The 127,030-nt window shown below is 44.0% G+C and overlaps 1 protein-coding gene across 3 annotated transcripts; it reads left to right on the top strand.

Moving 5' to 3' along the window:
• The first annotated feature begins 60,162 nt into the window (after positions 1-60,162).
• LOC149440076 (N-acetyllactosaminide beta-1,3-N-acetylglucosaminyltransferase 3-like) lies at positions 60,163-123,352 on the top strand. Of its 3 annotated transcripts, none has more exons than XM_089658965.1 (5): positions 60,163-60,351; positions 65,222-65,251; positions 89,476-89,570; positions 93,919-94,513; positions 120,665-123,352. In XM_089658965.1, the coding sequence occupies exons 3-5, from the start codon at positions 89,490-89,492 to the stop codon at positions 121,183-121,185; spliced, it is 1,197 nt and encodes a 398-aa protein (XP_089515091.1). In that variant the 5' UTR covers positions 60,163-60,351; positions 65,222-65,251; positions 89,476-89,489; the 3' UTR covers positions 121,186-123,352. The 3 variants fall into 3 exon arrangements, with proteins under 3 accessions (XP_089515091.1, XP_089515092.1, XP_089515093.1); XM_089658966.1 differs by having other exon boundaries at positions 65,219-65,251; XM_089658967.1 differs by lacking the exon at positions 65,222-65,251.
• The last annotated feature ends 3,678 nt before the right edge of the window (positions 123,353-127,030 follow it).

The following is a 127,030-nucleotide window of genomic DNA, read 5'->3' as shown; positions in this document are numbered from 1 at the left end:
TACCTGTTGCCGACCTTTGGCTCCTTTACTAACTACGCTTCTGCTTGATGCCGACCTACAACTACCTGTTGCCGACCTTTGGCTCCTTTACTGACTACGCTTCTGCTTGATCCCGACCTACAACTACCTGTTGCCGACCTTTGGCTCCTTTACTGACTACTCTTCTGCTTGATGCCGACCTACAACTACCTGTTGCCGACCTTTGGCTCCTTTACTGACTACGCTTCTGCTTGATCCCAACCTACAACTGACCTGTTGCCGACCTTTGGCTCCTTTACTGACTACGCTTCTGCTTGATGCCGACCTACAACTACCTGTTGCCGACCTTTGGCTCCTTTACTGACTACGCTTCTGCTTGATCCCGACCTACAACTACCTGTTGCCGACCTTTGGCTCCTTTACTGACTACGCTTCTGCTTCTCCCTACTTGCTCTATCTGCTACTGGACCCCGGCTTGCTCACCTCCTGGTGGGACGATCCTGAGGATGGTGACCTGGTACTAACACGCAGCAGAACCCACCTCCATCATCAGGAGCTCTGGTGAACATTGGTTAGTGCTTAGACCCCGCACCTTGGGTCGAGCCCACCTCATCCTCCAGGGTGACCTTCTCACTTATCCAGCTGGTTGGTGGGATCCTCTCCACTGCTATGGCTACTGGCCTCCGAGCCTGACCCCTGAGCGTATTGTTTTAATGTAGATGTAAATTGTTTTTTATGAGGATGTCCATACAGGACCTTTTTTAAATTCTAGGAAGAGTTGCTTGAGATCCACAAATTGGGCTCATCTTCAACTTCCATTTCGACAGCTGAAATCATCCCTCATGGAAAATGAATCTTACGCTAATTGGACTGTAAATCTTATTTTCGGCATCTCAGTCATAATTAACTGCTGACATGTCTCATCTGCACATGAGATGACTCAATAAAATTAGGACTTTAATTAATATATTTTTAACTTCCCACACTGAGCACTTTACGTTTAGCATGCAACTATTTAAAGGGTCACTCCACTTTTGTTAAGAAGAAAAAAAACATTCCAATCTGGGTGATCTATGTGCATATTCCTACCTTTTGTTATTCTGAAGAAATAGCTGTTTGTCTGTCTGTGTCCGTGTGCAGAGTGAATCTGTGTGGTTTTATAATGATCAATCAGCTGCTGCATCTGCAGGGCTCCGATGAGGAAAGTGGCAGGGTCTGCATCCCTTCAGACATGATTTCTCAGTGGGAGTATCTCATCAAAACAGCGTTTTTGTTGCAGGGGATGCCAAAAATCTGACTTGTATCTTAGTGAAGACTTCTGAGAAAATCAGCAAGCCGATCACTCAAGCAGGGTAAGGGGATCTGTATTCCAGCCATATACAGGACACCTTCAGGTTGCCGTATTGCATTGCACCCAGGGGCGGACTGACAACTCATGGGGCCCCCGGGCAATAGGAGAATATGGGGCCCCTGTGTCCTCGCCTACACTCAAAGCACACCCAAAAAAGCCTATGAAAAGGTACCAGGGGCATCTCATGGGGCCCCCTACTGTCCCCAGGAGGGGTGCAGTTTTGTCTCTTTGTCCTGGGTGAGAGGCAATCCTGTATATAACCCCTGCTGGTCATTTTGGTGAACTACAATATAAATCACAATCTATTACTTTTTGTTGTTTCGGGGTTTAGATACTCCGTGGGGCACACTCATTCACTGTGTGAATTGATGCAGAAACAAATGTTAGTAAGCTTTTTTCTCTCCAGGTCGAATGTTTTTCATTCATAAAATACAAACAAATCGGGGAAATAATACGGCCTATAGAGGGAGCTTATGAAGATAGGATATAAATACGTCAGCTCCATCTAGTGGCCGTAGTGCGGTAGTTTCCTGACTCGCTCTGTTCTTACGAATGGAAAACATTTGACCTGAAGAGTAAATAGGAACCTCTCCTGATCACATGAATGTACACGCAGCTTCACACCATGATTGGCTCTGCCGGGATGTTTCTAAGCACGCCCCTGTATGCGCCGTCCCCTCAGACCTCCGATTTGACACCAATCCTCCAGGCATGGAAATCCTCAGGGAAATCATATACACCAAAGGATTTCCAGCTCTGTTCAGACAGCCTTGTGATTGGACAACACAGCCAGATCAGTGACCACACTTTCCTCCACCGCAGTTAGGCAGTATTGTTCGGTCACCAATCACCTGCTGGCTGCACCATAGCGGGAGGATCAGCACACAGATGGGGAGGTCCTTGTCACCTCCTGTCAGTAAAACCCCCTGTGTTAGACTGACAACACTGTACATGTCTGTCTCCCAGTCCTGCTGTGGAAGGGAAGCAGAAAGCTGCATACAAGCTGCATTGCTAACCCCTTTCTGACTGAGGGCCGGTTCACACTATAGAAACACAGCGCAGATGCGTTCCGGATGCGTTTTTGCATGCCCGTTTTTGGCGTTTTCCGGTTGCATTTTTGCATGCCCGTTTGTGACACGTTTTTGGCGTGTTCCAGTGCGTTTTTGATGCATTCCAGTTCATTTTTCCCCTTCTCTTTTTCTTCAATTTAAATAGGGACATGTGCGTTTTTGGTGCGTTTTGGTGCGTTTTACCACATTCCAGTGCAGTTCTGAGCAGAAAAAATACGTCCTGTTCTACTTTTTTTTCTGCACCCGGAACGCACCAGACCTGCAAACCCTGATTTATATATATATATACTGTATGTTGAAAAGTGTTTTCATTACAAAATATATGAAAAAAATTTTAAAATACATTTTCAAACATACCGTATGTCTTTAAAAATACAATTCTACATTTTTGGAATGCATCTACAAATATTTGTAAAACTATATATGTTGAAATGACTTTTTTTTATATATGTTAAAAAAAACTGAAGAGTATATTTTCAAAAATATATGTTTTTAATAATATAGATTTTTTAAATATATTCTTCAGATTTATTTTAACATACAAAAAAGTCATTTTAACATATATAGTTTTACAAATATTTGTAGATGCATTCCAAAAATGTGTGTCTTTAAAAATACATTTAAGTGCCATTTTTGGAATGCATTTACAAATATATGTTAAAATGAGTTCTTTGCCATGAGGTGCCATGTTGAACTTCCAGTGACCAGTATGAGAGGGTGAGAGCGATAATCCAAATGTAACCCACCTGCTCCCCATTCACACCTGAGACCTTGTAACCCTAACGAGTCACATGACACCGGGGAGGGAAAATGGCTCATTGGGCCCAATTTGGACCTTGTCACTTAGGGGTGGAGTCACTTTTGTTGCCAGCGGTTTAGACATTAATGGCGGTGTGTTGAGTTATTTTGAGGTTACAGCAAATTTCCATGTTATACAAGCTGTACACTGACTACGTCACATTGTAGCAAAGTGTCATTTCTTCAGTGTTGTCACATGAAAAGGTAGAATCAAATATTTACAAACGTGAGGGGGGACTCACTTCTGGGAGATACTGTATATATATATATATATATATATATATACATTGTATACAGTCCGGGGGAGGGGGGGCTCACTTCTGGGGGATACTGGATATATATATATACATTGTATACAGTCCGGGGGAGGGGGGGCTCACTTCTGGGAGATACTGTATATATATATATATATATATATATATATATACATTGTATACAGTCTGGTGGAGGGGGGGCTCACTTCTGGGAGATACTGTATATATATATATATACATTGTATACAGTCTGGGGGAGGGGGGGGACTCACTTCTGGGAGATACTGTATATATATATATACATTGTATACAGTCCGGGGGAGGGGGGGGACTCACTTCTGGGGGATACTATATATATATATATATATATACATTGTATACAGTCCGGGGGAGGGGGGCTCACTTCTGGGAGATACTGTATATATATATATACATTGTATACAGTCCGGGGGAGGGGGGGCTCACTTCTGGGGGATACTGGATATATATATATACATTGTATACAGTCCGGGGGAGGGGGGACTCACTTCTGGGGGATACTGGATATATATATATACATTGTATACAGTCCGGGGGAGGGGGGGCTCACTTCTGGGAGATACTGTATATATATATATATATACATTGTATACAGTCCGGGGGAGGGGGGGCTCACTTCTGGGAGATACTGGATATATATATATACATTGTATACAGTCCGGGGGAGGGGGGGCTCACTTCTGGGGGATACTGGATATATATATATATATATTGTATACAGTCCGGGGGAGGGGGGGCTTACTTCTGGGAGATACTGTATATATATATATACATTGTATACAGTCCGGGGGAGGGGGGGCTCACTTCTGGGGGATACTGGATATATATATATACATTGTATACAGTCCGGGGGAGGGGGGGCTCACTTCTGGGGGATACTGGATATATATATATACATTGTATACAGTCCGGGGGAGGGGGGGCTCACTTCTGGGGGATACTGTATATATATATACATTGTATACAGTCCGGGGGAGGGGGGACTCACTTCTGGGGGATACTGGATATATATATATACATTGTATACAGTCCGGGGGAGGGGGGGCTCACTTCTGGGGGATACTGGATATATATATATACATTGTATACAGTCCGGGGGAGGGGGGGCTCACTTCTGGGGGATACTGGATATATATATATACATTGTATACAGTCCGGGGGAGGGGGGGACTCACTTCTGGGGGATACTCTATATATATATATATATATTGTATACAGTCCGGGGGAGGGGGGACTCACTTCTGGGGGATACTGGATATATATATATACATTGTATACAGTCCGGGGGAGGGGGGGCTCACTTCTGGGGGATACTGGATATATATATATACATTGTATACAGTCCGGGGGAGGGGGGGCGCACTTCTGGGAGATACTGGATATATATATATACATTGTATACAGTCCGGGGGAGGGGGGACTCACTTCTGGGAGATACTGTATATATATATATACATTGTATACAGTCCGGGGGAGGGGGGACTCACTTCTGGGGGATACTGGATATATATATATACATTGTATACAGTCCGGGGGAGGGGGGACTCACTTCTGGGGGATACTGTATATATATATATACATTGTATACAGTCCGGGGGAGGGGGGACTCACTTCTGGGGGATACTGGATATATATATATACATTGTATACAGTCTGGGGGAGGGGGGGGACTCACTTCTGGGGGATACTGGATATATATATATACATTGTATACAGTCCGGGGGAGGGGGGACTCACTTCTGGGAGATACTGGATATATATATATACATTGTATACAGTCCGGGGGAGGGGGACTCACTTCTGGGGGATACTGTATATATATATATACATTGTATACAGTCCGGGGGAGGGGGGACTCACTTCTGGGGGATACTGGATATATATATATACATTGTATACAGTCCGGGGGAGGGGGACTCACTTCTGGGGGATACTGTATATATATATATACATTGTATACAGTCCAGGGGAGGGGGGGACTCACTTCTGGGGGATACTGTATATATATATATATATACATTGTATACAGTCCGGGGGAGGGGGGACTCACTTCTGGGAGATACTGTATATATATATATACATTGTATACAGTCCGGGGGAGGGGGGGCTCACTTCTGGGAGATACTGTATATATATATATATACATTGTATACAGTCCGGGGGAGGGGGGGCTCACTTCTGGGGGATACTGTATATATATATATACATTGTATACAGTCCGGGGGAGGGGGGGCTCACTTCTGGGGGATACTGTATATATATATATACATTGTATACAGTCCGGGGGAGGGGGGGCTCACTTCTGGGGGATAGTGGATATATATATATATACATTGTATACAGTCCGGGGGAGGGGGACTCACTTCTGGGGGATACTGGATATATATATATACATTGTATACAGTCCGGGGGAGGGGGGGCTCACTTCTGGGAGATACTGTATATATATATATACATTGTATACAGTCCGGGGGAGGGGGGGCTTACTTCTGGGAGATACTGGATATATATATATATATATACATTGTATACAGTCCGGGGGAGGGGGGGCTCACTTCTGGGGGATACTGGATATATATATATACATTGTATACAGTCCGGGGGAGGGGGGGCTCACTTCTGGGGGATACTGGATATATATATATACATTGTATACAGTCCGGGGGAGGGGGGGCTCACTTCTGGGGGATACTGGATATATATATATACATTGTATACAGTCCGGGGGAGGGGGGGCTCACTTCTGGGAGATACTGTATATATATATATACATTGTATACAGTCTGGGGGAGGGGGGGGCTCACTTCTGGGAGATACTGTATATATATATATACATTGTATACAGTCCGGGGGAGGGGGGACTCACTTCTGGGAGATACTGTATATATATATACATTGTATACAGTCTGGGGGAGGGGGGGCTCACTTCTGGGAGATACTGGATATATATATATACATTGTATACAGTCCGGGGGAGGGGGGGCTCACTTCTGGGGGATACTGGATATATATATACAGGGCTTTTTTTCTCAGAGGAAAGGTGGTGGAACTCCCCCACCCAAACCTGGCCACGCCCCCATCAAACCCTTAGACCACCCCTTTAGAGAACAGGAATGCAAGTAAAATTTGGGAGGGGCTATAAAAGTAAATGTATGGAATTAACACCGCCCCCCCCCCCCCACATTAGTAAGAATAGCGAGTAACACTGCCCCCCCCCCACATTAGCAAGAAAAGCGAGAAAAATTGTATCGCCGCTCCTTACCTGATGCTGACGATCCGCGCTATGGTAGGATCGACGAGCAGAGGGCGTGATGACGTCAGCGCGCACCGCCGGGTGTACTAAGATACACCTTTCCTATGGGGGTGGCCGCGCGCCCCCGATGTTTACACGCTGGCGGTAGAGGGGGGGGGGGTGAAGCGTGCATGTCCCCGCTCACCGGCTGTGAGCAGCGGCAGTGACAGGTGCCGGGCACGCGCAAGCATGACATAAACAAGCCGCGTCCGGCACCTGTCACTTTCGCTGCTCTGCATAGCTTGTCAGCTCTGCAGAGGCAGTCGGTGAGCGGGGACAAGAAGAAAAAGGTGGCGGAACGCAGTACCGCCGCGTTCCGGCAGAAAGAAAGCCCTGTATATATATATACATTGTATACAGTCCGGGGGAGGGGGGACTCACTTCTGGGAGATACTGTATATATATATATACATTGTATACAGTCCGGGGGAGGGGGGGCTCACTTCTGGGGGATACTGTATATATATATATATACACTGTATACAGTCCGGGGGAGGGGGGGCTTACTTCTGGGGGATACTGGATATATATATATACATTGTATACAGTCCGGGGGAGGGGGGACTCACTTCTGGGGGATACTGTATATATATATATATATATACATTGTATACAGTCCGGGGGAGGGGGGGCTCACTTCTGGGAGATACTGTATAAATATATATACATTGTATACAGTCCGGGGGAGGGGGGACTCACTTCTGGGGGATACTGGATATATATATATATACATTGTATACAGTCCGGGGGAGGGGGGACTCACTTCTGGGAGATACTGTATATATATATACATTGTATACAGTCCGGGGGAGGGGAGACTCACTTCTGGGAGATACTGTATATATATATATACATTGTATACAGTCCGGGGAGGGGGGGCTCACTTCTGGGAGATACTGTATATATATATACATTGTATACAGTCCGGGGGAGGGGGGGCTCACTTCTGGGAGATACTGGATATATATATACATTGTATACAGTCCGGGGGAGGGGGGGCTCACTTCTGGGAGATACTATATATATACATTGTATACAGTCCGGGGGAGGGGGGGCTCACTTCTGGGAGATACTGGATATATATATACATTGTATACAGTCCGGGGGAGGGGGGGCTCACTTCTGGGAGATACTATATATATACATTGTATACAGTCCGGGGGAGGGGGGGCTCACTTCTGGGAGATACTGTATATATATATACATTGTATACAGTCCGGGGGAGGGGGGGCTCACTTCTGGGAGATACTATATATATACATTGTATACAGTCCGGGGGAGGGGGACTCACTTCTGGGAGATACTATATATATACATTGTATACAGTCCGGGGGAGGGGGGGACTCACTTCTGGGAGATACTGTGTATATATATACATTGTATACAGTCCGGGGGAGGGGGGACTCACTTCTGGGGGATACTGGATATATATATATACATTGTATACAGTCCGGGGGAGGGGGGGACTCACTTCTGGGAGATACTGTGTATATATATATACATTGTATACAGTCCGGGGGAGGGGGACTCACTTCTGGGAGATACTGTATATATATATATACATTGTATACAGTCCGGGGGAGGGGGACTCCTTTCTGGGAGATACTGTATATATATATATACATTGTATACAGTCCGGGGGAGGGGGACTCACTTCTGGGAGATACTGTGTATATATATATATACATTTCCCGACAGAACAAATCCCAGTGTAGTGAGGCCACATATATATGCGTATTGTCGGCGGGAAGGGGTTAAATACTGTATTTATAGCTTAACTGAGAGAATATATTGTCCCTTTTGTCTGGCGGGGGGGGGGAATCTAATAGGAATACTTACATCTCTGCCAGGTCCTCTTCTCTTCAGGGCCAGAATGTGGATGGGCCCTCTAGGTCATCACCTACAATGCTGTACGGCTATGGTTGCTATTTCTGCATTTTACTCGATGATGTTCCAAGAGGTATGGCTACACTGGCCAGAGACCGAAAGAAGAGCAGGTTTGGGGGACCAGTTTGGGGGACCAGTCACCAAATGTCATTTTTTTTTTGGCCAGCTGGGAGTTGGGCTTTAGCTAACAAATACAAGAGAATTGGAGAATTCCATAAATACACCAAGGCTCCGTATGGCTTTGTAGAACATTTGGGGTCATTTGGGGACCAGGTGGGATCTGAAAGAGGCTGCTTGATGGTGTTTGCAGAGCCCGACTCTCGTTCCCGGGGATGTCCGGAGCTGTGAAGGGGAGTGTCTTTCTCTCTGTTACCAGTGGGGGGGGCATCTGATTTTTGTGTTGCCTAGGGCAGCAAAAAAACTAAAGACACCACTGTATATACTGTATATCTTCACATAAAAAATGCTGTCCATGTCCTCCATCAGGACCTGAACCTGCGACCTCTGCATTGTCCGGTGATGTCTCTCCTTGCTGAGCCACCTGGAGAACTCCTTGAATGATCTTGCCTTGAACCTTGTTTCTCTTGAAGCTTGACCCCTTTTTTCCTCCCAAGAACTTCCTATTTTAGCCATGCGTTTTGCATGCTGTGTTGCTTTTTGAGATCTTTTAGCCAGCTTCACTTTGTCAGACAGATTCTATTTAAGTGACTTCTTGATTCAACAGGTTTGTGGGAAATCAGGCCTGGGTGTGGCAAATTAAAGTTTACTCAGCTTTCCAAAAAATGTGGTTAATCAAATTTCATTCATGATTTAGCAAGGTGGGGGGGGCACAATTGGTTTTTCACATAGGGCCATCAGACTAGTAGTGAAGGGGTTGATGCAGAGATCCAGGATCACTCAGCCACTTTGTGGTTGCATGTGGGGAAGTGCAGCATGGCATGGCGGCAGTAAAGACATAGAGTCTGGTTGTAATAAAACTTGGAACTTGTAGTGAAAAGAATGCCAAACTGCAAACACCCCAGTGTGAGAGCGCAGCTTAGGGAGACACAGTTCAGATGAAATGCAGAGATGTAGCAGAGGATGTCGACAGCATCTGTTTCAGAGGGTGGAATGTGGGCTATCTGGTCCGGTCACAAAAAAACGTGTCCCTATTCATCTGGAACCTTTCTCTGCCGCTAATAACAGGCAGGGTCTCTCTCCGTACACTAGCCACTATGCAAATCACACCAAAACCTGGGGGCAGGGACCTATAAAGGCTCTGCTGACCCAAGATGACCACCAGGGGTCACCTGGATGCTGTGCAGCCACCAGAACACTGCTTTCATGATCCAAGAAACCATAGAGAAACCATATTTCCCATGACTTCTTCTCTAGGCTGTGGTACCACTCAGGTTGAGTACCACCTCCAGTGGAAAAAACAGACTGAACCTGCCTACACACGTAGCAGTAGGAAAAGCAGTCATAAGATCTCCTCTTACTACTGGTGCTAGGGAAGCAGGGCATAGAACCAATGTGGCACCATCCAAAGCACCATCTTGGAAGAACCTCTATTTAGCCGGATAAAGAGTTGGCTCAAGATTTCAGTGATCATCTATGAGGTGTGGAGTGCTATAAAAGAGCAGGTACAATGGAGGCTGGAGTTGGTAGTACCAGGCAGGAACCAGGACCTATTTGTTAGGGTAAGGTCAGGCCTAGAGATCTGGAGAGACTCTTGGTGAGGAGGGATAGTGCAGGCTCTGGACAGACCACCACAAGGAAGGACCATGTTAGGAGAAGAGGTCACTGGCCACGTAGCTTGGAATATACTACACACAATGGCTGAGCCCAGGGCAGAACTCTTAGCTGGGAGAGTCTCGTTAGAGGACATTCTGATGGAATGGGTGTGTTGGAGGTGTATTTGGGAAGGAGAACACTGTGTGGTAGTAACTGTTGAAAAGAGAAGCTGTGTCATCTGTTCCCTTCAAACCTCTGCTATGTGGAAGCACCGGCCACATTCTGATTCCATGACATCGAACAAGCAAAGGATCTATTACCTAGATAAAGAATGTCGATTAGCATTGACACAAAATGTTCATCCTGAGGACCATGACACCCTTAGAATAGGGAAATATAGACATCATTCCTCTACAGGCGTACCTCGGTGTACAAATTTAATGCGTTAGGTGGAACTTTTCGGATTGCAAAAAATTAGGAAACCAAAATGTGGTTTCCCATAGGAATGCATTGAAAACCAATTAATCTGTTCCGAAGGCCAGAAAAAAGTAAAAAAAAAGAATTTTATCTGTTCAAAACGCTTTATAAAGTGCACTTTAAAGGCATAAATACTGTACAGGGACACGATTAAAAATGAATTCCTAAATGCATTGAAAACCAATTAATCCGTTCTGGAGGTCAGAAAAAAGTAAAAAAAGTTTTATCTGTTCAAAACTCTTTATAAAGTGCAGTTTAACCGCCTCTCACTCGCCATATAAGGAAATGACGGACGCAAGGCGGTTCTCTCGTTCTGGGATGATGTCATATGACGTCCTCTCACACCCCCGGAGGCATGCAGCGCGGCGATCGGTGGTGCACTGTTTCCCTGGGACACAGCAGATCACCGATCAGTGGAAAGAGCCAATGACTTTGGCTCTGTCATGTGATCAGCTGTGTCCAATCACAGCTGATCGCATGTAAGTAAGGAAATGCCAGTTATCGGCATTTCTCTCCTCACTGACAGAGGAGAGTCGGTAATCAGCATTCCTCAGAGGAGACATCTACATTGATCATCAGGGCAGCCCCATCAATGCCTCCTGTCAGTGTCCATCAGTGCCCATCAGTGCCACCTGTCAGTGTCCATCAGTGCCCATCAGTGCCACCTGTCAGTGCACATCAGTGCCTACCAGTGCACATCAATGTCACATATCAGTGTCCATCTGAGCTGCCTTTCAGTGCCAACTATCAGTGCTACCTATCAGTTCCAATCAGTGCCGCCTATCAGTGCCAGTCAGTGCCACCTATCAGTGCCTGTCAGTGCCACCTAACAGTTCCAGTCAGTCCCAGCTAACAGTGCCAGTCAGTGCTGCCATTACGTGCCATATATGAGTACTGCCTTTCAGTGCCCATCAGTGATGTCTGTGAATGCCCACCAGTGATGCCTGTCAATGCCCATCAGTGCCACCTACCAGTGCCTCCTCATCAGTGCCCATCAGTGCCTCCTCATCAGTGCCCATTAGTGCCGCCTATCAGTGCCCATCAGTGCAGCCTGTCAGTACCCATCAGTGCAGCCTCATTAGCGCACATCAGTGAAGGAGAAAAATTACTCATTTACAAAATTTTATAACAAAAACTAAGAAATAAACTTTTTTTTTCTAAATTTTCAGTGGTTTTTGGTTTGTTTATCAAAAAATAAAAAACGCAGAGGTGATTAAATACCACCAAAATAAAGATCTATCTGTCTCAAAAAAAATGATAAAAATTTCATATGGGTACAGTGTTGCATGACCGCGCAATTGTCATTCAAAGTGCAACAACTCTGAAAGCTGGAAATTGGCCTGGACTGGAAGGGGGTAGACATGCCCTGTAGGCGAGGGGTTAAAGGCATAAAGGGACATGATTAAAAAAACTATTGTAAATGCATTGAAAACCAATTAATCTGTTCCGGAGGTCAGAAAAAAGTAAAAAAAGGTTTTATCTGTTCAAAACTCTTTATAAAGTGCAGTTTAAAGGCATAAATACAGTACAGGGACATGATTAAAAAAAAATTGTAAATGCATTGAAAACCAGATAATCCATTCTGGAGGTCAGAAAAAAGTAAAAAAAAAAGTATATCTGTTCAAAACTCTATAAAGTGCACTTTAAAGGCGTAAAGGGACATGATTAAAAAAAAATTGTAAATGCATTGAAAACCAATTAATCCGTTCCGGAGGTCAGAAAAAAGTCAAAAAAAGTCTTAGCTATTCAAAATTCTTTATAAAGTGCAGTTTAAAGGCATAAATACTGTACAGGGACTATTTAAAAAAATGTGTAAATGCATTGAAAACTAATTAATCCATTCCAGAGGTTAGAAAAAAGACAAACATATTTTTAGCTGTTCAAAACTCTTTATAAAGCACACTTTAAAGGCATAAATACTGTACAGGGACATGATTAAAAAAATTGTAAATGCATTGAAAACAAATTAATCCGTTCCGGATGTCAGAACAAAGTAAAAAAAGGTTTTATCTGTTCAAAACTCTTTATAAAGTGCACTTTAAAGGCATAAATACTGTACAGGGACATGATTAAAAATTAATTCGTAAATGCATTCAAAACCAATTCATCCGTTCCGGAGGTCAGAAAAAGGAAAAAAAGTTTTATCTGTTCAAAACTCTATAAAGTGCACTTTAAAGGCGTAAAAGGACATGATTAAAAAAAAATTGTAAATGCATTGAAAACCAATTAATCCGTTCCGGAGGTCAGAAAAAAGTCAAAAAAGTCTTAGCTATTCAAAATTCTTTATAAAGTGCAGTTTAAAGGCATAAATACTGTACAGGGACTATTAAAAAAAATTTGTAAATGCATTGAAAACCAATTAATCCATTCCAGAGGTTAGAAAAAAGACAAACGTATTTTTATCTGTTCAAAACTCTTTATAAAGCACACTTTAAAGGCATAAATACTGTACAGGGACATGATTAAAAAAAATTGTAAATGCATTGAAAACAAATTAATCCGTTCCGGATGTCAGAACAAAGTAAAAAAAGGTTTTATCTGTTCAAAACTCTTTATAAAGTGCACTTTAAAAGCATAAATACTGTACAGGAACATGATTAAAAATTAATTCGTAAATGCATTCAAAACCAATTCATCCGTTCCGGAGGTCAGAAAAAGGAAAAAAAGTTTTATCTGTTCAAAACTCTATAAAGTGCACTTTAAAGGCGTAAAGGGACATGATTAAAAAAAAATTGTAAATGCATTGAAAACCAATTAATCCGTTCCGGAGGTCAGAAAAAAGTCAAAAAAGTCTTAGCTATTCAAAATTCTTTATAAAGTGCAGTTTAAAGGCATAAATACTGTACAGGGACTATTTAAAAAAATGTGTAAATGCATTGAAAACTAATTAATCCATTCCAGAGGTTAGAAAAAAGACAAACATATTTTTATCTGTTCAAAACTCTTTATAAAGCACACTTTAAAGGCATAAATACTGTACAGGGACATGATTAAAAAAAATTGTAAATGCATTGAAAACCAGATAATCCGTTCTGGAAGTCAGAAAAAAGTTTAAAAAAAGTCTATCTGTTCAAAACTCTATATAGTGCACTTTATTTATTTATTTATTTATTTATTTATTTATTTATCGAGTTTATATAGCGCCAAAGGGTTTGCTCAGCGCTGTACAATAGAGGGGGGGGACAATACATGAAACAGTACAGTAACATCAAACAGCACACGAGGGGTAAGAGGACCCTACTCTTTCGAGCTTACAATCTAGGAGGGAGGGGGTAGAGACACAGGAGGAAACGGCTGTGGGGGATGGAGTGGTGGGAGGAGGGAAGGGCAGCGGCTGTTAGGTGAGGGTGGGGTAGGCTTCCCTGAAGAGGTGGGTTTTCAGGGAGCGCCTGAAGGTGAGGAGGGAAGGTGACAGTCTGATCGATTGGGGTAGTGAGTTCCAGAGGATGGGGGAGGACCTGGAGAAGTCTTGCAGTCGTGCGTGGGAGGAGGAGACCAGGGAGCAGGACAGAAGGAGGTCCTGTGAAGAGCGAAGGGTACGGGTAGGGTGGTACCTGGGAATCAGGTCGGTGAGGTAGTTAGGGGCAGTGTTGTGAATGGCCTTATAGGTCAGAGTGAGCAGTTTGAATTTAATGCGTTGGGCAATGGGGAGCCAGTGGAGGGAGAGGCAGAGGGGGGTGGCAGAGGTGGAGAGGCTGGTGAGGTGGATGAGTCTGGCCGCTGAGTTCAGGATGGTCTGAAGCGGGGAGAGCTTGCACTGGGGTAGGCCTGCACTGGGGTAGGCTGCACTTTAAAGGCGTAAAGGGACATGATTAAAAAAAATTGTAAATGAATTGAAAACCAATTAATCCATTCCGGAGGTCAGAAAAAAGTCAAAAAAAGTCTAAGCTATTCAAAATTCTTTATAAAGTGCAGCTTAAAGACATAAATACAGTACAGGGACATGAAAAAAAATTGTAAATGCATTGAAAACCAATTAATCAGTTTGTATTGCAAAAAACATTCGTAAACCGAGGCATTATTTTCAATGGATTTTGATTTGTAAACCGAAAATGACGTTAACCGAGGCGTTGGCAAACCGAGGTCCGCCTGTATAGGACGTAGGACAGGGGTGGGAGCAGGTTTAAGCCCAGACTTCCACTTTAAGTGTCGGCCTATCTTTTATTGAACTTGCATACAAAGCCAAGGTATCGGTGAGTACAGTTTATGACACCATTGCAGCGCAATCGGAAGCTGGATAAAACTCTGGCTGGAACAGGTCCACCAAACCCAAAGCCACACCACAAGCAGAACGATGAGTTTTTAGGAGTCGGCAGCTCTATGATTAATCCCTCGCAGGACAACGTCAACCGCAGCTTAGAAGTGGAAAGAATAACTAATTCTCATTTTCAGCTGCGAGAAGAAAACGTCAAGCTGTAGGTTTGACAGGTTGCGTGGCAGTAATGGAGTCATTGACAAAATGAAAAAAAAAGGGGGGGCTTCTCTGAGTCAGGAACCACTGGCAGCGGACTAGAGAAACTGGTCTTACAGTCTGATGAATCGACAATTGCAATCTTCATTTTATTGTTCAGGGTTTTTGTATGCCGTAGAGCAGGTGATAGGAGAGGTCATTGACATGAACTGTAAAACACGAGGAAGAATTGGGCTGGGCTCTCTTTCTGGATTCTGGAGTCAGCAACATGCACATGGCGACCTTCACCCTACCCAAAAGGTCTACCATGGGACGTTGGGGTGCACCCATGGTGTACGCCTAGTTGGTCAGGGGTTCATCGGACAGCAAGATGACCGAAAACATTCCTCCAGGATGTGTCAGAACTGCCTTAGAAGAAAGGACAGAAATGGTAAACTTTGAACCATGGAATGACCAGCACCATCTCCAGCTCACTGGAATGACCTAGACAGAGGAGAGAAGAAAAAGGTAACAAGCGTAAAACATTTCTAAGAACCTTCTGAGCAGGACTGGCAACCGTCCATAAATTTACGGACAGTTTGTAAACATCAGCCGATTTTTACACTGTCGGCAAAGGTCCATTATGGATGGCAGCTGCCCTTTAAAAATATGGCCGGGGGTTGGCTTTGGAACTGCACATGAGCAGTTCTGAAGCCACCCCAGGCTGGGCTTGGGTGGACTTGGAGTGGACTCAGGACATTTGGCTGGGCGCATTGGTGACATTATGACACAGATGGGCACGGTGTCACCTGTTATAAGGTACAACAGTGTCACCAGATTCCCCCCACATCATAATTCCTGGTGTTCCCCTTTAAATCTGTGTCCTCAGCGCTCCCCTTTACGTCAGAGTATTTACTGTCAGTGCCAGGGGTGTATTTAGGGTTTGTGCTGCACTAGGCAACACAAATATGGGACCTCCCATGGAGAGAGCCTGACTCCAACCAACACCCACCCCCCCCCCTAAACCCAAGAGAGCCTTCCACTACCACCACCCTCCATACACCAAACCTCCCCCCCAACCCCACCCTTCAGCGAGAGAGAGAAAGACACACCTTGACAGCTCCAGACATCCCCTGGAATGAGAGTCAGGCTTTTCATACACCATCAAGGAGCCTGCAGCCTCTCTTGGATCCCACCCTGTCCCCATGCCGCTTGTGTCCCTTCTTCTGTCTCTTCTTCCAGGGGGCAGTGCTGCCTCCCTGAAAAATGCCGCCCTAGGCAAATGCCTTGTTTGCCTTGTGGTAAATACACCCATGGTCAGTGCACTGTAAAGGAGGAACCCTGTGGACTCTTAGTAAAGGGGAACTCTGCAGTCTTGACTCTGATGTATGAGAGAACATTGTGGACTGTGGTGCTGTTTGTAAATTTGAGTGATATTTGGTTTCCATTATAGAAAGAATGTCACAAGAGTGTTCCATTGTTTTATCTGCAAAAGATGGCTACTTTTAGTCAAAAATGTACATTTTCCTTACCGACCATAATAAAAAAAATATACAGGGTGGGCTAAAAGTAGGTATATATTACTTCCACATTATACACTACTATATATTACAAAGGAGCTGCTCTTGATTTTGCTTTGTTGGTACAAAGTTATCTTGACAACACCTATCCACAGGGATGGATTGAGCAATGTGGCAGTGTCAAGGACTTATGTTCACCTGGCACCTATGGTCACCACACTCATCTAACCTGACATCTATGGACTTATGTTCACCTTGATGGTCACCACACTCATCTAACCTGACATCTATGGACTTATGTTCACCTTGCACCTATGGTCACCACACTCATCTAACCTGACACCTATGGACTTATGTTCACCTTGCACCTATGGTCACCACACTCATCTAACCTTACACCTATGGACTTATGTTCACCTGACACCTATGGTCACCACACCCATCTAACCTGACATCTATGGACCTATGTTCACCTGACACCTAAGGTCACCACACTCATCTAACCTGACACCTATGGACTTATGTTCACCTTGCACCTATGGTCACCACACTCATCTAACCTGACATTTATGGACTTATGTTCACCTTGCACCTATGGTCATCACACTCATCTAACCTGACATCTATGGACTTATGTTCACCTTGATGGTCACCACACTCATCTAACCTTACACCTATGGACTTATGTTCACCTGACACCTATGGTCACCTCACCCATCTAACCTGACATCTATGGACTTATGTTCACCTTGATGGTCACCACACTCATCTAACCTGACACCTATGGACTTATGTTCACCTGACACCTATGGTCACCACTAGAGAATCGAACCTGGCAAAGTGGAATTCGTTTCGAATTTCAGGAAAAATTCGATTCGCATCGAATCCGAATTTTAGCAAACTTCGGGTGCACGAATCGAATTTTTCCCGATCAGCCGGCAAAAGTGTCACTGCAGAGAGCTCCGCTATTTCTGACAGTTCTGACAGTTCATTTACAGCGGTTGAAACATTGTATCTATTTGTTTCCATTTAGGATACAGATGTTTTTATTCGGAAATAAATAGATACAATGTTTCAACCGCTGTAAATGTGAAGGAACTGTCAGAGAACTGTCAGAAATAGCGGAGCTCTCTGCAGATACACTTTTTGCTGTACTGGAATACTTCTTCATTCTTCTTCTTCTTTTCATTCTTCTTCTTCTTCTTTTCATTCTTCTTCTTCTTCTTTTCATTCTTCTTCTTTTCATTCTTCTTTTCATTCTTCTTCTTTTCATTCTTCTTCTTCTTCTTTTCATTCTTCTTTTCATTCTTCTTCTTCTTCTTTTCATTCTTCTTCTTCTTTTCATTCTTCTTCTTTTCATTCTTCTTTTCATTCTTCTTCTTCTTCTTTTCATTCTTCTTTTCATTCTTCTTCTTCTTCTTTTCATTCTTCTTCTTCTTCTTCTTGTCATTCTTCTTCTTCTTCTTGTCATTCTTCTTTTCATTCTTCTTCTTCTTCTTTTCATTCTTCTTCTTATTCTTTTCATTCTTCTTCTTTTCATTCTTCTTTTCATTCTTCTTCTTCTTTTCATTCTTCTTCTTCTTCTTTTCATTCTTCTTCTTCTTCTTTTCATTCTTCTTCTTTTCATTCTTCTTCTTCTTTTCATTCTTCTTCTTTTCATTCTTCTTTTCATTCTTCTTCTTCTTCTTTTCATTCTTCTTTTCATTCTTCTTCTTCTTCTTTTCATTCTTCTTCTTCTTGTCATTCTTCTTCTTCTTCTTGTCATTCTTCTTTTCATTCTTCTTCTTCTTCTTTTCATTCTTCTTCTTTTCATTCTTCTTCTTTTCATTCTTCTTTTCATTCTTCTTCTTCTTTTCATTCTTCTTCTTATTCTTTTCATTCTTCTTTTCATTCTTCTTCTTTTCATTCTTCTTCTTCTTCTTTTCATTCTTCTTCTTCTTCTTTTCATTCTTCTTTTCATTCTTCTTCTTCTTTTCATTCTTCTTCTTCTTCTTCTTTTCATTCTTCTTCTTCTTCTTTTCATTCTTCTTTTCATTCTTCTTCTTTTCATTCTTCTTTTCATTCTTCTCATTCTTCTTTTAATTCTTCTTTTAATTCTTCTTTTCATTCTTCTTCTCATTCTTCTTTTCATTCTTCTTCTTCTTCTTTTCATTCTTCTTCTTCTTTTCATTCTTCTTCTTCTTCTTTTCATTCTTCTTTTCATTCTTCTTCTTCTTCTTTTCATTCTTCTTCTTTTCATTCTTCTTTTCATTCTTCTTCTTCTTCTTTTCATTCTTCTTCTTTTCATTCTTCTTCTTCTTCTTTTCATTCTTCTTTTCATTCCTCTTCTTCTTCTTTTCATTCTTCTTCTTCTTCTTTTCATTCTTCTTCTTCTTCTTCTTCTTTGTCGTGCCCCGTGACTGCCTAAATGAGTGAAGTGTGCGGTGATTCTAAGATCGACGGCACTCATCTGCATGTCATACTGACTGACAGTATTATTTCTCTTCCCCAGCAGACTCCAAGGGCATTTAAATTAAAGGTACAGTGTTCTGCACTAATATAAAGGCTCTCTGAAGCCTAGAAACCCTTTAAATAAGTTAAATTCGCGGCGAATAAATTCGCATCGAATCGAATTTCTCCCGCAAATTCTGCGAATCAGCCGAATCGAATTTTTGAATAATTCGCTCATCTCTAGTCACCACACTCATATAACTTGACACCTATGGACTTATGTTCACCTGACACCTATGGTCACCACACCCATCTAACATGACATCTATGGACTTATGTTCACCTTGATGGTCACCACACTCATCTAACCTGACACCTATGGACTTATGTTCACCTGACACCTATGGTCACCACACCCATTTAACCTGACATCTATGGACTTCTGTTCACCTTGATGGTCACCACACTCATCTAACCTGACACCTATGGACTTATTTTCACCTGACACCTATGGTCACCACTCTCATCTAACCTTACACCTATGGACTTATGTTCACCTGACACCTATGGTCACCACACCCATCTAACCTGACATCTATGGACCTATGTTCACCTGACACCTAAGGTCACCACACTCATATAACCTGACATCTATGGACTTATGTTCACCTGACACCTATGGTCACCACACTCATCTAACCTTACACCTATGGACTTATGTTCACCTGACACCTATGGTCACCACACCCATCTAACCTGACATCTATGGACTTCTGTTCACCTTGATGGTCACCACACTCATCTAACCTGACACCTATGGACATATTTTCACCTGACACCTATGGTCACCACTCTCATCTAACCTTACACCTATGGACTTATGTTCACCTGACACCTATGGTCACCACACCCATCTAACCTGACATCTATGGACCTATGTTCACCTGACACCTAAGGTCACCACACTCATATAACCTGACATCTATGGACTTATGTTCACCTGACACCTATGGTCACCACACTCATCTAACCTTACACCTATGGACTTATGTTCACCTGACACCTATGGTCACCACACCCATCTAACCTGACATCTATGGACTTCTGTTCACCTTGATGGTCACCACACTCATCTAACCTGACACCTATGGACTTATTTTCACCTGACACCTATGGTCACCACACTCATATAACCTGACACCTATGGACTTATGTTCACCTGACACCTATGGTCACCACACTCATCTAACCTTACACCTATGGACTTATGTTCACCTGACACCTATGGTCATCACACTCATCTAACCTTACACCTATGGACTTATGTTCACCTGACACCTATGGTCACCACACTCATCTAACCTTACACCTATGGACTTATGTTCACTTATGGTCACAACAATCATCTGACCTTATACGTATGGATTTATGTTTACCTGATTCCTATGGACCTATGTTCACCTGTCACCTATGGTCTCCAGATTCATCTAACTTTAGACCTATGGACTTTTGTTCACCTGACACCTATGGATTTATGTTCATCTGACTCTTATGGACTTGTATTCACCTGGCACCTATGTTCACAACATTCATCTAACCTGACACCTATGGTCATTACACTCATCTAACCTTACACCTATGGATTTATGTTCACCTGACACCTATGGATTTATGTTCACCTGACACCTATGGTCACCATATTCATCTAACCTTACAATTATGGACTTGTGTTCACCTGACACCTATGGTCACCATATTCATCTAACCTGACAATTATGGACTTGTGTTCACCTGACACCTATGGTCACCACACTCATCTAACCTGACATCTATGGACTTATGTTCACCTTGCACCTATGGTCACCACACTCATCTAACCTGACACCTATGGACTTATGTTCACCTTGCACCTATGGTCACCACACTCATCTAACCTTACACCTATGGACTTATGTTCACCTGACACCTATGGTCACCACACCCATCTAACCTGACATTTATGGACTTATGTTCACCTTGCACCTATGGTCACCACACTCATCTAACCTTACACCTATGGACTTATGTTCACCTTGCACCTATGGTCACCACACTCATCTAACCTTACACCTATGGACTTATGTTCACCTTGCACCTATGGTCACCACACTCATCTAACCTGACATTTATGGACTTATGTTCACCTTGCACCTATGGTCACCACACTCATCTAACCTGACATTTATGGACTTATGTTCACCTTGCACCTATGGTCATCACACTCATCTAACCTGACATCTATGGACTTATGTTCACCTTGATGGTCACCACACTCATCTAACCTGACACCTATGGACTTATGTTCACCTGACACCTATGGTCACCACTAGAGAATCGAACCTGGCAAAGTGGAATTCGTTTCGAATTTCAGGAAAAATTCGATTCGCATCGAATCCGAATTTTAGCAAACTTCGGGTGCACGAATCGAATTTTTCCCGATCAGCCGGCAAAAGTGTCACTGCAGAGAGCTCCGCTATTTCTGACAGTTCTGACAGTTCATTTACAGCGGTTGAAACATTGTATCTATTTGTTTCCATTTAGGATACAGATGTTTTTATTCGGAAATAAATAGATACAATGTTTCAACCGCTGTAAATGTGAAGGAACTGTCAGAGAACTGTCAGAAATAGCGGAGCTCTCTGCAGATACACTTTTTGCTGTACTGGAATACTTCTTCATTCTTCTTCTTCTTTTCATTCTTCTTCTTCTTTTCATTCTTCTTCTTCTTCTTTTCATTCTTCTTCTTTTCATTCTTCTTTTCATTCTTCTTCTTCTTCTTTTCATTCTTCTTCTTCTTCTTTTCATTCTTCTTTTCATTCTTCTTCTTCTTCTTTTCATTCTTCTTCTTTTCATTCTTCTTCTTCTTTTCATTCTTCTTCTTTTCATTCTTCTTTTCATTCTTCTTCTTCTTCTTTTCATTCTTCTTTTCATTCTTCTTCTTCTTCTTTTCATTCTTCTTCTTCTTGTCATTCTTCTTCTTCTTCTTGTCATTCTTCTTTTCATTCTTCTTCTTCTTCTTTTCATTCTTCTTCTTTTCATTCTTCTTTTCATTCTTCTTCTTCTTTTCATTCTTCTTCTTCTTCTTTTCATTCTTCTTCTTTTCATTCTTCTTCTTCTTCTTTTCATTCTTCTTCTTTTCATTCTTCTTCTTCTTTTCATTCTTCTTCTTTTCATTCTTCTTTTCATTCTTCTTCTTCTTCTTTTCATTCTTCTTTTCATTCTTCTTCTTCTTCTTTTCATTCTTCTTCTTCTTCTTCTTGTCATTCTTCTTCTTCTTCTTGTCATTCTTCTTTTCATTCTTCTTCTTCTTCTTTTCATTCTTCTTCTTCTTCTTTTCATTCTTCTTCTTTTCATTCTTCTTTTCATTCTTCTTCTTCTTTTCATTCTTCTTCTTATTCTTTTCATTCTTCTTTTCATTCTTCTTCTTTTCATTCTTCTTCTTCTTCTTTTCATTCTTCTTCTTCTTCTTTTCATTCTTCTTTTCATTCTTCTTCTTCTTTTCATTCTTCTTCTTCTTCTTCTTTTCATTCTTCTTCTTCTTCTTTTCATTCTTCTTTTCATTCTTCTTCTTTTCATTCTTCTTTTCATTCTTCTCATTCTTCTTTTAATTCTTCTTTTAATTCTTCTTTTCATTCTTCTTCTCATTCTTCTTTTCATTCTTCTTCTTCTTCTTTTCATTCTTCTTCTTCTTTTCATTCTTCTTCTTCTTCTTTTCATTCTTCTTTTCATTCTTCTTCTTCTTCTTTTCATTCTTCTTCTTCTTCTTTTCATTCTTCTTTTCATTCTTCTTCTTCTTCTTTTCATTCTTCTTCTTTTCATTCTTCTTCTTCTTCTTTTCATTCTTCTTTTCATTCCTCTTCTTCTTCTTTTCATTCTTCTTCTTCTTCTTTTCATTCTTCTTCTTCTTCTTCTTCTTCTTCTTTGTCGTGCCCCGTGACTGCCTAAATGAGTGAAGTGTGCGGTGATTCTAAGATCGACGGCACTCATCTGCATGTCATACTGACTGACAGTATTATTTCTCTTCCCCAGCAGACTCCAAGGGCATTTAAATTAAAGGTACAGTGTTCTGCACTAATATAAAGGCTCTCTGAAGCCTAGAAACCCTTTAAATAAGTTAAATTCGCGGCGAATAAATTCGCATCGAATCAAATTTCTCCCGCAAATTCTGCGAATCAGCCGAATCGAATTTTTGAATAATTCGCTCATCTCTAGTCACCACACTCATATAACTTGACACCTATGGACTTATGTTCACCTGACACCTATGGTCACCACACCCATCTAACATGACATCTATGGACTTATGTTCACCTTGATGGTCACCACACTCATCTAACCTGACACCTATGGACTTATTTTCACCTGACACCTATGGTCACCACTCTCATCTAACCTTACACCTATGGACTTATGTTCACCTGACACCTATGGTCACCACACCCATCTAACCTGACATCTATGGACCTATGTTCACCTGACACCTAAGGTCACCACACTCATCTAACCTGACATCTATGGACTTATGTTCACCTGACACCTATGGTCACCACACTCATCTAACCTTACACCTATGGACTTATGTTCACCTGACACCTATGGTCACCACACCCATCTAACCTGACATCTATGGACTTCTGTTCACCTTGATGGTCACCACACTCATCTAACCTGACACCTATGGACATATTTTCACCTGACACCTATGGTCACCACTCTCATCTAACCTTACACCTATGGACTTATGTTCACCTGACACCTATGGTCACCACACCCATCTAACCTGACATCTATGGACCTATGTTCACCTGACACCTAAGGTCACCACACTCATATAACCTGACATCTATGGACTTATGTTCACCTGACACCTATGGTCACCACACTCATCTAACCTTACACCTATGGACTTATGTTCACCTGACACCTATGGTCACCACACTCATCTAACCTTACACCTATGGACTTATGTTCACCTGACACCTATGGTCACCACACCCATCTAACCTGACATCTATGGACTTCTGTTCACCTTGATGGTCACCACACTCATCTAACCTGACACCTATGGACTTATTTTCACCTGACACCTATGGTCACCACACTCATATAACCTGACACCTATGGACTTATGTTCACCTGACACCTATGGTCACCACACTCATCTAACCTTACACCTATGGACTTATGTTCACCTGACACCTATGGTCATCACACTCATCTAACCTTACACCTATGGACTTATGTTCACCTGACACCTATGGTCACCACACTCATCTAACCTTACACCTATGGACTTATGTTCACTTATGGTCACAACAATCATCTGACCTTATACGTATGGATTTATGTTTACCTGATTCCTATGGACCTATGTTCACCTGTCACCTATGGTCTCCAGATTCATCTAACTTTAGACCTATGGACTTTTGTTCACCTGACACCTATGGATTTATGTTCATCTGACTCTTATGGACTTGTATTCACCTGGCACCTATGTTCACAACATTCATCTAACCTGACACCTATGGTCATTACACTCATCTAACCTTACACCTATGGATTTATGTTCACCTGACACCTATGGATTTATGTTCACCTGACACCTATGGTCACCATATTCATCTAACCTTACAATTATGGACTTGTGTTCACCTGACACCTATGGTCACCATATTCATCTAACCTGACAATTATGGACTTGTGTTCACCTGACACCTATGGTCACCACACTCATCTAACCTTACACCTATGGACTTATGTTCACCTGACTCTTATGGTTCACATTCATCTGAATTTACACCTTTGGACTTATTATATACATATTGGGATGCCGGCCTTTACACGCACATGAACTTTAATGGCCTCCCAGTCTTAGTCCATAGGGTTCAATATTTAGTTGCAGCTATAACAGCTTCAACTGAAATGGGAAGGCTGTCTACAAGGTTTAGGAGGGTGTCTATGGGAAGGTTGGACCATTCTTCCAGAAGCACATTTGTCAGGTCAGGTACTGATGTCGGTGGAGGAGGCCTGGCTTGCAGTCTCCGCACTAATTCATCCCAAAGGTGTTCTATGGGGTTGAGGTCAGGACTCTGTGCAGGACAGTCAAGTTCCTCCACCCCAAACTGGCTCCTTCATGTCTTTATGGACCTTGCTTTGTGCACTGGTGCGCAGTCATGTTGGAACAGGAAGGGGCCATCCCCAAACTCTTCCCACAAAGTTGGCAGAATGAAATTGTCCAAAATGTCTTGGTATGCTGATGCCTTAAGAGTTCCCTTCACTGGAACTAGGGGGCCAAGCCCAACCCCTGAAAGACAACCCCACACCATAACCCCTGCTTCATCAAAGTTTACACTTGGCACAATGCAGTCAGGAAAGTACCGTTCTCCTGGCAAGCGCCAAACCCAGACACGTCCAAGAAAATGGCACAGATGAACTTATTGCACAGGTGGCCACCTATCATGGTACCACACTTGGAGTCACTGAGCTCCTGAGAGCGACCCATTCTTTCACAAATGTTTATAGAAGCAGTCTGCATGCCTAGGGACTTGATTTTATACACCTGTGTCCATGGAGGGGATTGGAATACTTGAATCCAATGATTTGGAGTGCTAGCCCAATACTTTTAGCAATATAGTGTATACACAGTGCATCCAGAAAGTATTCCCAGCGCTTAACTTTTGCCACATTTTGTTATGTTACAGCTTTATTCCAAAATGGATTCAATTATTTTTTTTCCTCCACATTCTACAAACAATACCCCATAATTAGAGATGAGCGAATTATTCATAAATTCGATTCGGCTGATTCGCCGAATTTGAGGAAGAAATTCGATTCGATGCGAATTAATTCGCTACGAATTTAACTTATTAAAAGGGTTTCTAGGCTTCAGAGAGCCTTTAAATTAGTGCAGAACACTGTACCTTTAATTTAAATGCCCTTGGAGATGAGGAAGGAGAAGGAGAAGGAGAAGGATGAGAAGAAGGAGAAGGAGAAGGATGAGAAGAAGGAGAAGGAGAAGGATGAGAAGAAGGAGAAGGATGAGAAGAAGGAGAAGGATGAGAAGAAGGATGAGAAGAAGGAGAAGGAGAAGGATGAGAAGAAGGAGAAGGATGAGAAGAAGGAGAAGGAAACAAATAGATACAATGTTTCAACCACTGTATGGAGGGAATGTCACAGAACTGTCAGAAATAGCGGAGCTCTGCAGATACACTTAGCGAAGCTCTGCAGATACACTTTTTGCCGGCTTGGAATTCTTCTTATTTTCATCCTACTTCTTCTTCTTCTTCATCCTCATCCTCATCCTCTTCTTCTTCTTCTGAGGATGAGGATGAGGATGAAGAAGAAGAAGAAGAAGAAGTAGGATGAAAATAAGAAGAATTCCAAGCCGGCAAAAAGTGTATCTGCAGAGCTCCTCTAAGTGGATCTGCAGAATAGAGGAGCTCTGCAGATACACTTTTTGCCGGCTTGGAATTAATCTTATTTTCATCCTACTTCTTCTTCTTCTTCATCCTCATCCTCAGAAGAAGAAGAAGAGGATGAGGATGAAGAGGAAGAAGAAGAAGAAGAAGAAGTAGGATGAAAATAAGAAGAATTCCAAGCCGGCAAAAAGTGTATCTGCAGAGCTCCTCTATTCTGCAGATACACTTAGAGGACCTCTGCAGATACACTTTTTGCCGGCTTGGAATTCTTCTTATTTTCATCCTACTTCTTCTTCTTCTTCTTCTTCTTCTTCATCCTCATCCTCATCCTCTTCTTCTTCTTCTGAGGATGAGGATGAAGAAGAAGAAGAAGAAGTAGGATGAAAATAAGAATAATTCCAAACCGGCAAAAAGTGTATCTGCAGAGCTCCTCTATTTCTGACAGTTCTCTGACTTTCACATTTACAGCGGTTGAAACATTGTATCTGTTTCCGAATAAAAACATCTGTATCCTAAATGGAAACAAATAGATACAATGTTTCAACCGCTGTACATGTGAAGGAACTGTCAGAGAACTGTCAGAAATAGCGGAGCTCTCTGCAGGGACACTTTTGCCGGCTGATCGGGAAAAATTTTTCCTGAAATTCGAATCGAATTCCACTTCGCCTGGTTCGATTCGCTCATCTCTACCCATAATGACAACGCAAAAGAAATTAGTTTTGAAATCTTTGCAATTTATTAAAAATAAAAAATGAAAAAAAAAACACATGTACATAAGTATTCACAGCCTTTGCTCAATACTTTGTTGAAGCCCCTTTCACACCAATTTCAGCCTCGAGTCATTTTGAGTATGATGCTACAAGCTTGGACACCTATTTTGGGGCGATTTCTCCCATTCTTCTTTGCAGGACCTCTCAAGCTCCATCAGGTTGGATGGGGAGCGTCGGTGCACAGCCATTTTCAGATCTCTCCAGAGATGTTCAATCGGGTTCAAGTCTGGGCTCTGGCTGGGCCACTCCAGGACATTCACAGAGTTGGCCCATAGCCACTCCTTTGTTTTGTGGGCTGTGTGCTTAGGATCGTTGTCCTGTTGAAAGATGAACCGTTGCTCCAGTCTAAGGTCCAGAGCGCTCTGGAACAGGTTTTCATCACGGATGTCTCTGTACATTGATGCATTCATCTTTCCTTCCATTCTGACTAGTCTCCCAGTTCCTACCGCTGAAAAACATCCCCACAGCATGATGCTGCCACCACCATGCTTCACTGTAGGGATGATATTCACCAGGTGGTGAGCGGTGCCTAGTTTCCTCCAGACATGTCGCTTGGCATTCGGGCCAAAGAGTTCAATCTTTGTTTCATCAGACCAGAGAATTTTGTTTCTCATGGTCTGAGAGTCCCTCAGGTGCCTTTTGGCAAACTCCAGGTGGGCTGCCATGTCTTTTACTGAGGAGTGGCTTCCATCTGGCCACTCTACAATACAGGCCTGATTGGTGGAGTGCTGCAGAGATGGCTGTTCTTCTGGAAGGTTCTCCTCTCTCCACAGAGAAATGCTGGAGCTCTTTCAGAGTGACCATCTGGTGCTTGGTTACCTCCCTGGCTAAGGCCCTTCTCCCTCGATCGCTCACTGTGGCCGGGCGGCCTGCTCTAGGAAGATTCCTGGTGGCTCTAAACTTCTGCCATTTCTGGATGATGGATGCCACTGTGCTCATTGGGACCTTCAATGCTGCAGAAATGTTTCTGTACCCTTCCCCAGATCTGTGCCTTGATACAATCCTGTCTCGGAGGTCTACGGACAATTCCTTGGACTTCATGGCTTGGTTTGTGCTCAGACATGCACTGTTACCTGTGGGACCTTCTATAGACAGGTTTATGCCTTTCCTAATCATGTCCAATCAACTGAATGTCCCACAGGTGGACTCCAATCAAGTTGTTGAAACATCTCAAGGATGATCAGTGGAAACAGGATGCACTAGAGCTCAATTTTGAGTGTCATGGCAAAGGCTGTGAATACTTATGTACAGTTGTGTTCAATATAATAGCAGTGTGCTGAAAAAAGTGAATAAAGCTGAAAATCCTTCTAATAGCTTTTATTTCCATCCACACAAATGCATTGGGAACACGACACATTCTATTCCAAATCACAACATGAAGAAAAATACATCAAATTTGTGTTGTTCCTCTAAAAAAATGGAAGAAAAGTGAATATTAGACGGTTCAAAAAAATGGCCTTGTTTGTATTCTTCTTTACAAACTCAAACATTCACTATATAAACTGAGAAATGTTTGAAGATTTTTCTTTCCTTTGAATGACTTCATGAATATTTGGTTGTAGTCGCACTGTTTCTGAGAACTGCTGTACATCTGTGTTGCATGGAGTCACCCAACTTCTGGCCCCTGTGATCAGGTATTCCAGCCCAGGATGATTGGACCACATTCCACAGTTCTTCTCTATTTCTTGGTGTTGCCTCAGAAACTGCATTTTTGATGTCACCCCACAAGTTTTCTGTTGGATAAGATCCGGGGATTGGGCTGGCCAATCCATAACGTCCATCTTGTTGGTCTGGAACCAAGGTGTTGCCCGTTTACTGGTGTGTTTGGGGTCGTTGTCTTGTTGGAACACCCATTTCAAGGGCATTTCCTCTTCAGCATAAGGCAGCATGACCTCTTCAAGTATTCTGATGTATTCAAACTGATCCCTGATCCCTGGTATGCGATAAATAGGCCCAACACCGTAGTATGAGATACATCCCCATATCATGATGCTTGCACCACCATGCTTCACGGTCTTCACAGTGTACTGTGGCTTGAATTCAGTATTTGGGGGTCGTCTGACAAACTGTCTCCGCCCACTAGACCCAAAAAGAACAATCTTACTTTCATCAGTCCACAAAATGTTGCGCCATTTCTCTTTAGGCCAGTCAATGTGCTCTTTGGCAGATTGTAACCTCTTCAGCACACGTCTTTTTCCCAACAGTGGGACTTTGCGGGGACTTCTTGCAGATAGCTTGGCTTCACATCGGCGTCTTCTAATTGTAACAGTCCTCACAGGGAACGTCACACCTTCTTTCATCTTCCTGGAGCTGATTGTTGGCTGAGTCCTCCCCATTTTGGCTATTCTTCTATCCATTCCAATGGTAGTTTTTTGCTTTCTTCCACGTCTTTCAGGTTTTGGTTGCCATTTTAAAGCATTTGCGATCATTTTAGCTGAGCAGCCGATCATTTTCTGCACTTCTTTATATGTTTTCCCCTCTCCAATCAACTTTTTAATCAAGGTACGCTGTTCTTCTGAACAATGTCTGGAACGACCCATTTTCCTCAGAATTTCAGAGAGAAATGCACTGTAACCAGCATGTCCAACATTTGCTGCCTTCCTTCCTTAAATAAGGGCAATAATTGCCATCTGTTTTTCAAAGAATGAATGACCTCACTAATAGAACTCCACACTGCTATTATTTTGAACACGCCCCTTTCAATGAGTGATTCAATGACACAGAATCAGCAGCATGCATGTCATGACTGTCGGGTCTGTTGGATTTCTATTACTCTACTACACCTGCTAGGAAATTATTTGCCATGTAGGAATATCATTTCCACCAAAAACAGTGATTGATCCGGTTAGTGATGTCTGGGGTTTTTCTTTAAATTTTTTATTTTTAATAAAGTGCAAAGATTTTAAAATGAACTTCTTTGTTGTTGTCATTATGGGGTATTGTTTGTAGAATGTTGGGGGAAAAATTTAATCCATCTTGGAATACGGCTGTAACATTACAAAATGTGTCAAAAGTTAAGCGCTGTGAATATTTCTGGATGCACTGTATATATATATATAGACAAGAAGTCACTGATCCACTACTGGGTGTGTAGGAGGGTTTCCACTTAAAGTAACTGTCTTGTTTTCGCTCTAAGCTGCACAACAAAAAAAACCCGTGTTCTATCACGAAATAACAACAACAATCCCGCCTGACCTGTTAGTCTTCTTTCTCTCCGTCCTCCCTACTATCCAACATCTGGATGACAAACTCTTCATTAAAGGATTAAGGGAGCTCTGCACACTCAACAACACCCACAGTTAACTGACTGCGCCAGCAAAAAAGAATGAAATAATTAGATGTGTCCAACCCCCAACACTGAACTGAATCCATAGCTTCCATTATAACAGAGGAGGGGAGGCCACCCTAAACTTAGCACCCTTGGTATCCCCAGTGACAAACAAGTCAACATGCTATCTACTTGTCACATCTTTGTCCTGCATGTTATATCATGACATTGTTATTTGGGCTGAACCAACACAAAGGTCAATCGTATCAAAACATTGATAACCAAATCTGCTTCTATACTGACTTATATTATGTAAAAGTCCAAAAGAGTTCTGAGAGTTCTCTTTGGCATAGAACAGGAATGGTTTAGAGCAGTGGTGTCCAAACTGTGGTCCGAGGGCCGAATGTGGCCCTTTGCTAGCCTTTATCTGGCCCTTGGGACACTATTCCTCTGACATCAACAGTGGGGCATAATTCCTGCCCTGACACCAACAATGGGGTATTATTCTTCACACTAATACCAATGATGGAGCACTACTCCTCCTGTTTCTGACCACCAACCCCTAGGCCATGTTTATTTTCACTAATGCTGGGCCCAGGACATTTTCTACCCCCACTGGCCACAATCTGGCCCCCCAAAAGTCTGAAGGACAGTAAATTGGCCCTTTGTTTGAAAAGTTTGGAGACCCCTGGTTTAGAGACTACATTGTTTCTTTTTTGGCTGTCCACGACTCTACAGGATGATTTCTACTGGATGGTTTCTACTTCTTGAGGGCAGTGGGTTTGAAGGACAGGACGTGGTGGACAATCCCACATTGTTTTTTAGTAGAATGTGTAGCACAGTGCAGCACAGAACACAGAACTTAACCACGTGTCTCTCTAATACCCCAAAAATAAGAGGATTATATCTCATTTTAGAACAGTGGGTGGGGCTATGCAAATCATTCCTTTACAAACCATTGACCAGATGCACTGCCAAAACCAATGGTGCAAATATGATCTGTTATTATAATGGAAATTATTACAAATGGCATACAGCTTTTTGGCCATCATCAGTACAGTGTGTGAAAACGATAGCTTGTATGGAGGATTCAGAGTGAGGAAACTATGGCTTCAAAGTTGCATTCAGTGCATAGACGACATGGCCTCTATGCAGTATTCATTGTATGGACACCATGGATACTATGGAGTGTTCAGTGTATGGAAACCATAGCTTCCATGGAATATTCAGTGTATGGACACCATGACTTCTATGGAGTATTCAGTGTATGGACACCATGGCTTCTATGGAGTATTCAATGTAAGTCCTCCATGGCTTCTATGGAGAATTCAGTGTATGGACACTATAGCTTTATGGTGTATCCAGTGTATGGACACCATGGTTTCTATGGAGTATCCAGTGTATGGATACCATGGCTTCTAAGCAGTATTCAGTGTTTGGAAACCATAGCTTCTATGGAGTGTTCAGTGTATGGAAACCATGGCTTCCTTGGAGTATTCAGTGTATGGACAACATGGCTTCTATGGAGTATTCAGTGTATGGAAACCATGGCTTCCATGGAGTATTCAGTGCATGGACACTATGGCTTCTATGGTCTATCCAGTGTATGGAAACCATGGCTTCTATGGAGTGTTCAGTGTATGAAAACCATGGCTTCTATGGAGTGTTCAGTGTATGAAAACCATGGCTTCTATGGAGTGTTCAGTTTATGGAAACCATGACTTCTATGGAGTATTCAGTGTATGGACACCATGGCTTCTATGGAGTATTCAGTGTATGGACGCCTTGACTTCCATGGAGTATTCAGTGTATGGACACCATGGCTTCTATGGAGTATTCAGTGTATAGACACCATGGCTTCTATGGAGTATTCAGTGTATGGACACCTTGACTTCCATGGAGTATTCAGCATATGGACACCATAGCTTCCATGGAGTATTCAGTGTATGGCCACCACTGCTTCTATGGAGTATTCAGTGGATGGAGGCCATGGCTTCTATGGAGTGTCCAGTGTATGGACACTATGGTTTCTATGGTGCATCCAGTGTATGGACACCATGGCCTTTGTGCAGTATTCAGTGTATGGGAACCGTGGCTTCTATGGAGAGTTCAATGTATGGACACCATGGCTTCTGTTGTGTGTCCAGTATATGGACACCATGGCTTCTATGGAGTATTCAGTATATAGACACCACAGCTTCTATGGAGTATCCATTGTATGGAAATCATGGCATCTATGGAGTATCCAGTGTATGGAAACCATTGGCTTCTATGGAGTATTCAGTATATAGACACCATAGCTTCTATGGCATATTCAGTGTATGGAAACCATTGGCTTCTATGGACAATTCAGTGTATGGAAACCATTGACTTCTATGGATAATTCAGTGTATGGACACCATGGTTTCTATGGATTATTTAATGTATGTAAACCATGGCTTCTATGGATTGTCCAGTGTATGGAAACTATAGAATCTATGAAGTATTTAGTGTATGGACACCATGGCGTCTATGGAGTATTTAGTGTACAGAAACCGTGGCTTTTATGGAGTAGAGCTTAGGAGCCAATAAGGCAGTATAACCATACAGGTTATAATGAAAAGAGATTAAAGGAATCAAAAAGCACTCCGACCAAACCAGGGTGTAGCACAGTAAAACCTTCTCAGCACAGAAGGTACTCATGTGTCTCATTCTATCACATATCCCTCCATTTTAGGACAGTGGATGGAGCCATAGAAATAATTATTTTTTACCCCATTGGTCAGATGCATGGCCAGAACCACTGGTGCAAATATAGCCTAATATTATTGAGGCATTTATTCCAAATGGCATACAGCTTTTTGACCATCATCTGTGCAGTGTATGGAAATGATAGTGTCTTCTATGGAGTATTTAGTGTATGGACTCCATGGCTTCTATTAGATAGTCAGTGTATGGACACCATGGCTTCCATGGAGTATTCAGTGTATGGATATCATGGCTTCTATTAAGTAGTCAGTGTATGGACACCATGTCTTCTATGGAGTATTCAGTGTATGGACATCATGGCTTATATTAAGTAGTCAGTGTATGGACACCATGTCTTCTATGGAGTATTCAGTGTATGGACACCATGGCTTCTATGGAGTATTCAGTGTATGGACATCATGGCTTCTATGGAGTATTCGGTGTATGGACATCATGGCTTCTGTTAAGTAGTCAGTGTATGGACACCATGGCTTCTATGGAGTGTTCAGTGTATGAACACCATGGGTTCTAAGGAGTATTCAGTGTATGGACATCATGGCTTCTATGAAGTAGTCAGTGTATTGAAACCCTGGCTTCTATGGAATATTCAGTGTATGAACACCATGGCTTCTATGAAGTAGTCAGTGTATGGACACCATGGCTTCTATGGAGTATTCAGTGTACGGACACCATGGCTTCTATGGAGTATTCAGTGTATGGACACCATGTCTTCTATGGAGTATTCAGTGCATGGACACCATGGCTTCTATGGAGTAGTCAGTGTATGGACACCATGGCTTCTATGGAGTATTCAGTGTACGGACACCATGGCTTCTATGGAGTATTCAGTGTATGGACACCATGTCTTCTATGGAGTATTCAGTGTACGCACATCATGGCTTCTATGGAGTATTCAGTGTATGGACACCATGGCTTTTATGGAGTATTCAGTATATGGGCTTCATGGCTTCCATGGAGTATTCAGTGTATGGACACCATGGCTTCTATGGAGTATTCAGTGTATGGACACCATGGCTTCTATGGAGTATTCAATGTATGGACACCATGGCTTCTATGGAGTATTCAGTGTACGGACATCATGGCTTCTATTAGGTAGTCAGTGTATGGACAACATGGCTTCTTTGGGGTATTCAATGTATGGACATCATGGCTTCTAATAAGTAGTCAGTGTATGGACACCATGGCTTCTATGGGGTATTCAGTGTATGGACACCATGACCTCTATGGAGTATTCAGCATATTGACATTACAGCTTCTATGGAGTATTTAGCGTGTATAGCCTAGTAATATTGGGGCATTTCAAATGGCATACAGATTTTTGGCCATCATCATTGCAGTTTATAGAAACCATAGTGTCTGTGAAGTATTCAGTGTATGGACACCATGGCTTCTATGGAGTATTGAGTGTATGGAAACCATGGATTCTATGGAGTATTTAGTGTATGGACACCATGGCGTCTATGGAGTATTTAGTGTATGGAAACCATGGATTCTATGGAGTATTTAGTGTATGGAAACCATGGCTTCTATGAAGTATTCAGTGTCACCTCCAGCTCCGCCCAATTGTGCTGTGATTGGCCAAAGCATTGCACTTGATCTGTAGTCAGGTGCATTGCTTTGGCCAGTCACAATGCACTGTCAGAGCACAGTGCATTGTGGGGCACCAGCTGAACACCCTGCTACAGGAAGTGGAAAAACAATACATCTATTGACAGGATGGACTATGTTATGGGGAGGATTCAGACATGCAAAACTGCTATAATTTTACTAATGAATGACATTGTCATATATGTCATTTTTGTTTTATGCCCACAGTTACACTTTGGGGTCTATGTATAAAAAAAAAAAAAAAAAGTTGCCATGCCGATTTCCTCAGCATTCGCATAGGCACAGCAAATCCAAGCTGTATTATTATTTCCTATAGTCATGAGCTCCATCTAGTGGCCATAATGCAGTTTCAGAAAAACACCATGTTATGGCCACCAGATGGAGCTGACGATTATAGGAGATAGCCATATTGCAAAAAATATGGCAATCATTTGTTGTGTCTGTGCAAATTCTCAAGACTCCCACATGGCAAATTTTATAGATATAGAACCATTTTTCGATATCACAAAAAAAGAACCCTTTATTTAAATTTTCATTGGGAATTTTTTTTTCGTCAATTTCCCATGGTAAAGTACAACTGCATGCAGAACATTTTCATTTTAGTTGAGGACTAGAACCTCTGTTAAGTCTTTCACCCTGGCATCCTGTGAGGGCAGTGTGCCCCTGGTACAGGACGTAGCTGAATGGGGTCACATACAGATGCCTTGTAAATGAGGTAGGTATTTTTTTTGTAATTGTTCCATCTTTGCCACTCAACCGGTTCCCTTTAAATTTGTGTCCTGTTATCACTGGGACAAGAAATAAAGAGAAATCTCCTCAATGGGGTCACATCCAGCAGAGGACGGAGATCCAAATTTTTGTCTACCCCTGCTTGAGATGAAATGTAAAAAGACCATTTTGGCTGCCATGTGACCCAATGAGTGTGATGACCGTTACTCGGACTGGGTGCTGCAGCTGAATCCAGATCAGGCCACCGATATATACAGCAAGTTCTTAAGCAGATATTTTAGTAACTCGTACACAGTGAACATGGAACACACAGCTTGATTGCATGTTAGTGCATGTCTTCATGGACATCAATGCCTTTTCTTAGGTGACTTTGAGGTCACTTCACTGAGATGCAGAACGTATTTGGATTCAGTTCAAAATCTGAACACATGATCTTTTTCTCATGTAGCACCCCTCTGGGTCACTAGGGGGAGCTAGCTAGTTTTTATTTTTTTTTTAGGTAGAAAGGCTGAGTAGCAGCCTTGGTATGAGTCAGAGGGTCACATTTAGTTCAGGGCTGAGGGCTCTGCAGGTCAGCACCTTGATAACTCCTCACTGATCTAGAGACTTGGAGAAGTCTCTAGAACTCAGTGGGCGGGGGTGAGGAGGGACTGGCCTGCACTCTGTAGGGACTTTGGCCAATCGCCGCCCAGGAGGCTTGGCATGGGGCCAGGGCAACCCTTAAGTGGGACTGACCCTGCTCAGCAGCAGGAGAGTTTGGGTGGAAGATGAAGTTAGAGGCTGGGATGCAGGAGCCTGCGAGGGGGCCCAGCGGGAAGGAGCCTACTTCCAGGCTAAATTGGAAAGGAGGATCTCTCAGCAGTCCCTGAGAGAGGACCACCTGTGGAGCAGGGAAGGAGCCACCTAGCAGAAGGCCTGAAGGCAGCCAACAAACCAACAAGCTCGCAGGAGAGGAAGAGTGAGTAGTCCTACACCCCATGCACTGGAAAAGGAGATAGGGCATTAGGGTGGGAATCCTGACTATCCCTCATCTGGGACTGTTTGATTTTAAGAGACAGATTCTGGATCCCCTTGCTCAGGGATTTACTCAGGCTGGAGAGCTCTTCAAGAAGAGACTTTGTTGTATAGAGACTTGTATATAGTTGTCAGGAAGTTGTCCTCGGTTACAGTTCCCTTGGGCATCCCATACACCCCTTGACCCTATCCAAATTCAAATACCCCTAATAAAACCTAAAAACCATGCTCAAGGACTGTTTACTGCCTCTTGCATGTAAGTCTGATGAAAATACATGTTGCCTGGCAGTGTGGGACTATAGGGGGACCCCAAACTGCAGCAACTCCTAAGGGGGTAGTACTACACTCATAAAAAGCTGCAGTATATAAAATGGAACCCACTCACCTGAGGAAATCATAGCATCCTTTGACCTGTCAGTAACTGCCAGCTTTGAATATCCTGATAGGTAGAGTCAGTGGTAGTCCTGGACCTGTAAAAACAGGAATGTTCTCCTTGAAACAGACAAACTCATTATGAAATCAAGGCTTGTATAGACCAGGTTTAGGTCCTAGGCTTCTTCTCCTCTGATCACAATGGAGTAATATTTTATCAGTACATCAAATCCTGAATATGTGGCTGAGAGGCATCAGGCTTGGAAATTTGTGTAAATGTTTATTGAACAAGAACATCCGATGCGTGTTTTTGGGTTTTTGGGGTAGAACTCTCCTTTTTTAGGGTTTTATATACTGATTGGTGGGTATAAACAATGGCAGGTTTGGTGAAATAGCCCAAATTGGGGCTGCAATGAAACTTACAACATGACCTGACTTGGCCTTTCGGTCCAACCACAAACTCAACTGGGGCAGCACAGTGGCTAAATGGTTAGAACTTCCACCTGGCAGTACTAGGGTCATTGGTTCAAATCCCAGCCATGGAACCACCTGCCTGGAGTTTGCATGTTCTCCTTGTGTCTGTGTGGGTTTCCTCCCACACTTCAAAGACATGCTGGTAGGTTAATTGGATCCTGTCTAAATTGTCCCTAGTATGTGTATGTATAAATGTAAGTTAGGGACCTTAGATTGTACGCTCCTCGTGGGTGGGGGACTGATGTGAATGTACAATATATGTAAAGTGTGGTGTAAATTGACGGCGCTATACAATACAATAATAAATAAATGTTCCAAGACCACCATTGTACAATATACAATCAGGCCTGGCCTGAGATAAATAGGTTTGAAAACTCATGAGGTGAAACTGGTTAGAGATACCCAAGGAAGTCCATCACTAAATTAAGTGGCTTAAGTGGGCTCCCCTGCCAACAGCCACCCACAATACGTTTTGGGGTATTGACCCCTTCATCAGTGTTCATATTGATACTCTGAAATATGTTAGTGGTGATTTTCTTACCAGTATAACATTTCCATGAAGCCCACCATGTACCAAAACCACCATTGTACATCACTGTCCCTGAAGATACCTTGAAATGTGTCAGCAGGAGATACCCCCAATTCACAACATGATCCAGTGAGCTTTGATTTTGCTTTCAGTTGGATTGTGTGCCTGAATAAGTTCATAAACAAAATACCCTTCCTCTTTGTTTGAGCCTGGAGAAGTAGATGGCCATATCTGGGATAGGCATTGGGAGGTAGTCTCATCCCTCCATAGGTATTGGCTGGAAGATCCTATTCAAGACCCTCCTAACCCTCTTGTATCGCATCTTATTGGAGATGTACTTCTTCTCCGACTTGCTGCAGAGATTGTTGGCATCATATCCTACAGTTGCAAGAAAAAGTATGTGAACCCCTTGGGATTACGTGGAGTTTTGCATGAATTGGGCATAAAATGTGCTCTGAACGTCATCTAAGTCACAATAATAGAAGAACACAGTCTGCTGAACATAATACTACACAAACATTAGATGTTGCCATGGTTTAATTGCACATAACATGTAAACATTCACAGTGCAGGGAGGAAAAAGTATGTGAGGCCCTAGCTTAATGACTTCTCCCAGAGCTAATTGGAGCCAGGAGTAAGCCAACCTTGACTCCAATCAGTGTGATGATATTGGATGTGTTGCTGACAGCTGTCCTGCCCTTAAAAAACACACACCTGTTTTGGGTTTACTGGTTTCAAGAAGTACTGTCTGATGTGAACCATGCCTCGCAGAAAAGAGCTCTCAGAAGACCTACGATCAAGAATTGTTGACTTGCATGAAGCTGGAAAGGGTTACAAAAGTATCTCCAAAAGCCTTGATGTTCATGTGTCCACGGTAAGACAGACTGTCTACAAATGGAGAAAGTTTAGCACTGTTGCTACTCTCCCTGGGCGTGGTCGTCCTGTAAAAATGACTGCAAGAGCACAGCGCAGAATGCTGCATGAGGTAAAGAAGAATCCCAGAGTGTCAACTAAAGACCTACAGAAATCTCTGGCACATGCTAACATTTTTGTTAACACATCTACAATAAGGAAAACATTAAACAAGAATGGAGTACATGGGAGGACACCACGGAGGAAGCCATTGCTGTCCAAAAAGAATATTGCAGCACGTTTGAAGTTTGCAAAAGAGCACCTGGATGTTCCACAGCACTACTGGCAGAATATACTGTGGACAGATGAAACCAAGATTGAGTTGTTTGGGAAGAACACACAACACTATGTGTGGAGAAAAAAAGGCACAGCACACCAACATCAAAACCTCATCCCCACTGTGAAACATGGCGGAGGGAGCATCATGGTTTGGGGCTGCTTTGCTGCCTCAGGGCCTGGACGGATTGTTATCATTGATGGGAAAATGAATTCCAGAGTTTATCAAGACATTTTGCAGGAAAACGTACGACCATCTGTCCGCCAACTGAAGCTCCGCAGAGGATGGGTGATGCAACAGGACAATGACCCAAAGCATACAAGTAATTCAACAAAACAATGGCTGCAACAGCACAGAATACGCCTTCTGGAGTGGCCCAGTCAGAGTCCTGACCTCAACCCGATTGAAATGCTGTAGCATGACCTTAAGAGAGCGATTCACACCAGACATCCCAAGAATATTGCTACACTGAAACAGTTTTGTGAAGAGGAGTGGTCCAAAATGACTCCAGATCGTTGTGCAGGTCTGATCTGCAACTACAGGAAACGTTTGGTTGAGGTTATTGCTGCCAAAAGGAGGGTCAACCAGTTAATAAGTCCAAAGGTTCACATATTTTTTCCTCCCTGCACTGTGAATGTTTACATGTTATGTGCAATTAAACCATGGCAACATCTAATGTTTGTGTAGTATTATGTTCAGCAGACTGTGTTCTTCTATTGTTGTGACTTAGATGACGTTCAGAGCACATTTTATGCCCAATTCATGCAAAACTCCACGTAATCCCAAGGGGTTCACATACTTTTTCTTGCAACTGTATATAATAATAATAATGATTGAGTGATAGTAATAAACAGATATAATCCATTCAACCACTTTGGAGGTCTTGGGAAGGTTGGAGGATATTGTACCTATACAACATATAAGTATATAAAGGAAAAGAAGGAAAAAAAGAAGAAACTTTACTGGCAACAATCTTTGTAATCTGGGATTTAATAAGCTTTTAATATAAACTTATATAAAAGTCTGTCCTTTTTATACAATGTACTTTGGTAATGTCTTCTTCATCCTTGTTACTGTAAAGGCATGATTTAATGCTTGCTAATGCATGGTTCACTTTCTCATAAACATGCCACAGCCATACATTTAGTGCAGGGGTGGAATCAAATATGTATGCAAAGTTTGTTGTTTTTGGCAAGCTTTTTAATTGCTGCTAAGATTCTCTTCAAGTCATTAATTTACATCATGAATCATTATATTGTTGCTTCATCTTCAGGAGCCTGCCAGATAGCTCTATGAGTATATATATATATATATTGCAATACTTGTGGGTTATTTAAGCTCAGGGTAGAGCTTACCAGTGAGTAGAGTTTACGCCAGAAATTATTGTTTAATGGCTTGTTGGCCCACTTTTATTAAAGAAAACAAGAAGGTTCCATACAATATAGGTTTCCCACGTAGGAGTATCCACCATCAACAAAAAAAAAACAATTCAGCCTCCTGGCTCTCTTTATGCTTCGGTCCTCTTGACCATTCACATACAAACGCTGTACCTTGGTTATCGCTCTTTCACAGCACTCCTGCTTCTCCAGCCCACAGGCTTGAGCTTTCTGTCTGACTACACCATGCCACCATGCACACTTGTGGCTGCTCCCTTGCACCCACATGGACTCCTCGGGAGGGTGGAGCCCAGAACCCTGCTCCTGACTCTAGAAGAGACCCACACATACCTTCACAATCAGTCTCCTGGCCATTCCCAAAACCTGGTCCAAGGATAGAAATGCCCGTAGCGAAAATAAAGAAGAAATAGCGCAGGGCATACATGACTAGGCCCAGAGTGGGGGAAGGAGGAGCAGAAAGGGTTAAGGTTAGCTCCAGGGGGATTTGTTTTGATAGTGGGGGGTAGATGATTGGTAGAGGTTGGTGTAGGTGGGGTTTTGCTGCACCTTAGGGTGGGAGGTTCTGTGAAGGGGCGTCAGTTTAGCTGGACGGCAGGAGTGTGAGCTTCCCTCCCGCCCTCCCTGTTTGGGTGAGTTTTGGGTCCCTCCAGGTAGAGGGGGGATTATGTTGGTTCATGGGCGGTTGTTGGTCTTTGGAGGCGGTTCTTATTTGGAAGGTAAACAACAATGGTGTGGGACCCATCCGTGGTATGGGATGCCCGGGGACATTCCCAGTTAACCAAGGTTTAACTGGAAGGTGGTGGTGCTACACTGCGGACGGTATGGTTGTATCCGAGCTGGTTGGTTGCGGCTGGAGGCCTAGTGTATATGGTTGTCCGCAGGTGCATTTCGGATCATTTGGGGTGCCTTCGAAGACCAACAACAATTCTTTGGGTTTCTGTTATAAGGAATGGTTGGTGTATTGTAACTTGAGTTGTTAATAAAAGGCCATGTTGGCCATTTACTCCAAAATTGGTGTCATGTCTTTTGTTAGTATAATTGGTTAAGGGGAAGGGGGTTGGTGCAGAACGGTAATGGTGGTAATGGGGAAGTGGACGAGCCTATCTCTGGTGCAATAGTCATGGAGATTTCCTCCCCCCGGATCACTGTGAAAACTCCAGGCTCCAGGTCCCAAACAGAGTTTTGCAAATAACCAAAGAAACTGAAAACACAGTTTCCTCCAACTTAAAGAAACACCCTGGAGACCCAAAACCTGCCTTGTTGAGAATCCTGGGCAAAATATCATTTTTACGTTGTGACAGATCACCTGACAGATCACCACACTGTCACAATATATATACAGTTGAAAGAAAAAGTATGTGAACCCCTTGGGATTACGTGGAGTTTTGCATGAATTGGGCATAAAATGTGCTCTGAACGTCATCTAAGTCACAACAATAGAAGAACACAGTCTGCTGAACATAATACTACACAAACATTAGATGTTGCCATGGTTTAATTGCACATAACATGTAAACATTCACAGTGCAGGGAGGAAAAAGTATGTGAACCTTTGGACTTATTAACTGGTTGACCCTCCTTTTGGCAGCAATAACCTCAACCAAACGTTTCCTGTAGTTGCAGATCAGACCTGCACAACGATCTGGAGTCATTTTGGACCACTCCTCTTCACAAAACTGTTTCAGTGTAGCAATATTCTTGGGATGTCTGGTGTGAATCGCTCTCTTAAGGTCATGCTACAGCATTTCAATCGGGTTGAGGTCAGGACTCTGACTGGGCCACTCCAGAAGGCGTATTCTGTGCTGTTGCAGCCATTGTTTTGTTGAATTACTTGTATGCTTTGGGTCATTGTCCTGTTGCATCACCCATCCTCTGCGGAGCTTCAGTTGGCGGACAGATGGTCGTACGTTTTCCTGCAAAATGTCTTGATAAACTCTGGAATTCATTTTCCCATCAATGATAACAATCCGTCCAGGCCCTGAGGCAGCAAAGCAGCCCCAAACCATGATGCTCCCTCCGCCATGTTTTACAGTGGGGATGAGGTTTTGATGTTGGTGTGCTGGGCCTTTTTTTCTCCACACATAGTGTTGTGTGTTCTTCCCAAACAACTCAATCTTGGTGTCATCTGTCCACAGTATATTTTGCCAGTAGTGCTGTGGAGCATCCAGGTGTTTTTTTGCAAACTTCAAACGTGCTGCAATCTTCTTTTTGGACAGCAATGGCTTCCTCCGTGGTGTCCTCCCATGTACTCCATTCTTGTTTAATGTTTTCCTTATTGTAGATGTGTCAACAAAAATGTTAGCATGTGCCAGAGATTTCTGTAGGTCTTTAGCTGACACTCTGGGATTCTTCTTTACCTCATGCAGCATTCTGCGCTGTGCTCTTGCAGTCATTTTTACAGGACGACCACGCCTAGGGAGAGTAGCAACAGTGCTAAACATTCTCCATTTGTAGACAGTCTGTCTTACCGTGGACACATGAACATCAAGGCTTTTGGAGATACTTTTGTAACCCTTTCCAGCTTCATGCAAGTCAACAATTCTTGATCGTAGGTCTTCTGAGAGCTCTTTTCTGCGAGGCATGGTTCACATCAGACAGTGCTTCTTGAAACCAGTAAACCCAAAACAGGTGTGTGTTTTTTAAGGGCAGGACAGCTGTCAGCAACACATCCAATATCATCACACTGATTGGAGTCAAGGTTGGCTCACTCCTGGCTCCAATTAGCTCTGGGAGAAGTCATTAAGCTAGGGCCTCACATACTTTTTCCTCCCTGCACTGTGAATGTTTACATGTTATGTGCAATTAAACCATGGCAACATCTAATGTTTGTGTAGTATTATGTTCAGCAGACTGTGTTCTTCTATTATTGTGACTTAGATGACGTTCAGAGCACATTTTATGCCCAATTCATGCAAAACTCCACGTAATCCCAAGGGGTTCACATACTTTTTCTTGCAACTGTATATATACAGTTGTGTTCAAAATACTAGCAGTCAGACATCACTAACCGGATCAATCTCTGTTTTTGGTGGAAATGATATTTCTACATGGCAAATAATTTACTAGCAGGTGTAGTAGAGTCATAGAAATCCAACAGACCCGACAGTCATGACATGCATGCTGCTGATTCTGTGTCATTGAATCACTCATTGAAAGGGGCGTGTTCCAAATAATAGCAGTGTGGAGTTCTATTAGTGAGGTCATTCATTCTTTGAAAAACAGGTGGCAATTTTTGCCCTTATTTAAGGAAGGAAGGCAGCAAATGTTGTACATGCTGGTTACAGTGCATTTCTCTGTGAAATTCTGAGGAAAATGGGTCGTTCCAGACATTGCTCAGAAGAACAGCGTACCTTGATTAAAAAGTTGATTGGAGGGGAAAACATATAAAGAAGTGCAGAAAATGATCGGCTGCTCAGCTAAAATGATTGCAAATGCTTTAAAATGGCAACCAAAACCTGAAAGACGTGGAAGAAAGCGAAAAACTACCATTGGAATGGATAGAATAGCCAAAATGGGGCGGACTCAGCCAACAATCAGCTCCAGGAAGATGAAAGAAGGTGTGACGTTCCCTGTGAGGACTCAGCCAACAATCAGCTCCAGGAAGATGAAAGAAGGTGTGACGTTCCCTGTGAGGACTGTTACAATTAGAAGACGCCGATGTGAAGCCAAGCTATCTGCAAGAAGTCCCCGCAAAGTCCCAATGTTGGAGAAAAGACGTGTGCTGAAGAGGTTACAATCTGCCAAAGAGCACATTGACCGGCCTAAAGAGAAATGGGGCAACATTTTGTGGACTGATGGAAGTAAGATTGTTCTTTTTGGGTCTAGTGGGCGGAGACAGTTTGTCAGACGACCCCCAAACACTGAATTCAAATCACAGTACACTGTGAAGACAGTGAAGCATGGTGGTGCAAGCATCATGATATGGGGATGTTTCTCATACTACGGTGTTGGACCTATTTATCGCATACCAGGGATCATGGATCAGTTTTAATACATCAGAATACTTGAAGAGGTCATGCTGCCTTATGCTGAAGAGGAAATGCCCTTGAAATGGGTGTTCCAACAAGACAATGACCCCAAACACACCAGTAAACGTGCAACATCTTGGTTCCAGACCAACAGAAGTCACCAACTGTCTGCAGAGTCAATAGCTAAAGGCCTCCAAACTTGGTGTGGCCTTCAGATGAGCCCAACAACAGTGCGTAGAGAGCTTCATGGAATGGGTTTCCATGGCCGTGCAGCTGCATCCAAGCCTTCCATCACCAAGTGCAATGCCGTGGCGTAAAGCACGCCGCCACTGGACTCTAGAGCAGAGGAGACGTGTTCTCTGGAGTGACCAATCACGCTTCTCTGTATGGCAATCCAATGGACGTGTTTGGGTTTGGCGGTTGCCAGGAGACCAGCACTTGCCTGACTGCATTGTGCCAAGTGTAAAGTTTGGTGGAGGGGAGATTATGGTGTGGGATTGTTTTTCAGGGGTTGGACTTGGCCCCCTAGTTCCAGTGAAGGGAACTCTTAAGGCATCAGCATACCAAGACATTTTGAACACTTTCATGCTCCCAACTTTATGGGAGGAGTTTGGGGATGGCCCCTTCCTGTTCCAACATGACTGCGCGCCAGTGCACAAAGCAAGGTCCATGGAGGAGCCAGTTTGGGGTGGAGGAACTTGACTGGCCTGCACAGAGTCCTGACCTCAGCCCCATAGAACACCTTTGGGATGAATTAGAGTGGAGACTGCGAGCCAAGCCTCCTCCCCCGACATCAGTGCCTGACCTGACAAATGTGCTTCTGGAAGAATGGTCCAACCTTCCCATAGACACCCTCCTAAGCCTTGTGGACAGCCTTCCCAGAAAAGTGGAAAGGCAAGAGGCCCAATACTTTTGGCAATATAGTGTGTATGTGTGTGTATATATGTAGCACCCTCCTAGTTACACTAGGTGGAGCTAGATCCCTGATGGCTAGAGAGATAGTCAGAGGGGTCAAAATTTGGTCAGGACTGAGAGGCTCTGCAGGTCAGCACATCTGAAATTTCCCCCTAAGGCTTTCGGAGGATGGCCTTAGAGGCAGTGGGAGGATCTGAGGAGTGGTTGGCTGCACCTTTGAGGGACCTTAGTAAATCCCCAACAGGAGGCTTGGCAAGGGGCTGGACTCCCTTAAATGTGTTAGGGTTTGCTCAGTAGGAAGGCATGGACGTGGACTTAGAGTGTGATGGTAGGAGAGGAGTGTGAGTCAGAAATACAGTTGCAAGAAAAAGTATGTGAACCCCTTGGGATTACGTGGAGTTTTGCATGAATTGGGCATAAAATGTGCTCTGAACGTCATCTAAGTCACAACAATAGAAGAACACAGTCTGCTGAACATAATACTACACAAACATTAGATGTTGCCATGGTTTAATTGCACATAACATGTAAACATTCACAGTGCAGGGAGGAAAAAGTATGTGAACCTTTGGACTTATTAACTGGTTGACCCTCCTTTTGGCAGCAATAACCTCAACCAAACGTTTCCTGTAGTTGCAGATCAGACCTGCACAACGATCTGGAGTCATTTTGGACCACTCCTCTTCACAAAACTGTTTCAGTGTAGCAATATTCTTGGGATGTCTGGTGTGAATCGCTCTCTTAAGGTCATGCTACAGCATTTCAATCGGGTTGAGGTCAGGACTCTGACTGGGCCACTCCAGAAGGCGTATTCTGTGCTGTTGCAGCCATTGTTTTGTTGAATGACTTGTATGCTTTGGGTCATTGTCCTGTTGCATCACCCATCCTCTGCGGAGCTTCAGTTGGCGGACAGATGGTCGTACGTTTTCCTGCAAAATGTCTTGATAAACTCTGGAATTCATTTTCCCATCAATGACAACAATCCGTCCAGGCCCTGAGGCAGCAAAGCAGCCCCAAACCATGATGCTCCCTCCGCCATGTTTTACAGTGGGGATGAGGTTTTGATGTTGGTGTGCTGGGCCTTTTTTTCTCCACACATAGTGTTGTGTGTTCTTCCCAAACAACTCAATCTTGGTTTCATCTGTCCACAGTATATTTTGCCAGTAGTGCTGTGGAACATCCAGGTGCTCTTTTGCAAACTTCAAACGTGCTGCAATATTCTTTTTGGACAGCAATGGCTTCCTCCGTGGTGTCCTCCCATGTACTCCATTCTTGTTTAATCTTTTACTTATTGTAGATGTGTCAACAAAAATGTTAGCATGTGCCAGAGATTTCTGTAGGTCTTTAGCTGACACTCTGGGATTCTTCTTTACCTCATGCAGCATTCTGCGCTGTGCTCTTGCAGTCATTTTTACAGGACGACCACGCCTAGGGAGAGTAGCAACAGTACTAAACATTCTCCATTTGTAGACAGTCTGTCTTACCGTGGACACATGAACATCAAGGCTCAAGGAGATACTTTTGTAACCCTTTCCAGCTTCATGCAAGTCAACAATTCTTGATCGTAGGTCTTCTGAGAGCTCTTTTCTGCGAGGCATGGTTCACATCAGACAGTGCTTCTTGAAACCAGTAAACCCAAAACAGGTGTGTGTTTTTTAAGGGCAGGACAGCTGTCAGCAACACATCCAATATCATCACACTGATTGGAGTCAAGGTTGGCTTACTCCTGGCTCCAATTAGCTCTGGGAGAAGTCATTAAGCTAGGGCCTCACATACTTTTTCCTCCCTGCACTGTGAATGTTTACATGTTATGTGCAATTAAACCATGGCAACATCTGATGTTTGTGTAGTATTATGTTCAGCAGACTGTGTTCTTCTATTATTGTGACTTAGATGACGTTCAGAGCACATTTTATGCCCAATTCATGCAAAACTCCACGTAATCCCAAGGGGTTCACATACTTTTTCTTGCAACTGTATATGAAGCTGGGAGAAGAAGGCTGCCAGGAGGCCTGCTGGGATGGGGATTGCCTGCAAGCTTGGAGACAGAGAGGAGGAAACCTCAGAACTCACTGGTCCCCTGAGAGAGGACCACCTACGTGGCAAGTTGTGATGGGCCGAACACCCCCCTGTTCAGTTTGTGGTCGAACATTTGAACCTAACGAACATTCAACTGTAAACTTTGAACCGGTACAATTCACTAAGCGGTATCTTACCACATAAAACACCTACTACAATTCCACGAGTTATTTTATTAAGTCATGCGGTATTTTAGTAGTAAAACATTCATTCAGGTTTCAGCAGTCAGTGGGGTTCCCTGCTGAATGTGACAGCTGAATGTAAAAAGAATTGCTGCCAATTAAACATTTTGCAAAAAAAAAATGGTGTGGGAACCCCCTCCCATCCATACCAAGCCTCTCAGGTCTGGTATGGATTTTGAAAGGAACCCCCATGCCAAAATTAAAAAAAAAGGCATAGGGCCCCCCTCAATCCATACCAGACCTTTATCTGAGTATGCAGCCCATCAGGTCAGGAAAGGGGAGGGTAAGCGAGCACCCCCCCTCCTGAGCAATACCAGGCCACATGCACTCAACATGGGGGAGTGCTTTGGGGCGGGGGGGCCTCCACCTCAAAGCACCTTGTCTCCATGTTGATGGGGACAAAGGCCTCTTCCCTACAACCGTGGCTGCTGGTTGTGGGGGTTTGCAGGAGGGGGGCTTATCAGGATCTGGAAGCCCCCTTTAACAAGGGGGCCCCCAGATCCTCCCCCATGTAAATAAGTATGGGGTACATGTTACTGCTACTGATTCACAAAAAAAAAGTGTAGTGTAAAAAAATGACAGAAGACAGACTCTGACAAGTCCTTTATTAAAAACAAAAATGTAAACATTTTCCCTCGAAGTAGTTCCAGCGTCAATCACGATGCCCATCGCTGACCCAAAAGAAGAAAAAAAGAAAAGGCTCTGTTCTCAACGCCTTCCTGACCAGGCCATCCTTTGCTATACGGCGCTGCGTTACTTTAACTGACAATTGCGCGGTCATGCAACGCTGCACCCAAATGAAATTTACGTCTTTTTTTTCCCCACAAATGGAGCTTTCTTTCAGTGATATTTGATCACCTCTGCATTTTTCATACTATAAACAAAAAAAAAGATAATTTTGAAAAATAAAATTTGGCTATTTTCTATAAAACATATCCAATAAAAAAAATAAAAAAATCTAATTTCTTCATATATTTAGGACAAAATGTATTCTGCTCCATGTCTTCTCCAAAAATCCCAATACATGAAAATTAATTGGTTTACGTGAAAGTTATAGCATCTACTAAATGGTGATATAGATACTGGGATTTTTATTGTTTTTATACTAGTAATGGCGGTGATCAGCGACTTATAGCGTGACTGCAGGACTGCGGCAGGCATTCTGACACTGGGGGGGGGGAACTGACCAACTGCCACTGACATCCCCAGTGACACCAATACAGTGATCAGTACTAATAAAAAGCACTGACACTGTACTAATGACACTGAGCAGGAAGGGGTTAACGTCTGGGGCGATCAAAGGGTTAACTGGTACAACTGGAGTTGCTGGCTGGCACTCCAACAGAGACTGTGTCAGAGAGGAGCAGCTGTGAATAGTTCAGGAAGTTTGTCCTCAGATTTTTGTTCCCTTGGGCATCCTATACACCTCTTACTCAATCCAAGTTTAATCCCCTCAATAAAATACCAAAACCAACGCTCAAGGCCTGATTTCTGTCTATGGACGAATGCTTGTGTGAAAAATGCTGATTGACTAGCTGTGCAGGACTATAGGGGGACCCAAATTCAACAGCAACCCCTAAGGGGGTAGTGCTAGACACACACACATGCACACACGCACACACGCACATATATATATATATATATACACGGCTCAAAAATGAAAGGAAGACTTTGAAAACCCATCAGATCTGAATGGAGAGGAATCTCCTGCTGGATCTCTATACTGACATGGACGGTGTAATGGGTGAGGAACGTAAGGACGCCCCATCATTGGATGGAAATGAAAATGATCGACCTACAGAGGACTGAATTCAAAGACACCCCGAAAATCAAAGTGAAGAAATGATGCAGCAGGCGAGTTCATTGTGCTGAAATGTCATTGCAGCAACTCACAATGGTCCTCAGTAGTTTGTGTGGCCCCCACGTGCTTGTATGCATGCCTGAATACGTCGGGGGAGGGTCCTACTGAGAATACGGATGGTGTCCTGGGGGATTTCCTCCCAGATCTAGACCAGGACATCACTGAGGTCCTGGACAGTCTGAGGTACAACCTGGTGGCGTTGGATGGACTGAAACATGACATCCCAGAGGTGTTCTATTGGATTTAGGTCAGGCGAGCGTGGGGGCCATTCAATGGTATCAATTCCTTCATCCTCCAGGAACTGCCTGCATAATCTCCCCACATGAAGCCAGGCATTGTCGTGCACCAGGAGGAACCCAGGACCCACTGCACCAGGAGGAACCCAGGACCCACTGCACCAGTGTAGGGTCTGATAATGGTCCCAATATTTCATCCCAATACCTAATGGCGGTCAGGACACCATTGTCTAGCCTGTAGAGGTCTGTGTGTCCCTCCATGGATATGCCTCCCCAGACCATCACTGACCCACCACCAAAACAGTCATGCAGAACGATGTTACAGGCAGTAGAACGTTCTCCACAGCTTCTCCAGACCCTTTCACGTCTGTCACATGTGCTCAGGGTGAACCTGCTCTCATCTGTGAAAAGCACAGTGCGTTAGTGGTGGACCCGCCAATTCTGGTGTTCAATGGCAAATGCCGATCAAGCTCTATGGTCTGTTTCTGATTGTTTGGTCAGAGACATTCCCATCAGTGGCCTGCTGGAGGTCATTTTGTAGGGCTCTGGCAGTGCTCATCCTGTTCCTCCTTGTACAAAGGAGCAGATACTGGTCCTGCTGATTGGTTAAGGACCTTCTACGGCCCTGTCCAGATCTCCTGGAGTAACTGCCTGTCTCCTGGAATCTCCTCCACGCTCTTGTCTCTTGGAATCTCCTCCATGCTCTTCAGACTGTGCTGGGAGACACAGCAAACCTTCTGACAATGGCGGGTATTGATGTGCCATCCTGGAGAAGTTGGACTGCCTGTGCAACCTCTGTAGGGTCCAGGTATGGCCTTATGCTACCAGTAGTGACACTGACCCTAACCAAATGAAAAACTAGTGAAAAACGGTCAGGAAAGATGAATAGGGAAAAAATGTCAGTGGCCTTCACCTGTAAAACCATTCCTATTTTGGGGGTTGTCTCATTGTTGCCCATCTAGTGCACCTGGTAATGTCATTAACACCAAAGCAGCTGAAACTGATTAACAACCCCCTCTGCTACTTAACCAGATCCATATCCCAGGAGTTTCATTGGCTTCATGCTAAACTCTATTTACAAAGTCTGCCTTTCATTTTTTGAACAGTACATATATATAGTGGATATAAAAAGTCTACACACCCCTGTTAAAATGGCAGGTTTCTGTGATGTAAAAAATGAGACAAAGATAAATAATTTCAGAACTTTTTCCACTTTTAATGTGACCTATAAACTGAACAACTCAATTGTAAAAGCACATATAAAACTAAATAATGTGGTTGCATAAGTGTGCACACCCTCTTATAACTGGGGATGTAACTGTGTTCAGAATGAAGCAATCACATTCAAAATCCTGTTAAATAGGAGTCAGTACACACCAGCTATCATATAAAGTGCCTCTGATGAACCCCAAATAAAGTTCAGATGTTCTAGTCAGTCTTTCCTGACATTTTCTTAGTTGCATCCTACAGCAAAAGCCATGGTCTGCAGAGAGCTTCCAAAGCATCAGAGGGATCTCATTGTTACAAGGTATCAGTCAGGAGAAGGGGAAAAAAGAATTCCCAAGGCATTGGATAAACCATGGAACACAGTGAAGACAGTCATCATCAAGTGGATGAAATATGGCGTGACAGTGACCTCCCCAACAGTGACATCACCAACACTGACATCTCCAATAGTGACCTCCCCAACAGTGACATCACCAACAGTGACCTCACCAACAGTGATCTCACCAACAGTGACATCACCAACAGTGACCTCACCAACAGTGACATCACCAACAGTGACATCACCAACAGTGACCTCCCAACAGTGACATCCCCAACAGTGAAATCACCAAGAACTGGACGTCCCTCCAAAATGGATGAAAAGATGAGAAGAAAACTGGTGTGGGAGGCGGCCAAGAGGCCTACAGCAACATGAAAGGAGCTGCAGGAATATCTGGCCAGTCCTGGCTGTGTGGTCCATGTGACACCAATCTCCATGTTCTTCATATGTCTGGGCTATGTGGTAGAGTTACAAGATGGAAGACTTTTCTTACAAAGAAGAACATCCAAGCCCGGCTACATTTTGCAAAAACACATCTGAAGTCTCTCAAAATCATGTGGGAAATGTGTTCTGGTCTGATGAATTCAAAGGTGAACTTTTTGACCATAATTCCAAAAGATATGTTTGGTGGAAAAACAACACTGCCCATCACCAAAAAGACACCATACCCACTGTGAAGCATGGTGGTGGCAGCATCATGCTTTGGGGCTGTTTTCCTTCAGCTGGAACTGGGGCCTTAGTCCAGGTAGAGGGAATGATGAACAGTTCCAAATACCGGTCAATATCGGCACAAAACCTTCAGGCTTCTGCTAGAAAGCTGAACATGAAGAGGAGCTTCATCTCTCAGCATGACAACCACCCAAAGCATCCATCCAAATCCACAAAGGAATGGCTTCACCAGAAGAAGAGGAAGGTTTTGGAATGGCCCAGCCAGAGCCCAGACCTGAATCCGATGGAAGATCTGTGGGGGGATGTGAAGAGGGCTGTGCGCAGGAGAAGACACGCAATCCGACAGATTTGGGGTGTTCTGCAAATATTGCCGAGTCAGGATGTGCCGTGCTAATAGACTCCTCCCCAAAAAGACTGAGTGCCGGACCCACATCCAAAGGGGCTTCAACAAAGGATTAGTGAAAGGGTGTGAACACTTATGCAACCGGATTATTGTAGTTTATAATTATTACTTCCCTCCACCTAAAAGTTTTCAGTTTGTTGTTCAGCCGAGTTGTACAGTTTATAGGTCACATTAAAGGTGGAAAAAGTTCTGGAATGATTTATGTCTTTGACTCATTTTTTTACATCCCAGAAACCTGACATTTTAACAGGGGGTGTAGACTTTTTACATCCATTGTATGTATATGTGTATAAATATATATCCAGTATCTCCCAGAAGTGAGTTCCTCCCTCACATTTATGTAAATATTTGATTCTCTCTTTTCATGTGACAACACTGAAGAAATGACACTTTGTGACGTAGTCAGTGTACAGCTTGTATAACATGGAAATTTTCTCAAAATAACTCAACACATCGCCATTAATGTCTAAACCGCTGGCAACAAAAGTGAGCCACCCCCTAAGTGACAAGGTCCAAATTGGGCCAAAAGTGCCAATATTGACAATAGTGACTCCAAGCGTGGTCCCGTGATAGGTGGCCACCTGGGCAATAAGTCCATCCGTGTCATTTCCTGGCTACTAAATATTCCACGCTCAACTGTTAGTGGGATTATAACAAAGTGGAAGCCACTGGGAACAACAGCCACTCAGCCACCAAGTGGTAGGCCACGTCACATGACAGGGCGGGGTCAGCGCATGCTGAAGCGCACAGTGCGCAGAAGTCGCCAACTGTCTGCAGAGTCAATAGCTAAAGACCTCCAAACTTGGTGTGGCCTTCAGATGAGCCCAACAACAGTGCGTAGAGAGCTTCATGGAATGGGTTTCCATGGCCGAGCAGCTGCATCCAAGCCTTCCATCACCAAGTGCAATGCAAAGCGTCGGATGCCGTGGTGTAAAGCACACTGCCACTGGACTCTAGAGCAGTGGAGACGTGTTCTCTAGAGTGACCAATCACGCTTCTCTGTCTGGCCATCTGATGGACGTGTCTGGGTTTGGCAGTTGCCAGGAGAACGGTACTTGCCTGACTGCATTGTGCCAAGTGTAAAGTTTGGTGGAGGGGGGATTATGGTGTGGGGTTGTTTTTGAGGGGTTGGGCTTGGCCCCCTAGTTCCAGTGAAGGGAACTCTTAAGGCGACATTTTGGACAATTTCATGCTCCCAACTTTGTGGGAGGAGTTTGGGGATGGCCCCTTCCTGTTCCAACATGACTGCACACCAGTGCACAAAGCAAGGTCCATAAAGACATGGAGGAGCCAGTTTGGGGTGGAGGAACTTGACTGTCCTGCACAGAGTCCTGACCTCAACCCCATAGAACACCTTTGGGATGAATTAGAGCGGAGACTGCGAGCCAGGCCTCCTCCCCCGACATCAGTGCCTGACCTGACAAATGTGCTTCTGGAAGAATGGTCCAACCTTCCCATAGACACCCTCCTAAACCTTGTGGACGGCCTTCCCAGAAGAGTTGAAGCTGTTATAGCTGCAAAGGGCGGGGCCAACTCAATATTGAACCCTACGGACTAAGACTGGGGGGACATTAAAGGTCATGTGAGTGGAAAAGGCGGGGCCAACTCAATATTGAACCCTACGGACTAAGACTGGGAGGACTTTAAAGGTCACGTGTGTGGAAAGGGCGGGGCCACTCAATATTGAACCCTACGGACTAAGACTGGGAGGACTTTAAAGGTCATGTGTGTGGAAAGGGCGGGGCCACTCATTATTGAACCCTACGGACTAAGACTGGGGGCCATTAAAGGTCATGTACATAGAAAGGCCAGCGGCCTTACACTTGGGGCAATATAGAGTATCTTAAGGCTGGCAATAGTTAAATTATTTATTTCAGGTACTTATATAGCGCCGTCAATGTATGCAGCGCTTTACATATATATTGTACATTCCCATCAGTCCCCGCCCCCGAGGAGCGTACAATCTAAGGTCCCTAACTCACATTCATACATACACATACTAGGGACAATTTAGACAGGAGTCATTTGAGCTATCAGCATGTCTTTGGAGCGTGGGAGGAAACCGACGCAGGCATAGGGAGAATATGCAAATGCCAGGCAGGTGGTGACATGGTTGGGTTTTGAACCAACGCCTCCAGTGATGCCAGGCAGACATATTAACTATTTAGTCACTGTGCTGCCCAAATTACTGTTTCATATGGAAAAATAATTCCTGTCTACATGCACTCCCTCCTACCAATCATTGCTGAGGACTGGGTGCCCAATGGTGCCGATGGTGGGTTAGGTAGCAGAGGTGGTCATCTTTCATGGCAATGCAACTGCCCCAACGCACAGCAATCCATTGCCATGAGTTAAATTACAAAAAAAAGGGTCGTGTGATTTTACACCTGCTGGGGTTAACACATAGTACATCAGCACTTGACATGACACGCCTTAAGCCCTGAAGCCGATTTCAGAGTGGTGCAATTTGGTCCCATTTAAAGTGCAAAAAATACATTAGATACGATATCTGTAAATCTCATGTCGCACCTGAAGCTGCAGCGGTGTGAAGCAGGGCTAATACACTGCAAGACGTGTCTGGTGCTAACTGATCATCTTATCTACTGGAGAAGGAATAAAATAAAGTAGCAATTGCAATATTTTTCTGAATCGCTATTCATTCTAATGAAGTACATCTGACCTGGAGAGAAAATAGCCGCATAACATTCAGCTGGCCACTAGATGGAGATCAGTTTATTTCCTATTATCATCAGCTCCATCTAGTGTCCATAATGAGGTATTTTCTTGATTCACTCTAGTTATATGAATGAAGAACATGTGACCTGGAGAGAAAATAGTTTTGCTACATTCAATTGGCCAACAGATGGAGCCGACACATTTTTTATTTCCTTTTATGATCATCTCCATCTAGTGTCCATAATGAGGTATTTTCTTGATTCACTCTAGTTATATGAATGAAGAACATGTGACCTGGAGAGAAAATAGTTTTGCTACATTCAATTGGCCAACAGATGGAGCCAACACATATTTTTTATTTCCTGTTATGATCATCTCCATCTAGTGTCCATGATGAGGTATCTTCCTGATTCACTCTATTTATATGACTGAAGAAAATCGGACCTGGAGAGAAAATAGTTCGATGATAATCAATTTGCCCATAGATGAAGCTGACACATTTTTATTTTCTATTATTATCAGCTCCATCTAGTGGCTATAATGTCGTATTTTCCTAATTCACCCATTAATACTAATGAAGGGCATCTGACCTGGAAAGAAAATAGTTTAATAGCATTTGATTAGCCATTAGCTAGAGATGACACATTTTTATTTCCTCTTATCATCAGCGCCATCTAGGGGCCATAATGTGGTATTTTCCTGATTAGCGCTATTCTCGCAACTGAAGAACATCCAACCTGGAGAGAAAATAGCCTAATAACATTCAACCTTCCATTCCCTGGAGGTGACCATTTTTTATTTTTTATTCCCCTCAGCACTATCTGGTGACCATAATGTGGTATTTTCCAGATTGGTGCTATTCTCGCAACTGAAGAACATCCAACCTGGAGAGAAAATAGACTAAAAACATTCAACCTGCATTAGCTGGACAATTTTGATTTCCTCTTATCATCAGCACTATTTAGCCTAATAACATTCGATTGGCCACTAGCTGGTGGTGGCAATTTTTCATTTCCTAATGTCCTCAGACCTCAGCACAATCTAGTGTCCATAATGAGGTACTTTCCTCTTTTTATTTCCACTTATCATCAGCACTATCTAGTGTCCATAATGAGGTATTTTTCTGATTAGTGCTATTCTCGCAACTGAAGAAATATCGGACCTGGAGAGAAAATAACCTAATAATATTCAATTGGCCACTAACTGGTGGTGGAAATTTTTCATTTCCTATTGTCCTCAGAATTATCTGGTGGCCATAATGCGGTAATTTCATGATTAGTGCCATTCTTGCAAATGAAGAACATCCAACCTGGAGAGAAAATAGCCTAATAACATTCAACCTGCCATTAGCTGGTGGTGGCAATTGTTCATTTCTTATTCCCCTCAGCACTATCTAGTATCCATAATGAGGTATTTTCCTGATTAGTGCTATTCTTGCAAATGAAGAACATTAGACCTGGAGAGAAAATAACCTAATAACATTCAATTGACCATTAGCTGGTTTTGGCAATTTTTTCATTTGCTATTTTTGTCAGCACTATCTAGTGTCCATAAAGAGGTATTCTCCTCTTTTTATGTCCTCTTATACTCAGCACTATCTGGTGGCCATAATGAGGTATTTTCCTGATTAGCACTATTCTCGCAACTGAAGAACATCTGACCTGGAGAGAAAATAGCCTAATAGCATTCAACTGGCCATTCCCTGGAGGTGACAATTTTTATTTCCTCTTATCATAAGCACTATCTGGTGGCCATAATTAATTTTTTTCCTCTTTTTGTTTCCTCTTATCCTCGGCACTATCTAGTTTCCATAATTAGGTATTTTTCTCTTTTTATTGCCTATTGTCCTCAGTACTATCTTGTGTCCATAATGCGGTATTTTCCTCTTTTTATTTCCTAATGTCCTCAGCACTATCTAGTGTCCATAATGAGGTATTTTCCTGATTAGTGCTATTGCAAATGAAGAACATCAGACCTGGAGAGAAAATAGCCTAATAACATTCAACCTGCCATTAGCTGGTGGTGGCAATTTTTAATTTCCTATTCCCCTCAGCACTATCTAGTGTCCATAATGCAGTATTTTCATCTTTTTATTTCCTATTGTCCTCAGCACTATCTGGTGGTCATAATGTGGTATTTTCCTGACTAGTGCTATTCTCGCAACTGAAGAACATCAAACCTGGAGAGAAAACAACCTAATAACATTCAACCTGCCATTCCCTGGAGGTGACAGTTTTTCATTTCTTATTGTCCTCAGCACTATCTAGTGTCCATAATGAGATATTTTCCTCTTATTTCCTCTTGACCTCAGCACTATCTAGTGTCCATAATGAGGTAATTTCATCTTTTTATTTCCTCTTATCACCAGCACTCTCTAGTGGCCATAATGCGGTATTTTCATCTTTTTATTTCCTCTTATCACCAGCACTCTCTAGTGGCCATAATGCGGTATTTTCATCTTTTTATTTACTCTTGACCTCAGCACTATCTAGTCCATAATGAGGTATTTTGCTGATTAGTGCTATTCTCGCAAATGAAGAACATTTGACCTGGAGAGAAAATAACCTAATAACATTCAACTGACCATTAGCTGGTGGTGCCAATTTTTAATTTCTTATTGTCCTCAGCACTATCTAGTGTCCATAATGTGGTATTTTCCTCTTTTTAGTTCCTCTTATCCTCAGCACTATCTAGTGTCCATAATGAGATATTTTCCTCTTATTTCCTCTTGACCTCAACACTATCTAGTGGCCATAATGCGGTATTTTCATCTTTTTATTTCCTATTGTCCTCAGCACTATCTAGTGTCCATAATGAGGTATTTTCATCTTTTTATTTCCGCTTATCACCAGCACTATCTAGTGGCCATAATGCGGTATTTTCATCTTTTTATTTCCTCTTGACCTCAGCACTATCTAGTCCATTATGAGGTATTTTCCTGATTAGTGCTATTCTCGTAACTGAAGAACATCCGAACTGGAGAGAAAAATAGCCTAATAACATTCAACCTGCCATTCCCTGGAGGTGACCATTTTTTATTTTTATTCCCCTCGGCACTATCTGGTGACCATAATGTGGTATTTTCCAGATTGGTGCTATTCTCGCAACTGAAGAACATTCAACCTGGAGAGAAAATAACCTAATAACATTCAATCGGCCACTAGCTGGTGGTGCCAATTTTTAATTTCTTATTGTCCCCAGCACTATCTAGTGTCCATAATGAGGTATTTTCCTCTTTTTATTTCCTCTTATCCTCAGCACTATCTGGTGGCCATAATGTGGTATTTTCCTGATTAGTGCTATTCTCGTAACTGAAGAACATCCGACCTGGAGAGAAAAATAGCCTAATAACATTCAACCTGCCATTCCCTGGAGGTGACCATTTTTTATTTTTTATTCCCCTCGGCACTATCTGGTGACCAAAATGTGGTATTTTCCAGATTGGTGCTATTCTCGCAACTGAAGAACATCCAACCTGGAGAGAAAATAGACTAAAAACATTCAACCTGCATTAGCTGGACAATTTTAATTTCCTCTTATCATCAGCACTATTTAGCCTAATAACATTCGATTGGCCACTAGCTGATGGTGGCAATTTTTCATTTCCTATTGTCCTCAGACCTCAGCACAATCTAGTGTCCATAATGAGGTACTTTCCTCTTTTTATTTCCTATTGTCCTCAGCACTATCTAAGGTCCATAATGAGGTATTTCCTCTTTTTATTTCCTCTTATAACCAGCACTACCTAGTGGCCATAAAGTGGTATTTTCCTGACTAGTGCTATTCTCGCAACTGAAGAACATCAAACCTGGAGAGAAAACAACCTAATAACATTCAACCTGCCATTCCCTGGAGGTGACAATTTTTCATTTCCTCTTATCATCAGCACTATCTAGTGGCCATAATGCGGTATTTTCATCTTTTTATTTCCTCTTGACCTCAGCACTATCTAGTCCATAATGAGGTATTTTCCTGATTAGTGCTATTCTCGCAAATGAAGAACATTTGACCTGGAGAGAAAATAACCTAATAACATTCAACTGACCATTAGCTGGTGGTGCCAATTTTTAATTTCTTATTGTCCCCAGCACTATCTAGTGTCCATAATGAGGTATTTCCTCTTTTTATTTCCTCTTAACACCAGCACTATCTAGTGGCCATAATGAGGTATTTTTCTGACTAGTGCTATTCTCGCAACTGAAGAACATCTGAACTGGAGAGAAAACAACCTAATAACATTCAACCTGCCATTCCCTGGAGGTGACAATTTTTCATTTCCTCTTATCATCAGCACTATCTAGTGGCCATAATGCGGTATTTTCCTGACTAGTGCTATTCTCACAAATGAAGAACATCTGACCCGGAGAGAAAATAGCCTAATAACATTCAACCTGGAGGTGAAAATTTCGATTTCCTATCATCATCAGCTCCATCTAGTGGCCATAGTGCTATATTTTCCAGCTTAACCTATTTTTATGAGTGAAAGACATCCGTATTGGAGGGAATATAGAGTAGTAAAATTTGATCGAACGTTTTTTGTTTTTTGTTTTTTTGTTTCATGTTACTAAGTCTATCTTTAAGAGAATTTCAGACTGTTCGTCTTTTCATGGCGGGATCTTTGTTCCTGGCCACCTGGAGGAACGAGGATCACCCCGGGACCTGGAGCACCCCCCCCCTACACCCCCCCCCCAGCAATTTTAATTCCATCTTTAGAAACATTCTCCTGTGATCTCCGTACAGTCATCCCGTATCTGCGTTACACAGAAACAAACTGACATATTTAGCACAGCAGATCCGGCCACACCCTGCGTACTGCAGGCATTTACTGGGATCGTCACTACTTTAATGAGGGTGTCTATTAAGACGGAATGATAACCTTCATTTTAAAGACATCATCCACTCAGCGAGGGTTTGGAAGTTCTGCGTCCGGCCGTTCCCATCCGATGACAAGCCGCGCTTTGGTGTCACCCGTGTGACACGTCTACCCTACGGACACATCCAGCCCAGGTGCCGAGGGAGACGACGTCCGGCCAGGTGAGAGCAGGACGGCGCCGCACAAAGGTAAGCGCTTGGAAGCTCCAACGCTCCATTTCTCCTCCTCGCTCACAAATACAATTTTAAAAAGTCGACCGCGTTTAAACTTTTTTTCGTGGCGTTCGACGCTTTGTGAATACGGACGGCTTGAGCAACCTCGCCAAAAAAAAATATTTTTTTTTTATTTATTTTGTAAAAAAAGTGTCTTTTTTGTGTATTTTAAATAATTAGGTTTAATTTCTTAATAGGGATCTTTTTATTTGTGTCATTTTGTAGATTTTTTTTTTTTTTATATATATATATTGGTTTGTTTGTGTATTTTAAATATCTTATTTTAGCTCCTCTTTTTGGTTAGCCTCAGCAAATAATGAGATTAATGGAGGACAGTTTTATAGCACGAGGTCCTCCATAGATGAGAGGAGCTTCTATAACCATCAGGAGCTTCTATAACCATCAGGAGCAATTTCTTTGTATTTGTAAATTTTTTATTTTTCCCTTTTTTTAATAACTTCTTTAGCTTTAAATACATAATTTTACTTTTTCTTCTTGTAAAATTAGGAGATTAACAGAGGACCATTTTATTGCAAGAGGTCCTCAATAGATGAGAGGAGCTTCTATAACCACCAGGAGCATTTTCTTTTTATTTGTGAATTTTTATTTTTCCTTTTTTTTTAATAACTTGTGTAGCTTTAAATACGCAATTTTACTTTTTCTTCTTTGTTAGCCTTGTAAAATAATGAGATTAATGGAGGAACATTTTATAGCATGAAAGAGGTCCTCAATAGATGAGAGGAGCTTCTATAACCATCAGGAGCTTCTATAACCATCAGGAGCAATTTCTTTGTATTTGTGAATTTTTATTTTTCCTTTTTTTTTAATAACTTGTTTAGCTTTAAATACGCAATTTTACTTTTTCTTCTTTGTTAGCCTTGTAAAATAATGAGATTAATGTAGGACCATTTTATAGCAAGAGGTCCTTAATAGATGAGAGGAGCTTCTATAACCATCAGGAGCAATTTCTTTGTATTTGTGATTTTTTATTTTTCCCTTTTTTTAATAACTTGTTTAGCTTTAAATACGTAATTTTACTTTTTCTTCTTTGTTAGCCTTGTAAAATAATGAGATTAATGTAGGACCGTTTTATAGCATGAAAGAGGTCCTCAATAGATGAAAGGAGCTTCTATAACCATCAAGAGCTTCTATAGCCATCAGAAGCAATTTCTTTGTATTTGTACATTTTTTATTTTTCCCTTTTTTAAATAACTTCTGTAGCTTTAAATACATAATTTCGCTTTTTCTTCTTGTAAAATAATGAGATTAATGGAGGACCATTTTATAGCACGAGAAGAGGTCCTCAATGGATGAGAGGAGCTTCTATAACCATCAGGAGAAATTTCTATGTATTTGTGAATTTTTATCTTTCCTTTTTTTTTAATAACTTGTGTAGCTTTAAATACGTAATTTTACTTTTTCTTCTTTGTTAGCCTCGTAAAATAATGAGATTAATGTAGGACCATTTTATAGCATGAAAGAGGTCCTCAATAGATGGGAGGAGCTTCTATAACCGCCAGGAGCTTCTATAACCATCAGGAGCAATTTCTTTGTATTTGTGAATTTTTATTTTTCCTTTTTTTTTAATAACTTGTGTAGCTTTAAATACGTCATTTTACTTTTTCTTCTTTGTTAGCCTTGTAAAATAATGAGATTAATGTAGGCCCGTTTTATAGCAAGAGGTCCTCAATAGATGAGAGGAGCTTCTATAACCATCAGGAGCAATTTCTTGGTATTTGTCAGTATTTTTTTTCCCTTTTTTAATAACTTGTGTAGTTTTAAATACATAATTTTACTTTTTCTTCTTGTAAAATAATGAGATTAATTTTGCTTTTTCGTCTTTGTTAGCCTCATAAAATAATGTGACTAATGGAGGACCGTTTTATAGCAAGAAGTCCTCCATAGATGAGAGGAGCTTCTATAACCATCAGAAGCAATTTCTTTGTATTTGTAATTTTTTTATTTTTCCCTTTTTTTAATAACTTGTGTAGCTTTAAATACATAATTTTGCTTTTTCTTCTTGTAAAATAATGAGATTAATGGAGGACCATTTTATAGCATGAGAAGAGGTCCTCAATGGATGAGAGGAGCTTCTATAACCATCAGGAGCAATTTCTTGTATTTGTGAATTTTTATTTTTCCCTTTTTTTAATAACTCGTGTAGCTTTAAATCCGTAAATTTACTTTTTCTTCTTTGTTAGCCTTGTAAAATAATGAGATTAATGGAGGACCATTTTATAGCATGAAAGAGGTCCTCAATAGATGAGAGGAGCTTCTATAACCGCCAGGAGCTTCTATAACCATCAGGAGCAATTTCTATGTATCTGTGAATTTTTATTTTTCCTTTTTTTTAATAACTTGTGTAGCTTTAAATACGTAATTTTACTTTTTCTTCTTTGTTAGCCTTGTAAAATAATGAGATTAATGTAGGCCCGTTTTATAGCAAGAGGTCCTCAATAGATGAGAGGAGCTTCTATAACCATCAGGAGCAATTTCTTGGTATTTGTCAGTATTTGTTTTCCCTTTTTTAATAACTTGTGTAGTTTTAAATACATAATTTTACTTTTTCTTCTTGTAAAATAATTAAATTAATTTTGCTTTTTCGTCTTTGTTAGCCTCATAAAATAATGTGACTAATGGAGGACCGTTTTATAGCACGAGGTCCTCCATAGATGAGAGGAGCTTCTATAACCATCAGAAGCAATTTCTTTGTATTTGTAAATTTTTTATTTTTCCCTTTTTTTAATAACTTGTGTAGCTTTAAATACATAATTTCGCTTTTTCTTCTTGTAAAATAATGAGATTAATGTAGGACCATTTTATAGCATGAAAGAGGTCCTCAATAGATGAGAGGAGCTTCTATAACCATCAGAAGCAATTTCTTGTATTTGTGAATCTTATTTTTCCCTTTTTTTTAATACCTTGTGTAGCTTTTAATACTTAATTTTACTTTTTCTTGTTTGCTAGCCTCATTAAAAAAAATGACGCAATTGGGGACTGTTCTTTTTGCTCAAGCAAGAGGTCCTCTTTACGCTGTGCTGTATGTTACATACTCCTGACCAAACTCTTTGATCTTTATGCTGTGCCCTACAGTGAAGGAAATGCGTATTTGCTCCCCTGCTGATGCTGAATGTTCGCCCCTCACACAGAAATGATCGGTCTAACAATGGAATGTTCGCCCCTCACACAGAAATGATCGGTCTAACAATGGAATGTTCGCCCCTCACACAGAAATGATCGGTCTAACAATGGAATGTTCGGTGTAACACTGAGAGACAGAATACAACAACAAATTCAGCAGAAATGCGTCTAACAAATGATGACGGATCTGCATGTTCATGAGGGAAAGAAGGATTTGATCCCCTATCATTCAGCAGGATTTCTGGCTCCCAGGTGTCTCTCATACAGGTAACAAGCTAAGATTAGAAGCAGTCTCTTAAAGGGAGTGCTGCTAATCTCATTGTGTTACCTGTATAAAAGACACCTGTCCACAGGAGCCATCAAACCATCAGATTCCAAACTCTCCACCATGGCAAAGACCAAAGAACTGTCCAAGGATGTCAGGGACAAGATGGTAGACCTACACAAGGCTGGACTGGGCTACCAAACTATGGCCAAGCAGCTTGGTGAGAAGGTGACAACAGTTGGTGCAATCATTCACAAATGGAGGAAACACAAAACAAGTGTCAGTCTCCCTAGGTCTGGTGCACCATGCAAGATCTCACCTCGTGGAGTGTCAATGATCATGAGAACAGTGAGGAATCATCCCGGAACTACACGTGAGGATCTTGTCAATGATCTCCAGGCAGCTGGGACCACAGTCACCAAGAAAACAATTGGTAACACACTACGCCGACAAGGACTGAAATCCTGCAGTGCCCGCAAGGTCCTTCTGCTCAAGAAAGCACATGTCCAGGCCCGTCTGAAGTCTGCCACTGAACATCTGAATGATGCAGAGGAGGACTGGTGGAAGTGTTGTGGTCAGATGAGACCAAAATCCAGCTCTTTGGCATCAACTCAACTCGCCGTGTATGGAGGAGGAGGAGGAGGAAAGCTGCCTATGACCCCAAGAACACCATCCCAACTGTGAAACATGGTGGTGGAAACATTCTGCTTTGGGGTGTTTTTCTGCTAAGGGGACAGGACAACTGCACCGCATCAAAGGGACGATGGACAGGGCAATGTACCATCACATCTTGGGTGAGAACCTTCTTCCCTCAGCCAGGGCACTGAAAATGGGTGGTGGATGGGTGTTCCAGCATGACAAGGACCCAAAACACACGGCCAAGGCAACAAAGGAGCGGCTCAAGAAGAAGCACATTAAGGTCCTGGAGTGGCCTAGCCAGTCTCCAGACCTTCATCCGATTGAAAGTCTGTGAAAGGAGCTGAAAGTTCGAGTTGCCAAACGTCATCTACCAAACCTTAATGACTTGGAGAGGATCTGCCAAGAAGAGTGGGCCAAAGACCTTCCTGAGATGTGTGCGAACCTTGGGGCCAACTCCAGGAAACGTCTCACCTCTGTGATTGCCAACAAGGGATTGGCCACCAAGTACTAAGTCATGTTTTGTGAAGGGGATCAAATCCTTCTTTCCCTCATGAACATGCAGATCAGTCATCATTTGTTAGACGCATTTCTGCTGAATTTGTTGTTGTATTCTGTCTCTCATTGTTACACCGAACATTCCATTGTTAGACCGATCATTTCTGTGTGAGGGGCGAACATTCCATTGTTAGACCGATCATTTCTGTGTGAGGGGCGAACATTCACCATCAGCCGGGGAGCAAATACACATTTCCTTCATTGTATGTTATATACTCCTGACCGATGTGTTTGTTGTTTCAGCAGTTCCGGTTACTAATGAAGATCTTCCCTAAGGTAGGCTCAGACATGAAAATTGTATCTAATGCAGAGTTCATGAAAATCATAGTAATGTGTGTCTGTAAGACGCTCTCCCTTGTGGCACAGTAATTACAGAGTACACGGGGGGTCTATGGAACATGGCACATGTGCAGAGTGTAAGCTCCTCTGGTACAGAGACTGATGTGACTGTGGGGGAGGGGACATTAGAGTGTCAGCTCCTCTGGTGCTAAGACTGATGGGACTGTGAGGGAGGGGACATTAGAGTGTAAGCTCCTCTGTACAGAGACTGATGGGACTGTGGGGGAGGGGACATTAGAGTGTAAGCTCCTCTGGTACAGAGACTGATGTGACTGTGGGGGAGGGGACATTAGAGTGTAAGCTCCTCTGGTACAGAGACTGATGTGACTGTGGGGGGACATTAGAGTGTAAGCTCCTCTGGTACAGAGACTGATGTGACTGTGGGGGAGGGGACATTAGAGTGTCAGCTCCTCTGGTGCTAAGACTGATGGGACTGTGAGGGAGGGGACATTAGAGTGTAAGCTCCTCTGTACAGAGACTGATGGGACTGTGGGGGAGGGGACATTAGAGTGTAAGCTCCTCTGGTACAGAGACTGATGTGACTGTGGGGGAGGGGACATTAGAGTGTAAGCTCCTCTGGTACAGAGACTGATGTGACTGTGGGGGGACATTAGAGTGTAAGCTCCTCTGGTACAGAGACTGATGTGACTGTGGGGGAGGGGACATTAGAGTGTCAGCTCCTCTGGTGCTAAGACTGATGGGACTGTGGGGGAGGGGACATTAGAGTGTAAGCTCCTCTGTACAGAGACTGATGGGACTGTGGGGGAGGGGACATTAGAGTGTAAGCTCCTCTGGTACAGAGACTGATGTGACTGTGGGGGAGGGGACATTAGAGTGTAAGCTCCTCTGGTACAGAGACTGATGTGACTGTGGGGGGACATTAGAGTGTAAGCTCCTCTGGTACAGAGACTGATGTGACTGTGGGGGAGGGGACATTAGAGTGTAAGCTCCTCTGGTGCTAAGACTGATGGGACTGTGGGGGAGGGGACATTAGAGTGTAAGCTCCTCTGTACAGAGACTGATGGGACTGTGGGGGAGGGGACATTAGAGTGTAAGCTCCTCTGGTACAGAGACTGATGTGACTGTGGGGGGAGGGGACATTAGAGTGTAAGCTCCTCTGGTACAGAGACTGATGTGACTGTGGGGGGAGGGGACATTAGAGTGTAAGCTCCTCTGGTACAGAGACTGATGTGACTGTGGGGGAGGGGACATTAGAGTGTCAGCTCCTCTGGTGCTAAGACTGATGGGACTGTGGGGGAGGGGACATTAGAGTGTAAGCTCCTCTGTACAGAGACTGATGGGACTGTGGGGGAGGGGACATTAGAGTGTAAGCTCCTCTGGTACAGAGACTGATGTGACTGCGGGGGAGGGGACATTAGAGTGTAAGCTCCTCTGGTACAGAGACTGACGTGACTGCGGGGGAGGGGACATTAGAGTGTAAGCTCCTCTGGTGCTAAGACTGATGGGACTGTGGGGGAGGGGACATTAGAGTGTAAGCTCCTCTGTACAGAGACTGATGTGACTGTGGGGGAGGGGACATTAGAGTGTAAGCTCCTCTGGTACAGAGACTGATGTGACTGCGGGGGAGGGGACATTAGAGTGTAAGCTTCTCTGGTACAAAGACTGACGTGACTGCGGGGGAGGGGACATTAGAATGCAAGCTCCTCTGGTACAGAGACTGATGGGACTGGCTCAGTGTTCTCTGTACAGCGCTGTGGAATGTGGCAGAGCTACTGTATATACTGTACATGATTAATATCCCACATTGAAGAAAAATATATTTTTAAAATATTGTTCCCAAATGTATTGACATATATTTGAAATGCTACAATTTTGGCCGTATTCAATATATTTCAAAACATATTCACTGTATGTTGAAATGCGTTTTTATTACAAACCATATGAAAAATATTTTTAAAAATGAATGCATTTCGAATATACCGTATGTCTTTAAAAATACAAGTCTACATTTTTGGAAAGCATTTACAAATATATAAAATCAATGTACTAGCGAGCGCATAAAACAATCAATACGGGTGGTAATTCCAGATAGCTGCCGGCACTAAAGGGCATAGGCAACAGTCCCAATAAACGAATCAAATTTCTACAAGTGTAGCGCTGTGATATATATATATATCAATCTATTTATAACATCAATTACTCCGTGCATCACATATATCCAAATGGTATGTAGGTGAGCACTCGGTAAATGATGAAGCATATCAATTAGAACTGTTTAATTAATGCTCTGAGAATGGCTGGATATCACCGATCTCAAAATCAACTTCAAAGGTGTAAGTGCAGCGCTATAAACGCATGTAACATAAATACCATATAATAATAAGGTGCAGAGATGTGTGTCAAAAGTGCAACTAAGTGCATCAGTATGTGTCCAGGATGACTAACAATAATTCAACAGACAATAAAACCTAATAATGTCCTTTAAGGAAGGATAATTATTCCAAATGCCAACGTGCCAACGTGCAATTATTAATGAAGTGCAGATGTGTAGAAATTCATGAAAGGAATCCACCCCTTGGGAGGGATGTACACTCACCAGACAGAAAATATTAATGTGCATTTAGCAATAGTGGTGTGACCCTCCTGCGCTCCAAATAATGTGTTTAAACAATTAACAAATAAAATAAATGAACCCCAAACAGCTGCTAGCATTAAATCATATACCAGTGATCAAGTGAATATAAACCATATAAATGCTGCGCTACATTCAAAAATAAAAGTGAATGTGGAATCCAATGACATAAATCAATATAGTGACAATAAAAAACCATATAAATGCTGCGCTATATTCAAACTAATTAAAGTGAATGTGGAATTAAATAACTTAAATAAAACAATAGCAATAATAATAAATATAATAAAAAATTGTGCTTAGTGATAACACAAAAATAATGGCAAAACACAAACTAAAATCAATACGCATGTGCATAAAAATGCACATACATATATTACACGTGCAAAATGTGAAGTGAGGTCAATCTAAATAATACACACAAAACTCAAAATCCAATAATGGAATATTAAGGTGAAAAAAGTCCAATAATGGAATATTAAAGGTGAAGAAATTTTGGTTTTGGTAAACTGTGTTTCCAATATGCTGTAAGGTGACCACAGGTGAAACAAAACGTGCAGGTATCTGGGTGTAGATAACTTGTGAATCCAACCACCTTCTGGATTAGCCTCTCACCTCATCACTTCGACCCTTGCGGGTCACAGAGCAGTATGGATCTCTCTCACAGATCCTCCAGGCACCACAGCACTCCAAAACCACTTCTCAGGATACAATATTCCCACTCAGCTCTTCTCCAAGTGTAGATGAAATATCACTTTCCCAGAATAAAACAAATGGATCCTCCCATAGTGTAGTAAGTTTATTATACCATAGGAACATCACATGTATAATAAAAAAGCACTCACGTAGCAGCCAGTCCACATTAAACCCTCATGCTCTCAAATGAGGATATGTGTATGTAAGTTGGGTGTACAGCTGAGTCCACAGGTGTACCAAGATGGCCGCCACGCCGGAAATACGTCACCGCGCTACGCCGACGCGTTACGTCACAATGTCACGTGACTTCATCAGGGCTGTCAATCACAGTGACGATAGCTCTTTATATACCCGGCCAGGATAGAAGGAACCACCCACATCAACATTCCATTCAGCCTAATCGCAACAATACTTCCTGCAGCCATTAAACTGAAGACCACTGGGGACTATTATGCAAGGATGCCAGACTTACATCTACAATGGGCACATTTATACAGAAAAACGAGGAGTGTATAATGATGCACCAGAGGAACATAACAAAGATATAACGATTCTGCAGCAGGCACATTTACACAGGAAAAAAATATATAATAATGTACCAGCCTGCAATGTAAGTTATATTAAACAAAAACAACCTAATACCCATTCCCTTTTTAAAATATTTTAATTGTTATTAAAGGATTGTTATTAAAAAATAAAAATATATAAAAAGGACCATATCTCACATAATTATAGACCAAAGAATAATGATCTCTAACCATGTATGCCAATATACAGCCAATACCTATTATTATATAAATATAATTGTCACAAAACGGAAATGTACATATACTTCTGCGTGTAAGGACGCATACGTATATATATAATCCTACAGATTAGATAATCATAAAAAAAATATATAAAAATTAAATAAAAATTAAATTAAAAGAAATATGATGATATTTCATTAATGAGAATATTTTAATGTTTTTTGAAATATTTATATATATAGAACAGAGAATACTGCTTTTAGTTGGTAACTACATCCTTCACCAGCACATAAAGGACAATTCCGAATAAACTCACACACACATATACTATCTGAAAGCATGAGTTTACATAATCAAAATTAAAAAATTAAAAAGATCTATACCCATAGCACCATCTCAAATTGCCTCAGAAATCAGAAATAAAACAGTTTACATCAAACTCGATATTCAAACCATTAGGGAAATAAGTATGCATACTATAAATCCACTTGGATTCTAATTGGCTCAAAGTACGCACCTTATGACTGCCTCGCCAATGTCTCTTGTATTTAGTAATACCCCAAAATTTTAATTCACTAGGGTCTTTGTTATGACACTTAGCAAAATGCTTAGAGACGCTATGCTTCGGGAACCCCTTCTTAATATTTTGTACGTGTTCCCGGAGCCTGACCCAAAGTGGTCGTTTAGTTCTCCCTATATATTGCATTCCGCAACTACACTGCAGCGCGTACACAACTCCCTCTGTCCTACAAGTAATACATTCTTCAATTTTAAATTCTTTCTTGCTCGCAGATGAAGAAAAAGTCATCAATTTCTTATTCTTGCCTTTTGTAGCTTTGCACGCGTAACAGGTTCTACATGGAAAAAACCCATTTATATCCAGAAAGGTGACATTCTTTTTATTGGGTGGATCAAGAACGTTTTTAACGATTTTGTCTCTTAATGAAGGGGCTTTTCTATATCTGAAACAGGGGAAATCTGATATTATCTCTTTCAATGCCGGATCAGCTTTCAATAATGACCAATTTTTTCTAAAGATAGTTTCCACTTTCTTATAATGGACATTAAAGTCTAAACATATTACAAGCTGATCTTTCTGTTCATCATTTTTCTCACGATCTACCAGCAACACGTCTCTATTAGTGTTCCCAACTTCTTGGATCGTGTTACTAATAGAATCCTGCTGATAACCTTTGGCTTTAAACCTCTGACCTAAATTCTGTGCTTGACTCATAAAGTCCTCCTGCATCGTACAGTTTCTCCTGAGTCTGATCATTTGACCTTTAGGTATGTTTAATAACCACGGCGGGAAGTGGCAACTGTCTCGAGGAATGTATCCATTCCTATCAACACTCTTAAAGAATGTCTTAGTGATAATTTTGTTTTGTATGATGTTAATATCTAAATCTAGGAAGCTAATCCGCTCACGACTATGTTCCCATGTAAGAACAATATTTTTATCATTCCTATTTAAATTCTCACAGAAACATAATAAATCCTCTTCTCTTCCCTTCCATATTAGTATGATATCATCTATATATCTTTTAAACAGAATAAGTTCTTTCGGAGGACTCAAATAAACTGCCATCTCTTCCCAATGTGCCATGAACATGTTTGCCACACTGGGAGCAAAACGGGCTCCCATGGCTACACCCTTAATTTGATTATAAAACATGTTCATATGCCAAAAGTAATTATGTTTTAAACAAAATTCTAAACAGTCCAAGATATATTTTCTCTGCCCTCTTTTCAGATTTCCATATTTTCTTAAACCCCATTCCGTAGCTTCAATCCCTTCTGTATGACCAATGATCGTGTATAACGATGAGACGTCAGCTGTTGCCAAGATCACATCATTACCATCTACATTCTCCAACAATTGGATTAGGTGCTTGGTATCTCTCAGATACGACCTAGTCAATCTCACCAGTGGTTGGAGAAACATATCCACGTATTGCCCTAATCGTGCCATTAGAGATCCAATCCCATTAACTATAGGACGTCCCGGAGGGCAAATACTATTTTTATGGATTTTCGGGATAGTATAGATAATGGGAATTCTACACATTTCAGGAACAAGATATCTGGCTTCTTTTTTACTCAGATACTCCTTCTCACATCCTCTTTTAATCAACCTTTCTAGATCTTTCTTGTATTTAATCGTGGGGTCCTTCTTAATTACTTCGTAGGTATTATTATCACTTAATTGGGTACCCAGTTCTTCCAAATAATAATTTTTTGACATGACCACAATACCCCCTCCCTTATCGGCCGGCCTGACCACTATGTCATTTCTTTGTGTTAACATCTTCATTCCTTTTTGCATGTCTATATTAGGCCGAAACCTAGGGAGTTTGAGGGATTCCAAATCTTGGCTTACCATTTTTTTAAAAGATTCTACTTGACAATTATTGCTAATCTGAGGGTTAAATAAGGATCTATTCCTTAATCGAGTATGTTGAATATCACTAACTGGTGCATTTTTAGTCACATTCTTAGTATTAGACAGACCCATAAAGTACTTTTTGATGTTAATCTTTCTGATCAATTTCTGTAAGTCTATGAAAATATCAAATTTGTTGGCTGGTTTTGGAGGGGCAAACTTCAATCCCTTATCCAATACGAGAATTTCTTCCTTGGTGAGTGTAGTACCACTAATATTAAAAATACCCTCTCCTACTACTCTCTTTTTCGCTTGGACCTTCCGTCCTGCTCTACACCCTCTTGTCTTCCGGGACTTGAATTGGCACATACTTCTTTCCGGGGACTTCTCTCCCCACCCTCCTTCCCTAAAAAATTCCTCTGTTGGTAATCATAGTCCAATGGTTCATATCTATTATAAACCGGGATGGGACTCCTCCCTTCATATCGTGGTCCCTGCCATCCCAATTGATCCTGTCTAGGACTCCTGGGATAGTAGGGCCTATTATCCTGTCTAGGACTTCTAGGGTAAAAGGGTCTATCATCCTGTCTAGGGAAATAAGGAGGGCCATAAGGCTGTTGATAATAATGATTGGGTTTGGGATAATAAGGTCTATAAGGTGGACGATAGGATTTACCATGTCCATTATTTTTCCCCTGTGGTTTATTATAAAACGAACCACCATTCATAGGTCTCCATCCATTATATGGTGTCTGGTGTCCCTTATCTCCTTTGGGATAATTCTTTTGAGAATTCCCTTTATCCTGACTTCTAGCTTCTTTAGGATGATCATTCGTATGTCCCTTCATAGGTTCTACACGTACTTCTTTAACGGGAGTAGTGTCAGCTGAACTACATTCTGATTCTACACCTGAAGATTGCCATTTGAAGACTTGATCTTTACTGAAATCATTCATATCCCTTTGATATTTTTTCATCTTTTTATTTTTCACTTCTACATCAACTTTCTCCAAATCTTTATTTAATCTTTTAGCAAGATTGACCATTGCTGGAGATTCCTTATGTGGTTCCATCTTTTCTTTAATCTCTAAAATTTGTGTCTCTAAAATTCTTAATTTTCTCTGTTTGCGTTTTAATAAAAATCTCATTAATTCCAAACCCTTTTCTTGAAAAAAGTCAAACCATTCATTTTTTGATTCCTGGTCTATCAAACCATCACTAATGGGCACATCCCATCTTAATCTTCTTGGGACTAATCTCTCTTTAAGATATTTTTCATGGGTGACCATGTCCCACCATAGTCTGACCTTTTTCTCCATTACATGACCCAATCTTCTGTATAGTGTATTTAAATCACCTGTGGGCTCATGCGGAGTTTTACTGAAAATATCCTCTATATTGATAGACCTATTTTCTAAGAAATTAAACACTTCCATTGTGAGCTAGCGGGAGAAAAAAGGTAATGATAATAGCAATAGTGGTGTGACCCTCCTGCGCTCCAAATAATGTGTTTAAACAATTAACAAATAAAATAAATGAACCCCAAACAGCTGCTAGCATTAAATCATATACCAGTGATCAAGTGAATATAAACCATATAAATGCTGCGCTACATTCAAAAATAAAAGTGAATGTGGAATCCAATGACATAAATCAATATAGTGACAATAAAAAACCATATAAATGCTGCGCTATATTCAAACTAATTAAAGTGAATGTGGAATTAAATAACTTAAATAAAACAATAGCAATAATAATAAATATAATAAAAAATTGTGCTTAGTGATAACACAAAAATAATGGCAAAACACAAACTAAAATCAATACGCATGTGCATAAAAATGCACATACATATATTACACGTGCAAAATGTGAAGTGAGGTCAATCTAAATAATACACACAAAACTCAAAATCCAATAATGGAATATTAAGGTGAAAAAAGTCCAATAATGGAATATTAAAGGTGAAGAAATTTTGGTTTTGGTAAACTGTGTTTCCAATATGCTGTAAGGTGACCACAGGTGAAACAAAACGTGCAGGTATCTGGGTGTAGATAACTTGTGAATCCAACCACCTTCTGGATTAGCCTCTCACCTCATCACTTCGACCCTTGCGGGTCACAGAGCAGTATGGATCTCTCTCACAGATCCTCCAGGCACCACAGCACTCCAAAACCACTTCTCAGGATACAATATTCCCACTCAGCTCTTCTCCAAGTGTAGATGAAATATCACTTTCCCAGAATAAAACAAATGGATCCTCCCATAGTGTAGTAAGTTTATTATACCATAGGAACATCACATGTATAATAAAAAAGCACTCACGTAGCAGCCAGTCCACATTAAACCCTCATGCTCTCAAATGAGGATATGTGTATGTAAGTTGGGTGTACAGCTGAGTCCACAGGTGTACCAAGATGGCCGCCACGCCGGAAATACGTCACCGCGCTACGCCGACGCGTTACGTCACAATGTCACGTGACTTCATCAGGGCTGTCAATCACAGTGACGATAGCTCTTTATATACCCGGCCAGGATAGAAGGAACCACCCACATCAACATTCCATTCAGCCTAATCGCAACAATACTTCCTGCAGCCATTAAACTGAAGACCACTGGGGACTATTATGCAAGGATGCCAGACTTACATCTACAATGGGCACATTTATACAGAAAAACGAGGAGTGTATAATGATGCACCAGAGGAACATAACAAAGATATAACGATTCTGCAGCAGGCACATTTACACAGCCAACAAATTTGATATTTTCATAGACTTACAGAAATTGATCAGAAAGATTAACATCAAAAAGTACTTTATGGGTCTGTCTAATACTAAGAATGTGACTAAAAATGCACCAGTTAGTGATATTCAACATACTCGATTAAGGAATAGATCCTTATTTAACCCTCAGATTAGCAATAATTGTCAAGTAGAATCTTTTAAAAAAATGGTAAGCCAAGATTTGGAATCCCTCAAACTCCCTAGGTTTCGGCCTAATATAGACATGCAAAAAGGAATGAAGATGTTAACACAAAGAAATGACATAGTGGTCAGGCCGGCCGATAAGGGAGGGGGTATTGTGGTCATGTCAAAAAATTATTATTTGGAAGAACTGGGTACCCAATTAAGTGATAATAATACCTACGAAGTAATTAAGAAGGACCCCACGATTAAATACAAGAAAGATCTAGAAAGGTTGATTAAAAGAGGATGTGAGAAGGAGTATCTGAGTAAAAAAGAAGCCAGATATCTTGTTCCTGAAATGTGTAGAATTCCCATTATCTATACTATCCCGAAAATCCATAAAAATAGTATTTGCCCTCCGGGACGTCCTATAGTTAATGGGATTGGATCTCTAATGGCACGATTAGGGCAATACGTGGATATGTTTCTCCAACCACTGGTGAGATTGACTAGGTCGTATCTGAGAGATACCAAGCACCTAATCCAATTGTTGGAGAATGTAGATGGTAATGATGTGATCTTGGCAACAGCTGACGTCTCATCGTTATACACGATCATTGGTCATACAGAAGGGATTGAAGCTACGGAATGGGGTTTAAGAAAATATGGAAATCTGAAAAGAGGGCAGAGAAAATATATCTTGGACTGTTTAGAATTTTGTTTAAAACATAATTACTTTTGGCATATGAACATGTTTTATAATCAAATTAAGGGTGTAGCCATGGGAGCCCGTTTTGCTCCCAGTGTGGCAAACATGTTCATGGCACATTGGGAAGAGATGGCAGTTTATTTGAGTCCTCCGAAAGAACTTATTCTGTTTAAAAGATATATAGATGATATCATACTAATATGGAAGGGAAGAGAAGAGGATTTATTATGTTTCTGTGAGAATTTAAATAGGAATGATAAAAATATTGTTCTTACATGGGAACATAGTCGTGAGCGGATTAGCTTCCTAGATTTAGATATTAACATCATACAAAACAAAATTATCACTAAGACATTCTTTAAGAGTGTTGATAGGAATGGATACATTCCTCGAGACAGTTGCCACTTCCCGCCGTGGTTATTAAACATACCTAAAGGTCAAATGATCAGACTCAGGAGAAACTGTACGATGCAGGAGGACTTTATGAGTCAAGCACAGAATTTAGGTCAGAGGTTTAAAGCCAAAGGTTATCAGCAGGATTCTATTAGTAACACGATCCAAGAAGTTGGGAACACTAATAGAGACGTGTTGCTGGTAGATCGTGAGAAAAATGATGAACAGAAAGATCAGCTTGTAATATGTTTAGACTTTAATGTCCATTATAAGAAAGTGGAAACTATCTTTAGAAAAAATTGGTCATTATTGAAAGCTGATCCGGCATTGAAAGAGATAATATCAGATTTCCCCTGTTTCAGATATAGAAAAGCCCCTTCATTAAGAGACAAAATCGTTAAAAACATTCTTGATCCACCCAATAAAAAGAATGTCACCTTTCTGGATATAAATGGGTTTTTTCCATGTAGAACCTGTTACGCGTGCAAAGCTACAAAAGGCAAGAATAAGAAATTGATGACTTTTTCTTCATCTGCGAGCAAGAAAGAATTTAAAATTGAAGAATGTATTACTTGTAGGACAGAGGGAGTTGTGTATGCGCTGCAGTGTAGTTGCGGAATGCAATATATAGGGAGAACTAAACGACCACTTTGGGTCAGGCTCCGGGAACACGTACAAAATATTAAGAAGGGGTTCCCGAAGCATAGCGTCTCTAAGCATTTTGCTAAGTGTCATAACAAAGACCCTAGTGAATTAAAATTTTGGGGTATTACTAAATACAAGAGACATTGGCGAGGCAGTCATAAGGTGCGTACTTTGAGCCAATTAGAATCCAAGTGGATTTATAGTATGCATACTTATTTCCCTAATGGTTTGAATATCGAGTTTGATGTAAACTGTTTTATTTCTGATTTCTGAGGCAATTTGAGATGGTGCTATGGGTATAGATCTTTTTAATTTTTTAATTTTGATTATGTAAACTCATGCTTTCAGATAGTATATGTGTGTGTGAGTTTATTCGGAATTGTCCTTTATGTGCTGGTGAAGGATGTAGTTACCAACTAAAAGCAGTATTCTCTGTTCTATATATATAAATATTTCAAAAAACATTAAAATATTCTCATTAATGAAATATCATCATATTTCTTTTAATTTAATTTTTATTTAATTTTTATATATTTTTTTTATGATTATCTAATCTGTAGGATTATATATATACGTATGCGTCCTTACACGCAGAAGTATATGTACATTTCCGTTTTGTGACAATTATATTTATATAATAATAGGTATTGGCTGTATATTGGCATACATGGTTAGAGATCATTATTCTTTGGTCTATAATTATGTGAGATATGGTCCTTTTTATATATTTTTATTTTTTAATAACAATCCTTTAATAACAATTAAAATATTTTAAAAAGGGAATGGGTATTAGGTTGTTTTTGTTTAATATAACTTACATTGCAGGCTGGTACATTATTATATATTTTTTTCCTGTGTAAATGTGCCTGCTGCAGAATCGTTATATCTTTGTTATGTTCCTCTGGTGCATCATTATACACTCCTCGTTTTTCTGTATAAATGTGCCCATTGTAGATGTAAGTCTGGCATCCTTGCATAATAGTCCCCAGTGGTCTTCAGTTTAATGGCTGCAGGAAGTATTGTTGCGATTAGGCTGAATGGAATGTTGATGTGGGTGGTTCCTTCTATCCTGGCCGGGTATATAAAGAGCTATCGTCACTGTGATTGACAGCCCTGATGAAGTCACGTGACATTGTGACGTAACGCGTCGGCGTAGCGCGGTGACGTATTTCCGGCGTGGCGGCCATCTTGGTACACCTGTGGACTCAGCTGTACACCCAACTTACATACACATATCCTCATTTGAGAGCATGAGGGTTTAATGTGGACTGGCTGCTACGTGAGTGCTTTTTTATTATACATGTGATGTTCCTATGGTATAATAAACTTACTACACTATGGGAGGATCCATTTGTTTTATTCTGGGAAAGTGATATTTCATCTACACTTGGAGAAGAGCTGAGTGGGAATATTGTATCCTGAGAAGTGGTTTTGGAGTGCTGTGGTGCCTGGAGGATCTGTGAGAGAGATCCATACTGCTCTGTGACCCGCAAGGGTCGAAGTGATGAGGTGAGAGGCTAATCCAGAAGGTGGTTGGATTCACAAGTTATCTACACCCAGATACCTGCACGTTTTGTTTCACCTGTGGTCACCTTACAGCATATTGGAAACACAGTTTACCAAAACCAAAATTTCTTCACCTTTAATATTCCATTATTGGACTTTTTTCACCTTAATATTCCATTATTGGATTTTGAGTTTTGTGTGTATTATTTAGATTGACCTCACTTCACATTTTGCACGTGTAATATATGTATGTGCATTTTTATGCACATGCGTATTGATTTTAGTTTGTGTTTTGCCATTATTTTTGTGTTATCACTAAGCACAATTTTTTATTATATTTATTATTATTGCTATTGTTTTATTTAAGTTATTTAATTCCACATTCACTTTAATTAGTTTGAATATAGCGCAGCATTTATATGGTTTTTTATTGTCACTATATTGATTTATGTCATTGGATTCCACATTCACTTTTATTTTTGAATGTAGCGCAGCATTTATATGGTTTATATTAATGTGCATTTGTTTATATCACACATCTGGGGGTGCCGTGCTCTACTGATAGCTCCGGATCTAATGCTGTAGCTCCATCCATCCATCCATGATCCTGGGGGGGGGGGGGAATCAGATCAGCCACAGGAGCCAAAAAGTGCTTTCCATAGTGTAGTATTTTTTTCAAATCATGTATCAGACATAAAAAATATCCTCCACGTGGAGTAATACAAATCAAGGAAAAATCAAGGAAAAATAATCATGTTCCAAGACGGCCACCACTTCTCGATAGCGGCGGCGTGACGTCAGCAATGAGGCTCCACCCCTACACAACATTTGATTATACCGTTTTTTCCAGCGTATAAGATGACTTTTTTTACTTAAAAACATACCCCAACAATTGGGGGTCGTCTTATACGCTGGGTATAGAACTGGATGTGCGGTACTACTGTACGGTAGCTTCAGCTACATACAGTGTACCGCGCTGAGCCAATCACGGCGAGCGATGTATTCTATTAATGAAGACAGAGCCTGCTCGGATTGGCTGAAGTTGTGACATCATCAGCCCGCCTCTCTGACGCAGCCAATCCGAGCAGGCTCTGTATTCATTAATAGAATACATCGCTCGCCGTGATTGGCTCATATGACGTCCTCCCATTCTCCGCGCATGCACGGCGATGCGCTGTGTCCCTCGGACACAGCGATCGCCGATCACGGAAAGAGCTGAAGATGTCGGCTCGGTCATGTGATCAGCTGTGTCCAATCACAGCTGATCACATGTAAACGGAAATGCCAGTTATCGGCATTTCTCTCCTCACGAGCTGTCACACTGGGAGAGGAGAGGAGAGCCGGTAATCGGCATTCCTCAGAGGGGACATGTACACTGATCATCAGGGCACTGATGATCAGTGTGCCCTGATGATCAGTGTAGCCCCAGCAGTGCCAGCTGTCAGTGTCCATCAGTGCCACATCAATGCCACATATCAGTGCCCATCTGAGCTGCCTTTCAGTGTCACCCATCAGTGCCAGTCAGTGCCACCTATCAATGCCAATCAGTGCCACCTATCAGTGCTGCCTATCAGTGCTGCCTGTCAGTGCCATGTATCAGTGCTGCCTTTCAGTGCCCATCAGTGATGCCTGTCAATGCCCATCAGTATCACCTATCAGTGCTGCCAATCAGTGCCACCTATCAGTGCGCATACATGCTGCCTATCAGTGCCAGTCAGTGCCACCTAACAGTGCCAGTCAGTGCCGCCTATCAGTGCCATATATCAATGCCATGTATCAGTGCTGCCTTTCAGTGCCCATCAGTGATGCCTGCCAATGCCCATCAGTGCCACCTACCAGTGCCTCCTCATCAGTGCCACCTATTTCATATGGGTACAGTGTTGCATGACCGCGCAATTGTCATTCAAAGTGTGACAGCGCTGAAAGCTGTGGTCTTTTCCTGACAATCCTCTCCAGGCTGTGGTCATCCCTGCTGCTTGTGCACCTTTTTCTTCCACACTTTTCCCTTCCACATAACTTTCTATTAATGTGCTTTGATACAGCACTTTGGGAATTGGCCTGGACAGGAAGGGGGTGAAAGTGTCCGGACTGGAAGGGGGTATAACTGCCCGGTAGTCGAGGGGTTAAATGGTGTTGCCTCAGAAGGGGGGTAGACCTATACGACGAGTATAGCCCAAAACCTGTGTTTTAACTGGAAAATTAAGGGGTCGTCTTATACACCCAGTCACCTTATACGCCGGACAATACGGTATGTGATACACTGAGTAATTGATGTTATAAATAGATTGATATATATATATCACAGCGCTACACTTATCGAAATTTATAAATATATGTAAAACTATATACAGGTGAAACTCAAAAAATGAGAATATGGTGCATTCATTCATTGATTTCAGTGCAGCAACTTAAAAGGTGAAACTAATATATGAGACTCATTACATGCAAAGCAAGATAGTTCAAGCTGTGATTTGTCATCATTGTGATGATTATGGCTTACAGCTCATGAAAACCCCAAATCCACAATCTCAGAAAATGAGAATATTCCATGCAATCAATAAAACAAGGATTGTACATAGAACAATATCGGACCTCTGAAAAGTAGAAGCTGCATATGTACTCAGTACTTGGTTGGGGCCCCTTTTGCAGCAATTACTGCCTCAATGCGGCGTGGCATGGAAGTTATCAGCCTGTGGCACTGCTGAGGTGTTATGGAAGACCAGGATGCTTCAATAGCGGCCTTCAGCTCTTCTGCATTTGTTCGGTCTCATGTCTCTCATCTTTCTCTTGGCAATGCCCCATAGATTCTCTATGGGGTTCAGGTCAGGCGAGTTTGCTGGCCAATCAAGCACAGTAATCCCACGGTCATTGAACCAGGTTTTGGTGCTTTTGGCAGTGTGGGAGGTGCCAAGTCCTGCTGGAAAATGAAGTAATCATCCCCATAAAGCTCGTCTGTGGAAGGAAGCATGAAGTGCTCCAAAATCTCCTGGTAGACGGCTGCGTTGACCCTGGACTTAATGAAGCACAGTGGACCAACACCAGCAGATGACATGGCTCCCCAAATCAACACAGACTGTGGAAACTTCACACTGGACTTCAAGCATCTTGCAGTGTGTGCCTCTCCATTCTTCCTCCATACTCGGGGTCCTTGGGCCTCTCCATTCTTCCTCCATACTCGGGGTCCTTGTGCCTCTCCATTCTTCCTCCATACTCGGGGTCCTTGTGCCTCTATATTCTTCCTGCATACTCGGGGGGCCTTGGGCCTCTCCATTCTTCCTCCATACTCTGGGTCCTTGTGCCTCTCCATTCTTCCTCCATACTCGGGGTCCTTGGGCCTCTCCATTCTTCCTCCATACTCGGGGTCCTTGTGCCTCTTCATTCTTCCTCCATACTCGGGGTCCTTGGGCCTCTCCATTCTTCCTCCATACTCAGGGTCCTTGGGCCTCTCCATTCTTCCTCCATACTCGTGGTCCTTGTGCCTCTCCATTCTTCCTCCATACTCGGGGTCCTTGGTTTCTAAATGAGATGCAAAAGTTGCTCGCATCAGAAAAGAGGACTTTGGACCACTGAGCAGCAGACCAGGTCTGTTTTTCTTTAGCCCAGGTAAGACGCGTCTGACGTTGTTTGTTGTTCAGGAGCGGCTTGACAAGAGGAATACGACATTTGAAGCCCATGTCCAGGATCCGTCTGTGTGTAATGGCTCTTGATGCACTAACTCCAGCCTCAGTCCACTCCTTGTGAAAGTCCCCAACACTTTTGAATGGCCTTTTCCTGACAATCCTCTCTAGGCTGTGGTCATCCCTGCTGCTTGTGCACCTTTTTCTTCCACACTTTTCCCTTCCACATAACTTTCTATTAATGTGCTTTGATACAGCACTTTGGGAACATCCAACTTCTTTTGCAATTACCTTTTGAGGCTTTCCCTCCTTATTGAGGGTGTCAATGATGGTGTCAGGTCAGCAGTCTTTCCCATGATTGTGATTCCTACTGAACCAGACAGAGAGACCATTTAAAGGCTCAGGAATGAGAATGCGCATGCGTGGCCGGTGGGATCGCACCCGGTGATAGCTCCGCACACCCCCCGGTGCCAATAACAGCCCATACAAGGGCACCATACCTGCACTGCTCCCAGGACTTCCCCCGGACCTAGACTGGACCTCCATCATGCCAGGGAAGTCGTCGGGGAAGAGCCGTGGAGGCTCTCAATTAATGATCCCTGTGGGGAAAGGAAAACCCAAGATGGTGCCCGGCTCAGCGCCCGCGGCCCCTGCCACCTCCTCTGCTATTAATAAAGCAGCACCTCTCCCCCAGAGGGGGAAATTGGGCTCTTCCTCCCTCGCTGGTCAGGATCGGACCATGCCAGCTTTGCCGGCTGGGGTGAGTGAATCTCTGTAGCCCCCCAGTCACCTTCCAGCCCTGCACTACCCAAGTCCCAGGCTTCGGCCTGTTCATTAGGCCACGATTCCCCTGCCTCCTCTCTGCTGAGTAGTGAGATAGTGGCCATCTTCTCCAGCCAGAACAGCGGCCCAGAACCTGTAGATGACAGCCCTGCTCACTAGCCAGCAATTCCTCCGGATCCACAAAAAATACTCCAATGATGCAACCATAATAGTTCGGTTTGCTGATTTACTGCAACGCGAACTGGATAGAGCTTCTTCAAGATTGGCGGCTGACCTTAAACAGGATTTTCAGGAATTGGGCCAACGCCTGGACAGTATCGAGTCTAAGGTTGATGCGACAGTCCATAGTGTATCCCAAAATTCCAATATGATTACCAACTTGCAAGATTGCCTGGAGGAAGCTTACTCTAAAATTGATGATTTAGACAATCAGGCTCTGCACTACAATTTCCGCATTTGAGGACTCCCTGAGTCAGTTAAAGAGCTCACTAGTTGTGCACAAACCCTCATGCGTTCTGCATTGTCCGATATCGATGATCTTCACACTGAGATAGATTGTATCCATAGAGCACTGATCCCCCCTAGACAAGGTGGGCCTCCTAGGGATATCATCGTAAAGCCTCAGGTCAAGGAAGCGGTAATGAAGTATAGTAGGGAGACTCCGGACCTGGAGTTTGCGGGACATAAGATACAAATCTCTGCGGATGTCTCTCCGACCACCATCCAGAAATGGCGCTCTCTTAAGCCGCTGCTTTCCCACTTAGTGCAGAGGGACATCCGGTATCGATGGGCCTACCCTTTTTGTCTACAATTCACTTTTAATGGAAAGCCTTATGGGTTCTCTACATTCCAGGATGGTGAGGACTTGTTACTTCAATTGGGCATTATCTCCCGTAGTCCTTCATTTCACTCTCCAGCAAGATCGGCTTCTCGACCTCCACCGCTTTCACCATTGTGGACTACTCCAAATTCTAAGCAGAAGGGGTCACGTAAATCACCCAGGAAGATTTCTTGAATTCGCATATCCTTTTATGGGTTTTTTTCTGTGATTTTTGATAGGTGGTGGCTTCACCGTGGCTCCTTGAGAACATTGGCCACCGCTGCTCCGATGTTGTGGGAGGATTGGCGGGGATGGTGGTGGGGAGGGGACCTTGGGGTTACCTCACATCTGTCCATTCATTATGGTATCAGAAGGTTCGGTTATTTAATCTGTATCTGTACTAAGTTTTGATATATTATTGATGGGTTACTGTTATTGTTGGTGTCGGGGAGTGTCTATGCGCCTGCCTCGTTTGGAAGACTCTTCCAGTTATTATCTCTGGGTAGATCCATTCCACTACAGGGCTATAGCTCAGTTACTACTGGTACACAGTTTGTTTTGTTTATACTTTATTGTTTTGTATACTACCACTGATTTACTTGACATGAGGATTTTTATACTCCGAATATCTCTTCTTTTTTCTCTCTTTTTTTTCCTCCTCCCTTTTTTTTTTTTCCTCTCCCCATGGTCAGCTGGCAACATACATGGACTCCTCGGACTGTTTTCATGCTCCCAGAGTGGATGGTTCCTATCTTATATAGTTCCCTAATTTTTGACTATGTCTTCCCTACGGTCTAATAGCGGAGCTATTCGCCTACTCTCTCACAACGTTCAGGGGCTCAATTCCCCCTCCAAACATATAAAGGCCTTTAACTCATACCGCTCTTTTGGGGCGGACATAGTTGCTCTGCAGGAGACATATTTTCCCCCTTCATTCTCCCCACGATATGTTCATAAGGATTATCCTGTCTGTTATTTTGCTAACGCTACAGAGAAGAAGCGGGGGTTGCCCTTTGCTCGTCTCGTCGTTTGTCCTTTACCGAATCTAAAATTATCCGGGACGGGGCGGGCAGTATCTTCTGGTGAAAGGCCACTTGGGGGGACACTTATTCACTTTTCTAAGCTACTACACTCCGAATACCAACCAGGTGGAATTTTTTCAATCCTTATTGAGCTCTATGGCTAAGGAATGTTAGTTTGGCCGGTGACTCTAACTTAGCATTGGATCAGATTCTGGATCATTCCCGAAGCGCCCCCTTTGAGACAGAACCGTAAGCTGGCCCAGCTACTGTATCTGTAAGGGACCGCCTGGCGACACCACTAGCACTTCACTAATCAGGCGTCCCCAGCACACGGAGTCTAAGTCCCAGAGTACTTGTTCACCAGGGCCCCTGATGGTGGGGATGGACTTGGAGTACCCTGGGACCAGGTCGTGCTTACTGAGGATACCCGTCAGTGGTAGGGGTGTTCGCCAGGGGCTCCCACGGGAGAGAGCCTGATATGAGGAGGTCTGGAGACCCCGTTGAGAGGGATGGATGGATGGCTGAGCAAGTGCGGAGTCAGGCAAGCCGGGTCGGTAACGGAGAGGACAGTACGGTACAAGGCAGCGGGCAGAGAATAGTCGGGTCACACGTCAGGTCAGCAACAGTAAGTCAGATCCAATAGGGGACATACGGAAGAGAGGTCAGGCAAGCAGGGGTCTGGGCAGGAGAATTCAGCAGTGGTCAGGTACAATCCGGGTCAGCAACTTACAGGCACAGGTTCAGGTTCAGGTTCAGGACACAGGATACAGGGCAAGGATAAGACCAGAAGGCACCGAATGACAGCTCAGGGCCGTTTAAATATCGCGCCCTGCACTGCCATTGGTGCCCAGCGGGCGGCCGTGGCTTCTACTGCGCATGCGCAAACTCGCGCGCCGCGGCCGGCCCGGACCAAGAGCTCGCGTCCCTGCACAGGGCGGCATACTGCGCCTGCGCCGGGACCATCGCGGCGGGGATCGAGGGGATCCCTGACAGTATTGTTATGACTTTGGAGAGAAGCTAACCCGACTTCTCAAGATTACTCCCATTATTCTAGGGCTCATAATTGTTATATTTCTTCATACACATTCACTCCCTAGACTCCTCACTGCTAAAATTCTCTCCACGCCTTGGTCTGACCATGACCCAATTTCAATACAATTGTCATCCGGGACACTTGGTAAGATGGCTTATTACTGGTGTCTTAATGACTCTATTTTGGGTAACCCCTCCTATTGTCAGGACATCTCCTCACACTTACAAGCGTAGTTTGAACTTAATAAAGCAGAGGATACGAACCCGGCGATTAACTGGGCAGCCCGTAAGGCCTCGGTTAGGGGGTTTATTATTCAATTCTCCGCACGAATTAAAAAAGCCCAAAATGACCTGCTAGCCGTCAAAACTCAATCATATACAGACTTGGTTGCCCAGCATAAGCAAAATCCCAGTCTGGACTTGCTGCTTAAACTCGATCAGGCCCGATTGGAACTAAATCTATGTCTTACTACCACTGCTGACAAACAGTTACGATGGTCTAACCATAAATTTTTTACTTGGAGGGATAGACCCGGCACCTTATTGGCATGCAAGTTGACTCCCAGACATTCCCAGACGGCTCTCCCTAAACTCAGATTGGATAACAGAACGTTATCTCAAGACCCTGGTAAGATCCTCCACAAATTTCATTCTTTTTACTCTAAACTAAATACCTAACCTCAGGGAGATGCTTTTTCATCTCTTGACACCTTTTTGAGCTCTGTTTCGCTTCCCTCTCCAGGAAGCTCACAGGGAGTTGACGGAACGGTCTATCTCGTGCAAAGAAATTGGGAGTGCTATGAAATCCCTTGCCCCTCATAAAGCCCAGGGACCAGATGGTCTTCCTCATAACTATTATAACATTTTTCTTGATATCCTGATTCCCCATATGGCTCTTTATTTTAATTATCTACTGGATGGAGGGCGGGTGCTCCCTGACGAAAACAAGGCATTCATCAGTGTTATCCCCAAACCCCTCAAGGACGCTTCTATAGTTTCTAATTATTGGCCTATCTCCTTAATTAATTGTGATTTAAAGATTCTTACTAAAATCCTGGTATTACACCTCCATAAATTTTTGGCTCTGTATATTCATGATGACCAGTCAGGATTCATAAGCGGTCGAGGGCCCGGGGTCAGTAGGGGGCCCCATGAGATGCCCCTGGTTCCTTTTTCATAGGCTTTTTTGAGTTTGAGCAAGGACACAGGGGCCCCATGATCCCCTATTGCCCGGGGGCCCCATGAGTTGTCAGTCCGCCCCTGGTCAGGCCGTTGTTACATGGTGGAGATGGTGTTTTCTTTATATATCACCAATGACTATTACTAATTTTTTTCATGTACTTCTTTGTTCTATGAATGTGATTGTGCACTCCATCGCACCGTGTAGGTGGAAATTGCTGCTATTTCTTTGTATACCGATGTATACCAATTTTTCAATAAAAAAATTGAAGTATAAAGGCTCAGGAACCCTTTGCAGGTGTTATGGCTGAATTATCTGATTAGAGTGGGACACTTTGAGCCGAGAATTTTGCACCTTTTCACAATATTCTCATTTTCTGAGATTGTGGATTTGGGGTTTTCATGAGCTGTAAGCCATAATCATCACAATGATGACAAATCACAGCTTGAACTATCTTGCTTTGCATGTAATGAGTCTCATATATTAGTTTCACCTTTTAAGTTGCTGCACTGAAATAAATCAACTTTTGCACCAGATTCTCATTTTTCGAGTTTTACCTGTATGTTAAAATTACTTTTTTATATGTTAAAAAAAATCTAAAGAATATATTTTAAAAATATATAGTTTTAAAAACATATATTTTTTTAAATATACTCTTCAGATTTTTTTTTTTTACATATAAAAAAAAAGTCATTTTAACATATATAGTTTTACATAAATTTGTAGATGCATTCCAAAAATGTAGATTTGTATTTTCAAAGACATGCGGTATATTTGAAAATGTATTTTTAAAAACATTTTTCATATATTTTGTAATAAAAACGCATTTCAACATGCAATATATATATATATATATATACAGTGGGGCAAAAAAGTATTTAGTCCGCCACCAATTGTGCAAGTTCTCCCACTTAAAAGATGAGAGAGGCCTGTAATTGGCATCATAGGGAGACCTCAACTATGAGAGACAAAATGAGAAAACAAATCCAGACAATCACATTGGCTGATCTGGAAAGAATTTATTTGCAAATTATGGTGGAAAATAAGTATTTGGTCACCTACAAACAAGCAAGATTTCTGGCTCTCACAGACCTGGACCTTCTTCTTTAAGAGGCTCCTCTGTCCTGCACTCATTACCTGTATCAATGGCACCTGTTTGAACTTGTTATCAGTATAAAAGACACCTGTCCACAACCTCAAACAGTCACCCTCCAAACTCCACTATGGTGAAGACCAAAGAGCTGTCGAAGGACACCAGAAACAAAATTGTAGACCTGCACCAGGCTGGGAAGACTGAATCTGCAATAGGCAAGCAGCTTGGTGTGAACAAATCTACAGTGGGAGCAATAATTAGATAATGGAAGACATACAAGACCACTGATAATCTCCCTCGATCTGGGGCTCCACGCAAGATCTCACCCCGTGGGGTCAAAATGATCACAAGAACGGTGAACAAAAATCCCAGGACCACACGGGGGGACCTAGTGAATGACCTGCAGAGAGCTGGGACCAACGTAACAAAGGCTACCATCAGTAACACACTACGCCGCCAGGGACTCAGATCCTGCAGTGCCAGACGTGTCCCCCTGCTTAAGCCAGTACATGTCCGGGCCCGTCTGAAGTTTGCTAGAGAGCATTTGGATGATCCAGAAGAGGATTGGGAGAATGTCATATGGTCAGATGAAACCAAAATAGAACTGTTTGGTAGAAACACAACTCGTCGTGTTTGTAGGAGAGAGAATGCTGAGTTGCATTCAAAGAACACCATACCTACTGTGAAGCATGGGGGTGGCAACATCATGCTTTGGGGCTGTTTCTCCACAAAGGGACCAGGACAACTGATCCATGTACAGGACAGAATGAATGGGGCCCTGTATCGTGAGATTTTGAGTGCAAACCTCCTTCCATCAGCAAGGTCATTGAAGATGAAACGTGGCTGGGTCTTCCAACATGACAATGATCCCAAACATACCGCCCGGGCAACGAAGGAGTGGCTTCGTAAGAAGCATTTCAAGGTCCTGGAGTGGCCTAGCCAGTCTCCAGATCCCAACCCCATAGAAAACCTTTGGAGGGAGTTGAAAGTCCGTGTTGCCCAGCGACAGCCCCAAAACATCACTGCTCTAGAGGAGATCTGCATGGAGGATGGGCCAACATACCAGCAACAGTGTGTGCCAACCTTGTGAAGACTTACAGGAAACGTCTGACCTCTGTCATTGCCAACAAAGGATATATAACAAAGTATTGACATGAACTTTTCATATTCACCAAATACTTATTTTCCACCATAATTTGCAAATAAATTCTTTCCAGATCAGCCAATGAGATTGTCTGGATTTGTTTTCTCATTTTGTCTCTCATAGTTGAGGTCTCCCTATGATGCCAATTACAGGCCTCTCTCATCTTTGTAAGTGGGAGAACTTGCACAATTGGTGGCGGACTAAATACTTTTTTGCCCCACTGTATATATATATATATATATATATATATATATATATATATATATATATCCCTGGCCATGTGGGATCTCCTGCATGGTGGGGGTTGGGGAAAGACCTGGCAACCTACCCTGTAAAAATAATTGCTAAAAGAATTCATGGAAAAGGTCGCTTACAAGTGACGGTCCATGCAATCGCCAAGGGTCGGATACGACTGAATGGATAGATATATATTATGTTACTTCCTCCTGTACCACTATCCCCTCCCTCCTAGATTGTAAGCTCCAAGGATCAGGGCCCTCGAACCCCTCGTGTATTGTATTGTTACTGTATTGTCTCATGTTCTGTCCCCCACTATAATGTACAGCGCTGAGCAAACCTTTTGGCGCTATATAAATACTGTATAATAATAATAATAATATATATATATATATATAATTTTTTTCATTTGTTGATTTATTTTTAATATATTTGAAATATATTGAATACGGACAAAATTGTAGTATTTCAAATATATGTCAATATATTTGGGAAGAATATTTTTAAGATATATTTCAAATATATTTTTCTTCCATATGGGATTAAAGATAATAATAACAAAAATAAATAATTCTCATGACTTTTTCTAATGGCGACATGAATTTACTAGGTTCTTATATGCTAATGTAAGGTTCTTTATGTAATAACAGGTCCGCATGCTAGAATGACTTGGCAGAAGGATGTACCGGGAGCAGGCTGTTCTACTCTGGATCCTTGGATTGACTTGCTATGGACCGTACAAACAGTTAGTCTTCTTGTATTATAGTGAGCTATTTGGGAGTCTAGAAGTCGGTCAAGTTAACAAAAAAAATCGTTCAGAGATAGCAGAAACAAATGTCTCTTGTAATTAATGATGTGCTGCTTATTTATTTCAGGTACTTATATAGCGCCATCAATTTAAGCAGTGCTTTACATATATATTGTACATTCACATCAGTCCCCACCCCTGAGGAGTATACAATCTAAGGTCCCTAACTCACATTCATACATACACAGACTAGGGCCAATTTAGACCAGATCCAGTTAACCTGCCACAATGTCTTTGGGGTGTTGGAGGAAACTGGAGTACCTGGAGGAAACCCACACAGGCAGAACATGCAAACTCCAGGCAGGTGGTGCCGACATTGGGATTCAAACCAGCAACCCCAGGGCTGCCAGGCAGAAGTTCTAACCACTTAACCACTGTGCTGCCTGTGCAAGCTCTAACACAGTATGTCATATGTTTCCTGTTTGGTTGGGTACAACATGGCAACTGTCCAGGACTGGAGTTTAAAAGCTTCTGGTTTTGATCAAGAGGTCAGATCTTTGGAAGCTGCTGCCATTTTGAGGAATTGCCGAGCATTCTAATCTCTCTCCCATCCATTCTTTACTTTTATTTTGTAGTTCTCACCCCCGGAGGGGCCACTGAACCAATACCCCGGGTCTCCCTTACTAGTGTAGCACTTACCCCCGTAGGGACTGCCGATGAATTGGGTCCCCCTATAGTCCTGCACAGCCAGCCATTCAGCATTTTCCACACCAGCTTGCATCCTGAGGCAGAAACCAGTCCTTGAGTGTTGTTTTGTTGTTTATTGAGGGGATTTAGAACTTGGATGGGGTAAGGGGGTATAAGATGCCCAAGGGAACCGATAACTGAGGACAAACTTCCTGGAACTGATGGTCCAGACGAAAGTTTGGACCATGAACATCGAACATAATGCAAGTCTATGGGACTCGAACTTGTAAATTCAAAAGTATCCATTTTGAAAAGAGGTATGGGGACTCGAGGACTGCCCTGAGGGACATGAATCAGTGCAATTTTTTTTTTTCAAAAAGTATCATTTTTAAAGGGGCAGTCATTTTTCATTGCTTAAAGTAAAAATAAAAAAGAAAAATTCCTTTAAATATCATGCCTGGGGGGGGTCCCCTTAAACTTCCTGCAAAGTTGTATATCTGTACCATGTATAGAAACTGCTGCAGTAGGACTGACATTATTATTACTATCAATATATATATTTTTTAATGATTATTATTATATTTAAAAAAAAAAACAGCATGGGGTTTCCCCCCTACCCCCCTCCCCCCAATCCATACAAGACCTCTAGGTCTGGTGGGAAGGTTAGGAGAGACCCCACAGTAAAAAAAAAATGAAAAAGTGTGTGTGGTTCTCTCTAAAAGCCCTACCAAGCCCTTCAAGCTTGGTAGGACTTTTAAGGGGAACCCCACCCAAAAAAACGGTGGGAAAGAAGCGTGGTGTTCCCTCTAAATTCCTACCAGACCCTTGATCCGAGCACAAGGCAGGAAAGGGGAGGGACGAACGAGTTCCCCCCCTCCGGAACTGTACCAGGCTACATGCCCTCAACACGGGGGGTAGTGTTTTGGGGTGGGGAACTCCCCCCCCAATTCTCCTTGTCCCCATGTTGATGGGGACAAGGGTCTCCTCAGGGCAACCCTGGACTGTGGTTGTGGGGGTGTGCGGCAGGTGGCTTATCAGAATCTGGGGCCCCCAGATCCCACCCCCTTTGTGAATGAGTATGGGGTACATAGTACCACTACCCATTCACCAAAAAAGTGTAAAATGTGAATGAAAACACAACAGTTTCTGACAAATCCTGTATTTTAAAAAAAAAGCCACAACAAGGGTTCCATCGTTGTAATCCATCATCAATCACAGTGTTGTCATGACAATGCTGACTCGCCGAAATTAAAAAAAAAAAAACAACACCCGCCGACCTGTCCGCAGCCGCCGGGCAGTCGCCGCTATCTGTCATTTGCCGGTCAGATGCAAACAATTGGGCAGAGGTCACGGTGATGTCACAGCTAGCTCCGGCCGATTGTGCTGTGATTGGCCAAAGCATTGCACCTGACCTGTGATAAACAGTCACTAGTAGGGGGCTAATCTGGTTTCCCACCAGAGTGCTCCTTCCCCAATCCACCCAGGGGGTGTAGGTGTACTCACTCAGAGCCTCTCCTGTACTGCTTATGGGCTGCTTCATCCCTGCTATAATGGTGGTCCTCAAGGGACCAGTGAGCTCCAAGTTTTCCACCTCTCCAATTCTAGGCTCGCAGGCATCCCACTAGACCTCCTGGCAGCCTCCCTCCCACAGCCAACCATTTTCCTCCAGCTTCCTACACTTCTCTCCCACCACACTCCTCTCACTGAGCAGGTTCCTACACTTTTAAGGGTGTCCAGCCCCTTGCCAGGCCTTCTGTTGGAGATTGGATAGGACCCCTCAAGAGAGCAGCCAGACACTCCTCAGAACCACCCACTGCCTTCCAAGTCCCTCCTCCGAAAGCCTCAGAGCAGGAAGAAATTCCAGAGGGGTTGGCCTGCAGAGTCTCTCAGCCCTGACAACAATTGGACCCACCTGAGAAGATAACCAGTTCCTGTCTAACCATTAGGATGCTACATCAGTACAGAGGCTGCTGGTCACATGCACAGCTCCATGCACAATACAGACTCAGTCTACAGCACGGGTGTCAAACTAACAGCCCTCCAGCTGTTGTCAAACTACAAGCCCCATGAGGCATTGCAAGATTGACAGTTACAAGCATGATGCCCAAAGGCAAAGGCATGATGGGACTTGTAGTTTCACAACAGCTGGAGGGCCGCCAGTTTGATACCCCTGGTCTAGAGCAAGGGTTACAAACACAATTTCATCTGGGTCACATCAGTATTATGTTTGCCCTTAAAGGGTTGGTTGTATCTGTAAGACTACATGCCCCAAGCACCCCCCCCCCAAGTTATCAAGAGCCCCCACCCTCCCTTACATCACAGTACACCCCCCTTACCTTGTGGTGCAGCCGGGAAGAAGCTGGGGGGGATATGTGAAGCATAAAGTGCAGGGTCTGGAGGAGGACCAGGGGAGGGCTGGAGTCAGATGAGTGGGTGATGCAGCTGCACAGAGAGTCGCAGGATCTGTAGGAGGAGTTCTGTCCTCCATTCTACTGTCAACTGCTGAGAGAGGGGAGTGGCAGAGATGAACCTTTCTGCAGCTGCATAGAGAAGCAGAGGATCTGGTGGAAAGTTCTGTGCTCCTCTCTGCTACTGACTGCTGAAACAAGGTGGGGGTGGAGGCGAGGGGGATGTGGAGGCTGCATGAGAGGTGCGAGGGCCCCATGAAACAGCCTGGCGGGCCTTGTGTTTGACACGTTTGATCTATTGGATTTCTTTTTTAGAGGCTGAAGAACATTGAACAGGAGAGGGGTTTAGGGTCACAGGATACTCCAAAACTATAGTAGTAATCAATGGGAGGACAAACGTCTCAGCAAAAAGTCCCTACAGGGGCATCATATACTATAGTCCCAAATCAGGTCTTACTCACAATGTCCCAGGAACTGTCTGCCACCTAGCTTCCACAGGTAGATCCTCAGTGATGGAGATAATAGATCCTTCTCTAGACCAGGACTTCAGGACAGATCCCTCTAGCAAAAAGACCATTCGAAAACCTCATCCAGGCCTTCAGCCCAGCTCTAGACTACAATTTCTTGTCTCAGTAATGCTGCCTCCAGGGGCGACAGTCCTAGGAGAACTGGAACTCACCCTGGAGAACAAAGAACACTCTGGAAGGGCTTTCCAAACATTTATCACTTCCCCAGCCACCTTCTGGACACCTCCTTCCAGGGACTCGCTGGAGCACGATAAATATTTATGCTAGCCATTTAACTCTCCCTGCCCTATATTCTGGAAGCTTCTTTCAGAAGCAGATGAGAAAGACCAAACACCTGGAAGCCCTGACCAGACAGAAGCAGTCAACTGCTGCTCCACTGACTACAGTGAAGCCAAAACCTATACTGAATCTCGCAGCCAGAGGAGGGCGCTACAACTTTGTAACTCTTCTCTTCTAAACTTTCAAAGCTTTCACCATGAGCAGAGGTTGTTGCTTTCAGAACATTAGAGTGTGAGCTTCTCTGGTGCAGAAACTGATGTGACTGGCTCAGCATTCTCTGAACATCACTGCAGACCATGTCAGCTCTATATAAATGTATAATAGTAGTGTATGAATAGGGGGGGCATTAGAGTGTAAGCTCCTCTAGTGCAGGGACTGATATACGATATGAATCTTTATCTAAATAGATTTGTCATACTGATCTTCCTTGTTTCCCATTTGCAGGGTATGGTAAGACGGAGACGTTCGTCCATCACCGTCCTCTCCATCTCCCTGTGCTTCACCCTGTCACTCCTCGCCTATATCTTCTATGAGAGTGAGCCCATAGCTGACCTTCCAGACCTCCACTACCCTTTCCCAGCCAATCTTAGCTCTCCCCCATCTCTCCGCCGATCAGCCACTCTTTACGACATGGACTTCAGCTTCTATCTAAACCTGACGGAATATTCCAGGTGGTACCCTGCCCTCCAGAAGTACAGGTGCCGAGCTGTTATAGGCCTCTTGGGATATTGTGAGACTCAGGAGCCATTGATCCTTCTGGCCGTGAAGTCCCACCCGCGTGGCAAAGAAAGACGTGACTCTCTCAGAAAGACGTGGGCCAAAGAGAGAAAGCTGGGGGGATATCACTTAAAGCGGGTGTTTCTGGTGGCCAGTTCCGGGCTGAGGAGGCAGATGGAGAGGCTGATTGAGGAAGCTTCTGTCCACAAGGACATCATTCTCTGGGACTTCATAGAGAGCCATCATAACTTGTCTCTGAAAGAGCGATGTTTTCTCGAGTGGCTATATCACCGGTGTCCAGAGGCTACCTATATATTTAAAGGTAAGAGACTGTATGTAGACTTAAAGTTCAACTATTGTTATGTGTCCAATAGCCCTTACCAGGGGCGGACTGACCATTTGGAAACTCGGGTACTGCCCGAGGGCCCGGGGTCAGTAGGGGGCCCCATGAGATGCCCCTGGTACCTTTTTCATAGGTTTTTTTGAGTTTGGGCAAGTACACAGGGGCCTCATGATCCCCTATTGCCCAGGGGCCCCATGAGTTGTCAGTCCGCCCCTGACCCTTACAGAACCGACAGTGGGAGTTGCCTAAAGGGGCATACGTAAATAAAACATGAGCCTACTCACTAAATGCACAGCACACGCCATAATCAATGGGTCACAAACAAGAGTCTGACAGACACACATAAACCTCAGCACAATGTTTTTTAAAAGTGAAACTCTTCCATTACATATATTTTTCAGCAAGCAGACTGTACTGCTAATGGTTTTTCTGAATCCGCCTTGAAGAAGCACTTCATTAGAATAGTCAGGGACTACATACTGTAGCAACCAGGGGCGGACTGACAACTCATGGGGTCCCTGGGCAATAGGGGATCATGGGGCCCCTGTGCCCTTGCCCAAACTCAAAAAAGCCTATGAAAAAGGTACCAGGGGCATCTCATGGGGCCCCCTACTGACCCCGGGCCCTCGGGCAGTGCCTGAGTTTCCCAATGGTCAGTCCGCCCCTGGTAGCAACTAGCAAGTTTGTGCTCCTTGTCCACAGCTCACCTCTGCACCCCCACCTTTCCCCATCCACATCTCACCACTATGCCCTCTGTCCAATGCTTATCTATGTGCCCCCTGTCCATAACTTACCTTCCACAACTCAACTCTGCACCCCACTTCACAGCTCTTCTCTGCACCCCTTGTCCACAACTCAACTCTACACCCCCTTCACAGCTCATCTCTGCACCCCTTGTCCTCAACTCTGCACCCCACTTCACAGTTCATCTCTGCACCCCTTGTCCACAATTCAACTCTTCACCCCCTTCACAGCTCATCTCTGCGCCCCTTGTCCATAACTCAACTCTGCACCCCAATTCACAGCTCATCTCTGCACCCTTTGTCCACAACTCAACTCTACACCCCCTTCACAGCTCATCTCTGCACCCCTTGTCCACAACTCAACTCTGCACCCCAATTCACAGCTCATGTCTGCACCCCCTGTCCGCAACTCAACTCTGCACCCCACTTCACAGCTCATCTCTGTGCCCCTTGTCCACAACTCAACTCTACACCCCACTTCACAGCTCATCTCTGCACCCCCTGTCCGCAACTCAACTCTGCACCCCACTTCACAGCTCATCTCTGTGCCCCTTGTCCACAACTGAACTCTGCACCCCCTTCACAGCTCATCTCTGTGCCCCCTGTCCACAACTAATTTCTGAACCCCCCTGTCCATGCCTCACCTCTGCGTCCCCCATCCACAGCTTACCTATACGCCCCCCCCATCCACAGATCAACTTTGTGCTCCTTGTCCACAGCTCACCTTTGCGCCCCCCAACCCATGCGTATCTCACCTCTGTGCCCCCATCCATTGCCCACCTCTGTGACTTCTGTCCATAACTTATCTATGTACACCCTCAACTCACCTCTGCACCTTCTATACACAACTCACCTCTGTGCCCCAAATCTACAACTCAACTATGTGCTTCCCTTCCACAGCTCACCTCTGCACTCCCCAACCCCAGCATATTTCACCTATGTGCCACCGTCCAAAGCCCACCTCTGTAACTCCTGTCCATAGATAAACTATGTACCCGCCCCCTCATCCACAGCTCACCTCTGCAGCCCCCAACCCCATTCACATCTCACCTCTGTGCCTACATCCAATGCCCACCTCTGTGACTCCATAACTTATCTAGGTACCCCCCCCCCCATCCTCAACTCACCTCTTCACCTTTTATCCACAGCTCAACTGTGCACCCCTCCTTTACAGCTCAACTCTGAATCACCACCATCCCCCTTCGTTCACAGCTCATCTCTATGCCTCCCATCTTAGGATTTCCTCTGAACTCCTGGTCCACAGCTCACCTTTTTCATCCCATCCACAGGCCACTTCTACACCCCTGCTCAGCAGCACACTTTGGTGCCCCCCCCCCCCCCCCCATTCTCTGCACTCCTTCAGAACCCAAGGCACAAGTTGAGAGATGCAGGGCACATGAACTAGCGTTGCAAAACTACACTGAATTTGATCATTATCCTACACTAACCCTCCATGTAAACCCGTCACTAACCCTCCATGTAAACCCATCACTGACTCTCCATGTAAACCCATCACTAACCCTCCATGTAAACCCATCACTAACCCTCCATGTAAACACATCATTAACCCTCCATGAAAACTCATCAATAGCCCTTCCTGTAAACCCATCACTAACTCTCCATGTAAACCCATCACTAACCCTCCCTGTAAACCCATCAATAGCCCTCCCTGTAAACTCATCACTAACTCTCCATGTAAACCCATCACTAACCCTCCTTGTAAACCCATCACTAATTCTCCATGTAAACCCATCACTAACTCTCCATGTAAACCCATCACTAACTCTCCATGTAAACCCATCACTAACCCTCCATGTAAACCCATCACTAACCCTCCATGTAAACCCATCACTAACTCTACATGTAAACCCATCACTAACCCTCATGGTAAACCCATCACTAACTCTTCATGTAGACCCATCACTAATTCTTCATGTAAACCCATCACTAACCCTCCCTGTAAACCCATCACTAACCCTCCATGTAAACCCATCACTAACCCTCCATGTAAACCCATCACTAACTCTCCCTGTAAACCCATCACTAACCCTCCCTTAACTCAACTCTGAATCACCACCATCCCCCTTCGTTCACAGCTCATCTATATGCCTCCCATCTTAGGATTTCCTCTGAACTCCTGGTCCACAGCTCACCTTTTTCATCCCATCCACAGGCCACTTCTACACCCCTGCTCAGCAGCACACTTTGGTTCCCCCCCCCCCTGTAAACCCATCACTAACCCTCCCTGTAAACCCATCACTAACCCTACATGTAAACCCATCAATAACCCTCCCTGTAAACCCATCACTAACCCTCCATGTAAACCCATCACTAACTCTCCACGTAAACCCATCACTAACCCTCCCTGTAAACCCATCACTAACTCTCCATGTAAACCCATCACTAACCCTCCCTGTAAACCCATCACTAACTCTCCATGTAAACCCATCACTAATTCTCCATGTAAACCCATCACTAACTCTCCATGTAAACCCATCACTAACACTGCATGTAAACCCATCACAAACTCTCCATGTAAACCCATCACTAACCCTCCATGTAAACCTATCATTAACTCCCCATGTAAACCCATCACTAACTCTCCCTGTAAACCCATCACTAACCCTCCATGTAAACCCATCACTAACCCTCCCTTAACTCAACTCTGAATCACCACCATCCCCCTTCGTTCACAGTTCATCTCTATGCCTCCCATCTTAGGATTTCCTCTGAACTCCTGGTCCACAGCTCACCTTTTTCATCCCATCCACAGGCCACTTCTACACCCCTGCTCAGCAGCACACTTTGGTTCCCCCCCCCCCCCTGTAAACCCATCACTAACCCTCCCTGTAAACCCATCAATAACCCTACATGTAAACCCATCAATAACCCTCCCTGTAAACCCATCACTAACCCTCCATGTAAACCCATCACTAACTCTCCATCTAAACCCATCACTAACCCTCCCTGTAAACCCATCACTAACTCTCCATGTAAACCCATCACTAACCCTCCATGTAAATCTATCATTAACTCTCCATGTAAACCCATCCCTGACTCTCCCTGTAAACCCATCACTAACCCTACATGTAAACCCATCATTAACTCCCCATCTAATCCCATCTCTGACTCTCCCTGTAAACCCATCACTAACCCTACATGTAAACCCATCACTAACCCTCCATGTAAACCTATCATTAACTCCGCATGTAAACCCATCACTTACTCTTCCTGTAAACCCATCACTAACCCTACATGTAAACCCATTACTAACCCTCCATTTAAACCTATCATTAACTCCCCATGTAAACCCATCACTGACTCTTCCTGTAAACCCATCACTAACCCTCCATGTAAACCCATCACTAACCCTCCCTGTAAACCCATCACTAACCCTCCCTGTAAATCCATCACTAACTCTCCCTATAAACCCATCACTAACTCTCCCTGTAAACCCATCACTAACTCTCCCTGTAAACCCATCACTAACTCTCCCTGTAAACCCATCACTGACTCTCCATGTAAACCCATAACTAACCCTCCATGTAAACCTATCACTAACTCTCACTGTAAACCCAACGCTAACTATACATGTAAACCCATCACTAACCCTCCATGTAAACCCATCACTAACTCTCCATGTAAACCCATCACTAACTCTCCCTGTAAACCCAAAACTAACCCTCCCTGTAAACCCATCACTAACCCTCCCTGTAAACCCATCACTAACCCTCCATGTAAACCCATCACCAACTCTCCCTGTGAACCCATCGCTAACCCTCCATGTAAATCCATCACTAACTCTCCATGTTAACCCATCACTAACTCTCTATGTAAACCCATCACTAACTCTCCATGTAAACCCATCACTAACCCTCCCTGTAAACCCATCACGAACCCTACATGTAAACCCATCACTAACTCTTCATGTAAACCCATCACTAACCCTCCCTGTAAACCCATCACTAACCCTACATGTAAACCCATCACTAACTCTTCATGTAAACCCATCACTAACCCTCCCTGTAAACCCATCACTAACCCTCCCTGTAAGCCCATCACTAACCCTACATGTAAACCCATCACTAACTCTCCTTGTAAACCCATCACTAACCCTCCCTGTAAACCCATCACTAACCCTACATGTAAACCCATCACTAACTCTTCATGTAAACCCATCAGTAACTCTTCATGTAAACCCATCACTAACTCTTAATGTAAACCCATCACTAACTCTCCATGTAAACCCATCACTAACTCTCCTTGTAAACCCATCACTAACCCTCCATGTAAACCTATCACTAACCCTCCATGTAAACCCATCACTAACCCTCCATGTAAACCCATCACTAATCCTCCATGTAAACCCATCACTAACCCTCCATGTAAACCCATCACTAACCCTCCCTGTAAACCCATCACTAACCCTCCATGTAAACCCATCACTAACCCTCCATATAAACCCATCACTAACCCTCCATGTAAACCCATCACTAACCCTCCATGTAAACCCATCACTAACCCTCCCTGTAAACCCATCACTAACCCTCCATGTAAACCCATCACTAACCCTCCCTGTAAACCCATCACTAACCCTCCATGTAAACCCATCACTAACCCTCACTGTAAACCCATCACTAACCCTCCATGTAATCCCATCACTAACCCTCCCTGTAAACCCATCACTAACTCTCCCTGTAAACCCATCACTAACCCTCCATGTAAACCCATCACTAACCCTCCATGTAATCCCATCACTAACCCTCCCTGTAAACCCATCACTAACCCTCCATGTAATCCCATCACTAACTCTCCATGTAAACCCATCACTAACTCTCCCTGTAAACCCATCACTAACCCTCCATGTAATCCCATCACTAACCCTCCATGTAAACCCATCACTAACCCTCCATGTAATCCCATCACTAACCCTCCATGTAAACCCATCACTAACACTACATGTAAACCCATCACAAACTCTCCATGTAAACCTATCATTAACTCCCCATGTAAACCCATCACTAACCCTACATGTAAACCCATCACTAACCCTCCATGTAAACCTATCATTAACTCCCCATGTAAACCCATCTCTGACTCTCCCTGTAAACCCATCACTAACCCTACATGTAAACCCATCATTAACTCCCCATGTAAACCCATCATTAACTCCCCATGTGAAAACATCTCTGACTCTCCCTGTAAACCCATCACTAACCCTCCATGTAAACCTATCATTAACTCCCCATGTAAACCCATCACTTACTCTTCCTGTAAACCCATCACTAACACTAGATGTAAACCCATCACTAACACTCCATGTAAACCTATCATTAACTCCCCATGTAAACCCATCACTGACTCTTCCTGTAAACCCATCACTAACCCTCCATGTAAACCCATCACTAACCCTCCATGTAAACCCATCACTGACTCTCCATGTAAACCCATCACTAACCCTCCATGTAAATCCATTACTAACTCTCCCTATAAACCCATCACTAACTCACCCTGTAAACCCATCAATAACCCTCCCAGTAAACCCATCACTAACCCTCCCTGTAAACCCATCACTAACCCTCCCTGTAAACCCATCACTAACCCTCCATGTAAACCCATCACTGACTCTCCATGTAAACCCATCACTAACCCTCCATGTAAACCTATCACTAACTCTCACTGTAAGCCCAACACTAACCCTCCATGTAAACCCATCACTAACTCTACATGTAAACCCATCACTAACTCTCCCTGTAAACCCATCACTAACCCTCCATGTAAACCCATCACTAACCCTCCATGTAAACCCATCACTAACTCTCCATGTAAACCCATCACTAACTCTCCCTGTAAACCCACCACTAACCCTCCATGTAAACCCATCACTAACCCTCCCTGTAAACCCATCACTAACCCTCCATGTAAACCCATCACCAACTCTCCCTGTGAACCCATCGCTAACCCTCCATGTAAATCCATCACTAACTCTCCATGTTAACCCATCACTAACTCTCTATGTAAACCCATCACTAACTCTCCATGTAAACCGATCACTAACCCTCCCTGTAAACCCATCACTAACCCTACATGTAAACCCATCACTAACTCTCCTTGTAAACCCATCACTAACCCTCCCTGTAAACCCATCACTAACCCTACATGTAAACCCATCACTAACTCTTCATGTAAACCCATCACTAACTCTTCATGTAAACCCATCACTAACTCTTCATGTAAACCCATCACTAACTCTCCATGTAAACCCATCACTAACCCTCCATGTAAACCCATCACTAACTCTCCATGTAAACCCATCACTAACCCTCCATGTAAACCCATCACTAACCCTCCATGTAAACCCATCACTAACCCTCCATGTAAACCCATCACTAACCATCCATGTAAACCCATTACTGACTCTCCATGTAAACCCATCACTAACCCTCCATGTAATCCCATCACTAACCCTCCATGTAAACCCATCACTAACCCTCCATGTAAACCCATCACTAACCCTCCCTGTAAACCCATCACTAACCCTCCATGTAATCCCATCACTAAAACTCCATGTAAACCCATCACTAACCCTCCATGTAAACCCATCACTAACCCTCCATGTAATCCCATCACTAACCCTCCCTGTAAACCCATCACTAACCCTCACTGTAAACCCATCACTAACCCTCACTGTAAACCCATCACTAACCCTCCATGTAATCCCATCACTAACCCTCCATGTAAACCCATCACTTACCCTCCATGTAATCCCATCACTAACCCTCCCTGTAAACCCATCACTAACCCTCCATGTAATCCCATCACTAACCCTCCCTGTAAACCCATCACTAACCCTCCATGTAAACCCATCACTAAGTCTCCATGTAAACCCATCACTAACTCTCCCTGTAAACCCATCACTAACCCTCTATGTAATCCCATCACTAACCCTCCATGTAAACCCATCACTAACCCTCCATGTAATCCCATCACTAACCCTCCATGTAAACCCATCACTAACACTACATGTAAACCCATCACAAACTCTCCATGTAAACCCATCACTAACCCTCCATGTAAACCTATCATTAACTCCCCATGTAAACCCATCACTAACCCTACATGTAAACCCATCACTAACCCTCCATGTAAACCTATCATTAACTCCCCATGTAAACCCATCTCTGACTCTCCCTGTAAACCCATCACTAACCCTACATGTAAACCCATCATTAACTCCCCATGTAAACCCATCTCTGACTCTCCCTGTAAACCCATCACTAACCCTCCCTGTAAACCTATCATTAACTCCCCATGTAAATCCATCAATACTCTTCCTGTAAACCCATCACTAACACTCCATGTAAACCTATCATTAACTCCCCATGTAAACCCATCACTGACTCTTCCTGTAAACCCATCACTAACCCTCCATGTAAACCCATCACTAACCCTCCCTGTAAACCCATCACTAACCCTCCCTGTAAATCCATCAGTAACTCTCCCTATAAACCCATCACTAACTCTCCCTGTAAACCCATCAATAACCCTCCCAGGAAACCCATCACTAACTCTCCCTGTAAACCCATCACTATCCCTCCATGTAAACCCATCACTGACTCTCAATGTAAACCCATCACTAACCCTCCATGTAAACCCATCACTAACCCTCCATGTAAACCCATCACTAACTCTCCCTGTAAACCCATCACTAACTCTCCCTGTAAACCCATCACTAACCCTCCATGTAAACCCATCACTAACTCTCCATGTAAACCCATCGCTAACTCTCCCTGTAAACCCATCGCTAACCCTCCCTGTAAACCCATCGCTAACCCTCCATGTAAACCCATCGCCAACTCTCCCTGTGAACCCATCGCTAACCCTCCATGTAAATCCATCACTAACTCTCCATGTAAACCCATCACTAACTCTCCATGTAAACCCATCACTAACTCTCCATGTAAACCCATCACTAACCCTCCCTGTAAACCCATCACTAACCCTACATGTAAACCCATCACTAACTCTCCTTGTAAACCCATCACTAACCCTCCCTGTAAACCCATCACTAACCCTACATGTAAACCCATCACTAACTCTTCATGTAAACCCATCACTAACTCTTCATGTAAACCCATCACTAACTCTCCATGTAAACCCATCACTAACTCTCCCTGTAAACCCATCACTAACCCTCCATGTAAACCCATCACTAACCCTCCATGTAAACCCATCACTAACCCTCCATGTAAACCCATCCCTAACCCTCCATGTAATCCCATCACTAACCCTCCATGTAATCCCATCACTAACCCTCCATGTAATCCCACCACTAACCCTCCATGTAAACCCATCACTAACCCTCCATGTAATCCCATCACTAACCCTCCCTGTAAACCCATCACTAACCCTCCCTGTAAACCCATCACTAACCCTCCCTGTAAACCCATCACTAACCCTCCCTGTAATCCCATCACTAACCCTCCATGTAATCCCATCACTAACCCTCCATGTAATCCCATCACTAACCCCCCCTGTAAACCCATCACTAACCCTCCATGTAATCCCATCACTAACCCTCCATGTAATCCCATCACTAACACTAACCATCCCCCATAAACCCAACTTTTTTTTTTTTTAATCATTTTTATTCAAAACTTTTTAATGGTACAAAAGTTCCAAAAGAAAAGAGTAAAACAAAGTGAAGTCCAGAGCATCAATCATAGTATCATTCCCGGGATCAAACATACATTTCATGGAACCAATACAGTGTGCGCCCAGCTCTGTGTCAGGGCTCCCAGGTGTGACCAGAGGTGTGTGACTGATGCAGGGAAACGCAGACTTCAGATATGTGATAAACAATACAATTTATTAACACTAACCATACAAACATAAACGCAGTGCAATACTAAACATAATACAGTGCAACCAAACCAACCACCCACAGATAACAGTACATACAAGCAAGCGTCGTCAGGCAGGCCGGGTCAATATCAATTGGGCAGGTAGGTACAGGGGGAGCAAGCAGAGAATGGTCGGGGTCACAGGCCAGGTTCAGCAGGTAGCAAGCAGCGTAGTACAGAGGGTCAGGCAGAGGGACAGAAACAGGATGCAGGACAGATACAGGGCCCAGGACAAACACAACACCAAGGCAGAGTCTGTGGGTCTGGCCATCCCTTAAATACCCCAGCATCATCAGTTCCAGGTGTTAGCTGGCTGAAAGGTTGAGTCTCTGATTGCTGGGAGCACCCGCTGGCCAGCCCTGGTACTGCAGAACAAAAGGCAGGTGAGTCCCACCATTGCTGGCCAGTCCATTCCTAACAGTACCCCCCCCCCCCCCAAGGAGCGGCCTCAGGACGCTCCAAACAGTCCTAGCTGGGCAAAATGTTCCACCGCCCGGGTCTGGTAACTGGCGGGATATCAAAGACTGGCACACCGGGCAGGACTCCGGGCAGAGGCACACCGGGCTGGACTCCGGGCAGAGGCACATCGAGCAGAGGCACACCGGGCAGAGGCACACCGGGCAGGACTCCGGGCAGAGGCACATCGGGCAGGACTCCGGGCAGAGGCACATCGGGCAGGACTCCGGGCAGAGGCACATCGGATTACCAGGCGAAGCAGCAGGCACCGGGCCCCCGGGCGGAGCAGCAGGCACCGGGCCCCCGGGCGGAGCAGCAGGCACCGGGCCCCCGGGCGGAGCAGCAGGCACCGGGCCCCCGGGCGGGGCGACCGGCGTCGGGCCCCCAGGCGGGGCGGCGGGCGCCGGGCCCCCAGGAGGGGCGACCGGCATCGTGCCCCCAGGCGGGGCGACAGGCATCGTGCCCCCAGGCGGGGCGACAGGCATCGTGCCCCCAGGCGGGGCGACAGGCATCGTGCCCCCAGGCGGGGCGACAGGCATCGTGCCCCCAGGCGGGGCGACAGGCATCGTGCCCCCAGGCGGGGCGACAGGCATCGTGCCCCCAGGCGGAGCGACAGGCATCGTGCCCCCAGGCGGAGCGGCGGGCGCCGGACCCCCAGGCGGAGCGACAGGTCTCGGGCCCTCAGGCGGAGCGGCGGGCGCCGGACCCCCACATGGAGCGACAGGTCTCGGGCCCTCAGGCGGAGCGGCGGGCGCCGGACCCCCAGGCGGAGCGACAGGTCTCGGGCCCTCAGGCGGAGCGGCGGGCGCCGGACCCCCAGGCGGAGCGACAGGTCTCGGGCCCTCAGGCGGAGCGGCGGGCGCCGGACCCCCAGATGGAGCGACAGGTCTCGGGCCCTCAGGCGGAGCGGCGGGCGCCGGACCCCCAGGCGGAGCGACAGGTCTCGGGCCCTCAGGCGGAGCGGCGGGCGCCGGACCCCCAGGCGGAGCGACAGGTCTCGGGCCCTCAGGCGGAGCGGCGGGCGCCGGACCCCCAGGAGGAGCGACAGGTCTTGGGCCCTCAAGCGGAGCGGCGGGCGCCGGACCCCCAGGCGGAGCGACAGGTCTCGGACCCTCAGGCGGAGTGGCGGGCGCCGGACCCCCAGGCGGAACGACAGGTCTCAGGCCCCCAGGCGGGGCGGCGGGCACCGAGTCACCAGGCACAACCGTGGGCTCCGAGTCAACTGGGATGACCGCTGGCACTGGGTCAGACATTGGATCGTCTGGCTGGACAGCGGGCATCGGGTCACCAGGCATCAGGTCATTTGGCTCGACAGCGGGCATCGCGTCATCTGGCAAGGCAGTGGGCTCCAAGTCAACAGGCACGACAGTGAGCACCGGGTCATCAGGTACCGGATTGTCTGGCTCGACAGCGGGCATCGGGTCACCAGGTATGACAGCGGGCACTGGGTCACCAGTCATCAGGTCATTTGGCTCGACAGCGGGCACCGGATCAGGTACCGGATCATCTGGATCAACAGCGGGCATCGAGTCAACTGGTCTAATAGGATCGTCAGGCTGGATCAGTTCATCATGCTGGGTAGAGGCGTCCGGCTGAGTAGAGGCTTCAGGCCGAGTAGAGGCTTCAGGCCGAGTAGAGGCATCAGGCCGAGTAGAGGCATCAGGCCGAGTAGAGGCTTCAGGCCGAGTAGAGGCTTCAGGCCGAGTAGAGGCATCAGGCTGCATACAGGCATCAGGCTGAAGAGAGGCATCAGGCTGAGTAGAGGCATCAGGCTGAGTAGAGGCATCAGGCTGAACCACGGAAGGCAGGTTCATCGGTTTGGATACTGGCAGGATGGTATTGGTTGGAAAGAATTTTCGCTTTTTTCTGGTTTTAACTACTGGAGCACTGCAAGTAAACGCAGGTCTGCAAACGAATGGAGCAGCTGGAGACAGAGAAGAACTGGAGGATGGAACAGGAGAGGGAGCAGTTGCTACAGAGGGCTCTTTTACAGGGTTAAAGGCAGGATAGGTGCAGCGAGTGGGAACAGGGGACTGACATGCGGTAGATAGCAGGGCAGGAGGAGCTGTTGGGAATGCAGGAATAGAGTTTTGAGGAAATAGATTAGAAGCAGGACTGGGTCTTTGTAAGCTGACTGAGGCTGGGTGCAACAAGTCTGACCATGTCTGCAGTATGGGTTGAACAAAGCTGAGCTTACACAAAGCCTGTCTGACCAAAGACTGCACTGCGTTTATACAATCTCTTAGTGTCTGTGGTGAACATGTGGAATAACGCTCCAGAAAGTAACCCACATCATCCTCTAATAACCACACCAGGGACTCTACCTGGTCTGCACTAAATGGTGGCAAAAATTCATCCCTGCATTCGGGGGAACCAGATGAAACCAACTCCGCACAAACCTCAATCAAAGGTTGCACCTCAGAGAATTCTGTGCCCTGATCTACTAGAACATGAGCGAGCCGTATACATTCTAGCAGTTCATCCCGGGGATACTCCTTCAGAGTTTGATAAGCATACTCCCTGTCATCAAACACTAGCAGAGATAAATATTCAACCTCATCAAGATCCATCCTTCCCATCAACAAGCCAAGATGGCTTCCCTGTGCAGCCACTTCTGGTCAGGATTGGCCTTGGTGTAATGTCAGGGCTCCCAGGTGTGACCAGAGGTGTGTGACTGATGCAGGGAAACGCAGACCTCAGATATGTGATAAACAATACAATTTATTAACACTAACCATACAAACATAAACGCAGTGCAATACTAAACATAATACAGTGCAAACAAACCAAACCAAACCACCCACAGATAACAGTACATACAAGCAAGCGTCGTCAGGCAGGCCGGGTCAATATCAATTGGGCAGGTAGGTACAGGGGGAGCAAGCAGAGAATGGTCGGGGTCACAGGCCAGGTTCAGCAGGTAGCAAGCAGCGTAGTACAGAGGGTCAGGCAGAGGGATGGTCAGGGTCACAAGCCAGGGATCAGAACAGGTAGCAAGCAGCGTAGTACAGAGAGTCAGGCAGAGGGACAGAAACAGGATGCAGGACAGATACAGGGCCCAGGACAAACACAACACCAAGGCAGAGTCTGTGGGTCTGGCCATCCCTTAAATACCCCAGTATCATCAGTTCCAGGTGTTAGCTGGCTGAAAGGTTGAGTCTCTGATTGCTGGGAGCACCCGCTGGCCAGCCCTGGTACTGCAGATCAAAAGGCAGGTGAGTCCCACCATTGCTGGCCAGTCCATTCCTAACACTCTGTGTGCAAAGAGGAAGATCAAACAAATACAACCAGAAAACAAAGAAAAACATTTGGGAGTTCAACATCACATCCACACACCCCATCCTCCGACATCACATCCACACACCCCATCCTCCGACATCACATCCACACACCCCATCCTCCGACATCACATCCACACACCCCATCCTCCGACATCACATCCACACACCCCATCCTCCGACATCACATCCACACACCCCATCCTCCGACATCACATCCACACACCCCATCCTCTAACATCACATCCACACACCCCATACTCCGACATCACATCCACACACCCCATCCTCCGACATCACATCCACACACCCCATCCTCCGACATCACATCCACACACCCCATCCTCCGACATCACATCCACACACCCCATCCTCCGACATCACATCCACACACCCCATACTCCGACATCACATCCACACACCCCATCCTCTGACATCACATCCACACACCCCATACTCCGACATCACATCCACACACCCCATACTCCGACATCACATCCACACACCCCATACTCCAACATCACATCCACACACCCCATCCTCCGACATCACATCCACACACCCCATACTCCAACATCACATCCACACACCCCATACTCCGACATCACATCCACACACCCCATACTCCGACATCACATCCACACACCCCATACTGCAACATCACATCCACACACCCCATACTGCAACATCACATCCACACACCCCATACTCTGAAATCACATCCACACACCCCATACTCTGACATCACATCCACACACCCCATACTCTAACATCACATCCACACACCCTATACTGCGACATCACATCCACACACCCCATACTCTGACATCACATCCACACACCCCATACTCCGACATCACATCCACACACCCCATACTCTGACATCACATCCACACACCCCATACTGCAACATCACATCCACACACCCCATACTCTGACATCACATCCACACACCCCATACTCTGACATCACATCCACACACCCCATACTCTAACATCACATCCACACACCCTATACTGCGACATCACATCCACACACCCCATACTCCGACATGACATCCACACACCCCATACTCCGACATCACATCCACACACCCCATACTCCGACATCACATCCACACACCCCATACTCCGACATCACATCCACACACCCCATACTCCGACATCACATCCACACACCCCATACTCCGACATCACATCCACACACCCCATACGCCGACATCACATCCACACACCCCATACTCCGACATCACATCCACACACCCCATCCTCCGACATCACATCCACACACCCCATACTCCGACATCACATCCACACACTCCATACTCCAACATCACATCCACACACCCCATACTCCGACATCACATCCACACACCCCATACTCCGACATCACATCCACACACCCCATCCTCCAACATCACATCCACACACCCCATACTCTAACATCACATCCACACACCCCATACTCCGTCCGTGACCACGTAATAAACCTGTGATCACCTATATAGATGTTGTATACTGCTCCTGACGCCGGTCAGAGAAATAAATCACAAATTGTGACGCTAAGTCTAACTGGCATCAGGTGTGAGCCTGCTCGTTATACTCTAGCTTCTCTCCGACAATTATTTCCTGCGCTTCAGTCCAGTTATAGCATTAGAAGATTTGTAAGGACAATAAGGAAAGAGGGGCTAACCCCAATACTTGCATCCAGGGGTCCCACAATTTGTTGAATTTGTGCGGGGTACCACGTTACCTCAACATTTGGTGTTCCTTTATCAGATGGAGATTAACCTGTTCTCTTCAGAACTCCAGAGTTTGAGGAGAAGTGGAAATCCATTTCAAGAGAATACATTTACGAGCCAGAAATGTTAGTCTGGATATAGATGTCCGGGCATGGGGAGCAAAAAGCTCCTCATCCAAGAACCCAAGGATGCATGTCAAGGGGTTGTTGCATAATTGAGTCTGAAAAGCCTGGTTAATAATATTGATTATATCCTGCCAATATCTAACTAATTTTGGGCATTTCCAGAGCACGTGAAGGAGGTCCGCCGGGCAGCCGGCACATCTGGAGCAGTCTGGACTCTCCCGGAAATGCCATTGGAACAGCTTCTGTGGTGTGCGGTGCACTCTGTGTATAATAAAATGCTGGGACACTAGAGATGGTGAAAGGGACACTAGAGAAACCTGTTCCAGAATGGCCTGCCAAATCTCCCCATCCATGGAGGCAATATCCTTAGCCCACCCTACTCTACCATGGAGCTGGATATTTTCAAGGGAGTCGTTCAATCGTGATTTATAGATGATATAAGTCCCCTCTTGTTAGTCGTAGTTGCTAGCTGATCTATGAGCGGGGTGGACACCCGTGTAAGTCTGCTTAGCTTGTACAGACAGGGCGTGCCGAAGCTGGAGAAATTCATAGAACCTCTGAGGAGGAAGATCAAACTCTCTGTATATCTTGGAAAGATTTTAATTGGTCATTAGTATATAATTGGTGTTGAAAGCAAATGCCTTTAGCGTACCAGTCTTCAAAGCCCTGCAACTTCTGTGATTCTCCCACGAGGGCAAATTAGAAGTCCTACCCCTGTAGCCCATGATCCTCTTCATTTCCTCCCATGCTCTAAGCATAAGAACCAAGGTGGGATATTGGGAGTCGTCCCAATATCTCCCCGCTTCCAGTTGAGTCACTGAAGAGTATTTCCCCGCCCTTGACAAGAGTATGGTTTGCATTGGGTCTCTAAAGTTAATAGCACCCCAGCCAGAAAAATGCAGCAAGAATATATATTTTCGCTGAGGGAACGGATAGACCTCCACCATCTCTCAGCAATTGTAGGCTGGCGAATTCTTGGATTCTTACCCCTCCGTATTAATTCCCTAAATAGGGAGTCTATGCCCATGCTGGGTGATCCAGGTTGGAGAGTTGTGCAAAACATAAAGTAATTGTGGGGCCCAAATCATATTAATAGGATCAGACCTTCCTACAAGGGAAGGGGGGGGTTTGCACCAGGCCTTACTTTTCCATTTAAATGTATCCAGTAGAGGTTGTAAGTTGTGTAAGTAATCCTCACCAGTAGGATGAACCCAGACTCCCAGATATACTAACTCAGACACAATTGTAATCTGCCTAGCACAGGGGGGGGCAACAACATATTTTGCGAGTCTAAGGGGAGTAAGACAGACTTGACCCAATTTATCACAAATCCAAAAAAGGATCCAAAGCTCATTATAGTGGCCATGAGACCAGATAGAGATGAGACCGTATCCCCCAAGAATGGAAGGCCATCAGCAGTATATAGGGCTAGCTTGTCATCCTCCCCTCCCCCCTCCTGAAGCCTATGATAGATGATGACGGATGAATAGATTCTGCAAGGGGCTCTATGGTCAAGGCAAAAAGGAGAGGGGGGAGGGGACAACCCTATCTTGTGGCCCTATGAAGAGCACAGGAGGCACACTGTGACCCATTAACCACCATTGTAGCCTGAGGTGTACAGTATAATAATTAAACCCAATTTATAAATCTGGTCCCCAGACCACTGAGGATAAACCCAACACTAACCCTCCCAGCAATCCCAACACCAACCATCCCTATAACTTTAACACTAACCCTCCCTATGATCCAAACACTAACCATCCCTGTACCCCAACACTAACCCTCCCTGTAACCCCAACACTTACCATTCCTGTACCCCAACACTACCCCTCCCTGAAATCCCAACACTTACCATCCCTGTACCCCAACACTAACTCTCCCTGAAATCCCAACACTTACCATCCCTGTACCCCAACACTACCCCTCCCTGAAATCCCAACACTTACCATCCCTGTACCCCAACACAAACCTTTCCTGTAAACCCAACACTAATCCTCTCTGTAACCCCAACACTAACCATTGCTGTAACCCCAACACTAACCCTCCCTGTAACCCTAACCCTAACCCTCCATGTAACCCCAACACTAACTCTCCCTGTAACCCCAACACTAACTCTCCCTGCAACCCCAACACTAACTCTCCCTGTAACCCCAACACTAACCCTCCCTGTAACCCCAACACTAACTCTCCCTGTACCCGAACACTAACTCTCCCTGTAACCACAACACTAAACTTTCCTGTAACCCCAACACTAACTCTCCCTGTAACCCCAACACTAACCCTCCCTGAAATCCCAACACTTACCATCCCTGTACCCCAACACAAACCTTTCCTGTAAACCCAACACTAACCATTGCTGTAACCCCAACACTAACCCTCCCTGTAACCCTAACACTAACCCTCCATGTAACCCCAACACTAACTCTCCCTGTAACCCCAACACTAACTCACCCTGTAACCCCAACAGTAACCCTCCATGTAACCCCAACACTAACCCTCCCTGTAACCGCAACACTAACCCTCCCTGTAACCGCAACACTAAACGTTCCTGTAACCCCAACACTAACTCTCTCTGTAACCCCAACACTAACCATCCCTGTAATCCCAACATTAATCATCCCCGTAACCCTGACACAAACCCTCCCTGTTACCCCAACACTAACCCTCCCTGTAACCTCAACACTAACCTTTCCTGTAACCCCAACACTAACCCTACCTGTAACCCCAACACTAACCCTCCCTGTTACCGAACACTAACCATCCCTGTAAACCAACACTAACCCTCCCTGTAACCCCAACACTAACCTTTCCTGTAACCCTAACACTAACTCCCTGTAACCCCAACACTAACATTTTCTGTAACTCCAACACTAACCCTCCCTGTAATCCCAACACTAACCCTCCCTGTAACCCCAGCACTAACCTTTTCTGTAACCCCAACACTAACTCCCTGTAACCCCAACACTAACCTTTCCTGTAACCCCAACACTAACCTTCTCTGTAACCCCAACACTAACCTTTCCTGTAACCCCAACACTAACCTTCTCTGTAATCCCAACACTAACCTTTCCTGTAACCCCAACACTAACCCTCCCTGTAACCCCAACACTAACCCTCCATGTAACCCCAACTCTAACCCTCCCTGTAATCCCAACACTAACCCTCCCTGTAATCCTAACACTAACCCTCCATGTAACCCCAACACTAACCTTTCCTGTAACCCCAACTTTAACCCTCCCTGTAACCCCAACACTAACCTTTCCTGTAATCCTAACACTAACCTTTCCTGTAATCCCAACACTAACCTTTCCTGTAACCCCAACACTAACTCCCTGTAACCCCAACACTAACCTTTCCTGTAACCCCAACACTAACCCTCCCTGTAATCCAAACACTAACCCTCCCTGTAACCCCAACACTAACCTTTCCTGTAACCCCAACACTAACCTTTCCAGTAACCCCAACACTAACCCTCCCTGTAACCCCAACACTAACCTTTCCTGTAGCCCTAACACGAACTCTCCCTGTAACTCCAACACTAACATTTTCCGTAACCCCAACACTAACCCTCCCTGTAATCCCAACACTAACCCTCCCTGTAACCCCAACACTAACCTTTCCTGTAATCCTAACACTAACCTTTCCTGTAATCCCAACACTAACCATTCCTGTAACCCCAACACTAACTCCCTGTAACCCCAACACTAACCTTTCCTGTAACCCCAACACTAACCTTCTCTGTAACCCCAACACTAATCTTTCCTGTAACCCCAACACTAACCCTCCCTGTAACCCCAACACTAACCTTTCCTGTAACCCCAACTCTAACCCTCCCTGTAATCCCAACACCAACCCTCCCTGTAATCCTAACACTAACCCTCCATGTAACCCCAACATTAACCTTTCCTGTAACCCCAACACTAACCCTCCCTGTAATCCAAACACTAACCTTTCCATGTAACCCCAACACTAACCTTCCCTGTAACCTCAACACTAACCCTACCTGTAACCCTAACACTAACCCTCCCTGTAACCCCAACACTAAACTTCCCTGTAATCCCAACACTAACCCTCCCTGTAACCCCAGCACTAACCTTTTCTGTAACCCCAACACTAACTCCCTGTAACCCCAACACTAACCTTTCCTGTAACCCCAACACTAACCTTCTCTGTAACCCCAACACTAACCTTTCCTGTAACCCCAACACTAACCTTCTCTGTAATCCCAACACTAACCTTTCCTGTAACCCCAACACTAACCCTCCCTGTAACCCCAACACTAACCCTCCATGTAACCCCAACTCTAACCCTCCCTGTAATCCCAACACTAACCCTCCCTGTAATCCTAACACTAACCCTCCATGTAACCCCAACACTAACCTTTCCTGTAACCCCAACTTTAACCCTCCCTGTAACCCCAACACTAACCTTTCCTGTAATCCTAACACTAACCTTTCCTGTAATCCCAACACTAACCTTTCCTGTAACCCCAACACTAACTCCCTGTAACCCCAACACTAACCTTTCCTGTAACCCCAACACTAACCCTCCCTGTAATCCAAACACTAACCCTCCCTGTAACCCCAACACTAACCTTTCCTGTAACCCCAACACTAACCTTTCCAGTAACCCCAACACTAACCCTCCCTGTAACCCCAACACTAACCTTTCCTGTAGCCCTAACACGAACTCTCCCTGTAACTCCAACACTAACATTTTCCGTAACCCCAACACTAACCCTCCCTGTAATCCCAACACTAACCCTCCCTGTAACCCCAACACTAACCTTTCCTGTAATCCTAACACTAACCTTTCCTGTAATCCCAACACTAACCATTCCTGTAACCCCAACACTAACTCCCTGTAACCCCAACACTAACCTTTCCTGTAACCCCAACACTAACCTTCTCTGTAACCCCAACACTAATCTTTCCTGTAACCCCAACACTAACCCTCCCTGTAACCCCAACACTAACCTTTCCTGTAACCCCAACTCTAACCCTCCCTGTAATCCCAACACCAACCCTCCCTGTAATCCTAACACTAACCCTCCATGTAACCCCAACATTAACCTTTCCTGTAACCCCAACACTAACCCTCCCTGTAATCCAAACACTAACCTTTCCATGTAACCCCAACACTAACCTTCCCTGTAACCTCAACACTAACCCTACCTGTAACCCTAACACTAACCCTCCCTGTAACCCCAACACTAAACTTCCCTGTAATCCCAACACTAACCCTCCCTGTAATCCCAACACTAACCCACCCTGTAACCCAACACTAAACTTTCCTGTAATCCCAACACTAACCTTTCCAGTAACCCCAACTCTAACCCTCCATGTAACCCCAACACTAACCTTTCCTGTAGCCATAACACTAACTCTCCCTGTAACTCCAACACTAACATTTTCCGTAACCCCAACACTAACCCTCCCTGTAATCCCAACACTAATCCTCCCTGTAACCCCAACACTAACCTTTCCTGTAACCCCAACACTAACCCTCCCTGTAACCCCAACACTAACCTTTTCTGTAACCCCAACACTAACCCTCCCTGTAACCCCAACACTAACCCTCCATGTAACCCCAACATTAACCTTTCCTGTAACCCCAACACTAACCTTTCCTGTAACCCCAACACTAACCTTTCCTGTAACCCAACACTATCCCTCCCTGTAATCCCAACACTAACCCTCCATGTAACCCCAACATTAACCTTTCCTGTAACCCCAACATTAACCTTTCCTGTAACCCCAACACTAACCTTTCCATGTAACCCCAACACTAACCTTCCCTGTACCCCAACACTAACCCTCCCTGTAACCTCAACACTAACCCTACCTGTAACCCTAACACTAACCCTCCCTATAACCCCAACACTAACCTTCCCTGTAATCCCAACACTAACCCTCCCTGTAATCCCAACACTAACCCTCCCTGTAACCCAACACTAAACTTTCTTGTAACCCCAACACTAACCATCCCTGTCACCCCAACACTAACCTTTCATGTAACCCTCACACTAACCTTCTCTGTAACCCCAACACTAACCTTTCCTGTAACCCCAACACTAACCTCCCTGTAACCCCAACACTAACCCTCCCTGTAAACCCAACACTAACCCTCTCTGTAACCTCAACACTAACCTTCCCTGTAACCCCAACACTAACCCTCCCTGTAACCCCAACACTAACCCTCTATGTAACCTCAACACTAACCTTTCCTGTAGCCATAACACTAACTCTCCCTGTAACTCCAACACTAACATTTTCCGTAACCCCAACACTAACCCTCCCTGTAATCCCAACACTAATCCTCCCTGTAACCCCAACACTAACCTTTCCTGTAACCCCAACACTAACCCTCCCTGTAACCCCAACACTAACCTTTTCTGTAACCCCAACACTAACCCTCCCTGTAACCCCAACACTAACCCTCCATGTAACCCCAACATTAACCTTTCCTGTAACCCCAACACTAACCTTTCCTGTAACCCCAACACTAACCTTTCCTGTAACCCAACACTATCCCTCCCTGTAATCCCAACACTAACCCTCCATGTAACCCCAACATTAACCTTTCCTGTAACCCCAACACTAACCTTTCCATGTAACCCCAACACTAACCTTCCCTGTACCCCAACACTAACCCTCCCTGTAACCTCAACACTAACCCTACCTGTAACCCTAACACTAACCCTCCCTATAACCCCAACACTAACCTTCCCTGTAATCCCAACACTAACCCTCCCTGTAATCCCAACACTAACCCTCCCTGTAACCCAACACTAAACTTTCTTGTAACCCCAACACTAACCATCCCTGTCACCCCAACACTAACCTTTCATGTAACCCTCACACTAACCTTCTCTGTAACCCCAACACTAACCTTTCCTGTAACCCCAACACTAACCTCCCTGTAACCCCAACACTAACCCTCCCTGTAAACCCAACACTAACCCTCTCTGTAACCTCAACACTAACCTTCCCTGTAACCCCAACACTAACCCTCCCTGTAACCCCAACACTAACCCTCTATGTAACCTCAACACTAACCTTTCCTGTAACCCCAACACTAACCCTCCCTGTAACCCCAACACTAACCTTTCCTGTAACCCCAACACTAACCCTCCCTGTAACCCCAACACTAACCTTTCCTGTAACCCAACACTATCCCTCCCTGTAATCCCAACACTAACCCTCCCTATAACCCCAACACTAACCTTTCCTGTAATCCCAACACTAACCCTCCCTGTACCCCAACGCTAAGCATTCATGTAACCCCAACACTAACCCTCCCTGTAACCCCAACACTAACCTTTCCTGTAACCCCAACACTAACCCTCCCTGTAACCCCAACACTAACCATCTCTGTAATCCCAACACTAACCATCCCTGTAATCCCAACACTAATCATGCCTGTACCCCAACACAAAACTTTCCTTTAACCCCAACACTAACCCTCCCTGTTAACCCAACACTAACCCTCTCTGTAACCTCAACACTAACCTTCCCTGTAACCCCAACACTAACCCTCCCTGTAACCCCAACACTAACCCTCTATGTAACCTAAACACTAACCTTTCCTGTAACCCCAACACTAACCTTCCCTGTAACCCCAACACTAATCCTCCCTGTAACCCCAACACTAACCCTCTATGTAACCTCAACACTAACCTTTCCTGTAACCCCAACACTAACCCTCCCTGTAACCCCAACACTAACCTTTCCTGTAACCCCAACACTAACCCTCCCTGTAACCCCAACACTAACCTTTCCTGTAACCCAACACTATCCCTCCCTGTAATCCCAACACTAACCCTCCCTATAACCCCAACACTAACCTTTCCTGTAATCCCAACACTAACCCTCCGTGTAACCCCAACGCTAACCTTTCCTGTAATCCCAACACTAACCCTCCCTGTAACCCCAACGCTAAGCATTCCTGTAACCCCAACACTAACCCTCCCTGTAACCCCAACACTAATCATGCCTGTACCCCAACACAAACCTTTCCTTTAACCCCAACACTAACCCTCCCTGTTAACCCAACACTAACCTTTCCTGTACCCCAACACTAACCTTTCCTGTACCCCAACACTAACCTTTCCTGTACCCCAACACAAACCTTTCCTGTAACCCAAAACACTAACCTTTCCTGTAACCCCAACACTAACTCTCCCTGTAACCCCAACACTAACCCTCCCTGTAACCCTAACATTACCCATCCTGGTAACCTTAACCCCTGCCCCTCCAGAGGATTGCCCCCCCCCCCCCTTCCTGACCCTGCCATTTTTTGCGATACAGCGCTGCGTTACTTTAACTGATAATTGCGCGGTCATGCAACACTGCACCCAAATTAAATTTACATCCTTTTTTTCCAACGAATGGAGTTTTCTTTCGGTGGTATTTGATCCCCTGTGCGTTTTTAATTTTTTGCACAATAAACAAAAAAAGACCAACAATTTAAAAAAAAAAACAATATTTTTTACTTTTTGCTATTAAACACGTTCAGTAAAAGAATTTTAAAAATCACATTTCCTTATAAATTTAGGCCAAAATGTGTTCTGCTCCGTGTCTTTGCTTAAAAAAAATCCCAATAGTGTAAATAATTTTTTTTACGGGACAGTTATAGCGTTTACAAATGGCGGTATATATACTGGAATTTTTCATTTGTTTTTACTAGTAATGACGGTGATCAGCAACTTATAGAGGGACTGCAGTGGGCATTCTGACACTGGGGGAGGAACTGACTTGGTGTCACTGACATCACCAGTGACTAATAAAAAGCAATGACACTGTACTAATGGCACTGGGCAGGAAGGGGTTAACATCTGGGGCGATCAAAGGGTTAACTGTGTGCTGTGTGTTTCACTGTAAGCACACTGCTATGCAGAGCCATACAAAGCAGTGTGCAGGAGCTGACAGGGGAGAGTTCTGTATTGTTTACATACAGTTCTCTCCCCCGTCGGTAATACTCGCCGATCATAGGCACAGAGGCAGCAAAGGGAGGCATTGGCTGCTGGGAGACACCCACTGGTGGACACTGAAATTACAACCCTTTGTCCAGGGACCACAACGCCACCAGCAGATCCCAATACAAGCGTACCTCGGTTTACGAATTTAATGCGTTCTGCGGGACTTTTCATATGGTGAAAAATTTATAAACCGAAACAAGGGTTCCCATAGGAATGCAGTGAAAACCAATTAATCCGTTCCAGAGGTCAGAAAAAAGTTTTTAAAAAGTATTATCTGTTAAAAACTCTTTATAAAATGCAATTTAAAGGCATAAATACTGTACAGAGACATGATTAAAAAACAATTCGTAAATGCATTGAAAACCAATTAATCCGTTACGGAGGTCATAAAAAGTAAAAAAAGATTTATCTGTTCAAAACTCTTTATAAAATGCACTTTAAAGGCACAAATACTGTACAGGGACATAATGAAAAAAAATTTGTAAATGTACTGAAAACCAATTAATCCGTTCCGGAGGTCATAAAAAGTAAAAAAAAGTTTAATCTGTTCAAAACTCTTTATAAAGTGCACTTTAAAGGCATAAAGGGACATGATTAAAAAAAAATTTTTTAAATGCATTGAAAACCAATTTATTAAAAATTTGTAAACTGAGGCATTACTTTCAATGGATTTTCATGCGTAAACTGAAAATTACTTTAACTGAGGCGTTTGTAAACCGAGGTCTGCCTGTAATCAGTTTCGCTCTGATGTTGGCTGCTGAGAGGGTATTTAGGTCCCTATTAGTTCCCCTTTCTCCAGTGTTTTGCTGCCAACAGATTCTGTTATCATCTACCCTGATCTTGCTCCTGCCCTGTACCCTGTACTCTGTACCCTGCTGCCCTGTTCCTTCCATCCCTTGTTCCCCTTCCCATCTGCTCCCTGCAGCTCCAGTTTTCCTTGTCATTGTGTTTTCCTCACAGGGGCGGACTGACCATTTGCAAACTCGGGCATTGCCCGAGGGCCCAGGGTCAGCAGGGGGCCCTATGTGATGCCCCTGGTACCTTTTTCATAGGCTTTTTTGAGTTTGGTCAAGGACACAGGGGCCCCATGATCCCCTATTGCCCGGGGGCCCCATAAGTTGTCAGTCCGCCCCTGATGCCCGGGGGCCCCATAAGTTGTCAGTCCGCCCCTGGTTCCCCATTTTGTATTTATTGTCTCTGTTTATTAGGTCTATTAGTCAAGCATTCTGTACAGGGTTTTGGTTCACATATCTTTATGTTTGCCGTGTGCTGGTGTTTGGATGGTTTTGTTTCACTGCAAATAAATCTCACTTAAAGCATACACAGTCTGGTCCAGGGGCGGACTGACAACTCATGGTGCCCCCGGGCAATAGGGGATCATGGGGCCCCTGTGTCCTTGCCCAAACTCAAAAAAGCCTATGAAAAAGGTACCAGGGGCATTTCATGGGGCCCCCTACTGACCACGGCCCTCGGGCAGTGCCCGAGTTTCCAAATGGTCAGTCCGCCCCTGGTCTGGTCCCAGTTTCCCGAGTTTAGCCACGCAGATCTGGCCATCACTGCTGCTAATTCCTGACACACACAAGCGCAGAGGGCAGAGTGTTCAACAATTCTGATTTATGTCAAAATGCCGTTTTTTAATAGTATGCCCTCCCCCCCACCCCCATCTAATTTTTAGCAGGGTGTCTGTGTGCTGATAACTGCTAGTAATTTGTCCGTCTTGATCAGTCAGAGGTTTGGAGGTCTCCAGGACTTCTTTGGAGAGTATGTGCAGGGCTCTCCCGGTGCTTTTTTCAGGTTCTCCATATGACATATAACATTATCCAAGAAACAGGTTTACCTAAATGTTTGCAGAAAGTTACAAAAAGTTGCAATTTTGAAAGATTTCCCTTTTGCCTCTCTCACAGGTGATGATGATGAATTTGTGAATCCACATGCCTTGGTATCCTACATTCACTCCTTTCCCCGGAAATACCAACTTCACATCCATGGCCAACTTCAAGTCCACGCCCCTCCTGAGCGCTGGGGAAAGTACGCCGTGCCAATCTCTGTCTATCCTCATGGCTACTACCCTGCATTTGTCTCTGGTGGTGGTTTCCTTCTCCCATCGGAGTTGGTACCATCACTCCAATGGGCCGCATCCATTATTCCCACCTTTCCTCTGGACGATGTCTTCTTCGGGTTCCTAGCCTTGGCAGCTAGGGTTAATTTCCATCATGAGCCAAGGTTTCATTCCTTCGGCCTTAAGAGTGACGACAACTGCCGATATGCGGATGTTCTGGTTGCCCATGGCCTAACTCCCAATCGACTTCTGGAAGTGTGGAAGGAATTACCGTATTTGAAAACTTGTCCACCAGAACTAGAGAGAAAGGTAGAGGAGGAGATCAAGAGAAAGAAAAAGAAGAAGAAAAAGAAAAGGAAAAACTAATAGCCAGGTCCCACCTTTTTCATCCTGCAGAGGGAACAACAGACCAGTAGATCATTACTATGCATGTCACCCTATGGAGGACAACAGACAGCCTCATAGTTTCCTTCTATCTGTATCACCATACTGAGGGTGGAGAACCCCGTAGTTCCCCTCTGTCTGTGTCACCCTATGGAGGACAGAGAGCCTCATAACTTCCTTTTGTCTGAGTCACTCTGGAGAACTGAGAGCCTCATTGCCCCCTTCTGTCTGTATCATCCTAGGGAAGATGGAGAGCCTCAAATCTCCCATGAGTAACCCTTTGGAGGACAAAGAGCCACATAATTCCCCTCTGTCTGTATGACCCTACAGAGGACAGAGAGCATCATAGCTCCCTTCTATCTGTGTCACCCTACAGAGGATGGACCACCCCATAGCTCCCTTGTGTCTGTGTAACCCTACAGAGGATGGAGAACCTCAAAGTCTCATTCTGTCAGTGTCACCCTACAAAGAGCCTCATAGTTCCCCTCTGTCTGTATGACCCTACAGAGGGCAGAGAGCATCATAGCTCCCTTCTGTCTGTGTCACCCTACAGAGGATAGACAACCCCATAGCTCCCTTGTGTCTGTGTAATACTATGGAGGATGGAGAACCTTGAAGCCTCATTCTGTCAGTGTCATTCTACAAACAGCCTCATAATTTCCCTCTGTCTGTATGACCCTACAGAGGACAGCGAGCATCATAGCTCCCTTCTGTCTGTGTCACCGTACAGAGGATGGACAACCCCATAGCTCCCTTGTGTCTGTGTAACCCTATGAAGGATGAACAACCTCAACGCCTCATTCTGTCAGTGTCACCTTATGGAGTACAAAGAGCCCCATAAATCCCTATGTCTATGTCACCCTATGGAGGACAGACAGCCTCATAGCTTCATTGTGTCCTTGTAACCCTACGGAGGACAGAACGTCTCATGGCCCATTTCAGTCTGTGTAACTCTACGGAGGACAAAGAGCCCCATAATTCCACTCTGTCTGTGTCACCCTACAGAGGATGGACAACCCCATAGCTCCTTGTGTCTGTGTAACCCTACGGAGGATGAAGAACCTCGAAGCCTCATTCTGTCAGTGTCACCGTATGGAGTACATAGAACCCCATAATTCCTTTATGTTTATGTCACCCTATGAAGGACAGACAGCCCCAAAGATCCTTTATGCCTGTGTAACCTTATGGAGTATGGAGAACCTCAAAGCCTCATTCTGTCAGTGTCACCCTACAGAGGACAAAGAGCCCCATAATTCCCCTCCGTCTGTGCCATCCTACAGAGGATTGACAACCCCAAAGATCCTTTGTGTCTGTGTAACCCTACGGAGTATGGAGAACCTCAAAGACTCATTCTGTCAGTGTCACCCTACAGAGGACAAAGAGCACCATAATTCCCCTCCATCTGTGCCACCCTACAGAGGATTAACAACCCCAAAGATCCTTTGTGTCTGTGTAACCCTATGGAATATGGAGAACCTCAAAGCCTCATTCTGTCAGTGTCATCCTATGGAGGACAAAGAGCCCCATAATTCCCCTCTGTCTGTGCCACCCTACAGAGGATTGACAACCCCAAAGATCCTTTGTGTCTGTGTAACCCTATGGAGTATGGAGAATCTCAAAGCCTCATTCTGTCAGTGTCACCCTACGGCGGACAAAGAGCCCCATAATTCCCCTCCATCTGTGCCACCCTACAGAGAATTAACAACCCCAAAGATCCTTTGTGTCTGTGTAACCCTATGGAATATGGAGAACCTCAAAGCCTCATTCTGTCAGTGTCACCCTACGGAGGACAAAGAGCCCCATAATTTTTCTCTGTCTGTGTCACCCTTCAGAGGATGGAAAACCCCATAGCTCCCTTGTGTCCGTGTCACTTTACAGAGGATGGACAACCTAATAGCTCCCTTTTTGTCTGTATAGCCCTTTGGAGGAGGGAGAGCCTTATAGCCCCTTTCTGTCTGTGTCACCCTACAGGAAGAGGAATGGACTTGTTAATGAAGAATACATACAGTTATTATATATGTATTTTGGTGTATAATTTATTCATCTATATGTATATATGTAGAAAAATCCAATTTTCCAATGTGGAAAATTTAAAAAAAGCAGGTTTATATATATATTTTATATAAATAAACGTATACCTGTGAATCCATCACTGTTAAATTTATCTCTGTGAAAACGATCATCCAAAAATGTGTTCTTCCCTACACAGGAACCCCAACTGACATCTGTGGGTCACCATGTTCATTCACAGATGCTGGTTGTGCCTCCAGACTGTGCCTTGCCGATTCCATTAACTTACAAGCAGGGCAGTCCAATTGAACGTAGACTTTGCATTCACGAGAGACCATGTGATCTCAATTGCCAAGGCTTAAGTTCACAAGAGAAAAGAAGGGAGAATGTTTTTTTTATTAAATGGCTACAAAGCCTCGATGTAATTATTTATTCAGTTGTAGACTGACAACTCATGGGGCCCCCGGGCAATAGGGGATCATGGGGCCCCCTACTGACCCTGGGCCCTCGGGCAGTGCCCGAGTTTCCAAATGGTCAGTCCGCCCCTGTTGTAGACTATATACAGTATGGTCAAAAACCTTCGTCTAAGTACCTCGGAAGTACCATGTATGCCAAGTAATTCATCTAAGTATCTTGGATGTAACTTGTATACCCAGTATTTCATTTAAAGGGGTTGTAAAGATTCACATCTGGTGGCAATGCCCGCTTGTAACTGGATTTTGGATTTGAATGTTCAATTTGGTAAACTTAGTGACGGGTGTAAACATTTGCAGATCCCCGGACACGGCGCTCTTTCACAAATTTCCAGATAATGTTCCCAAGAAATCTGATAAATTGTTTTCCTATGTTTCTGGCAGCAAAAATTAGACACTGGAAGCAATCGGTCATTCCACTTGACTATGTTAAAAAGAAACTTAATTGGATTGTGATTAACGACAAACTCACCTGTGTCCTGCACAATAATCACCTCCATACCGGGCACTTTTACCCCCTTCCTGCCCAGGCCATTTTTCAGGTTTCAGCGCTCTCACATTTTGAATGACAATTGCGCGGTCATACAACACTGTACTCAAACTAAAATGTTATCATTTTATTCACACAAATAGAGCTTTCTTTTGGTGGTATTTAATCACCGCTGGGGTTTTTATTTTTTGCTAAATTTACAAAAAAAAGCCTGAAAATTTTGAAAAAAAAACACGTTTTTCTTTGTTTCTGTTATAAAAGTTTGCAAATAAATAATTGTTCTTCATAAATTTAGGCCGAGATGTATTCTGCTCCATGTCTTTGGTGAAAATAACCCAAATTAGGATGTATTTTTTAGTTTGCAGGAAAGTTATAGAGTTCACAAACTATGGTATAGATCTGAATATTGATCAGTCCTGAAGTACTGACAGCCAATCTAATTTCTTGAGGTCCAAGAATGTCAGAATAGTACAGATATCCCCCAAATGTCAGGACAGTACAGATATCCCCCAAATGTCAGGACAGTACAGATATCCCCCAAATGTCAGAACAGTACAGATATCCCCAAATGTCAGGACGGTACAGATATCCCCCAAATGTCAGGACGGTACAGATATCCCCCAAATGTCAGGACAGTACAGATATCCCCCAAATGTCAGGACGGTACAGATATCCCCAAATGTCAGGACAGTACAGATATCCCCCAAATGTCAGGACAGTACAGATATCCCCCAAATGTCAGGACAGTACAGATATCCCCCAAATGTCAGGACAGTACAGATATCCCCCAAATGTCAGGACAGTACAGATATCCCCCAAATGTCAGGACAGGACAGATATCCCCCAAATGTTAGAACAGTACAGATATCCCCCAAATGACCCCTTTTTGCAGAGTAGACAGTCCGACGTACTTCATAAGAGGCATGGCAAATTTTTTGAAGTTGTATTTTTTTTGTCATAATTTTTCGGAAAATTAAAAAATTAAAAAAAATATTTTCACTATTTTTTTTTTACATACTGTCACCAGTGCAGTACAGCGTCATCATATAACTGGCATGGCGGTGATCAGGGACACTGACTGGTGACAGTATGAAAAAAAAAATATTTATTTTTTTTTATTTTTTTATTATTTTTACAATTTTATTACATATTTTTTTTTTTTTTTTTTAAGATTTTTTTTTTCATATTTCACTATGACCAAAGTAGTACAATGTTACCATAGTAACATTGTACTACTTTGGGGAAGTGATCAGTATTTTTTTCTTTACACAATTTGCTATAAGCAAGCATTTACCTGAATGACATCGATTCATTCAGGGTTCTGTTTTGTTTTGTTTTTTTGTGCTTAGCTGTGATTTGGCCACAGCTAAACACATGACATGTGCATGTGATCGCTGTGACCATTCACAGCTAGGCACTAGTATACAATGGATGGCATGAATGAAGCCATCCATTGTATACAACTGTCATGTGACCTTCTGTGATTGGTCACAGCAGGTCAATATGGTACCGGCAACGGGGGCCGGTACTCAGATCTGTCATTGGCCGTGTCCGAGGTACACGGCTGGTGACAGATCGCGCCGCTGCGCTGCTCTGCAAGCGCGAAAACTGCGCATGTGCGGGAGGACGCCATATGGCGTCCACCCGGAAATTTACAGCCTTTTCCCGGCCACCAAACGGCTATTGGCCGGACGGCTATTGGATAACTCAAAGAAATTCGATAACACATGGAACCCGTGGATCCAATACCTTTCTGTGCCTTAATGACCCTCATCTGGACTTTCCTTTCTGCTCTTTTTACTCATTTTGTACTGCTCTGCATTGTATTTTCTATGTTGGCAAGGTGAGATATACTTGATCTCAAATTGGCCACAATTTATGTCTTGTCTTAACTGCCACTTGTTGCGGCAGACTTTATTGTTTTGATGTTTCTATCAGTATATAAGATGGCACGTTGTTCATTGATATTGTTTGTTATACTTATGTCTTTTTCTTTTGTGAACCTATTCAATAACAACCATTGAAATATAAAGTTGTAAAGGCTGAAGGTTTTTACCTTCATACATTCTATGCATGAAGGTAAAATAACCTTCTGTGGGCTGCTTCCCCTCAACCCTCTCAATACTCCCCTGAGCCCGATCCCAATTCAACGATGTGCACAGGAGCCTCGGCTGTTCAGGGTCTTTCTCTCCTTATTGGCTGAGACAGCAAAAGGAGCTCGGGGTGTACCTACAGGGATAGCAGGGGTCACAATTGCGACCCAGCCCCATGCTGTCAGGGCAGAGGATGGGGGCCACTGCTGGCAGGGCAGAGGACGGAGACCACTGCTGGCAAGGCAGAGGATAGGGGTCACTGCTGGCAGGGCAGAGGACAGGGACACTGCTGACAGGGCAGAGGACAGGGGTCACTGCTGACAGGGCAGAGGACAGGGGTCACTGCTGGCAAGACAGAGGATGGGGGTCACTGGTGGCAAGGCAGAGGATGGAGGTCACTGCTAATAGGGCAGAGGACAGGGGTCACTGATGGCAGGGCAGAGGACAGGGGTCACTGATGGCAGGGCAGAGGACAGGGGTCATTGATAGCAGGGCAGAGGACAGGGGTCATTGATGGCAGGGCAGAGGAGGGGTCACTGCTGGAAGGGCAGAGAACGGGGGTCACTGCTGGAAGGGCAGAGGACAGGGGTCATTGATGGCAGGGCAGAGGAGGGGTCACTGCTGGAAGGGCAGAGAACGGGGGTCACTGCTGGAAGGGCAGAGGACGGGGGTCACTGCTGGCAGGGCAGAGGAGGGGGGTCATTGATGGCAGGGCAGAGGACAGTGGTCATTAATGGCAGGGCAGAGGAGGGGGGTCACTG

The sequence above is a fragment of the Staurois parvus genome, unplaced genomic scaffold, assembly GCF_062004578.1.
Source record: "Staurois parvus isolate SC_StPar_1 unplaced genomic scaffold, SC_StPar_1.0 ptg001116l, whole genome shotgun sequence".
Classification (NCBI taxonomy): Eukaryota; Metazoa; Chordata; class Amphibia; order Anura; family Ranidae; genus Staurois; species Staurois parvus.
The sequence above is the reverse complement of the archived record's forward strand: the minus strand, read 5'-3'. Positions and strand labels throughout refer to the sequence as shown.

Coding starts and splice junctions, on each gene's coding strand:
- LOC149440076 (XM_089658967.1), top strand. CDS start 89,490: ATGACTTGGCAGAAGGATGTACCGGGAGCAGGCTGTTCTACTCTGGAT. Junction 89,571..93,918: donor TGCTATGGACCGTACAAACA/GTTAGTCTTCTT, acceptor TCCCATTTGCAG/GGTATGGTAAGACGGAGACG. Junction 94,514..120,664: donor GGCTACCTATATATTTAAAG/GTAAGAGACTGT, acceptor CCTCTCTCACAG/GTGATGATGATGAATTTGTG.